The sequence below is a fragment of the Pan paniscus genome, chromosome 16 (assembly GCF_029289425.2).
Source record: "Pan paniscus chromosome 16, NHGRI_mPanPan1-v2.0_pri, whole genome shotgun sequence".
NCBI lineage: Eukaryota > Metazoa > Chordata > Mammalia > Primates > Hominidae > Pan > Pan paniscus.
The window spans coordinates 41,816,098-41,960,276 of record NC_073265.2 but is presented as its reverse complement, the minus strand read 5'-3'; the positions used below and the strand labels follow the sequence as shown (position 1 = coordinate 41,960,276).

The window sequence follows — 144,179 nt, the reverse complement described above, 5'->3', positions numbered from 1 at the left end:
TCCAAAGCTCATTGAAATTCTTCATCAGAATGATTTTTAAACAATTTAGAAAATTATGTTTCTGATTTTTTTAAAGCAGCCCCTGCTAGGAGGCCACTGCAGGCACCTGGGTGGGAGGATTAAGGACCACAGGTAGTGTGGAAAGGAGGGAGAAGGGGTCTGAGGACAAATTTGGCAAGGATTTGGTAATGGCATATAGGAGGAGAAGGAATAAAAAGAAGGCAAAGGCTAGGACTGTAATTACCTAAGTTAGGTTCTTTCAGGTTGCAAGATGCAAAAAAAAAAAAAAAAAAAAAAAAGTCAAACTACTTCTGTAATGGGAGATTAATATAAGAATGTATGGAAACCTAAAGAGGACAAGAAACCATCTCCAGAACTGCACTGCTGGCTTCACAGAAAGTGTCACTCATGAAATTTCAAGATGCCACATAGCTCTGGTCACCCAGTGTCAACCCAGGGCTCACCGCATTCTCCATCAGCAACTGAATTTGTGACTCCATTCCTCACAGCCTGCTTTTGGCTCATGTTTTCCTCCTACCCACAGCTGACTGACTCCCGCTCTCTCCCTGTCTACCTCATGCCCCCTCTTGTTCATGGCTTCTACTGCCTCATGACATCTCTCCAGTGCTTTCTCTGGGTCTCTCTCCAATTCAACACCAGTTCACTCATTCAGCATCTGCTCTATGGCCTCATGTGAAAATTCTCCAAGAGACAGAGTATGACGGGTCCCATTACCACCATGTTGGTCGAAGGGCTTAGGTGAGGCTGGTCACAGGTCACTGCCCAATCTTCAGATGGCTGCCTTTGGAGCAGGTGTCCATGCCTGGCCTGGTGGGTCGTGCCTCCATGGCACAAGTTATGGCAACCTGCATATAGGGAATGGGCTGTGGGCCTGCAAACAATTTCCGGCTCCACATAAGTGAGCTAGATAATGATCAGGACACTTGCACAGTGCCCATTATAGTCTGGATATGTGAAGATGGGGTATTCTAGATATGGCTTGTTATACAACAATGGTCAGTTACATGCATGTATGCATTTCATGTAATACCTGAAGGTTGACTTCAGGTATTGACATAGGAGATAATAACAAAAGAGTTATTATTACTACCACTAGTACTAGACATATGAGATGCTATGTGGTTAAGATCTCAGACTTTGGAATTAGACTCCCTGGGGTCATATCCCCAACACTGTCGCTTACTGGGTGTGTGACCTTGGGAAAATTACTTAACTGATCTGTGCCACAGTTTCCTCATCTATAAAATGATTATCATAAGACCTATCTCATCAGGTTATTATGAGAGTTAAGTCAGTTAGCATATTTAAATCACTTAGTGCCTGGCATAGAATCAGCACTACATGAGTACTTGCTTGTTTTACTTTAAGTCATGAGTTAAACAACTAGATACCAGCCCATGCATTATATCTGCCATTGTGGTCACTCTGATTTATGGTTTGTCACTCAGTGTTATCTCGCACTGTTTTAAAATTCTTTCTTGCTGCTAGTGTTGGCTCTGTAATAAGATTTTATACTTTTATATGGTTTATACTTTAATATGTATAAAATTAGTATTTTCTTACTCAGAATTTTTAAACTACTTCCTTTGTTTTCATCTCACAGCCAATTCTAGGACTTCCCAGTGTGATAAGCCCAAAGATAAGAATTCTGGAAAAGGAAATAATTCTTATCATAATAAATATTCTGTTTACTTCCCTTGCTCTTATATTTGTCTCAGGATGTTTGTTACATTGTCAGAGTTTGATTGATTTCCCTCTGGAAAAGGTCAACTTCTCTGGAACATTTGATGTCATTATTTAGAAAAGAAGTAGGTGTTACATGTTTATTAAAAGTGATCCACAAGAGTGATTCAGAAACTGAGAGGCATACATTGATATTTTTTGCCTCAATAATCTTGCTGGCTTGCCTACATACTTGAGTTTGAACGCTGGTTCCAATTAATCTTTTACACAGTAATCAATAGTTGATAGGGTTTTCTGTAAGTATTGAAACTATAATGTTAATTAATGTATAAGCAAGCCGTCATGATGTCTTCATATTTTGAGACCGCATACCCTAATTGTGGGACATAAAATCTACACAGCAACAAGCCAGTAGATACATCAAGCAGTGGCTCCATCACTCCTGGGACACGCGGTCAGCCCATCCCTGAGCTGAACCCCGGATTGTCCTTACCCTGTTACCTCAATTATCTTCAGTAGCTTTACCCTCAAGGAGTTGGGTTTGGAGCCTGAGCAGAGCTCCACTCCTCTCCTTCAGGGGTCAACCGTGGAGCCAGGGGAGTGATCCATAGACCATCCTTCCTTCCCAAAGCCCCAGGAGAGAGAGGACCATCTCATGCCTCCCCAGTTTCCCTTTCAGATGGCCAAAGGCACCAGCAGGATGGCCAACCTTCCAGCACATTCTCTTTATGAGCGTTATTGTCATGCCGTAGAATCAAGTGTTTTCCCTCTTCCCCACTGAACCAGGTACAGGCTAAAATGCCACGACTGATAAGAGAGAGGGAGGCAGGGAATTTCACATCAGATGGCTCAAAAGGTCAGGGCACATACTTCCAAATTAAAATTAGTATTGTAGGGGCTATGGAGGTGACACTTTAAGATATTTTATTCCTCCGCATCTGTATACCCATGATGAAGTTCTTTTAGATTAGGAATGGTAGCATTGTCGACTACATCAGTAGTACATCGTTGTCTACTGACGATGTACTACTGATGTAGTCGACAATGCTACCATTCCTAATCTAAAAGAACTTCATCGCAGAGAGCTACTCCTCAGTCTACACGTGCCCCATGATCTCCAGATGCCCCATGATCTCCAACACTTGAAATAGGGTCAAATGGAATTATGCTGCCTTGGTGCCTCCCAGCAAACTCAAATATTCATGCTCATACAATGTGCAGGAACATAAACCTGTGACCATCAACATCATCATTAAAGCATTTTAAAAGCCCCCGTTGTGGACTCAATGTAATCCTGAGTGCTAGAGAAATACCAAAAACACAAGAGATTTTTCCTGCCCTGAAGAAAAGTATAAATCTTATTAGAAAGCCAAGACTAGCAATATGAAATAATTTGAAATCAGTGTAAAATAACATTTAATCAGAAACTGTACCTTAAATCAGACCCAAATGGCAGATGCAATGCATCCTGGAGTATATGGCCCTGGAAAAAGTAGAAAAGTATTTACTCTTTATGGACCTGTTTCCTTGCTGATTTTTTCTTTTTTTTTTTTTTTTTAGACAGAGTCTCACTCTGTTGCCCAAGCTAGAATGTAGTGGCATAATCATAGCTTACTGTAATCTTGAACTCCTAGGCTTAAGCAATCCTCCTGCCTCAGCCTCCTAAAGTACTGGGATTACAGGCATGAGTCACTGCGCCCGGCCTCCTTGTTGAATTTTTTATTTTGTTTTTAGGCAGAAATAATATTAATCTCTTACCATCCTTTGCATCATCCTGTGACGCATAAGTGTAATGAAGTATGTGGCAGCACTTTGAAAAATTCTTCGTACCTATTCAAATGTAAGGCATTATCATTACTGCTGTGATCATTGCCATTATGATTATTAATACAATACCTGGAGTTCAGAGAAGGAAAGGATCCTGGTACTCAGGGAAGCCTGCCCAGAAAAGGAAGTACCTGAGTACTTGGGCCAGCTTCAAAGGAGGTACAGAATTCAGAAGGGGCATGAAGAGCCCTGTCTTGGAAGCTGGAGGGGAGAACAGCAGGAGCAGAGGCAAGGAGAGATGTGTGAAAGGTATGAGGTATCAACTGGGTACCAGCTTGGCTGAGCAGAAGGAATGTGTAGGGGAGGAACTGAATGCATATTTGGATGGATCAAAGGACTGGCCAGAGCACATCATCTAGGCGGAGAATGGCATGAGTTCTACGGCCAGAAAGGAAGGGGTTGGCATTTCCTTCGTTCAAGGCTAGGGGTTTGCTTAGAAAAAGGGAAGTCTACTCACCAGTTCAAACATCCAGACTATTGAAACGTCTACTCACCAGTTCAAACGTCCAGACTATTAAAATACTTCTTTCTACTCCTTCTTCCGAGCACTGTCCCATTCTTCCAGGTGAGTGTATTCTTTTACTCAAGCTTTGGTTGTGTCCAGCCCAGAGCTTGGCAGATAGTACCCCATTGTTACTACTAGTTGGATTGAACCATACTACCGGCATTATCTTCCATAAGCACTAGTGCTCCCCAATTCCTTTAAGTGACCAATGACCTCATTCTATGCCAATCAATGCTCATTTCTGTGTCTTCAACCTCCTTGACCTCTGCTGAATCTGTGCCTGGTCCTTACTCATTCTACGTTTCATAGAAGGCTGTATTGTCTCCATGGTGCTGGGAACAACTCTATCTATCTCCGATTCCCAGACAAATAGCTTCAGAATTCTGCCTGAAATGTTAACCAATGAGGTATTTATTCCTGTAGACTCACTGTTCTTTTAAAATACAAATGCATCTGGCAGGGCGCAGTGGCTCACACCTATAACCCCAGCACTTTGGGAGGCCGAGGCGGGCGGATCACGAGGTCAGGAGATCCAGACCATCTTGGCTAACACGGTGAAACCGTGTCTCTTCTAAAAATACAAAAAATTAGCCAGGCAAGGTGGCGGGTGGCTGTAGTCCCAGCTACTTGGGAGGCCGAGGCAGGAGAATGGCATGAACCCAGGCGCAGAGCTTGCAGTGAGCCAAGATTGTGCCATTGCACCCCAGCCTGGGTGACAGAGCAAGACTCCGTCTCAAAAAAAAAAAAAAAAAAAAAAAAACTAAACAAACAAAACAAAACAGAAATGCATCTGAGGTAGCTAAAGAGATCTAAGACTCACAATTCATTGTTAATTATTTCAATTAATTTATTTTTCTTCTACCATCTACCTATGAGCCACACTTGAAGGAATGAAGGAATGCCTGTTTTGACGAGTTTAGGTGGAAGCAAAGGTCATCTTGAAGATAAGGGAGGGTTTTGCTTAAATGAAGAGCAGAATGAGGACACCATTAAAACTCAACCTTGCCCTCAAACACATAGCCAGATACGCCCACTCTTCACCAAGGCTTTTCTCCTCCTGACTGACAGCCTCAGGAGGGAGACACCTTTTATTCTCAAGGACAGTTTCAAATAAAAATAAATATAAATTACTTTCCTTTCTCCACGTATGTCCTGTGCGGTTCTCAGGAGGGAATCCCTGGCTCCTTTCCGGGATTGATTTCAAGATTTCCAGTCGCAAGTGCTCAAACCACATTTTACATCTGCCTCCCCCAGCTCATCCACCAGTGAGCTGCAGGGAATGGATATCAGCCAGAGCTACCCTGACTACAACTTGAGCTCATTTTGAAATCTAACTTCCAGAACCCACCTATTCTGGAATGTTCTGAGAGGATAACACTGAGCCACATGACAGCCGAGGGAATATTTCTCCCTTTCTTCTTGTGTTACATCATTAGGCCCTAAAATAGTGCCTTTTGTCCACACTTTGTCCTCTCAGAGAAGCAAGAAGGCGGCTTCCAGTTCTGCCCTGTAGGGAGTTGGGGGAGTGACCGATACAGTCAGTCAGATGCGAGTAAAGTCAGGCTGCCTGCTCTCTCTCCCTAGCTGAGACCTGCCCGCATGCAGTCCTCTCTAATTTTGTTCCCTTGCATCCAGCAGAGCAGGATGAGGGCTCAGGGCCTACCTTCTGGAGGCTGATGTCCCGCGGCTCTCTTCTCTGTGTTTAACAGGGAATGAGAGCAGAGACTCCCTTCCCAGCATAGGCAGGTCAAGTGTGCTCTGAAGAGAACTCTCTCTATGCATAGGTAGAAATGATGGACCGAACTCGGTTGGTAGTAGCCCCTATCCAGGCCACGGTGCAAGCTGTGTTCCCTGGTCCAGCTTTACCATGAGTAAAGACGCATTTTGATTTCCATTACATTTGTATGCCTATTTTTCAGCTGATTCAGAACCAGAAAAGAGGAAGCATATGATTGCCTGGTGTTCCTAAGATGTCAACAAAGATTGAGGGGAATGACTTAGCAAGGAATTCTACTCCCTTGCTTCTCCATGTCCTCTGAAGAAAGAGGAAGAATCTACTCTGATACGTTTTCTTTCTTTTTTTTTTTTTGAGACGGAGTCTCACTACACTCCCAGGCTGGAGTCCAGTCACACGACCCCAGCTCACTGCAACCTCCGCCTCCTGCCTCAGCCTCCCAAGTACCTGGGATTACAGGCACCCGCCACCACGCCTGTCTAATTTCTGTTTTTAGTAGAGATGGGGTTTCACCATGTTGGCCAGGCTGGTCTTGAACTCCTAACCTCAAGTGATCCACCCGCCTTGGCCTCCCAAAGTCCTGGAATTACAGGCGTGAGCCACTGTGCCTGGCCATACATTTCCTTAGTAGCCATATTGGCCCCACCTCTACCCCTAGTTTTTACCACCCCTGTTTGAGACCTTGGGTTTACCAAATGCATTCTGTGAACTGCAAAGCACATAAAGTTGGAGATGAAGATCTTGTCACCCATGGTTATATCCTGCTTCAGTCCTTTTCAGTGTCTCTTGGACTCTGATTTGGGGTACATTGTGGATACCTGAGACATCTAGAATGCTCTAAGGGCCTTTAACCCAAGATGCACTTAATTCTGTGTAGTTTACCTGGCGTAGTTATCAATATTAAGAGAAAGAGTGAAACATTTTAAAAATCTCTACTAAGGAAAAACCATCTTGGGAATTCTGCAATTTATTATTTATTAATGGAAACTTTCATAAGACTAAATAAATGTCTTTATCTTTCAAGTAAGCATTTAATGGATTACTTTCAAAGAAAGACATGTTTTTATTTCTCATAAGTGAGTTTAGAACAAGAACTCTAGATTTCAATTACATTCTCAGAGTTATCTGGCACAAACTGATGTCTCACAAAAGCAATGAAACAAACAAACAACAAAACCATGTTTTTCTGACTGGATTGTTGGCTAGCTGTCATGGCTATGTTCCAACCACAATAATTATAGTCCATCTACATATTTCTTTCCTATGATCCAGCTGGATTAACCTGTAATAAAAAAGCCATATCTTATACTTTTGAGGGCTCAGGCTTAGTAAAATCTCACCCCGTTATACTCTAAAAGTGGACTTTAAAAATTAGTGATAGACCAGGCACAGTGGCTCACGCCTATAATCCCTGCACTTTGGTAGGCTGAGGCAGGTAGATCGCTTGGGGTCAGGAGTTTGAGACCAGCCTGGCCAACATGGGGAAACCCCAACTCTACTAAAAATACAAAAGTTAGGTGGACATGGTGGTGTGCCCCTGTAATCCCAGCTGCTCAGGAGGCTGAGGCATGAGAATCGCTTAAACCTGGGAGGTGGAGGTTACGGTGAGCTGAGATCATGCCACTGCACTCCAGCCTCGGCCACAGACTGAGACTGTTTCAAAAAATAATATAAAATGAAAAATAAAAATTAGTGAAGAAGCAGTTTCAATAGCCCTATTTTGCAGCTGATTGAATTCTTAGCCATAAAGGCTACAGAATCAAGTTCATTTGTATGGCTTAAGGTGACAACATATTTAAATAGAAATCACACATTTTCCTAAAGTATGTTGCTGTATGATATTGCTGTAAATAAACATTTCCTTCTCTTTTATTTTTATTTATTTATTTTAGAAATGGAGTCTCATTATGTTGCTCAGGCTGGTCTCGAACTCCTGGCCTCAAAATATCCTCTGGCCTCAGCTTCCTAAAAAGCTGGGATTACAGGTGTGAGCCATGACACCTGGCTTGAATAAGCATTTCTAAGCAAAAATGTACTTATATTTCATGCATGAAGAAAATGCTTAAACATATGCACTATTGTGAAAACACATGAATGGGTAACAATTCTGTTTAAAACTATTTGGAAAAGAGTGTGGCTCAGTCAGGGAAATATCGTAATGCTAACAGAAACCTTAGAAGATTTTCCTGTTAGAGGATTTCCCCCAGCCCCACCGACAACCCAGGAGTGAAAGTTTGGTGTCTTCTGTTACCTCCTTCCTTTTTTGTTCTCCCATGGCTTGGTAGTTTCTAAGTACCATGAAGTCCCTATGTGACCTTCCCTATTGCTGACCCCTTTTCCTTCTTTCGTCACAGCCCTGTCACCATTCACTGGGACTTTTGCAAGAGGCCGTCCCCTTCTTTGACCCAGGCAAGAGGAGCCCCTGTCCTGGCCATCCTCTGGCATTGCCTCTCTTGGCAAAGCGAGGATACTGCAGAGCTAAGGGACATGCCACTTCTAGTCTAAGCACCCATTTCTGGACCATGACTGGAACATCATTGTTTGGACTCTGTAATTCCTTGTCCAAACAGTCCTGAGCCTGCTTCCAGAGGCTATGCAGGCTCTTTCCTGGGGTCCAGCCTTCTGGCAATGAATGTTGCAAATCCTTAGGTCTAAAGGGTAGCCTGGGGTGGCTGTCTGAAGGGGATGTGGTTATGCAGTTTGGATGTAGGAGTTCACCTCCCACATACGAGAGAGGCCTTCATGGTGCTACATGGTGTCCAGGGAAGAAGAGGAAGTGGGCTATGGGCACGGTGCCAGGGTCTTGGAGCCAGGGTCAGCTCTCTCTGTGATGCTACATTTTGTGTAGGAGTCTAAGAATTTTTTATTCGAATGCAGAAAGCTGGGCTCTGCATGCACCTGTAGTCCCTGATAGCTGGCAACCACTCCCAATGTATGAAATATAAGAACACTTTTGCTTAGAAATGCTTATTCAGCCCAGGTGCAGTGGCTCACACCTGTAATCTCAGCACTTTGGGAAGCCAAGGTAGGTAGATCACTTGAGGTCAGGAGTTCGAGACCAGCCTGGCCAACATGGTGAAACCCCATCTCTACAATAAAAATAAAAATAAAAATTAGCTAGGTGTGGTGGTGCACGCCTGTAATCCCAGGTACTTGGGAGGCTGAGGCAGGGGAATCACTTTAACCTGGGAGGCCGAGGTTGCAGTGAGCAGAGATCATACCACTATACTCCAGCCTAGGCGACAGAGCAAGTCTCTATCACCAAAAAAAAAAAAAAAAAAAAAAAAAAAAAAAAAAAAAAAAGAATAGAACATATATTTTTTAACACTTGGTAAGCCCTATTTACAACTTTTAAATATGTAGACATAGGGTGTGTGAGCCTCAATATTCTTGCCCTGAGCCCTACATATCATAGTCATCAGCCTGCCTAATAGGTCTCCCAATACCCAGAATTTTTTAAGACAAACATTAGATTTTCCAACTCCTAAGTGCAATGAGAGGGCCTCTGTCATCATATCTTAGGTTTTTTTTGTTTTGTTTTTGGGTTTCGTTTTTTTTTTGTTTTGTTTTGTTTTGTTTTGAGACGGAGTCTCGCTCTGTTGCCCAGGCTGGAGTACAGTGGTGTGATCTCGGCTCACTGCAAGTTCCACCTCCTGGGTTCATGCCATTCTCCTGCCTCAGCCTCCCGAGTAGCTGGGACTACAGGCGCCCACCACCACATTCAGCTAATTTTTCGTTTTTTTTTTTTTTTTTTTTTTTAGTACAGACGGGATTTCACCGTGTTAGCCAGGATGGTCTTGATCTCCTGACCTCGTGATCCACCCACCTTGGCCTCCCAAAGCAATGGGATTACAGGTGTGAGCCACCACACCCAGCCGTATCTTAGGTTTTATCTTTAAAAATCTTTGGAAATGTGCTTTGAGGTTTTGTCCTCAATGATTCATTTTGATAAAACAGGTTAAAAGGAGAGGTAAAAAAAGACAGTGGCTGGTTTAAATGACTAATTACACTGGGGAGTACATCAACATCTCAAGCCAATCAAATTACTAAGGAGCCCAGAGTCACGATTCTATGGGCTGAGAGGGCTGCATATTAGCGGAGAGCAATCAATTGCCTATATTTGCATAATGCTCCACACAAAGTTCCTTCAAAGTGCTTCCAAAAACATTACCTCATTTGACCCTCACAACTATGCCATAAAGCAGTGAGGGTACAATATCACTCTCAGTTTATATATGAGAAAGCAGAGGCTTGGAGGAGGTGAGTGGGTTAGTAAGTTACCTAAAAATACACAGCTAATAAATGGAAAAGTGTCTCAAAAGGCCTGATTCCAAATTCTTGTTCCTAAGGGACACAGGATCCAGACTTATTCTAAGATATACAAATGCACTTCTTAATATTTGGAAAAGCTACCTTAGGAAAGTACATGTGGCTTCCAGTTCTGATCTGGCGTTGACCAGTGCTTCTTGGGGAACTCGTCCAACAGAGATTAAGCCTCAGTTTCCATCTTTAAGAAAAAGGAGTTAAAGTAGATAATCTCTAAGGTTTCCTTCAGCTCTGTGGTTCTTTTACAGTCTATACCCCAGATTGATTTTCACATTTGTGAAAGCAGCCTTGAAACCCAGGCAACACAGTCATGTTATATTAATGAGCTTTTATCAAATGGCCCCAGGTGTCCTCCATCCCAAGTTAATCAAATTAACTGGCACCAGTTTAATCAGAAGTTAAAAATGAATGCTGGGGACAAAATGGTGACCCAATGGTGTTTTGTTGTTGTTTTCATTGCTATTTCCAAACATGTTTTAAGGACAAGACCACAGGGCAGTATTTTCCACAGTATACTAGTTCCAAGAGATATTAATAGGATCTCCTTGAAAAAAGGAGTTTTTTGGTCACTAGGTTAACAATGTCAAACAAGTTTCTTTTGTGGAGATTCTTTAATAATCATATGAATTGATAATTATTAATTTCTGGGAGGAAAATGTCCCATCTCCAGGTACTAGTGCTTCTCAGAACACAGTTTTAGGAAACACCATTATAAAGCATTTTAGCTCCACTGATCGTTGCTAGTATCTCAGAGTTTATCCCAAAAGAAAAGTGTAGCTTGTGAAGATGGCTGTGTGTACTAAATGTGATATAAGATGATGAGGTTATTTGTTCGTCTTCAATAAAAATTCAAGAAGGTACCTGTCTACATGGAAGTTCTTCTTCAAATTCTTCCCTGGAAGATGATATACGTTATACAACGCCCTCTCAAATCAACCATGGTGATTGGTAGAATGATGCAGGTTGTTTGAAAAGTTCTAGAAGTGCTCTTTCAAAAATACATTCTGGACTGAATGTGATCCACAGAAGAAAATGCTCTTATTATTTAATGGTCATACTCCTCAATTTTTAATCAAAACAGCTTCACTCACATTATTCATCAAGCTTAACTCCTAATGACTTTTAGCTATTTTTGAAAGTCAAATCTATTACTGTGGCAAATTGTATTTTCCAAGTGCCTTAAATAATTCCATCCCACATTCTCTTCTTACCATGAGAACTTGAGCCAGATCATAAAAATGCCACACACTTCTGCCTTGCTGTCTTGAAATACTTGCTCTTGGAACCCAGATGTCATGCTATAAGGAAGCCCAAACTAGCCTGTGCATCTCCCACACTGAGACACCATGTGAAGGTGTGCCTAGGCCAGTAGTCCACATAAACTACCAGACATATGAGTGAGGATGTCTCCATCTGATTCTAACCTTCAGCCACTGAGTCACCCCTGCCTTCTTCCCAGTTGAGGACCCAGACATCACAGAGCAGACTCAGGCTGTACCCTCTCTACCCTGTCAGAATTCCTAACCCACAGAACCTTTGAACAGAGTAAAATGATTATTTTATGCCCTTAAGTTTTGGAGTGGTTTGTTAGGCAGCAATAATAACTAAACAACCAGCAGAGGGTAAAATTTGCCCTTTTGGTTGCAGTGAGCTGAGGTCGCACCACTGTACTCCAGCCTAGGTGACAGAGTGAGACCCTGTCTTTAAAAAAAAAAAAATTGCTCCTGTTGAGGAAATTCAAAAGAATGTTCCCCAAAGTTTTATTTTATGAATCTTTAGGATTTGAGAGTGATAATACTAGAATCTTAGACCTCTGTGTATTAAAGTTTTCTGGGTTGGTACCCTAGTTACTAGCATTTTAACATCTGAATTTTTCCAGGAGATACAGGACCTGAATAATACTTTTTTTTTAGCAAAAAATTTCCAGGTATTTCAGAATCCTAAAACTCTCAGGATGTCAAAAACAATGTCTAAAAGCAAGGTCCACAAAATCAAATGCCTTCAGGGGCCAGGCAGGTAATAAAAATGAGTCAAGTAGAGATTTGGGGTCCTGGAGGAAACTGGAGGATTCCAACAAGATTATTGAAGTGAATTCTCCCAGAGGGAAATGACCTGGTCTCAATCCTCCTCTGAAACATTAAAAGAAGCCCCATTGGCCTATTACCTGCCTAGCCTCATGGCAGATCTCTTTTACAAGCTCCAAAAAACTCTGAGAGCCCTAGGACATCCCTAGAATTTGTATTCTTTGAGCGTTGAAAAGAGGATTCAAAGGTTATTCTCCAGTGAAACACAATGGGCCTGATAAATATGCTGGTGCTACAGGGCAGTCTTGATTATACCCCTCTGCAGAAAGTGAGTCTGAGAGCTACGAATGGGGACTTTGCTTCATGGGATCCCATCATGTTTCCAGGAATAAAATCCCTTCATCAATTCATAAGCGTGGCTCAGATTCCTAAGAATTCTAGGCTCTATGATTGGGTGCTCACCCCCTACTAACACTTCTGGTATATGCATTCATTTCAATCTGTGAACAAACATGTGGTTTCTTCTTTGTTTATTTCTTTTAAAACATAATTTCAATTGATTATTAATGTAATGGTCCTCTTCCCTTTAGATGAGAAGCCTCCTTGGGGGAGCTCTTGCTTGTCTTGTTGTATCTCCAGGACTCAGTCAGTGCCTGGCACACACCAAGTATGCAATAACATTTAGTCAGTGAATGAATGGTGTCCATTCATTTAGTCACTACACACACAGGAAACACCTACTATGTTTCAGGTACTGATTCTAGAAGTGTGGATAATGTCATGAGCAATACAGACCCAACTCATGGCACTTACAATCTAGTGGAGAGAGGGTAATGGAGACCAAGTAAATAAAAACACTCAATAATTTCAGGTAGTGTTAATAGCTATGAAGAAAACCAAACTGTGTACTGTGATAGAGGGGAGAGTCAGGGGAAACCTTAGAAAGACTGTGACCCTGTGAGCTGAATGAGAAGGAGCCAGATATTTAAGTAAAGAAGCAGGGAGGGAAGAGAGACAAATGTTCCAGTAGCAGGAATAGCCAGTGCAAAGGCCCTGAGGCAGATCTCATTTGGCTTATTTAAGCTATATGACACATCAGGAAGACAGTGTGCCAGGAGCATAATGAAAGAGGGTCACATGGTAGGGGAGGAAGCTGAGAGGTTGGCAGAGACAGAGCAGGGAGGGCCTTGTAGCCAGGAAAGAGACTGGATTCCAGGAGGTGCACAGCAGCAGACTGTAATAAGAGTCCAAGGAGCTGGTAGGCCCCAGCCTATGTTTCAGGGACCTAAAATCACATAAATACACAAACAACAGGAACAGAAACTTGACTGCTTACAGCTGCCGTCTTCCAGGTGCTAACTCTCACACCCACCCACCGGGCCTTAGAACTTTGGGACACCTGACCTTCCTCTGCCTTCCTTTGGGATCAGCTGCCAGCAATACAGCCCAGCAGGGACTGGTCAGCATCTCACTTGCTCTAGACATTTGTGGTTCTGAGTTCTTGCAGGTCAGAGATCAACTCATCAACACAAATGTCAGGGTATTAGGTTCAACATAATTATAACCATAAAAAAGCATACTGAGAGGAATCAGCCTGCAGTATTGGGAACTAGGCCTTAACAGCAAGATGACTTTGAGTTAGCCAGGCTCCAACAGTCTAAGGCCTGCCTCCTTCAACAAGCCTGGGCTCCCTGATGGGCAAGTCTCTCTAATTAGCTTGCCTCAGGGCTCCTCCCTCCCCCAGACTCCGCCCTCTACCTTGCTCTATTTACAGTAGGCACAGCGAACAGAGTCTACTGCTGCTGCCACTGCATGTAGACTTTCAGATCATCTCCCTCTTCTGTGTCAGGGAATGCTCCTGGCTGGTGCAGACACAACCCAATAGGTATGTGTCCAGAGAAAGGGGGGAGTGGGAAGGGGTGATGGCAGTAAGGAGGTAAGAGATGGGAAGTGATGTGTGGTGAGGAGTGAGGAGGGCGAAGGGGCTAGCAAGTGCAGGGGGTGGGAGAGCGATCTGGAGTATTCAAGGGGCATGAAGTGGAAGCTGCGTGCAGTCTTGGGATCATACAAGTGAAAGGGACTTGTATGCATTTTACGTTAAAAGTTCAGTGTGAAAAATACTCTGCACCTTGTAGTTTTTAAACCAGTAGTGTGGTCCTTTAAGAGAGGTGGTAGAATTAGAGCTTTGGGGTAAAGTTCAGCAGATATGAGAAACATTTATGTAAACTTCTCATTCAGCAGTAACCACTCTACTACATTAAAGCCAATGATTTTGCAATGATAGGTGACAGCAAAAGCCAATGATTTTGCAATGATAGGTGACATGCAGGTTAATAAATATTAGGAAAGAGGCTCTGGGCCAGTTTCCACGACAAATGTAAAACTTCAAAATGATCAATCGTGGGTTTTGGGAGGTGAAAAGGAATGTACCCATCTTCTAATAAAGAGGGGGCAAAACTGACCCACTTGCCTGGATGTGCTTTGTTTGGTCTGCCTAGGTTCATCTTTCTTTTTTGTTTTCTTTCTTTTTTTTGTTTTTTAACACGAAGACTTGCAGACAGGGAGTACTCTCCCATACTCTCCATGGGTCCAGTCCTTACCACCCCTTCATCATTCACCTCTACATCAGCCAGCTTCTCTGAATTGTGTTACCTGACTGGGCTCTGGAGGCATTTGGGTTTGTGATTTCCAGTTAAGTCAGAAACTTCATCCTACCAGTGAGGAAGAGAGATGATTCCCACAGTGTGCTAGTAAAGCAACTAGCAATAAACCTTATTCTACCAGGGAGGAAGGGAGGTAGCCTCCACAATATGTTAGTAAAACAATTAGCTATCTGTAAACAACTGGATAATATTATGAGTGACTTAAGCATTTTGGTAAGAAGCTCTGAGGAGAATTTGTTTTTGACCAACTGGAACAGAAAAAAAAAAAGTACCCAATTTTAAAGGGATGCTGGGTTATTTCTTTTCCCAATGTGGTTTAGCAGAAACTATTTCTTCAGTCCCGACAGTTTTGCAAGGTAGATTTTACAAATGCAGCTATTCTCACTTTTCAGATTGAAAAACAAGGCAATAGAGAGTGCCTTAATTCAGTAATCATACCTTGATTCAAAAACCACCCCCCAAACCTTGAACTCCATTATAAAGTCAGTCTGATAAGCAAATGCATCTTCATAAATCACACAAGCAGGAGAGTTTGTGTCCTACAGTTTAATCACGATGATCCCATCAAGCATTTAGGTGCCCTAGGAATCCTAGGGTTGGGAGTGGGAATCCAGAAGCAGCCTTGACACTGGGGCTAGATCCGAAAGTGCTTTTGGAACCTGAAGGAAAGTCCCTCTCCTCTTCTGCCTCCGTTTTCTGCTGTGAGAGAGGAGAGTGGCTCTGGAAGGACTAAGCTGTCTGGTTGTGGAATCAGTCTCCCAAGATGCTGAAAGTGTGGTTGACCCCAGCCTTGCCCAACCTCCTTCCCTTCATTTTGTTCATTTTTCATTTTGTCCTATTTACTACAGTTCTAATTTAATATTCAGTGCAGTTTTCCCCGGGTAACTTTACTCTCCTTTCCTGAAGTCCCGGAAAACCATCCCCAAGCCTCCTGAGGTTTCAGCCTCTGGTAATAAGGTTTCTATGACAGGAATGGTGTGGATTTGAGACTGGGATTTTCCTGGCTATCCAAAGCAAAATGGCATTCAGGGGCTCACGTAGGAAAGGCAAATGAATTTAACAATACCATTTTGTATCTTTGAGCATTTCTCATTCTTACAAACATACTTTTATTAAACTTTCGCTTTATCATACTCTCTCCCTCTCTCTTCTTCCTTCTCTCCCCTTTTCCACGATTTGACTTTTTTTCTGAATCATTCGGGAGTATGTGGCAAATATCATGTTCCTTCAGTGTATATTTTCTAAGACCAAGGATATTCTTTTATGTAAACACAAAATAGTAAATTTCAGAAATTTAATATTGATCTATTATTTTTATCTAACCTACTGTCTATATTTCAATTTCACTTGTCCGAACAGTAATACTTTTCTCCCACCAACATAGGATTGAATCATGCCTCTTTCACTTCCTTTAATCTGGAATAATTCCTCAGCCTGTCTTTGTCTTTTATGGCAATGACATTTTTGAAGAATGTAGGCCGATCATTTTATGTTCTTGACGGGTTTATCTGCTGTGCATCCCCAGCTGGATTTTTTCATAGGTGATTTTGTGCCCTTCTCAGAATATCATTTCTGGAGACGTGTGATATCTGTCTCTATTGAGTGGTGTTAATTTTAATTATCTATTTGCTGCCTATTTTTTCCACTGTGTATTTACTACTTGTTCCTTTGCAATCAATAAACAATTTGCGGAAAGACAATGAGACCGTGTAAATACCCTGCTCCGCATCAAACATTTCCCCCTAGATTTAGCATCCATTCTTGGTTCAAACCAATGTTTACCATGATGGTTGTAAAATGGTAACTTTCCAATTATATCACCGCTGCCTCTACATTGATCAAATGACATTCTGTTATGAGGAAGTCTTTACCGCCATTTGTTTACAGTTTTATTAATATATTTCACACACCATACAACTCCCCCTTTCAAAATGTGCAACTCAGTGGTTTTTAGTATAGTCAGAGTTGTATAGCCATCACCACAATCAATTTTAGGACATTTCAGCACCCCAGAAAGAAACCCCATACCTGCTAGCAGTCATCCCCCATTTCCCCCAGCCCTAGGGAAACACTAGTTTACTTTCTCTCTCTACAGATTTGCCTATTCTGAATATCTTATATCAGTGGAATCAAACAATGTGTGATCTGGCTTCTTGTACTTGGCATGATGTTTTCGATTTCATCCATTTTGTGGCATGCATCAATACATTGCTCCCTTTTATTGCTAAATTATTCTCTGTATAGACTTATGAATTCCTATTTTTAGTCAGTGAGTTATAATCATGATTGTCCTTATTTATTTTGATGCTCAACTTTCCCGGATTTGGGTCTTTCAAGCTAGTTTTTTTTCCTTTTGACATGTCCCTATCACTTTTTTGGAACATTTTCTTTTTGTTGTTTGTTCTTATAAGACAGCCTGTCTGATGAACATTTTTGTCTCCCTCCTTTCTAGTGAAAACCTTAGTTCCCAACAACATCATTGCATTCATTTGCCCAGTCCTGCAATACATATTAAATAATGTCTGAATTGCTAAAGCCATGCCACTATGGAAAGCTCATCTACTAACCAGAGTAAAAGATTTGTTTGTAGTTCTTTTCTCCATAGACTGAGGCTAGTCAAGATCCTGTGTTCACAAATTGGTTGGATTAGTTCCTTTTCCCCCTTCATTGTGGTTTTATTACTCATTTGAGAGAACATTGCGTTCACTGGTTCATTTGTTTGTATTGTTATAGTTCTCACTCCATCTTGCCTTAGTTTTATTTTTTAATATGTAGAACATTAATATCCTTCCAAAAGTGAAAACTAATAAGGTATGTATACTCACAGAAGTATAATTGCCTGACCTATCTCCCCTAACCCATTCCTTTTGCATGCCTCGAAGGTAACCAATTTCTTTTTTGTTTGTTTGTTTCACAGCAGTTTAATATGTAATACTGAAAAACTGGAAGTGACCCAAATGTACATCAGGGAGTAGATAAATAAATTATGGTATATTAATACAATGGAATACCACACAGAAACAAAAACTTCTACTATACATAACTGATCTTATAAATCATATATAATATAGAGTAAAAAGAATCATATAACAATTATGTTTTACTCAACTTATACAAAATTCAGAAACAGACAAAACTAATCTATAGTGATGGAAATGAGAATAGTGGTTACTTGGGGGTGAGATGGTGGGGCTGGGGGTGTTGGTGCTATTGACATTAAAGATAAGAGAGCCCTGTTCTGGCGCTGGGAATCTATGTATTGATCTGAGTGGTGATTACATGTGTATATACTTAAGAATTCACTGAACTGTATGCTTATTTATCTTTTGCAGTGTACCTGTTATATCTCATTTACAAATTAAATTGATACAATGCTGCAATATGTACTTTCATCCACGAAGTTTTTTTTTCTCTTCTTTCTGGGTAATTTCTTTTTATATTATTATGCTTTAAGTTCTACGGTACATGTGCACAACGTGCAGGTTTGTTACATAGGTATACATGTGACATGTTGGTTTGCTGCACCCATCAACTCGTCATTTACATTAGGTATTTCTCCTAAAGCTATCCCTCCCCCAGCCCCCCACTCCCCAACAGGCCCCGGTGTGTGATGTTCCCCTGCCTGTGTCCATGTGTTCTCATTGTTCAACTCCCACTTATGAGTGAGAACATGCAGTGTTTGGTTTTCTGTCCTCGTGATAGTTTGCTGAGAATGATGGTTTCCAGCTTCATCCATGTCCCTGCAAAAGGACATGAACTCATCCTTTTTTATGGCTGCATAGTATTCCATGGTGTATATGTGCCATATTTTCTTTATCCAGTCTATTATTGATGGACATTTGGGTTGGTTCCAAGTCTTTGCTATTGTGAATAGTGCCGCAATAAACATATGTGTGCATGTGTCTTTAAAGTAGCATGACTTACAATCCTTTGGGTATATACCCAGTAATGGGATTGCTGGGTCAAATGGTATTTCTAGTTCTAGATCCTTGAGGAATTGCCACACTGTCTTCCACAATGGTTGAATTAATTTACACTCCCACCAACAGTGTAAAAGTGTTCCTATTTCTCCACATCCTCTCCAGGGTCTGTTGTTTCCTGACTTTTTAATGATCGCCATTCTAACTGGCGTGAGATGGCATCTCACTGTGGTTTTGATTTGCATTTCTCTGAGGACCAGTGATGATCATTTTTTCATATGTTTGTTGGCTGCATAAATATCTTCTTTTGAGAACTGTCTGTTCATATCTTTTGCCCACTTTTTGATGGGGTTTTTTGTTTTTTTCTTGTAAATTTGTTTAAGTTCTTTGTAGATTCTGGATATTAGCCCTTTGTCAGATGGATAGATTGCCAAAATTTTCTCTCATTCTGTAGGTTGTCTGTTTACTCTGATGATAGTTTCTTTTGCTGTGCAGAAGCTCTTTAGTTTAATTAGATCCCATTTGTCTATTTTGGGTTTTGTTGCCATTGCTTTTGGTGTTTTAGTCGTTAAGCCTTTGCCCATGCATATGTCCTGAATGGTATTGCCCAGGTTTTCTTCTAGGGTTTTTATGGTTTTAGGTCTTACATTTAAGTCTTTAATCCATCTTGAGTTAATTTTTGTATAAGGTGTAAGGAAGTGATCCAGTTTCAGCTTTCTACATATGGCTAGCTAGTTTTCCCAGTGCCATTTATTAAATAAGGAATCCTTTCCCCAATGCTTGTTTTTGTCAGGTTTGTCAAAGATCAGATAGTTGTAGATATGTGGTATTATTTCAGAGGCCTCTGTTCTGTTCCATTGGTCTATATCTCTGTTTTGGTACCAGTACCATGCTGTTTTGGTTAAAGGTAACCAATTTCTGTATTTTCTGATATGTCCTTCCTATTTTTCTTTTTGTGCAAAGTAATTAATCTATGTATGTTTTCTTTCTTCCTTATTTCCTATAAAAAGGTAGTATATACTATAGATATTCTTTTGGTTTTTGCCTTTTTTCTCTTAATAGTATATCCTGGAAGTCACACCAAATTAGTTCAGAGACATTCCCGCCCCCAATTTTTACACAGCGATATAGTACTCTATTGTGTGTATGTGCCACATTTAATTTTTTTCTTTCTTGTTTTAAAAAATTATACTTTAAGTTCTAGGGTACATGTACACAACGTGAAGCTTTGTTACATAGGTATACATGTGCCATGTTGGTTTGCTGCACCCATCAACTCGACATTTACCTTAGGTATTTCTCCTAATGCTATCCCTCCCCTAGCCCCCCACCCCCTAACAGGCCCCGGTGTGTGTACCACATTTTATTAAACTAATCTCCTATACTGCAATGAATAACCTTGTGCATATGTATTTTCAGATGTTTGGAGGTATATCTTTACTAGATTTCTAGGAGTAAAATTGCTGGTTGATGGTTAAGCAACCATCAGGTAGTTTTCTTAGGTATAGCAAATTCCCTTCATATGGGTTGGGTTTCTCCACAGCCTTGCTAACAGAATGCACCATTTTGTTAAACTGATGGGCAAGAAATAGTATCTTAGGGTAATTTAATTTGTAATTTGCTTATTATGAATGAAATTGATCTTTTAAAGACCATTTTTGTGAGCTTTATTGAAGTATAGTTGAAATCCTATAAACTATATAAAATTTAATCAGTATACAATCAGTATAAAACATTTCTATCACCCCTAAAATTTTCCTGTGTCTCTTTCAAATAAATTCCTCCCTCTACCCCTGTGCCCAAGGAAACACTGATTTGCTTTTTGTTGTTTTGGATTAGTTTGCAGTTTCTAAATTTGTATATAAAAATCGAACCATGTGTACTCTTTTATCTGGTTTCTTTCAGCATAGTGATTCTGAGATTCACCCACATTGTTATGTGTATCAGACCCTGTTTGTTTTTATCGCTGAATAGTATTCTATTGTGCGGATATACTACATTTTGTTTATCTGTTTACCTGATAATTGACATTTAGGCTGTTTCTAGTTTGGGACTATTGCAAATAAAGTTACTATGAAAATTTGTGTACAAGTCGTTGTGTGGACATGTGTTTTTGTTTCCCTTGGGTAAGTATCTGACAGAATGGCTTATTATGGGTGAAACTGAGCATTTTAAATGCTCATTCAATGTCATTTTTCTATCTTTTGTGATTATCCAGTCACGTGTTTTGCCCATTTTCCTTTTTTTTTTTTTTTTTTTTTGGAAACACTTTTTTTTTCAACTTTTAGATTCAGGGGATACATGTACAGGTTTGTTACCTGGGTATACCGCATGATACTGAGGTGTGGGGTACAGTTGATCCTGTCATCCAGGTACTGAGCATAGTATCCAAATAGTTACTTTTTCAACTCTTGTCCTCCTCCCTCCCTGCCCCCAGTAGTTCCCAGTTTCTACTGCTGTCATCTCTATGTCCATGAGTACCCAATCTTTGGCTCCCACTTATAAGTGAGAACATGTTGTATTTGGTTTTCTGTTCCTGCATTTATTTACTCAGGATAATGGCCTCCAGCTGCATCCATGTTGCTGCAAAGGACATGATTTTGTTTTCTTTTTATGGCTGTGTGGTATTCCATGGTGTATATGTACCACATTTTCTTTATCCAGTTCACTTGTTGGGCACCTAGGTTAAGTCTGTATCTTTGCTATTGTGAATAGTGCCATGATGAACATGTGAGTGCATGTGTCTTTTTGGTAGGAAGATTTTTCATCTGGATATATACCTGATAAGGGGATTTCTGGGTTGAATGGTAGTTCTAAGTTCTTTGATAAATCTCCAAAGTGCTTTCCACAGTGGCTGAACTAATTTGCATTCCCACCAACAGTGTATAAGGGTTCCTTTTTCTCTGCAGCCTTGCCAGCATCTGTTGTTTTTTTACTTTTTTATAGCCATTCGGACTGGTATGAAATGGTATCCCATACAAAATCTTGTGATTTTGACTTGCATTTCTCTGATTAGTGATGTGGAGCATTTTTTCATGTGTTTGTTATTTGCCCATTTTTCTGTAAGATTTTTTGTCTTCTCTTTTTTAAAATTTATTTTTTTAGTTGAGATGGGGTCTTGCTATGTTGCCCAGACTACTCTTAAACTCTTGGCCTCAAGTGATCCTCCCACCTTGGCCCTGGTCTTCTCTATTTTTAAAGCTCTTTCTGTATTAGGAACATTATATCTTTATCTTAAAATGTTGCAGATATTTTCCCCCAATTTCTCATTTGTATGTTAATTTTACTTAAAGTGTTTCTATGCACAATTTTAGATTCTTATGATGGCAAATGTATTGTTCTTAATAGTATCTGAATTTTGAATCATAGTTAGGAATCCTTATGCCCACATTATGGAGAAATTTGCCTGTTTTCTTCTATTAGTATAATTTTGCTTTTCACATTTAGATTTCTGATCATTTGAAGTTTACTGTGTGTGTTGTGAAGAAAGGATCTAATTTATCCTTTCTAAATGGCTTACCAGTTGTACTGAGATCTCAAAAGATTATTTTTGTCCTAGTGATTGAAGAAATCACCTCTATGATTTACATATATATATACTGGAGACAGGGTCTCATCCTGTTGCCCATGCTGGAGTGCAGTGGCACCATTATGGCTCATTGCAACCTCAAACTCCTGGGCTCAAGTGAGTCTCCAGCCTCAGCTTCCCAAGTAGCTGGGATTACAGGCTCAGGCCACCATGCCTGGTTAATGTTATACTTTGTAGAGACAGGGCTCAAGCTATCCTCCCACCTTGGCCTCCTGAAGTGCTTGGATTACAGGCATGAGCCACCAGGCCTGGCCATATGCCATATTTCTATATGTTCTTTTTCTATTCTATTTCATTTGTTGGTCTACTTCATGTTTTAGTACAACCTTGTTTTAAGTATAGAGGCTTTGTTGTATATTTTAATTATGTGATAGGAATAGTCTCTCTCCCCTTCCCCTCAACTAATCTTCCTTTTCACATTTTCCAGCTATTCTTGTATGTTTGTTTCTCTACATTAACTTTATCAACCTGTCTAGCTCCAGAAAAAACAGCTTGTTAGTATTTTTATTGAGATCATGTTAAATTTATAAGTTAACTTAGGGGGAACTGACATTTCGATGACTAGGTATTCTCACCAAGAACAAGGGGTATCTTTCCATTTGTTAAAGTCTTCTTTTGTTAAATATATGTTGAGGTAAATATATTCAAAAACTGAATCAGGAATTACTTCCACGAGAGAGGTAAAAAACAAGGAGTTTATTTTACTTGCTTTCCAATAAAGGAAAGCAACAACTTAAAAACAATAATGACATACTGCTTAATTATCTTTAATTGTGCTGAGGAATTACAGACATCTTGGTCTGCAGCATTCAAGTTTGCTAGATAGCACTTCCTTAAGTGTTCTCTAGATAAATATGAAGGGTAGTTGCTTCTAGGTATAAAAAGCCTCGTCACAATAAGGCTTTTTTTGAAGTGGTCTTGGATCCTGTTGAGAACCTGAAAGCTATGTTTTGAAGTGGTCTTGGATCCTGTTGAGAACCTGAAAGCTATGGACTCTTTCCCTCAAAATACATAAGCTTACAACATTTTTCACAGGGGAGGAGAGGGGGCAGAGACCCCCCTGAAGCCAATACTTAGATACTAGTTTTGAACTCCTACACTGTGGGTTATATATTACAGTCTTACAAACCTAGAGAGGGGTAGGCAATAAGTGGGTTTAGGAACTTTACACATGGACAATAATACATATTATTCATGCCTCCCTATTTCTTTTGAGGGGTTTATAATCTAAATTTATTGACAAGCAATTTTTAATTTGGTATGTAAAGTCTCACCAAGAAGATCATAGAGTTGTTCCTGTAGAGAAAAGAAATGTAGTAGAAAAGAGAATAAGCATCTACCTTCTTCCTCCACTGATGGTCAATCTTTTCAGTTAATTTCATGTTAACAATCTAGACTTTAGATTTGAAAAATGTATACATTGAAAATAAAGTAGTTGATGGCATACCCATACATATTCTGAGCATTAAGGAAAAACAAGCTGTGTTTTAGGATGCCCCATGTCTAGTGATTAATCTTCAGGTTTGGAAATCTCACTTTAGAGCTGAAAATTCTAAGAAACAAAGGCAAGAAGGCAGAAGACTGAATTGCTGCTGATGCCACTAGTATCCTTCAGATTTCCTCAAACACTAAATCCGAACGCTACAGTAAGGCATGGTGATCCTCTGCAGGTTAACCTGGGCACACTCCCACTTGATATCATATTCTGAGTACTTGCACAGGATGCCCGCTGGGGAGATAAGGCTGGAGGGGGCAATACTGTGGACAGATTATAAAAGGCCCTGTTTACCACCACAGAGTTTAGATTCTCTGAGACAAAAGGAACCACTCAAGTGGAATGGCATGATAAGATCTGTTTTTTTTTAATGAGTTACTCTGTTGGAGAGTGAAACGGGAGGGTGAAGAGGCCTTACTGAGGCAAGAAGACTTACTCTGTACCAGAACAAAAATAAAGGCCTTAAAAATCTCCAAATCCTTTTAATCCTATCTTGTGCACAAGATAGGATTAAAAGGATTTGGAGATTGGACCAGGAGGAGGACACATCAAGGATGACCATATATACTTAACAAGGATGTGGGAATGTTGGAACTTGGAGCCCTTTCTTTCTAGCCAAATATTCTCCCTCAAGGACATTTTTCCATCTCCTGCCTGACTGCAACAGGAGTAAAATGTTCTTCGGTCCCAACTGCCACCACTGTGAAGGCACAGACAAGAAAGCAGAGAGGAAGTAGACAGTAAACAAAACAGGTACTGATGGTTAGGAGGCTAACCTTGTCATGGTGCTAGGTGATTTCTGAGCCATTAGTGGCTTAACCTAGGTTTTTACTTGTCCGAGGCTGGGGCAAGCTGATGCTAGTACTGTGCATTTATGCAGTGCTTTTATTTCCAGTATCTGTACTTCTATTTTCATTCTCCATTTTATTCGTCCAATAATAACTTTCTTTTTTTCACTGAGTCAAGTGGCAGTATGTTCTGGACTATATTAAAACCATTTTCCAAAGTTTTGCCATGGCTCGAGTTTCCAAAATCACCACCACTTCAGCAGATTTGGCCAAGTTTATTTATTTGTTTAGTGAGTAACAACATACAAATACTAAAATGAAGACAGTACAGTAATCTTAAGTGTGTAGCTTGAGTTTTTACTTATGTATACATCTGTATAACCACACTCTAGATAAAATTATACATTTTCTGTACTGCATGCAATTCTCTTGTGTACTTTTCGGTCTGTGCCTTGAAAGGTTAATCACTATTCTGACTTCTACAAACATCTTTTAGTTGTGCTTGTTCTTAAACTTTGTATAAATGAGTCACATACTAGAATTTGTTTGTGTCTGACTTCTTTCAGTCAACATAGTATCTCTATGTGATTTCTCCAACTTGTTGGAGCTGATTATTTATTTTTTAATGTGCAATATTCCATTATGTAAATCTATTACAATTTATTTGAGCATTTGGATTGTTTCATCTTTTGGATATTATGAACAAAGCTGCTATGAATATAATGTACAAATGAGAGAACATAGCACTAATTTCTTTTAAGTATAAAGAATGGAATTGCTGGATCATAAAGCAGATGCAGGTTATCTCTAGTAGAAACTCAGTGGTTTTTCAAAACAATTGTATCATTGTGCATGTTCCCCCAGCCACAAATAAGAATTCTATATCCTTGGAACAGGCGCGGTGGCTCATGCCTGTAATCCCAGCACTTTGGGAGGCCAAGGCGGGCAGATCACGAGGTCAGGAGATCGAGACCATCCTGGCTCACACAGTGAAGCCCCATCTCTACTAAAAATAGAAAAGAAAATTAGCCAGGCGTGGTGGCACGCGCCTGTAGTCCCAGCTACTCAGGAGGCTGAGGCAGGAGAATCACTTGAATCCGGGAGGTGGATGTTGCAGTAAGCCGAGACCTTGCCACTGCACTTCAGCCTGGGTGACACAGCGAGACTCTGTCTCACAAAAAAAAAAAAAAAAAATTCTACATCCCTGAAAATACTTAGGATTGTCAGTCTTTTAAATTGGAGCCTTTCTGGGGTGGTAGTAGTGGTTTCTTGTGATTTTTAATTTGTGTTCCCCTGACGAGTCATATAAAGCCCCCGTGAGCTTTATTTCATAATTTTGACCACTTGGATATCTATCTTTTCAAGTTTCTGTTCAAGTCTTTGCCCAATTTTTTATTGGGCTGGTTGTCTTTTTCTTAATAACTTGTAGAAATCTTTTTTTTTTAATGGTAGTTCCAAATTGTTTGTTAGATATATGTATTGCAAGTATCTTCTAGTCTGGTTTGCAAACATTTATTTATGAGCAAATGTAACATTATGTTCTTAACCTAAAGGTTATAAGAAAACTGGGGAAAAAATTCTAAGGTAAATTTTGTCATATTCTTACGCATTAAAGAAGTGAGTCATGTTTCAGATAAATTATTTTTAAAAGTATTTAGTTCATTTCAACTAGCCATTTATGAAGCATCTGTTCACATCTTCTAAGGATTCCAAGATATGTAAGATAGGTTCTCCCATGAGGTGTTACTGTGGAGAAAGAGAGGCAAGTGGGCAACCAAGACTGCTGTAAGATGTGAAAAGCGGTGTATAACCTGCTACAGGAGCAAGGATGAGGGAGAAACTCATTTGGCCTGAGAAGTCAGTATTGGAAGAAGGGAAGTCTTTGAAGATGGAGCAAGAGTTTCCATGGTTGTGCAGGCTTTGCAGGAAAAGGGAACATAAGAAACAAATGCCCAGAGGAATGAAAGGGCCATAAGCCGAGGAGCAGCAGGGGTCTGTGGTGGTCAGAGCATAGGATGGGAGAAAGAAGGAATGACTTGTAATAAAGCAGAAAAAGTTAGCCAAGTGAAGATGGGAGAACCTTGCTAGCATTGTTAGAACTTCAGATTTTTATCCTGTATGCTAGCCAGACACCTCAGGATTTTCACATTATGGAAGTAATAAGATCAGGTCTGAATAGATTAAATATGATTAGAACATGGGTTTTTAATCTTTTCTGGCCTTGAACCCCTTTGGCTATCTGATAAAGCCCATGAATCCCCCAGAATATAATTTATATTAGGTTAAATATTATATATTTAATCTTTATATAAATTAAAATACATAGGAATTAAAAGGAATCCAATAATGTTGAAATACAAAATAGTTCTTAATTGTGATATTTGCTCCATTATTAGCACATTTAAAAAAATCTAGTGGTAGGTCTAATATAATTTCAAAGTGGTAATGCATTAAATGATACCTTGAGACATGTGTCAACTTTAATTATGCTATGAAAATATCTAATTTCTGTTGGTGACAGTCACTGGTACTGCAGCTTGTTGCTTATGTTTATAAGCATAAAGGAAATGCTAAATTTCAGTTAGATGTAAATGAAAATCAAAGCAAACTTTTCCAGAATTCACTAGGTCACAGACCCAGTGAATTCTATGCATATATCCCAAGCTAGGACCCTCTGTAATGAGAAGGGTACCCCAGCTGATAGGATAGACTGGAAGAAGGGGTACGTGAAAGGCAGGGAGGCCAATTAGGAGGCTGTTTCAATGATCCAGATAAGCCTGAATGGAGGCTGTTGTGGTTGGGTAGAGGGCAGTGGCTGGTATTTGGAAACAGAATCCAGGTGTGTATATTGCAGGGTGTGTAGGGGAATGGGTGGGGAAGTGGGAGAGAGGAATGGCTAGAGGAGTTCACTGAGGTTTCTAGCTTGGGTAAGACAGAGGTGGCAGACCAAGCCACACTAGCTCTTACCTGGGTTGCAGGAATAGCCTACCATTAGTTAGTTTCCATGTGTCTCCCCTTGCCCCACTATCATCTAATTTCAACAGAGCAGTCAGAGCGAACGTTTTAAACATAAATAAGACCGCGTAATGTCTCTGCTCAAAGCCCTGCAATGACCAGTCCTTATGATAGTCCCTAAAACCCCATGTAATCTAGGCCTCCATCCCCTCTCCAACCTCATTTTCTACTGTCTCCCGACCCACATTCATTGAGTTCCAGCTGCAACTGCTCTTCACAAGCATATAAGGGAATGCTCCTGCCTTGAGCCTTTGTGCTGACTGTCCCTTGGCCTGGAACAGTCTTCCTCTAGATAGCCACATGCTAACTCCCTTAACTCCTTCATGTCTTTTCTCAAACCTCTTCAAGTCTTTTCTCCCCTAACCTCCTTCCAATGACGCCTACCCTGACAACCTTATCTGGAAATGCCTCTCCCCAAATCCCACTTACTCTGCTCAATTTTTTCCTGCCTCTTATATCTCATACCCTTTATTCATTTATTGTCCCTGTCAGTCCACATGGCAAATATGAGTCCCTGCACACTCATAGGTGCACGAGGACAAGATTCTTTTTGTTCACTCTTCCAAATGTCGACAGCAGTGACTGGTGCAAAGTAGATGCTCAATAGATATTGTAAGAATGAATAGGGAGGATCTTAATCACAAAGGAAGAAAAGGCGGGAGAGAAGTAGAAGCTCTCAGGGAAGAAAGAGAATGTTGTTGATTTAATATTGATTTGGAAGGATCTGTGAGTCATCCTGTAGATGTAGACAGCTGGGTAGCCTGCAGGGCAGGAAACGATGGTTTATGCTAGAAATGTAGATTTGGAAGCTGATTGGCACAAGGGAGACAGATAAAGCGCGGACTTGTTCAGAGAGTACTTTAGCCTGAGCAATTTGGTGGCAAAACTAATGTTTAAAAAGTAGTCAGGGCCAGGCATGGTGGCTCACATCTGTAATCCCAGCACTTTAGGAGACCAAGGTAGGCAGATTGCTTGAGACCAGGAGTTCAAGACCAGCCCGGCCAATGCTGTGAAACCCCAACTCTACTAAAAACACAAAAATTAGCCAGGCATGGTGATGCACGCCTGTAATCCCAGCTTCTTGGGAGGCCGAGGCATGATAATTGCCTGAACCCAGGAGGTGGAGGTTGCAGTGAGCCGGGATCACACCACTACACTCCAGCCTGGGCAACAGGATAAGACCCTGTCTCAAAAAAACAAAACAAAAAAAACAGAAAAAAAAAAAAAAAGAATAATGGGGGAAAGTATGGTGATTGTCCCTGGAAATCAGTAAGACAAAACATATTTTAAATTTAAATTTTAAAAGGTATAATAGATTTTTTTTAGTACTCTGGCAGCAGTGCTGTTGTAAAACAGTGGGATTCTATGTATATCACAAACATTGTATTTTGGCATTGTGTGTATTTTGTATTTTCTAGCTTATCTGATAATAGGGCGCGAGGTCAAATTTTCATGAGTATTTTTTTTTAATTAAAAAAATAGAGGCGGGGTCTTGCTATATTTGGACTCCTGGGCTCAAGCAATTCTCTCACCTCAGCCTCCCAAAGTGGCGGGATTATAGTCGTGAGCCACCACACCCAGCAAATTTTCAGGAATTCTTGAGTCTCAAAGTAGAAATGGTAATTATTTGCTTTAATTCTGAGCAATCATATATTAAAATATACTCAGCAGGCCGGGTGCAGTGGCTCATGCCTGTAATCCCAGCACTTTGGAGGCCAAGGAAAGCGGATCACCTGAGGTCAGGAGTTCGAGACCAGCCTGTTCAACATGGAGAAACCCTGTCTCTACTAAAACTGCAGAATTAGCCAGATGTGGTAGTGCATGCCTGTAATCCCAGCTACTTGGGAGGCTGAGGCAGGAGAAACATTTGAACCCATGAGGAGGAGGTTGCGGTGAGCTGAGATCGTGCCATTGCACTCCAGTCTGGGCAACAAGAGCAAAACTTCATCTCAAAAAAAAAAAAAAAAAAATATATATATATATATATATATATACACACACACACACACGCACACACACACATACTCAGCTGAGGGATTAAGTGGGTCATATAAAAAGATTCACATGAAAAGTTACAAAATTCTATTTTGTATATTTGGAGGATATGTATAAAAATGCAAAGTAGTCATACCATATGGTGCACTTAACCCATTAATTTAGAGAACTTGAACAAAAGAGAAGAGAGAGTGAGGTATGAGAGAGAACAATTTAAGCAGTGCAGACACGCATATCTGCCATTCCACTCAACTATTGTCTTCTACATAAGTATGAGAGGCAAGGCTAGAAGAGGTTTTTCTATTAAGTTGGTATCAGTTTTTATATGTCTCTCTTAGAGTAAGCATTTCACTGTGCCAAGTGTAATTCTAGTATTCCACATAAACTTTTGGAATTAATTTGTTAAACTCCATTAGAAAATATTTTGGAAATCTTGACTGAGATTGCATTGACTTTATGGATTGAGGAAGGACCGACAATATCTGTCTTCCAATTTATTTAGATCTTCTTTTATGTCATTTTTCACAGGTCTTTAATTTTTTTAATTAGATTTATTTCTAAGTGATAGTATGGTTTTGTTTTTGTGAATGGACCCCTATCCCTTAACATTTTCTACCCAGTGTTGATATACTAGAAGCTATTAATTTTTAAAATGTTGATCATATATCCAACCACAGTACTAAATTCTATTAGTTCTGCTAACTTAACTATATTCTCTGAAATCGTTTTTTTGAGATGGAGTCTCGCTCTCTCACCCAGGCTGGAGTGAAGGAGCGTGATCTTGGCTCACTGCAACCTCTGCCTCCTGGGTTCAACTGGTTCTCCTACCTTAGCCTCCCAAGTAGCTGAGATTACAGGTACGCACCACCATGCCTAGCTAATTTTTGTACTTTTAGTAGAGACAGGGTTTCTCCATGTTGGCCAGGCTGGTCTCAAACTCCTGACCTCAAGTGATCCACCTGCCTTGGCCTCCCAAAATGCTGAGATTACAGGCATGAGCCACCGCACCTGGCCCGAAATAGTTTTGTTTCAATCTTTCCGTTTGTATGTCTCTTTTCCTGTTTTAGCATTATTGACTAAAACTTAAAGTGGCAAAAGATGTTCTTGACTTTCAAGGAATGCTTGCTTTGAAGCTTTCACTGTTAGGTGTGATGCTTACTATAAGGTTTGGTAAATGCTCTATAAGAGAGTTTTGTGCCAGGCGTGGTGGCTCATGTTTGTAATCCCAAGGTTTTGGGAGGCCAAGGCATAAGGATCACTTCAGGCCAGGAGTTTGAGGCCAGCCTGGTCAACAGAGTAAGACTCCATCTCAAAAAAATAAGGCCCTGTGCTATAGCTGACGCCTGTAGTCCCACCTACTCAGGAGGCAGAGACAGGAGGATTGCTTGAGTCCAGGGGTTCCAGACTGCAGTGAGCCTGATTAAGCCACTGCACTCCAGCCTAGTCAACAGAGTGAGACCCCATCTCTAAGAAGAAAAAGAGGTAGTTTTCAGGCTGGGTGCAGTGGCTCATGCCTGTAATCCCAGCACTTTGGGAGGCCAAAGCAGGCCGATGGCTTGAGCTCAGGAGTTTGAGATCAGCCTGGGCAATATGGTGAAACCCTGTCTCTACAAAAAATACAATTAGCTGGGTGTGGTTGTGCATACCTAAAATCTCAGTTACTCAGGAGGCTGAGGTGTGAGGGTTGCCTGAGCCTGAGAAGCAGAGGTTGCAGTAAGCAGGGATCACGCCACTGCACTCCAGCCTGGGTGATGGAGCAAAACCCTGTGTCAAAAGTTTTCCTCTTTTCTTAGCTCTCAAATACATTTTAATAGGAATGAATATTGAATTTTGTCAAGTGTAGATTTTGGCATAAAACAATCATTTGCTTTCTATTTTCTTTATTCAGATAGTATGGCAATTTGTGTTAATACATTTTATAATGTTGAAGCAGTCCTATATTCCTAGGATAAAGTCTTGGTCATGATGTAATATTCCTTTAACACACTTCTGGATTCTGTGCTAATATTTGGAATTTTTGTTTCTCTGTTTATAGCTGAGATTTATTTCTTATGTTTTTGGGGAGATGGAGGACTACTTTTCATTTTGGTTTATTAGGATTATGTTGATCTAAAATGAAATGGGAAACTTTGTATCCTTTTCCTTTGCTCTGGTCAGCTTATTTAAGAAAAAAAAAAGGCATGATCTGTTCTTTGATGGTTTAGTAGAACTTTCTCAAACTCTTCTGGGCCTGGTATCTCTTTTTGGAGTGGATCTTTGACTCGCTTTTCAATTTCTTTTTATTTTTCTTATTTATTTATTTATTTATTTTTGACACAGGTCTTGCTCTGTCTCCCAGGCTGGAATACAGTGGTGTGATTAAGTCTCACTGCAGCCTTGACCCCCCGGGCTCAAGTGATCCTCCCACCTCAGCCTCCTGAGTAGCTGGGACTACAGGTATGCACCACCATGCCTGGCTAATTTTTTAACTTTTTGTAGAGACGGAGTCTCACTATGTTGTCCAGGCTGGTCTTGAAACCCTGGGCTCAAGCTACTCTCCCACCTCAGCCTCCCAAATCTTTTCAGTTTCTTAGATGATGATCGATCTATTTGGGTTCTCTACCTATTCTTGGTTCTGTTTAATAGTTTATCGTTTCCTTAAGGCCATCTATTCATTCTAGTTTTCAAATTTGAATGTATAAAATTACATATAAACCTGATAATTAAAAGTTACCTGCTGTAGCCACAGTTATATTATCTTTCTAATTTCTAATGTTGTTTGTGTTCCCAGAGAGTTGCAGATATTTAAACTGCAGCCTATTTAGTTGAAGACAAGAAGAGAATTTCCACAGCAGTACTATAGCAACCAATGAGACTAAGTCTTGTAAAGCAATTAGAAGTTCAGGTGTTTAGGGATTTGAGTATCTTGGAAAGAAAGCCTGTAAAAGTTTGAATGATAAAATATATGAGCATTTTTAGTCTCTTAATGCTCCACTAAAATAATAACTAAAGAGTCCTAGATGGATAAGCAGAGATTGACTAGGAAAAAAAAAAATCCCTAGAAACTCTGAAGCACTTAACAGGGTTCCCTCAACTCTCCACTCCCCCTGGGCCATCTTATCTCTACTGGGAAAGACATTCATTCTTAATTTTAGTTGGCCTAAGAAATATAACATTAAAATCCTTTGCCTGACTATTGAGTTACCAGCAGGATCATCACAGAATGCATCAATGTCAATTCCTTGACATTTCAATTTCACCAAGCATCAGATTCTATCTTCTCCATTTTTCTTCATCTAGTTTAATGAATCACCTGTATCTTTATTTTCAGTCTGTTATCTTGAGCAATCCATGCCATTAATTTTCCGTTTATCTTTTACTCAGGATGAGGAAAAATGGCCAGCCTTTTTATTTCCAGGATTCACTTCATTTACAGGTGGCACATTACCACTGTTGCAAAATGCTAGCATATAAATGTCATCATTTTATTCTCTTCTTCTGTTGGATTCTGCAAGTGTCATCTTGTTACAGTACTATACTTCTGGCTCTACTTAGGGGCCATGTTCTACTTAACAGTTTATGGTTTTGTTAACCTTCTTTCTGTTGTTCACTTTGTTTCAGATGTACTAAATTTTAGAAAGCTCTGAACTAAGCTGTACTTTGATATAAATATCCTTAGATTAAAATGTTAACACATGGGTTTTAATGTTACATCCTTATTCATGTAATATATTCGGAAACCATGAATATTTAAAACGAAAGCAAACAAATGTAGATCACATGCTTCTGACATATATTCAGGTTTCTCCGTATGTATTAAGACCCAAGGAGTCTAAATACTCCAGGCTAGACCATAGCACAATCTAGGCAGGAGTCATGTCAATCTTGTTCACTACTAAATTCCTAATGCTAGTACATGTCTGGCACATAGTAGGTTATCAGTACATATTATTGATTGAATAAGTAACTGACATATGTATAGGGAATCGAATTCAATAACACATTAACTTCTTCACTCATGATTTGAAAGTGATGTAAAATTGTATTAGATATTTTCAAGTTTCAAATATCAGAGATGTTCAGGTTGCCTTTGTTACAAATTTGTTTATTGGAAAGATTCATTCATGGAGCCTTAAAAAGAACACAAAAAAATCTTAACAGGTATACAGTCAAGTTTCACAGAAAAATGGACCATCATCGCCATCATTTAGGACTGGCAGTACCTCCAGCAGCCTAACTATAGCTTTTGGCTTAGGAGCACTTGGTATTCTTTCAGAACTGTCTGTTGTTCCTTTCTCCATTGCCCGTTGTTAGGGAGGCTTCTGTGTCTGCTCCAGCTGCTACTAACTCTGCATGTCTGATGCACATCACTACCCTCCCATCAGCACCATCACAAAGAATATGATTGGCCAATCACTAAACATTAGAATGTACTTCTGTTGGGCTCAATTCTCTAGCACTGAGCAACTTTGTAGGCCGCTTGCCAGCCTATAGAGGGTTGCCTTCAGGTCAGGTATTGATTGCTGGTTCAGCCACTTGTGACCAGGGGAGTTAGGGTCACATGGCCAAAAGGGAGCCACAAATGAGGCAGGTACACTGAGGCACCTTTCATGGCCTAGTGCTACCTTACTATTAAAAGCAATAACCAGGGACTGTCTTGTGTCGATAGCTAATCATCCAAATAGCTATACTGATTTTATTTCATATTCATGTTTCCATGTCTTCATAACATCTTTGCTATGTGGATTTCATTGGCTAGACAAGACATCAATACCCAGTCATGTTTCCAAGAATCATGGTACATCCTGATGAAGAGACAGAAATGAGCCATAATTTACTGAGAGGAAAATGTCATGTATATAGCACACTGCAAAGAAATTCAATACATGTATATTTATGAATAAGAGCTAGGAACATTTTTTAGTTTTTCATATGTGACTGCCTATAAATCAAACATTTCTGAAGTATATTACTCTCAGAAAAACAGTTTCTGCAAAATCTCTGCATGTTGGATTTTGCTGGCACACACCGAGATCATGGATAATGTTTTTTGGGGGGAATATAGTACAAACGATGTTGAATTCCAAAAATATGTGCCTGGGATAAAGCTACTAACTATTCTCAGAATTATACCATACTGACCTGGTATGAAGTAAGGATTTGATTCAAAGCAATGGCACTGTGAATTTCCCAACTGTGGGTTATTTTCTGAATACACAGTGAGTTCAGTTGGGCCCAGGCTACCTTCCTCCATCTGTAAAAAGAGTTTCAAAATTATTCCTTCTCTTTTGGGTGACAAGATTGCCAGATCAAAAAGATATTTCTCAGTCCTTGTCTTATTCGACTTTTCCACAACAGCCAACATAGCTAAACACCCTTTCCTTCCTGATAGCCCATGACACCAATATCTTCATCTACTCCCATGGAGCAGCCACCATTTACAGGCTGATGGCTTCTGAGTACTATACCTTCAGATAAAACCTCATCCTGAAGTCCCAGAGCAGAATCTTTTTCTGTCTTCAGAATGTCTGTCTAGATGCTATGGTTTTTCAAATATAATACGTCTGAAACTAAGTACTTTTTCTCCTTTTCTCCCCCACCCCCATCCCTCAGTGGCCAATCTGATCTTTCTCTCGTATTTCCTATCTTAAAGTACACGGTGACCTGCCAACTATTCTGAGGAGGATGGATGATTGACCTCTTTCCCTACAGCCAGTCACCACCAGAGTTGTATCACTTCTACCTCCTAAAACTCTCTCCAGTCCATCTTCTCTGCTCCATCCTGATGCCATTGCTTTAGTTCACATTTGCATGATCTTGAGGTTGGATCATTGGAATAGCTTCTTTGCTACCACGTCCCCCACCATTCTCTTCCCATCTCTATCTTCTGTTGTTGAAGCAATCTTTCTGAAACAATCTATTTATTATAACCTTTTGTCATTTTCTGTCATCTACAAGAAATTCCAAATTCACTACTATAGCTACTTTGGTTTGCCATTGCTAGAACAATGATGCATAACAAACCATTCCAGAAATTAGCAGCTTTAAACAATAACTTAATCTTATGAATCTACGGGTCAGCTGTGATGGTTCTGCTAATCAAAATTGGGTTGATGTGTGAATCAGCTCCAGTCCCTTCCACATGTCTCTCATTCTCCTGGGAACAGCAGGTTAGCCTAGGCATCTGCTTTCCATGGTAATGGCAGAGAAAACAACAGAGGAAATAGGCAAGATTTCTTAAGATTTAGCTCAGAGCTAGCATACTGTCCCTTCAGCCTCATTCTCTTCATTAGGGCAATTCATGTAGCAAAACAAAAAGCTGGGACATATACACTGACCTATTAATGGGAGGGACTGCAGTTACCTGCCAAAGGCATGGATGTGGGGAGGAATAAAGACTGGGGCTAATGGCAAAAAAAACCAAAAAAACAAAAAAACAAAAAAAACACCTCTCTCTAATGCTGTACCTATTGCTTATGTTTAACCTCCTTGACAAAATGGCATCTTGATATGTTCTAACATGCCTCAGTGACATGCTGTTTCATCTGTGAAGAATAGCTTCCACCATCCTACCCCACTTTGCCTGTCTAACCTCACTCTTTATTCTCTAAAATATAGCTAATATGTTCTTTTCTTTCCTTAGCAGCCCCCTCTCCTAGAGAGAATTAACTTTTCCTTCTTTGTGCCACGTGTTTTCCTTATGCACGAATATTTTTGCTGTTATCAAACCAAATTGCAATTTATTTATTTATTTATTTATTTTTTTTTTGAGACGGAGTCTCGCTCTGTCGCCCAGGCTGGAGTGCAGTGGCTGGATCTCGGTTCGCTGCATGCTCCGCCTCCCGGGCTCACGCCATTTTCCTGCCTCAGCCTCCGGAGTAGGTGGGACTACACGCGCCCGCCAGCACGACCGGAGAATTTTTTGTATTTTTAGTGGAGATGGGGTTTCACCATGTTAGCCAGGATGGTCTCGATCTCCTGACCTCGTGATCCACCCACCTCAGCCTCCCAAAGTGCTGGGATTACAGGCGTGAGCCACCGCGCCTGGCCGCAATTATTTATTAACACGACTGTCTCCCTTCTAGATTGATAGAGCTTTTTGGGGTAAACATTTGCTTTTCTAGTCTCTGTATCTCTAGGGCCCAGCAAAGTATTTGGCATACAAAGTTCAATGAATGCAGAATTGAATTAAACTTATATTATACAGAAATGACATTTTAGAAATAAAGACCAATTATTTTGAGTTGCAGGTAAAGAATTTGCCTGTGCAAGTTGAAATAAGAAGGCTAATGTTCTCTTTTCTCTGAAGCATGGCAGCATGAAATTATTCAGAGCCAGGCACAGTAGAGCATGCCTTTAACCATGGCTACTAGGGAGGCTGAGGTAGGAGGACCGCTTGAGCTCCCAGGAGTTAGAGACCAGTCTGGGAAACATTGCAAGACCCCATCTGAAAATGCAAAAGGAAAACTGAGATATATACAGTCAGCAAATAAAGGAATAGCTCCTAGAATTCTCTATGCCTAATTGAGCTGTGGGGTTCTGATAGAAGCAGCAGAAACTGGATTTATCAAAAAGGTACTACAAGTTGTTTTATCATGCTCTATCTACTACATGTGAAGAATTTAGTCTCAATTATGAGTTTTCCCATTTGTGAAAAGGGGTTAGGGAATTTCTGTAGTTTTTATGCATTCTTACAAACCTTTTTCTTTCTTAAATTGAGACAGTAACCTTAGAAAAGATTTCTCTTACAAATCTTTTTGAAGGGTAGAACTCTGTTCAAAAATGCTTTTCTGAAATACCCGATCAGTTTATATTGCACATTTTGAAATGGAGATCACTGCTGCTGTTTATATCTAATTTTCAAGTCCAATGTATGAAATCTTTTTAACCATGAAAAGTATTATTGTGGAATTCTCATTAGGATGCAAGGAACTGATATATTCTGATGAAAAGATGTAAAGGATCAGTAACTTTATTTATAATAAACAGTATCTCTACCAGCTCATGAAGAGTGAAGCTGCTTAGAGTGAAGTCTACCCATCACTGCTTCTAAAAATAGCTCACACTGTTTGGGTAGGTAGTTCTGTGTGTTACCCTCTAATAAGTATGAAGAGAAAATTAATTTCTATGAAAATTCTACTGAACCTAAAGTGGGTGCTGTGGCTCACTTGTGTAATCCCAGGGGGAGGCTGAGGTGGGAAGATCACTTGAGTGAGTCCAGGAGTTTGAGACCAGCCTGGACAACATAGCAAGAACTCCTCTGCCCTACCCTGGCAAATAAGTTAAAAAATTAGCAGGGCATGGTGGTGATGGTGATGGGCGGCTGTAGGCCTACCTACTCCAGAGGCTGAGGCAGAAGGATAATTTGCCCACAGGAGTCCAAGGTTACAATGAGCTAAGATACTCCACTGCACTCCAGCCTGGGTGACAGAGTGAGACCCTGTCTCTAAAAAACAAATGCCTGTAATCCCAGCACTTTGCGAGGCCGAGGCCAGGCAGATCACTTGAGCCCAGCAGTTCAAGACCAGCCTGGGCAACATGGCAAAACTCCTTCTCAACAAAATACATAAAAATTAGCTGGGTGTGGTGGCATGTACTTTCAGTCCCAGCTACTCAGGAGGCTGAAGCAGGAGGATCATTTAAGCCTGGAAGGCAGAGGTTGCAGCAAGCCAAGATCACATCACTGCACTCCAGCCTAGGCAACAGAGCAAGACCCTGTTTTAGAAAAACAAAACAAAACAAAAAAACAAAAAAAACTCTACTGAATCTAGCCTGTTTTCAGAAGGGTTGTTCACCATTGTTCCTACTATATCTAGGCTGTGCCCTTACCATTTTGTGATGCATTCAAGTCTCATTAGGGTGCACTGAACCCTTGATAAGATGAGGACAATTAAATGCCACATGACACATTTTAAAACAAAAAAAGAAAAGATTAGGGCAAGCAGCAAGTTTCCTAAGCACAGAATTTGCACCGCTAAAAGGCATCACTTGGTTGAGGAACATGACTGATTTTCAAATGTCTTCTGAAGTGCTGGGTAAGCCACTGAATCCTACAGCAAATAGAAATATTATGTAAGCTACATATATAACTTTAAATTTTCTATTAGCCACATTTTGAAAAATTAAAAATAAACCCAGCATATCTAAAGTACTACCATTTCAACATGTGATCAATATTTTTAAAGTATCAATAGAGATATTGTACATTTTTTCCCACTGTCTTTGAAATCTGCTGTATATTTTATACTTACATTTCAATTTGTAGGTTCAATTCTCATTAGAAATACCTGACGTGGAGCTAGGCATGGTGGCTCATGCCTGTAATCCCAACACTTTGGGGGGCCAAGGCAGGAGGGTTGCTTGAGTTAGGATCACACCACTGTACTCCAGCCTGAGAAACAGAGCAAGACTCTGTCTCTTTAAAGAACTTTAAAAATTTGAAAAAAAAAAAAAAAAGAAAGAAAGAAAACCTGATCTGTATTTAGATTTCCTAAAATCGGCAGTTAAAAAATTAGATTCACTTCTTGGCCTTTTGGCTAAGATCAAGTGTAAAAAAAATTAGATTCATATACTCAGTTGTTCCAAACATACTTAGTTTTAAAAATGAGTTCAATTATCAAAAATTTATTTGTTTGTTTGTTTTTAGTAACAGGATCTTGCAGTGTTGCCTAGGTTGGAGTACAGTGGCACAATCATAGCTCACTGCATTCTTAAACTCCTGGGCTCAAGTGATCCTCCTGCTTCAGCCTCCTAAGTAACTAGGACTACAGGTTCATGCCATCGTGCCTGGCTAACTTTTTAACTTTTTTATAGAGACAGTGGTCTCCCTATGTTGCCCGGGATGGTCTCGAATTCCTGACCTCAAGCAAGCCTCCCACCTGGGCCTCCTAAAGTGCCAGAATTACAGCCATGAGCTACCATGCCCAGCTGAAAATTTATATTTAAATTGATTAAAATTAACAATTCAGTTTCTCAGTTTCACTAGTCACATTTCAAGCACTCAATAACCACAGATGACTATAGCTACTGTATTGGCCAGAGCAGTTCTAGAGAATAGTGACAGCCTTGGATCTTCAATAATCACTTGAATCTTTGTGCCTAGGATAGTGCTATTCAATAAGGAAAGACAAAAGAATTGGAAGTCATTCCATCTGCTCTTAAAAGATAAAAGGAATATGTGGTTTTAAGATCATAAATATGTGTTCAGAAAAAAGACAGAGATGGTGTGTATGAGTGTATGGGTTCTAAAAGACATTTTGAGGTGAAACTTTGGGCCTTCAAAGTCCAGAAGGGTTTCCATAGTAGTTGGGGAGGGATCTCATGTAGGGCAGAAGCCCAGTGTCAGGAAGGTACAGGGTTTGGGTGGAAAATGAAACTAAGAGACCAGTAACAGATAGTGGGTAAGAACGTATGCTCTCAAGTCATGCTCACTAGGTGTGAATCCTGACTCTGCTACTGCCTAACTGCTTAAACTTGGGAAAATTATTTAACTTCCCCTTTTCTGTTTATTTGGTAGGGATAATACTATTTTATAGGGATGTTGTATTAAATGGACTAATAAATATATAAATCATTCAGAATAGTGCTTATGACTTAAGTGCTGAAGAAATTTCAGCTGCTATTATCTGAGCATGACCATTTGCTCTTTGGGGTGTGCATATAACAAACCAACCAGAGCTATTTGATTTAGAACTTATATCTTAAAGCACTAAGCCTAAGTGTATATCAATCAATTTAAATTCTAAATGCAGAACCACTTCTCAACATTTCTGAGCCATAGTTTCCCCACTTGAAAATTTTGAAATTATTTAACTTATTTCAGAATATTGTAGTGGAAATTAAATGAGTCCATTCAGGAAGCGGCTGCCTTCTACTTATTAAATATAGCTTTGGGAAAGTTACTTGTTTCTCTGAGCCTCAATTTCCTAATCTGAGAAATAGTTATCACCCTCTTTGGATCAAATATATAATATATGTAAAATGCTGAGCACAGTTACTGTCACAAAAAACGGCCATTATTATTCTTTAAAAAGACATTAAGTCTTGGTGGGTTGGAGACCTCCAGCAGCTCAGCAAAATTGTCAGGTTAATTAAAGGTTTATCCACCTTGAAGTTTAGAGGCCCTTGTATTTCTAAGCCCTAAGACACTTACGCAGGCTGGGACCAGAAAGAATACGTTTTTACTTCCTTATACCTGTGGTTTTAGAGGGTAGACAAACAGGAACCTCAAAAAAGAATAAACCAGACAACCAACTTATGTGAAGGTAGAAGGTTGTTTACAGAAGCCAATGCCTTAGCAATGACTCCATGATCTTTCTCTGTTAGAAATTAACTGTACTGAATTTAAGTGGATAATCAGAAACAATTTAGATATGGAAAAGATAGCTTGCATTTCATCTTGTTTCAACAAGTACTAAAAGTACATTTTTCTTTTTAACTTTGCAAGAACAGATTTATTTATACATTTTAATTCTACTCATCTTTATTTCTACAATATTTCATGGCAAATAAGATGTACTGATTACCATCTTTAAAATAATGTATCTTCATTTGACTCTCAACCACTTATTCATGATTATCCTCTAGCTATGGGTCATAGAGTTGTTCTTTTAAGATACTAGAGATATCTTAACATTTTTCACTCATTTACTGTTAACTTTTACAGAATTAAAGATCTTCATGTTTGAGTAACCATTCAGAACCTCCATTCTCTTTCTTAGTCACATGGCCATCTTCCCTGTGTGTCTTCTACCTTCAAACCTCTCCTTCTTATCAGGACACTAGTCACTGGATTTGGAATCTACCCTAATAATCCACCTCATCTTAACTTCATTACTGTACATATCTAAGTTCACATTCACAGATGGGGGATGGGAGTAGGACTGCAAGACAATTTTTTTTTTTTTGAGGGGAGAACACATTTCAACCCACAATGGGTTCCTACTATTATGAGACAACATATAATATATACATTGCCCCAAAAGTATAATGAAAATGTGTCATTTACAAATGAAATTTGTGCTACCCACCAATTTCTCAACTCTAGCTTTATCCCACTAGGGAGAAAATGCCAGCCAGTATTAGACATGCAGACTACAGGCATGCACAAGAAAAGCATATTAGAGAATACATAGGTTAATATTTATTGAGCTCCTACTTTATATCCAGTTCTTTACTAAGTGCTGGGGATACAAGAAAGAAGAAGGTACCAATCCCTGCTCTGGTGGAGCTCATCCTGGTAGCCTGGACTGGTTCCATGACTTTGGTCATAGTAACAGCCTTGTATTCATAAAGTGAGCAAACCAGTTATCCTCATCACCTTAATAAGTAAAAGAACTTAGAGACAGTCATTACAGATTGATCATACACTACCCATTTCAACAAAATCTGTAAAAGTTGAGGGTATGAAGATGAGTTGCTGAAGATGAGTTAACTTTTTTTTGAAGTTAATTACTCATATATGGCTTTGAAACCCTAGGGGAAAGCAAAATGGAAAGCAAATCAGATGAAAAGAGGGTAAGGTTCCTGCCAGCTATCTTGATTCCCTTGCTTACCCTTACCCTTCACCAACTAGGAACTAGAAACATTTGTTCTGTTTATGTGCTCTGAGGTGTGAACAGAGCACCTTAGAGTGAATTGCCATTTCAAGTCATTATTTCCAAACACTCTGAACATGTGTTACATAATCATAGGATAAAAGAAAGCGATAACTATTGTCAGAGTCTAAACACCTCACTTTTATAGGTGAAACAAAGGTGTTAGAATGTGACTTGATTAGGGCCATGTAACTGTAATAGTACTATAAGCTCCTTGAAAGTAGTGACCCTATCTGGTTTTGGTGACCTTTACATTCTCAGAGACTTGTATGAGCCTAGCAGGTAGTATTCAGTAAATGCGTATTATGGAATGAAACAATTTGAATAATGAGTCAGAAATACACCTTTTAAATACTTTTTCTGCTGCCATAATGATTTCAAATTTTTGAACAGGTTTAAGATTCTAAATTTAAAAAAACTTCAGGTTAGTCTAACAAATGTTGACATCATCATTTACCCATGTGCTGTTAAAAATTATTTAAAAGAGAATAGTTTGTGCTACACACTAATAGTCTTGGCTTCTGCTCTCAACATTTCCTGGTCTTTTTACCTCTTTTGCATTAGATAGAGGAAGAAAGAAGCTAAACCAGATTTTGCTGCCTGTTCACCCAGTAAGCCTTTTACAATAGCTGTTATTTGGTCCCAGCTGTTGTGCTAAATTTAGGTTTTTGGCTTATCTGTAACTGTTCTGTCTCCCATTACCAAGGTTAATTGCAAAGTGATTGTAGAACAAGTAAAACTTCAGTTCATTTTTTAAAAACTACATAATACAGTATTCAATAATATCAAAGTCAAATCCACTGGGATTTAACATTTGTAGCATTTTATAGATTAAAGAACTGTTCCTATTTGTCAGTTTCATCTTCATGATGCCAGAACATTTCAGAGAAAATGAAATGTTACCCTCCTGAATGTTCTCTCTGCTCTGATTAGATACAATCGTGGAGTTAAGGTTAACAATTTCAGTTGTACATGTTATTTTACTGTACATATCTAAGCACTAGAAAATGTTACTTTTTAAATATTTCATGCCTTTTTCATAAGAACTTTATCTGAGGCCAACAAAATGGAACTGCCAATCTTGCAGTTTATAAAACTCTTCTGATGTGAAAATAATAGACTCATTGTAAAAAAAATTTTAAAACAGAAGGGCACAAATAAAAAAAATCCCCTTAGACTTGTCCTAATACTTTCCTGTGATCCTTTTATGCAAAATTATATCTAAAAAAAACTTTTTCTAATGAAACCAAAGAGCCTTGCAAATTTTTACTTGTCTCCATTTGGGCTCATGCCCCATATGTACTTCTTCTATAGACTGAGTAGCTAATAGCTGCAGCTTGTTAGGATTGGGTTTTTTTTTTAAGTACAGCAGATTCCTGTCATCTGTTTGTGTTTAAATGACGACAACATCACAACATGAAATGCCATCATGTCACATTGCTATAGCACAACAACAAAATTACAGCTCCCCAACAATAACATGCTGTCAAAGTGTCCTCCTGCCCATGAGTCAGTGTTTTAGAAGTTATGAAGATTATTTTTAGCACAGCGAGTGTCTTGGAAGCTTGGGTTCTGAATCCTACTAAAATCCTTAGTGATTTGGGAAAATCTAGGGTGGTGGTGGGCTTCCTGTTCTTAAATTCTCCCACTCCCTGACCCGCATAGCTGCCCACCCCCCTGTCCCGGTCACATTAAACCCGGGTTCCATTATGCGCTGCAATCCACTTGGGGCTCGATCACAACTCTGCGCCAGCATCCCGTGTGGAGGAGGAGGAGGAGGAGGAGGAGGAGGAGGAGGAGGAGACTATAATTATCCTCCACGTCTGGGGCAGGCCCTTCGATGACATCTCCCCAGTTACCCTGCGCTCTAATAGCGCAGCTCCGATTCCTGGTCTCAGAATCCAGGCGCGCCTCTGCCGGCTGGGAGCGCAACCGAAGTGCCTGGGACCTCTCGGGCTTCCGGGACTCTGCTGGTGTCTCCCAGCCGCCATCTCCAGCGCCCTCGCACCCGCGGGGCACCTGCACCGAAAACCCGGCCCCAAACTAGCGCCCCGGGGCGAGCGGCGGCATTGCCATAGTAACCGGGCGCCAGGGCCGCGGAGGCCGCCGGGGAGGAAGTGACGACCGGGGTGGGTTGGCTGTTGTTGGGACACGTGACCTAGGCAGTGTTTTGACAGGGCAAACAGCAGAGAAAGAACTGGCCGAGCGAGGGGGACGGGGAGCCGGGGCGCCAGAGCTAGAGACAGCGGGCGGGCAAGGAGCTGGCAGAGGCACTGGGCAAGAGGGCCGGCCGGGGCTACGGGCGGGGAAAGCCCGGGGGTCGCGGGGCTCGGGTGCCAGTCAGGCAGGGCGGAGGGGCTGAGCGCAGGGAGCGGAGCGAGGCGGTGGCTAAGGCGCGGGTGGATGGCCACAGGGGCGCCGGGGAGCCGCTTCGGGCTGGTCGTCTCGGGTCCCCACGGTCACCTGAGGCAGCCCCGGGGGCCGCTGCCCTCCATACTCCGCTCCCGCTGGCTCTGCGCCTCTCGGAGCCTGGGGTCTGAGGTGGGAGTGTGATGTGAGCTGCTGGGCGAGCGGTGGAGAGAAGTGCCAAGAGGAGGCGGGATTGGGACTGGAGAGGAGAGCGAGTTAGTCAGCAGAGGTCGGCCGAGGGAGCGGAGGAGCCGGCCAGCTCCATAGCGCCATGAAAACAACTCTCCAGCGGGGAGAGGGGCAGACGCGGCGCTCGGTGCGGCGGGGCTGAAGGAAATCCGGGGCCGCGGCGGGACGGAAGGGGTTGTGCAGAGCAGGGGGCGAGCACCGGCTGTAAACACCTCCCCCGGAGCCGGCCGCAGAGGACTGGTTGGGAGTTGGTAGGGTCGCCCCGGGACAGCCCGGAAGAGTTCGTTTGGGGCTGGGGGCTGGGCGGGAGGAGGTGACTCGGGTTTCTGTGTAAACTTGGCCGCGGTTGCCGCAGGAAGGCTAGCCAGAGGGTAATTACACAGGTGAGGCCCGGCGGGGCGGGCGGAGGGCTCGGGAGGCGCAGGGGACTGGAAGAGTTGGCTGCGCCCAGGCACCAGGTGGAAGAATTTCCATACCAGCCCTGCGGAGGTGCCTCTGTTCCCAGAGGCGTTTTTGTACGAAGGGGTTAGTTTGTGTTGCTCAAATCTTTTTCTTCTTCTTGCCTGTACCTCCAGGTTATAAATAGATCCTGTTTTGGTTCAGAGACTGTGTCAGAAGGACACATTGGCCTGGAGAGCACAGAGGCAGGGAAGGGGGTGCTTGATCCGGAGGAGATGGGGGAGGCGGTGCAGAGAGTTTTGCTTTTTTCAGACCAGCCGAGGGTGCTGTCACCGCAGTTGGTGCCAGGAAGAGGCCTAACTTAACAGTAGTTTACTTGCAAGGTCCGGGTATTAGAATAGGGCCAGATTAATTTTATTTTTGTCTCTTTCAGCATTTTGAAAGCGAAGCAGAAGCCGTAGAATCAGCGGCGAGCCTGTTGAAAGAACCCACAGGTGCATTTCACAGCACTCTGGGCGAAAATTGGATGTGAAAATGAAGCCAGACCGAGGTAAATGATTTGTTTAAGTAGGGCTTGTTCCCCCACCCCCTTCTTTTCTATGCCTCAATTTAGAAGTGTTAACCTAATTCTGCAGTAGGATCAACTATTTCTGTATCATATGTGATTATCTGTTTTTGTGACAGATTCCAGCTGGTGAGGTAGAGAAAGGCATATGGAAGAGAAGGTTAAACGTTTTTACAAAAGTGCTTCTGAAGCACTAGCTTCAAGAGAGATTCTAGTGTATCTCAAAATGAAAGTAAAGAATGGTATTTGTATCTGTTGCCACAATACAGGTATCATTTTAGAGTTGTACTTGCTCGTTTTTAGGTAGTCAATCTAACTTCAACTTTCAAGAAGTTCATAAGCTTTTTAAACTTGAATGTGAACTTGATAAAATGAAGAGAAAACTTAAGCTTGAGTTGACAACTGTTATTTTATTACTACTTTGATTAGTTGATTTTTGTGCTTTAAGCAAACTCCAAAAGTTTGCAGAGTACTCCAGTATTCAATATACCAGCATATGGACAGTTTGGGCCACTGAAATCCCTGGTGATAAGTAAATGTCACTTCTTTTCTAAACCTGTATTTTCAGGATTTATAAGAATAATATATACACTGCTTTTCAAGGACTTCAAGGTAATTCTTTATCAGTCTTCTGATTAATGGCAAGAACCAATTTTAGAAGATGTTAATATAGTAGTGGTTAGTAGTGAGAGCTTTTCAGTCAGATATGAGTTTGATTCCAAGGAACATTGTGAAGTGGGGATTATTTTATTTGGTAGGGGGCTGGACTAGATGACAGATTTCCTTCCAAATCCAAGTCTTTAGGATTGGAAATGTTAATTTATCCTACAAATTAGATGCTTATTTTAAAATTTATATATATTAAACTGGTTGTTTTTCCATATATTTTTTCAAAGTGATTAGACAGATTTTCTGGGTAAAATAGGTCTATTGAAATGCACCAGAAGGAATTGGAGAAAACCATACTTAATTTAGTGATTTAAATTAGTTTTAGTTGTTGGCTATTACATACAATCAGGCAGCAGCTATGTATGTATCAAGTATTAGTAAGTGTATTGCTCCTGAGCAGGTTCCTTGTGTAGAATGCCAAGTTTAGATTTTTAGATTACATCAATCACTTTGGAAAAATGGCACCAAGGTTAGTAATTGATTCTCAGAATAAACAAGCAAATAAAATCAAAGTCACTATTTATTTTGAATTGTTGTGAAAAGTTGTTTTACAGTCATAAGCAGTTTTAAAAATAGTATTTGCAGCCAAAACTAGTGTTAAACACAATAAAATGTTTAGTTACGTACTGATATAGATTTTTAGGGGAAACAAATTTATTCATCAAGATTTCCAAAGAAGTTTTCACCTTAAAAATTGTAGCTTTCTTTAGCATTCTCAGGTAAAGATGATGGGATTGTGAGTTTAGTATTGTGATTATATTCCATAATAATAACATAAACCTTTAGACCCATGGCTTTTTTTTTCTTTTACTAAAACCAGTGTAAGTAATCTTTTACTTAGCAAACTAGTACAGAAATATTGAAATAAGCTTTTCACAAACGTACTTACCCTTACTGTGCGCAATGTAGTGTTGTATTTTCTATTCTATTTCACGTTTTGAAAAATTGCTGTCACCACCCATTGAATTGATTTCTTCACCAATTAATGGGTCATGATGACCTGCAATTTGAAAGGCAGAGTTATGGACAACTCTTAACGAGAAAACAGTTACACTTCTTTTTTTTTTTTTTTAACTACATTGGTGTCCAAAGAACTATCCTATATAAATGAATTTTCTGGATAATTGAAACTTTTTAAACGTCAAAATATTTTTAGTTGTAATCATGATAATGTGGAGACATTTAAAAAATGTTCACGCTTCTGGTTTGAGATTTTTTTTGTCTCTAGTTTAAACCATCTCAGCCTATCTTTTTTTATTCTGATTTTTATGTTCCCTGGCTGTCAACAGTTTTTGTTGTTGATAGATTTATCCTTGTCACCTTTTAATTTTCCTGCTTTTAGTCTCTGAGCTACATAATTAGATTAACCGTACTTAACACTAAGTTTTCTCTTTTTTTTTTTTTTTTTTGAGACGGAGTCTCGCTCTGTCGCCCAGGCTGGAGTGCAGTGGCGCAATCTCCGCTCACTGCAAGCTCCGCCTCCGGGGTTCACGCCATTCTCCTGCCTCAGCCTTCGGTAGCTGGGATTACAGGCGCCCGCCTCCACGCCCGGCTAATTTTTTGTATTTTTAGTAGAGACAGGGTTTCACCGTGTTAGCCAGGATAGTCTCGATCTCCTGAGCTCGTGATCCGCCCGCCTAGGCCTCCCAGTGTGCTGGGATTACAGGCGTGAGCCACCGCGCCCGGCCTAACACTAAGTTTTCTATAAGATGAACATAAATAGGAGAACTTCTCAGATGCTCATTCAGAGTGTGAGTAAAGTGTGGATTTTAATGTAGAGACTCAGATTATAGTTTTGTGAAAGACAGCTGTGCTTCAAAGAGTTAAAGTTTCTAAATAAATACAATAGCCTCTTATCGTACATGATTGGGTGTGGTAGTTGGTTGGCTAACTGTAAAAGTTTAAGGTGGGGGTCAGGAAAAATGCCTTAATTCTTTTTCTATTGGCTGTTTTTATGGAAGGTATGGGGAGCATTGGTCAATTCTGCTCCCTACAACCTCCATAAAAACAAACTGATAGCCAATAGAAAAAAATTATCTGAAGGTCAGGAGTTTCTACTGTACTTTCAAATAAGATGTTATGGTATAGCATGATAGATTTCACAATAGTCGACAGTATTTTACTGTACGTCAAGGTAAAAAAAATTAATTTTAAGCAATAATATAACATTACTTGGGTAACACTGCCAAAGATGAGTCTTAGATGTTGTCATTAGCAGACCTGTGTTTTTATACTTGTTCCATTACTTGCTTGCTCTCTAATCTTCATCACATAATCTCTCAGAGTCTCAGTTTCCTTATCTGTAAAATGGGAATAATTCCAGCTTCTCACAGTTGGAATGAAATATGACCGTGCTTGGCACATAGCAGATATTAAATAAATAATATCATTTACTATGTTAAATAAACATTACAAATGCTTATATATTGGTTATATAAGCTTATATATAAGCATTACAAATGCTTATATATTGGTCAATTACAAGATATACTCAACAAAGATAAATAATCAAATGTTTAATAACCTAATGCTATTTTGTTCTGTTTTGCATTGATACTGTTCAACCTGCTAAGGCTCGAGCAGATTAATAATTTTTTAATATATAGTTATCTGAGAAAATATAAAAGCTACAGAAGGATACTTGCAGTATATGTATAATGTATTTATATTGTCATTTGCTATTACAATTATGGCTTCTATATGTAGAGGATGACATGGGTGGACTAAGCTTTCTGGAATAATTAGATTTTTAAGTGATGTTAACAGCTGACTAGAGCTGGGCAGCTGGAAAATTTAATGTTATTCCACCTTTGACTCAAGGATGTACAAGTTTGGACCTGGTTCTAGACCTGTGTGTATATTGAATACCTGGTGTTTCAAGAGAAGTCTAAGGTGTGGTCCACGGCCTGTTGCGGTGGCTCATGCCTGTGATCCCAGCACTTTGCGAGGCCGAGGAGGGTTGATTGCTTAGAGCTTAGAAGTTCGAGACCACCCTGGGCAACATAACAAGACCCTGTCTCTATTTAAAAATAAATAAAATGTGGTCTTAGTGTAGAGGTAATTAAAAACATATTAGGTTATGTTCTAAATGTATTTCTAATTTTGTATTTTTAATATCTGAGCTTAATCAAAACTGCTATGAAAGATTAAGACCTATAAAATAAATCATCAATAAATTAGTAATTTAAATCTACTGTTTTAATTCATATTTAAAAACATTGTAGGCTATTGATCTTTAAGTTAAAACTAGTAGTGCAAAGTCTGTTCCACAAACAAAACACCACACTATTTTGTGGTTTTTGTTTTTGAGGTTAAAATAGAGAAGTGCTTAGTTTTTTCCTCCATTTGGCTATATTACAAATTTAGACATTAGCCTTAGAATTTCAGTGGCTTATGAACTTAACTATAGCATAATGCAACCCTGTTAACCTCAAACAATTCACTCCTGGGCAGGTGAAATAGGAAAGAAGTGTTAAGGACTAGAAAAATGTAGCAAAGCAATTAGGTGCATTGCTTGCTAAGAATAGTTCATTGTTAGTTGATGTAAATCAAACAAAAGAAATGGCAGATGTTGGAGAAGAAATACTGACTAGATTAAATAAAGCGGCCTTTTGCTAAATTCCCAGGTAGAGGTGGTCATGACAGTATGAGTAGCAACAGCTAATACTTGTTCATACTATGTGCCAGGCACTGTCTTAAGTACTTCACATATATAACTCATTTAATCCTCACAGATACTCAAGGAAATAGATGCTATTGTCATCTCTGTTTTATGGATAAACGAAACTGAGTCATAGAGAAGTTTGGTAACTTACCCAAGGTTACACAGCTAATAAAAGGGCAAGCTCAAATGTGAAGTGAACTTGAGCATATGCTCTTAAGCTCCCTGACTGGTAGCAGTAAGTAATGTTAAAATACCATAAGATTTTGGGACCAAAGTGGTTTAAAAATACTTGAGGAAAACTCCAAACAGGTATTTGGTAAGTATTGTGATCTTGGAAAGCTGCTTGTCCTCTCTGCCTCAGCTTTATCTTTACAATAGGGAAAGTAATAGTACCTCAGCTCATGGTTATTTTGAGGATTAAATAAATTAATGTATGTATTATGCTTAAAACAGTGGCTGGCACTTAGCATTCAAATGTAAACTGCTATTATTTTTGGACATTTTCTAAAGAAGAAACCAGTCAGTTAGTGAAAGCTGAGGAAGACAAAAGGGGGCTAATTCAGCTGCACGTTTTGTATATTCAGTGTGATCACAAGTTAAAAGCTGGCTACTGTTGTTCTTTCATCCATTTATGTTGATGAGTCTTGGCATCAGTAGCTGTCAAATAATCAATGGCTTGATACAACTTCTGAGATTCAGATACTAAAGGGGTTGACGTAGAGATACCCCATCTATGTTTTTGCCTGTCATCCAGTAAGAAGGAAATGATTCAGTGGACTAAACCCTGTCATTTCTTGGAAGAATGAGAAAAAAAAGATAATTGGAAGGCAGAACTGAAAGGCAAATGTGTATATAAGGAGAGTGACTTAAAAATTGATTTTCTCTTCAAGAACTGAAGAAACCCATGGGGTCTGAGCCTTCTGCATTGTGAACAAATATAGAAAAAAATTAGTTGTTAAAGAATATTTATATTCTTTTGCCTTTCTCGCCTTTGGATCTAATTATGAAAATGTTTTCACCCTTTTTGAGGCTGGGGATTTTAAAAACTGGAAATATTAAACTCAGACTAACAGTACTGGTTTTTTTTTTGGATAATGAAAAGGCAAAATTGTAGTACTTGGAAACAGTACTTCTTAGTAGGTAAACCAAAGTCAATTTGTTAATAGTTAATTCTATCTTTGCTCAAATAGGTGAAAAATCAGAAGAGTTCCTCATGTTAGACTTTTTCTTTTTCTTTTTCATGGGATGGGGTCTTACTGTGTCACTCAGACTGGAGTACAGTGGTGCAATCATAATTCACTGTAGCCTCCAACTCCTGGGATCAAGAGATCATCCTGCTTAAGCCTCCAGAGTAGCTGGGACTACAGGTGCACGCCACTATGCCTGGCTAATGGTCTTTTTTTTTTTTTTTTTGAGAAATGGGGTCTCACTATGTTGCCCAGACTGTTCTCATTCTCCTGGGCTCAAGCAGTCCTCCTGGCTCGGCCTCTCAAAGTGCTGGGATTACAGGTGTCAGGAATTGCACCTGGCCCAGACTCTTATTAAAGTAAAACAGGATGGAATAGGTAAAAAATGCCAGCAGATAATCAAAATATTAGACTAAGAGCCCATGTGTAATACCACAATTCCTAGCAATAATTTGAGTTGAGCTTTCTCATATTTTCCTTTCCACGTAAAAGATACTCATCTCTTCCCCTTGTTTACCATATCCAGCCCCACTAGCTGCCTTTTAGGTTTTTGATTACCACTTAGGATCTGGTATGCGAAATTCCTTCTGCCTAAAAAGCCTTTCTCCCCAGTCATCACATTGGTGTCTCCTTGTTGTTCTTTTGTTATAGAACTTAACCGTCATTTTTTCAGAGAGGTTTTCTCTCACTACCCTATCCAAAGTGCTCAGTGAATGTTAATTGCTGTCATTTATTAAATGAGATGTCCCTTGTTATTCTGTGTCTGAGCAGCCTGTATTTCCTTCATAGCATTGACCACATTTTGTAATTTCTTTTGTTTATTGTCTGTCTCTACAGCTAGATTTTAAGTTTTGTGAGTCCGGAAACCTTGTCTCTTATTCACACCTGTATTCCCATCATTTAGTAGGCAGTCTTGTACATGGTAGGTGCATAGGTGTTTAATACATATTTGTTAAATGAAAGAATGACTTGTATGTCTCAGTATTTGTGGAGCAGATAGGAATAGGAGCAGCTGGGTAGCAATATTTGATTGTTTTACTGATACCAGCTGAAATTCTGCCAATTTAGGGATTGGTTTGAATTAATGACTGTTAGGCTGTTATCACAATTTTATACTTAATTTTTTGAAAATACAGTTAAGGATACTATCCATAACTTAAATAAAGGTTATATTTCTTAATTAATCATATCTTATTGAATTAAAACACTATAAAATATCTTAAAAGTAGGCAAAAGCCATTTAGTGACAATGGTTTCCAGTTTATATACGTCTGACTAACAAATGATTCATACACAGACATTTGCTAGAAGCTCTCTGATGTCCACCCACTGTGCTGAATTTGCTCCTATTGCTGTTCCTGAGAGAGAGGGAGAATGTCTGTATGTTCAAATTGGTAAACCTCAGGTTTATGAATATAAGAAAGTACAAGTCGGATAGACTAATGGAAAAAAACTCAAAGGATTTAGAGTTTAGATTGGGGACCCATTCTGGGATTAAGTCCCAAACCTGTTTACTTATCTGTAAGATGTAGCTGGCTAAGGGTGTTGCTTCTGAGCTTCAACTAAGATAATGTGTCAAAGAACATAGTAAGCCATGAGATGCTATATAAATGTGGACTAATTTACTCTGTGGGCAGGATTATTTGTATAGATGTGCAAAGGGCCAGGTCTTCCCAAATACAGCCAGCTGCATCTTATTTGGTGCTATTCACACAGTATGAGGATTTTATTACTTTTAGTTTCCTCTTGCTATCCTGACAGAAATTATACCAACTAGAGATTCACTTGGATTAATAAATGTATACTTAGTTATACATTTTTCGAGGACTGTTGAAATGATGGTCATATTTTAGTTTAAATGGTTTCCTTTTAGCAGCGTACTATAATGCAAGAAAAGTTAAGACACTAAACTTTTAGGATCAAATTTGGATTGAAATTCTAACTTCGGAACTTACCAGCCAAATTACCTTGAAAAAATTACATAGCCTTTCTGAACAACGGTTTTGTTTTTTGCTCTAATACCGTCAACCTTAAGGCTTGTGGGAAAGGTAAACTGAGAACATATGGTTTGGCACTTAACATATGCCTAGCACTGGGTAGGGATTGCTAAATGGTTTCCTCTGCTAACAAGAATACACAGCTTGGAACAGCTGCACTGAGGAAATGAGTGTTTCAGAACTCCGTTTTGAAAACTGGTTGGAACAAGCATGAAAGATCAATGGACACTTATTATGTCACTGTCAACCTTGTCTTCTGAAATATACAATAACATAGAAAAAAATCAAAACCAGCATTGAACTACCCAATCTTTAATGCAAATGCAATGGGGAGGGAAAGTAGGCAATTTGGAACACAGCCCACTATTTCTGGGTGATAGTAGACCCTAATGAACAGTTTAGAGCAGCATCAGGGCAGAGAGTGAGGCAGAGGTGGGAACTAGAAAGAGGCTGATGGAAAATAGAGTGGTGAGATGTTGCCCAAAACTGCTTTTTTTCTTTGTTTCAGAGTATTACCTAGGATTGATTCAGTGCTTGGAGCATGGCCCTTCTGCTTCCATGACCCAGAATTTAGATTTGTTCCACGATGCTGCAAGATGGCCATTATAGGTTAAGAAACCTTTGGTAGACTCTTCTGGGAATCTAATCATAACTCATATTGCTTGTCAGTAATATTTAAGCCTAAATAATGGTCAAACTTAAACATATCCCCTTTGGGAACATGGCCAGTCTGTATTTGGGAATAAACAATATTTAAAGTTTTCATATTTTGGTTTCCCACTTAACCAAATGTATATTCCTGAATGGAATTAATTTAGCGTCAGTATCTGAAATTAGGCTATTTGTAAAACTTTATCCTAACATCTAGAAAGTGCATTTACATTTTTCATCAAATTAGCAATTTTCTTTTGTGAAGAGAGATCATGGTTTGTGAGAGAGATCATTGGCCATTTCTACTTAAATTTATAACAGTAAGAGAATGTATAATTTTAGCCCTTGATATTGGCAAACTTCGTTTTGTTTGTTTTGGTCTTAAAATAACTTTAAAGGTCTATATCATATTTGGTGTGTTTGACAGAAGGATGCTGATATACAAAAAATTATTCATTTTATGAAAGAACTAACCATAGGATTTCTCTAAGTTACCCTACTTTGCTTGCTCTACAATTATTATAATTAAAAATTTCAGGCCAGGCGCAGTGGCTCACGCCTGTAATCCCAGCACTTTGGAAGGCTGAGGTGGGCGAATCACAAGATCAGGAGATTGAGACCATCCTGGCTAACAATGGTGAAACCCCATCTCTACTAAAAAAATACAAAAAAATTAGCTGGGTGTGGTGGCAGGCGCCTGTAATCCCAGCTACTCTAGGACTGAGGCAGGACAGTGAGGCAGGAGAATGGCGTGAACCCGGGAGGCGGAGCTTGCAGTGAGCCGAGATTGCACCACTGCACTCAAGCCTGGGTGACAGACTGAGTCTCCGTCTCAAAAAAAAAAAAAAATTTTCAAACCCACAGAAAAGTTGAAATACTACAATTAACATCCATTTACCTTTTCATAGATTAATTGTGACCATTTTACAACTTTTGTTTTATCTCCATATAAGTAGGTGGGATGGGTGGGTGGGCTAGATAGACATGGAGTTTTGTTGTCTGTTTTTTTCTATTTTTAATGCAAAGCCTTTTTGTTTATTTCAAACTGGTACTTTTTTCAGTTGAAACATTGCAATTGTATATATTTATGAAGTCCAGTATGATGTTCCAATACATATATATGTTGTGTAATAATTAAATCAGGGTATTTAGCATATCTTTCACCTCATGCACTTATCATTTCCTTGTGGGTGGGAACATTCAAAAGCCTCTTCTAGCTATTTTATAATATATAATACTTTAGGGTTATCCTTAGTCATCCTACTATGCAGTAGAACACCAGAATTTATTCCTCCTATCTAACTGTAATTTTGTATCTGTTGATCAACCTCTTCCTATTCTCTCCTTCCCCTTACCCAGTTTCTGGAAACCACTGTTCTACTCGCTACGTCTATGATAACAGCTTTTTTTTAAGATTCCACATAAGTGAGATCATGCAGTATGTGTCTTTCTGTGTCTGGCTGATTTTACTGAACACGATGTCCTCCAGGTTCATTTATGTTGTTGCAAATGACAGTATTTTATTCCTTTTGTGGCTCTATAGTATTCCATTATGTGTGTGCGCACGTGTGTGTACCACATTTTCTGTATGGACACAGATTGATTCCATATCTTGGCTATTGTGAATAATACTGCAATAAATATGGGAGTACAGATATCTCTTCAACATGCTGATTTCATTTCCTTTGGATATATATGCCCAGTAGCGGAACTGCTGGATGATATGGTAGTTCTGTCTCTGATATTTTGAGGAATGTCTATACTGTTTTCCGTAATGGCTGTAATAACTTACAGTCTCAACCATGTGTAACTGTTCCCTTTTCTCCACATCCTTGCCAACACTTGTTTTCTTTTGTCTTTCTTTTGTCTCCAGCCATTCTAACCGGAGTAAGGTTTTATCTCATTGTGGTTTTGATTTGCATTTCTCTGGTTATTAGTAATGTTGAACATGTTTTCATATACCTGTTGGCCACTTGTGTAAGTTGCAGATGTCTTGACACTTCAGCCCCAGATACAACATGTATCCAGCAGTATGCTACAGCTGGCAGGTACTGGCTTGCAAAAGCCGATTGTGTATATTTCATTTCAACTCTTCACCTAGTTGGTTACTTGAAATCAGCCATGGTAATGGTATTTATACCATGGAAATTGGCAGTGCTACAAACCAAGGCCTTTTTTCCTCTCTGAGCCAGCCGTTAAACATTTACGGCCATACCACTGCATGTGTCTTCTAAAAATAAAAGTATTCTTCTGTATACCTGCAATACAGTTACTACATTCAATCTAATACTTACATAGTACTAATATCTAATATACAGTTTATACTCATATTTTCCTAGTTGTTCCAATAACATCTTTAGTCACATTGCCTTTTAAAGTTGTACATTGCTTCCTTTTACAGAAATGGAGTTAGACCCTGATGTTAGACAACATTTACAAAAGTTTTGGAGTATGCCATAAGAATATGATAAAAAATTAGATCATGTAAGTAGAACAGCTAATTAATATTTTAGTAGATTTTTCCTCTAGCTTTTAAGTATTTAGACAAAATGGATTAAAGAGAAAAGTGAATATTGTTGAAATCCCAGATTTTATTCCATTGATAACACATTAAACAATTATATTTTTAAACCTAAAGTCTCAGGCTGACTGACCTCATTTCCTGGTGATTTCCAAGGTTCCCTGCAGTCTAGCCATATTAGTCCTGTTATTCTTCAGTCACTACAAGCACATTTGACACTTTGGGGCCTTTATATTTGATATCTTCACTCAGAATATAAGTCTCCTGGCTCTTTTTTTTTTTTTAACTTGGCTTTCTGCCATCAAAGAAGCCTTCTCGGACCATCCTTCAAAGAGTACAGCTAATTTATTCCCCCTTTACTCTGCGTTACTCTCTTCATAGTCCTTACATTGTTTAATCTGGTATTCTGTGTTTATTTCTTTTCCCCTCTCCGCAACAGGAATATAAGCTTCATGAGGGCAGGGAAGGGATTTAGTGGCACTTGTTCACTGCTGCATTTCCCCATACACAGACAGGTACCTGGCATTTAGTGGCTCTTCAATAAATGTTTAGTGTTGAATGAACACTTGGCATGCATTTTAATATCTTTGTGGTGTAGCATAAAACTTATTACTTGACAACGTTATGCATTCTCTTTTCTGAGATTTGTTAGTTTAGTAACCCTAAGATCTAAGTCTCCAGTGTCAAGTTTTTTGCTTCTAAATGGAAATGTTTATGCCCACTTCACAAGGTTATTGGGGGATCAAATGAGATGTTATACATGAACTCCCTGTATACAAGATAGAGTGCTATGTAAATATAAGTAGTTGTTCATTCTCTAAGCATTTATGTTTACTTATCGGGTATTGTGCGAGGTTCTGGAAACATACAGATGAATAAGTCAGCAGGGTACTGTGTGTGAGTCTGGGGGGCAACTAGAAAAATTCTTGACTCCTTTGGAAATGTCTCTTGCTAATGTAGTGTTTGTAGTTTGAGGAATCATGGCCTCAGATATATTGGTTCCCTAAACTAAGACATTAACATCCTTCAAAGTCTTATGAAATAGTAGGGAATTTTTCTTCTATCCTCTTAAAAATTACACTAGTAATATGAGTCTGTCAAAGAAGTACAAAATTTAGATAAGCTAAAAGAAAAGGAGAAAATACCCAATAGTAATGCTCCTATTCTGTGATTAGACAGTTCATGTTTTGGGTGTCGGGGGCGGGTGTGTGTTTTTCCTTCTAGTCTGTAAATGTACATACATATTAATAGTATATTTTTTAATTAAACCATATATTCTGTTTAGGAAACTTTTTTTACCTAATGTAATTTGTATATTTTCATGTCATTAAATATTCTTCCCTTATGGTATATTTAATGGTCGTATAGCTAACTTTTGCATGCCTGTGTCATTTGGCCAATTTATACTTCTTATGTTTTAATTTTTAACTGTGGTAAAATGTGGATAACATAAAATTTATCTTCCTAACCATTTTCATGTGTACAAGCTTTTTGTTGGATACTTAAGCTTCAAGTTTTGGCTAGTATAAACAGCACTGTAATGAACATTCCTTTAACTTAAATCCTGGTGTATTTCCTTATCTTTTCCAGACGAAGTTCTAAAAGTAGAATTACTTGATCAAAGTATATACAAACATTTTTTGATTATTGTAAAAATCACATTTTTTGATTATGGTAAAAAAAAAGTGCCAATTTTTGGTCACCAATAGTATATGAGAAGAAAAATTGTATTTCCCCTACCTGACACTCTTGTTAGCTTTAATGTATGAGCAAAACTCACACAAATGATTCCAAATTTGATTTCGCATTCTTATAGATATTCTTGAAAGAAAATGACTAATTACTATCTGATTTGTACCTTGTTTTCCTTCACGTACAAATAGTAGACATCTTTTCATTCTCCAACATTATATGCCCAAGCTAAGTTCTAACTAAAATCTTCAGTCTCCCCTCACCCCCGTTAATTTCAACTTTTATTTTAGATTCAGGGGGTACACATGCAGATTCATTACATCAGTGTATTTTGTGATGCTTGGGTTTTGGGATACAGATGATCCCATCACCCAGGTGGTGAGCATAGTACCCATAGGTATTTTTTCAGTCTGTACCTGCCTCCCTCCATTCCCCTCGTAGTCCCCAGTGTCTATTGTTCCCACTTTTATGTCCATGTATACTCAGTGTTTACTCCCATTTACAAGTGAGAACGTGCAATATTTGGTTTTCTGTACAATAGTTTTTTTCTTTTGGACAATTTCTAGCTGGTATTCCTTCCCCTGCACCCCCCCCCCCCCGCCCCGCAAACACCCAGAGATAGGGTTTCCTCTGTTGCCCAAGCTGGAGTGCAGTGGCATGATCATAGGTCACTACACCCTTGAACTCCTGGGCTCAAGTAATCCCTCCACCTCAGCCTCCCAAGCAACTAAAACTATAGGCGCACACCACCCTGCCCAGGTAACTTTTAAATTTTTTGTAGAGACTGGTCTTGCTATGTTGCCGAGGTCTGGAACTCCTGTCCTTGAGCAGTCCTCCTGCCTCAGCTTCCCCAAGTGCTGAGATTACAGGCGTAAGCCACCATGCGCACACTCTAGATGGTATTCTTGATTTGACTTTCAGGAATTGTTGTGTGGCAGTTAGGGCAGTGGAAAGAACATGAGTTTGGAGCTGGACAACTCATTGTTCAGACATCAACATTATTACTAGCTGGGTGAGTTTAGTAAAGTTAAACTCTCTATGTCTTAATTGCCCGGAAATCTGTAAGAATGGGAATAGCAATTCTTTTCTCAAGGTTTCTGCGAGGATTGAAAGAAATAGTACATGTTAGCATCCAGCTCAATGCCTGGGCACAAAGTGGGCACCAGCTTTCTATGAAAACAAGTTGTCACGCTGAGGATACAGGGCCAGTATTCCCTAAATCTACTTTTTCCAACTAGGATTCTAGAACTGTAACTATAATAAAGTTTACTAACAGTAGTACTTAGATCTAGAAAATCTATGGGGTATAATGTCTAAAGTCTTTAGTGCTGTGTAAAGAGCAAATGAGAATTTGATGTCATGACAGTTGTGCTCAACTGCAGATGCTGTCAGTCCATGGTTTCCTACTTTAGTAAGGACTGAGCACAAGGCAGAGTGGCCTTCTGTGAAGTTAAACTCTGGCATTGATTTCCTTTGTTGATTCAACAGTGTTTCAGCTTACTCTAATTTTGGATAAAAAGAAACTTATGCCTGCTCTGGATGGATAGAATTCAAATTTGCTCTGCAATGAATTTGAATTTTTGTGGCATTCATTTTATGTAGATACGTATATCTATTTCAACTATAATATTTCCCAACTTTTTTGATACCTCACTAAGGAAAGTTTTGATTACCGAGGTGGGAAGATTGCTTGAGCCCAGGAGTTCAAGACGAGCCTGGGTGACATAGGGAGACCCCATCTCTACAAAAAAACTTAAAAAAAAAATTAGCTGGGCTTGTTGAGGCATGCCTATAGTCCCAGCTCTTGGGATGCTGAGATGGGAGGATCACTTGAGCTGAGGATTTAAGGCTGTAGTGAGCTATGATAAAGCCATTGCACTCTAGCCTGGGGAACAGAGTGTAACCTTGTCTCAAAAAAACAGTTTTGATTAAATAGTTAAAGTAATGTAATATGTGTCATCTTAACAATATGTACAACTCTTAGTTTATCTTGCAACAATTAGGTAATCTGAAAAAAGTGATGGTTTTGTGCACATGATCATTGGGCTAAATTTTTTTCTTTTCATTCAGTAGTATTTATTGATGAGCTATTCTGTGGTATGACCTCTGAGATATGTATTGTATTCTCTGCCCTATAGAAAATATAATCCAAGAAAGAAGGTAAGTATAATGCAGGACATTTGAGAACTGAATGAATGGTAAAAGTAATGTTTACTATCAAAGGTCATAGGGAATGATTAATTCCACTGGAGAAGTTAATTTAGGGCTGGGACTGTCTTAGCAGAGACAGCAGCTGAGTTGATCCTTCAAAAACTGTTATGATTTGGATAGATGAAAATTTAGAGATTGGGTCAGGGAAGGGAATGGAAGGAAGGACATTCTGATCAGAGGGAATGAGTTAAGGTGTGAAGATAGGATTCCGTTGTTTAACGGACGGCAGATAGGCTAATGTGAATGGGAAGGGTTGCTTTGGAATAGGGAGAGATTAGAGTTTTAAATGTTAAGCTATAAGGAGTTTGAGCCTCATTCATTTGCTAGTATCAGACAGTCTTAAAATCAGTTTTTAGCTCTCAAAATTACATTATCGCCCGCTGTTATAAAAATTACCTAACATGCATCTACCGTTAGCTAATTCTTTTTCTTCCCCATTTATTTTTCCCTTTGCCACCATTCTTTGTTTATAATATATGAAGGATTTGTGTTTTATTTTACAAAAATTCTTGGGAATATTAACATGGTACACAATACTAATAATTCTATGTCTTTTTTTTTTTTTTTTTTGAGACGGAGTCTTGCTCTGTCGCTCAGGCTGGAGTGCAGTGGCTCGATCTCAGCTCACTGCAAGCTCCGCCTCCCAGGTTCACGCCATTCTCCTGCCTCAGCCTCCCAAGCAGCTGGGACTACAGGCACCCGCCACCGTGCCCTGCTAATTTTTTGTATTTTTAGTAGAGACGGGGTTTCACCGTGTTAGCCAGGATGGTCTCGATCCCTGACCTTGTGATCCGCCCTCCTCGGCCTCCCAAAGTGCTGGGATTACAGGCTTGAGCCACCAAGCCTGGCCCTATGTCTGTTGTTTTATAATACTCTTTTTGTCAGAGTAGTAAGCTGCACTATTTATTTTGAAATAGCTGTGTGTTAAAACAAATGGAAGAAAAATACAGAGTAAAACTGGAGATTCCATTTTTCATTCCAGATAATTGCTGGCAGAAGTTTGAATTCTATGGGATTAGAGGCTTTCATACCCTTCAGTTTCATGTAAGGTCTGAGAATGCTGGGAGTCCCCATGATACTAATAAGCTTTCCTAGCTGTGTTAAGAGTAGAGATGTATCTTCTTCTCTCTCCAACCAGATAAACACTTTTACACTAAAGCTTTAAAAAAAAAATGGTGGTCATAAGAGTGAGGTTTGTTCAGTATATTGTGGTAGAGCACTAAGAAGCAATCTCAGTTTCCTAGTCTTGGTTTGCCACTATCTGTGTGAATAATCACCAACCTCTTTGACTACCAGTTGCCTCATCTGATAAGAGATTAGATTCGATAATTTTGGAGGTTCCTTCTAGGTCTAAGATTTGATCATTCATTATTCTTTTGTGTGTGTGTGTTTTTTTTTTTTTTTTTTTGGCCTGGCTTGTAAGATTTCTGCTGGCATAACTCCTTTCGTAAATATTGTTTATCTGAGCATGTGTGTCCTCCTTAAGTTGGCATACTAACTATTCAGAAATTGAGGTAAAGAACATACCTATGCCTTTGAGTAATTATTGTGTTGATTGAATGCTGGTTCTGCAGGCAGACTTCTGTGGTCCAGGAGGTTGTAGTCTAACCCTGGCCTGTACCTTTTGTTGTAGCTTATGGTGCAGAATTGAGGTATTTACCAGGGTACTCTAAGTTGCTAACAACAGCAAAACAACAACATTCAGGTTACATAGTGGTACATATTAAATCCACTTTAAAAAGCTGAGGATGTGAAAATAATTTTGTTATTCTGAAATTACAAAATCACTCTGTTCCTAGAAACCACAGTTGGAAAGATCTTTAGAGTGTGTGAGTTTCTTTCATTTTTACAGTTGAGAAAACGTAAGACCCAGAGAAAAGCAACCTGTTCAACTAAAAAAGTAAAACTCAAATTCCCTGCTAGTTGCTGGAATATTTTCTGTATTTTGTATTACTTCATGCCTCTAGCAGAGCACAATTGCCTCTAGGTTCTGGCACCAGAAATGAAATAATGATCATCTGGCTTTTATCAGGAAACTGGAAAGAAACAGTCTAGGTGATTATATTTTGACATTGTTCTCAAAGTAATACATACATACTCTTAGAAGTAAGTCGAATGGTAATAAGTAGACTCAAAGTAAATAAGACATTTCATCCTTGAAACTAGGAAGCTGAGAAAGAGATGGATATAAACAAATAAGAAATTAGAGATAATTGTCAAATTAAAAAATCAGGAAATGGTATAAACTAATTATTTAGAAATATAGAGGACAATATTTTTTCTTTAGTTTCAATGTGTAAAAAATGAGGCTAGTGATAATACCTACTTAAAGGGCTACTGTAATGAGGAAATGAGATAATCCATATAAGGTGCTTAGAAAATAGTATTTAGGCCAGGCACGGTGGCTAACGCCTGTAATCCCAGCACTTTGGGAGGCCGAGGCAGGTGGATCACCTGAGGTCGGGAGTTTGAGACCAGCCTTACCAACAAGAAGAAACCCCGTCTCTACTAAAAATATAAAAAAATTAGCCGGGATTGGTGGCCCATGCTTGTAATCCCAGCTACTCAGGAGGCTGAGGCAGGAGAATTGCTTGAACCCGGGAGGCGGATGTTGCAGTGAGCCGACATCAAGCCATTGCACTCCAGCCTAGGCAACAAAAGCGAAACTCTGTCTCAAAAAAGAAAAGAAAATAGTATTTGATTCTGAATAAATACTCAATAAATTTGCATATTGTTATTGTTAATAAATTAGCATTTCTTCAATGCGTAAGATAAACACATTCCAAGTGCGCTGAAGGAAATATACAAAGGCTAAGAGAGTGACTAAGTGAGAGCAAGGAGAAGTCCTCTTTGGTTAGGTAAGGCCCCTGAGAAAATGAGCAGAGGATGAGAAGGCACCAGCTGTGTAAGGGGGAAGAACATCCCAGGCCAAAGGTATATGTGCAAAGGTCCTGAATTTAGAAAGAGTCTGGCATGCTTTAGGAACTGAAAGAAGGCCAGGTACTATATGATAGTTTGTGCTTCCCTCATTTCTTCATTTTATACTGTCTCCTTCACTAGAATAATTGTTCTTCAAGGGTGGTGATGACATCTGACTTCTTCCCAGCTGTTTTCCTCACACCTGTCACAGGTTGGCACAGAATTAGTATTTATCAGATGCTTGATAAAAAATTAAGCGCCTGTTGCTTGCTTAACAACTACTATATAAGTTCTAAGATATCATAATTTTATATTTGGGCTTATATCAGTGAGTTTCATGAAATATAAAATTCACGCTTAAAAAATTTAACATATTTAACCGTTTTATGTCTCTAACTGTACCATTAAGTTCAAACTACTTTGGTGGGCTGGGTTAAATGCTACATAGGATGATCCTGGTTTATGCCTGTTGTCCCTGTGTCCAATCCTATTTCATAATGGTCTCCTTTCACTCTAAGTGTGTTACCACTGTTTGGATCATGAATTTTACTTTTTTATGTTTTTAATGTTTATTTTTTTCTTTTTAGAGACAGGTCTTGCTATGTTGGCCAGGATGGTCTTGAACTCCTGGCCTCAAGCAAACCTCCCACCTCAGTGGGCAATGAATTTTATGATAACCCTAATAGTCATTTTACTGTTCTGCTAGTGCACTCAAGTCTTGTCTTTCATTAACTGGTATTTCATTCTGTACTTAGATAGCTTAAATATAGATTAAAATAACTCATTTGCCCCAGCTGTGTTTTGTAGGATATTGCATCTAATATTTTGTAATTTACATGGGTCCTTGTATGAAATCAAGGGATTGACAACATGGGATGCTTGTTTTGATTTAGTACAAAACACTTGGATTTTGTTTTAGAAATGCTCTATTTCTAAAATGTTTCTACCAAACACCCATATTTTGACAAAATGTTCTTTTTCAAAGTGATAGGAATTCCTATGAATATTTCCTTCTGCAATAAACAGTTGTGATTATATAGTCATATTGGTTAAATATGACAACATTTTAGAATTTAACTGTTAGAAATAGTAAAACCTTAGACATCTGGACCATTCTCCATCTCTTGTTCACTGAAACAAGTATTCACCAAGCACTTTCAATGTGCCTGGCACATATGTGCTAGAAGTACTGTGATGAGCAAGAACTAACATGGCCTCTGCCCTCAGAAACTTGTGGTTTGAAAAAAACAAGAAACAAAAAACAAAGTCCTTTCTTCCTGGGGCAACAGGTGAATCAGAAGCTGAGGTTACCCTATGATGTTTTAGAAGAGCTGGGGGTTGGGGGTAGGGGAGCTGGCCGAGAGGAATAAGAGAGTATCAGATGGCCCGTACAAACTTACAGAAATTGTACACTCTACTATCCCTTTCTTTTTTTGTTTTTTGAGACAGGTTCTTGCTCTGTTGCCCAGGCTGGAGTACAGTGGCTTAATCGTGGCTCACTGCAACCTCCAGTTCCTAGGCTCAAGCAATCCTTCTGCCTCAGTCCCTGAGAAGCTGGTACTACAGGTGTGCATCACCATGCCCAGCGGATTTTTAACTTTTTTTTTTTTTTTTTTTTTTTTGTAGAAACGAGGTCTCACTCTGTTGCCCAGCCTGGTCTTAAACTCCTATCCTCAAGCAATCTTCCTGTATCAGCCTCCTAAAGTCTGGAATTACAAGCATGAGCCACCATGCCTGGCCTCCACTATCCCTTTCAGTTTGTGGTGGTCTCCTATATTTTGAGTTTGAATGGGAGGGGAGCATGCATGTTTGATGGTTTGTTTTGTTTTTGTAAATGAAGAATGAAGATTTATTCCCATTAAGTGCAAGCTTCAATTGAGGCACTCAGTTTATGAGGTCTTACTGATGTTTCCTCTCTTAGGTGCTGCAGTTAAAATCTTGCTGGTCTAAAATGGTAAAAACTATTGAGGTATTCAAATGATAAGTACTTTATAAACTGAAATTGCATTGAAAACGGAGAGCTCTGACAGAAAGGTTGACTCTAGCATTTATATAAGGAAAATGACAACTATTATCTCCCTCTACACAGAAAACTATATTCAGTAGTTATAGGATTTGTACATTGTGAATCCTTAGGGGTCTCTAAACATCTGTGTCTTTAGAAGTAGTGTCACCTCTAGTAAAAGAGGGCCAGTAGAATTGAGTGGTGGCAGCCTGTGATGTATGTGAATTTTGGCTGTAAGTCTCTAGTGACTATTTTCTCCATCTCTATTTAGTAAAATTCTGCCTAATTTCAGCTATTGTGCTTCCAAAGTCCATGTTTTTTGAATATGATATGGTAAAAACCAATATCTATTTGGAGACAGTGGAGGGGATGGTAGTAATTGGGAGAGTGTCAGATGGAGCAGTGACTTTAAAATTTTTTTGACTGCAATCCACAATTAGACATTTCACATTGCTCCCCCATGACAACATCCCTATCGACCCCTGCCCAAAAACAAGTTATTTACCAATCTTGCTATAAGCAATGATGACTGATTTTTTCTTTTTTCTACTTTATTTGAAAAGAAAATTATAGTCTCAACTCTTTATATTAATTTTACAGCACATTAATTCTACGGATTGTTTTAGCACTTAGAACTAAAAGTGTTCAAGATTTGATTTTGTTACCTTCTCTGTGTAAGCTTAAGTTGCTGACTTTTCTGAGTTTCCATTTTATTGATTAAAACTGGGATAGTAATAGTATTTTACACCATTTTATAACTTTATTAGAATGACATAACCTGAGTGAAGTGGTTGTGCCAGGCACTTACTAAACACACAGTCAATGAGTATGTTCTCTCCGAAGTTTGTTAGCTTAGGGAATTGGGAGGATGCCACTGATAATAATGGTGACTCTTATTCAGAGGAAAACTAATTCAGTTTTAGACATGCTAGAGTTTGAGGTAGCCAAAAGAGTTTAGTCATATCACTTGGAAGCAAACCAATGTAAAATAGTTTCAAATAAGCAAATTTTAAAAAATGTTAAATGCAAAGCAAACAGTATTAAAGCCTTGGGGACTTAATGATTGAGTCTCCTTACACCTATACAAGATTGGCTAAATACACATACAACTGTGTCACTCTACCAGATTTCTGTTAACATTCTCCAGAATTTAAACTGCAGAATCAGTCATTTGTATGACTGTTTGTCTCAATTAGCAGAGATAATGACATGTATCAGTGATAGGTAATTGTGGAAAAAAAACAGCACTTGGAATTAAACCTAGAGTGGGTGATTCTTACAGGGTAACCCACCGGCTACCTTAATTTCTATGGTTCAGTTTCTTCATCTACAAAATATTATTTCACAAAGTTGCAATTGTCAAAGGGACAAGTAAATATGGGATCTATTATCTTCATGGAAAAAGTTTTCATAAAATGTTATTTTATTATAATAAAAAATGTGTGATTGGTTTTCAATTTCAGATTGAATCAAACATAGCATTCTTTGTAATAGCAGGAGATTAACAACATCCCAGAATATATCTTTAAAAGAAGTATGGATAAAGAAAAACCCATATGCACCTCTGCACACATTTTATGTAATAGTGGTGATACTAATTTACAAAGACAAAGTATATAGGATATTAAAAGTGAATTCTTAATACCTGATCTTGATTCTTATTAAATCTGACTTATGTGTATACAAGATATTATTAGATGAAGTGTTTGTCCAGTAGCTTAGCTTATAAATAACCCCCGTTCTAGCTCATTTTAAACAATGTAGTATGAATGATGCCAAAAAACAGGCTAGAACATTTTCTTCTTTCCAAGATCTTAGATTTGGTAAACAAGCTACTGCTCCTGGAACTAATCTAGGTCATCATAACCCAAAATCTTTTGAAATATGAGAGTCCAAATTAAGTCTCTTAGGTACTTTTTAGCATTTTAATTTTAAGAATGTGTTTAACTCTTAAAACAGTATATTTGGGTTGCTGTTGGGCCATTTGGTTTATTTGTACCTTGTTATAATGAATGCAAGTCAGTGGGTAATCATTGCAGCAAATATGATTGCTAGGAATCTCATGTAAGTGGAAGTCAATATAATGTATGGCTTAATTTATCCCTGAACTGACCTAACATCACATTTTGTTTTTTAATAAAAACTGGTTTAATGATATGATAAATTTCTTTATTTTCCACAGCTGTTAATAATGTTATATTTTTAACTATTGCTTAGTCTTCATTACAAATTATTCAGCTGGTAAATGTGTTGTTCGATGTGACATTATTTAAAAACTTTAAAAAAATCAGCGTCACAGAAATCTTTCTTTGATCAAGAGTTGTCTCATTCCCATTGTTATTAACACAGTATACAACTAATGTATGCTAATGTATTGCTGTTATTTGTGTGTGTGTGTGTGTGTATGTATGCAGACATATGGTCACATCATGTAGACCTGATGTCTGCAAAGGGAAAGAGGAAACTTCAAATTAAGAGCCGAGTACTGACCTAGGTGGTTTGTAGCACTTAGAGAAATGATTATTCCCACTTTTCAAATAAAGAAATAGATTCTGACAGGTTAAATAATTTGATAACACATCCTATAAGTGGAAAGAGCTTGAATTTGTGGCTTTCCTCCATTATGTCTTGCTGCTTTAAGGGGTCTTTCCAATCATGAGGTTGGATTTTGTACAAACGTGTTTACACTACCACATCTGAACATTATCCCCTATCCCTCAAAGACTATTAGGAATAGAAATATCCTATATGTGTAGCACATTGCTACTTTGAAAATAATTTTATCCTGTCCTATTTTATCCTTACAACATACCAACATTGCAGACAAAGAATGAGGAATTTCAAAGAAGTGCTTAAGATCAAAAAGCTGATCAGAGGTAGGATTTGGGCCAGAACCCACATCGATGGTCCCTAGTTCAGTGTCCTTTTCGACCTCCTTTCACTTTCTCTGGATTAGGTGATCTGTGATCATGAAGTAGTGAAGTTTTACAGATTGAACCTTTTATCGTTGTCTTTGTGATCACACTACAGCTACAAAACAGCTGTTTGCAGTCAAATCCTATTTTTCCATGTTACAAGCAGTGTATTAATGGTAATTTTGAGGTATAATGAGGCTGTCGTTGTGGTTATTGAATGACTAATACATGGGAAATGCTTACATGAGATTTCTGTATTTAAACTTTATTTTTGTGTAATGCCATATTTGCCGTAAGGCAAATGCTTACATGAGATTTCTGTATTTAAACTTTATTTTTGTGTAATGCCATATTTGCCTTACGGCAAATAGTAAGTAACATATGTAAGAAATTGTTAGGGAAAGGATACTAGTGGTTAAGAGCACACATATTAGATTTAGGAAGACATTAAGTTTGAATCCTGGCTTTACCCACTTGGTTCTAGTTACTTGGGCAAGTAACAAGCCAGTTTTAATCTGTGGGGATAACAACTACCTGAGGATCAGAGAAGAGTACGTAAAGAGATTAGCATCATGCCTGGCCCATGGGCCAGTAGGTAGTGGCTATTTAATATATATATGATACATATATTTAGTAATTATTTAATATGCGTATATGTGTAGTAGCCATTTAAACATTACCTCTGAAGGGTTCTTTTTTTCTATCTGCAATAATTTTTTTGTTTAGAAAGTCTCAAAGATAGCATGTTATCTCTTAAAGTGTCTTACTATCGGTAGATCTCAATTATTTCTGCTAACAGAAAACATAGATGATCTGAAATAGTTATTTGAAATTTTCCCATTTTATATTTGGAAAACATTGTTTTGTTTTTAAAACTTTTGTAAAAGATCTACTATCCTATTTGTTTCCCTACAGGAGCATGGTATGTTTCCTGAACTGTCCATTTAGAGAACATACTTAACGACCATGCTAGGTGGGTTCCGGAGGAGCAGGGGAAGGAGGTTTGTTATGGTTGGGGATTGAGAACTGAGAATCTGGGACTAACACTTGTGTAGAATTTCATGTTATTCAGATTCTTAGTTTGTAGTCTTGAGATTTACAAAGTAGATAATGTGCCATCATTTTATAGCATACTCATTATTTAGTTTTGTGTACCAAGATGAGCAAACTGGGGAAAAGCAAACTTTTTTCAAAAATGTATGAAGTGCTGTTCTGAAATTTATTGGAAAACTAGCAGCATAGAGGGGAGCATTTCCCTAAATAAAATTCTGTCTCAGTTGGATTTAAGTTTTTAAGGTGGCACATCTATTTGGAGTGTCTTTTATCATTTATAATTACATGTTGTGACTAAATACATTTAATGTTTTTTCTGTAAATTCTCTTTTTATATGACATCAATAGATTTATATTATAGATATATGATATCACTACCCTTTAATTTTAAAGTTTAAGGATTATAACTGAAAGGAACTATTCCAAAACAACCCTGGGATTATGTATTATAGGAGATAGGAAAAGGTTAATTTTGAAATATAAATTTATTAATCCAAAAAATTTTTAAATTTGATTTCCTTTAACTTCCAGTTGTGACTTGTAAATTTTAGATCTAACTTCCTTATTTAAACAATGAAGATGGTCAAATAAGATGTTCTACTTGCACTAGTCACCTCCCATGATTGTGAAATCAAATCAAATATTGTATAAAATATAAATGGGGCATGGTGCTAGGTAAACAATTAAGTAGACATAGTACCTACCTTTTAAGCACTTACAGTGTGTTGGAGGAGACTGTCATTAAACCAGTCATTTTGTAAACAGTCTTTCTACATTCTGTGCAGTAAGTGTTAAGGAAAAAGTACAGTGGGCCTGTGACTAGTCTTGGATTAGGAAGTTGTACAGATGAGGAAACTGAAGCTCATAATGGTATAATAATCTTATATGTGGTCTCACTGTTAGTAAATGGCAGATTCATGTTTTGAACACAGGTTGGCCTACCTCCAAATTCCTTACTGTCTCTACCGTGCCATTCTTTCTCTGAGTCACCTACCTCAGGCTTATTGTGTTTCCAAACACGTCTTGTTATTTCTCAGGGGGCTTAGCAGCTCTCCCTCTGGCTAAATGTGGAGCCGGTGATCAGATTCTTTAATGAGATTTCTTTAAAGCAATAAGCCTCTTCCGGGTTGTATTTCTTCTGTACTATAGAACTCCAGGAATCCTAGAAGCTTCTTCAGGGGTAGAAATCTTGTGGATTCTGGGTCTGATATGAAATTGCATGCTATTTGTGGCTTCTCACTTACAAATAGCCTCATAGTGCTCATGGGGCACTTTAGTAACTCCAACACTTCCATCAGACTCCACTCCCTAACCCCAAGACACTCAAGATAAACAAAGATCTGAGTAATAAACGGCATGCTTCTGCTGCGGCCTCAGCCTACTCCCCCAAACCTTTCCTGTATGGAAATCCTAGAGCCACCACTGATAATGCATTTTATAGGAAGAATGCAAATAAAGAGTTCCATTGCTTTAAACGTTTGAAAACCACCATCCTAGTTGATGTGACGTTCAGGAGAAATATTTCTAAAATGAGAAATTTTTATAATTCATCACATCTGTTCATCCCCTACTACCTTCATTGATTCTCCCAAACAACTTTGTAAGCTGGGGAGGGATTTTTGCTGTTAAAGTTTGTGGAGACAGTATGAACTGGTAAACTGAAGCCCAGTACTTGAAACCTGAAAAAAAGTCTATACTTTTATATCTCTGGGTAATTTTATGATAACAAAAAGTAAATGAATTTAAGCTAAACCTCATTGTTCTATGTATCCAGAGACATTTTGCCACAAATACCTAGTTAAATCTTGTATTGTCAGAGATTACTAAGTAACTGATAATTTTTCCTTTCTGAATCTTTTTCTAGTCAGTCTGGTAACCTGTTTCTTTAGCCCTCTTAAAAGGTACTGCATGCATTTGAGGAGAGACCATTTCAGGACCTATCCCATTTTAAATATGTAACAGGTTGTGCTTTTCTAGGAATTTGTGAAGTTTGTTGTAAAATACTTTATATAAAGTTCCAGGTATATGAAGGTTGACAATGCTTTATTCTGATTGTTGTAAATTTTTGTATTTATACATTTTCAGAGGGTTTCACTTGGTAGAACCTGATTTAATTTAGATGTGAAGTAACTGATTCCTTCCACAACCCTTCTTTGTCTTCAGTTTATGTGCATCACTAACTGAAATAAATTTTTGTCTTACGAATTTCTCTGTTTTAAAAGCAACTAAAGAAACACATTTCAGGGGCAAACGCTAGAATACTTTGCCATTATCAGTCTACTGTTCTTTCCTTTCAAGTTGCCTAAACACAGCTGAGTTTGTAAGACGAGCAAAGAAAACATGACAGTGCTGCCAAGTAGACAGGAAGCTGTAGTGGACCTAGCGAGCAGGGGAGGTTGAGCACACCCTCTGTCCAATCAGCTGTGAGTGCTGTTGCTATGTGCGCTCTTACTCTGCTGCCTTTGTGAAAAACCTTACACGGAGGGAAGCGGGATCAGCACCCAACGCTGAACATTTGTTTTAACCGCTGCAGACATCTGGATCCCTCAGTTACTGATAGTATAGCTATTGATAGCCAGAAGGCAACTTCTTTTATACAAGGATTCCAGTATGGTTTTCAGTGGAAACAAAGGGCTTCACAGAGAAGGTGTGTAGTGAAGTGTTTTTTAACGGCTTTATTTTTAAGCTTCCAATTTTCTGTAGCTGTTTACCAGTTGGCTGTGGTGCTTGCTTTGCATGGATTTTTAATAAATAGGTCTAGGAAAATTATCTCACTTTGAAAACCATTGAACTTAGAGAATTTTCTTTAGCTTCATATAGCCTGTTTTCTTCGAACAGCAGTACTGAAAAGATTATTAAAATGCTGAACTGAACAATGAGTAGGAAGAAAAGAAACCAAATACAATGTGCTCACTTCAATGGGGAAAAATGTGATAGAAATGAGAATACAGAGAAGAGAATGTGCATTAGCCAGAAGCATTAACTGTATGTGGGGGCAGGAGGTATTTTTTTAAATTAAAGCTGTTAAGACAAATGTATTTTAAATAAGCTGCATATTTTTAATTGAATTCATGTTTCTGAATTTGACAAAGATTGTCAGAATTTAACTAAGTGAGATTTTTGACATAGTTTAAGGAATTGGTGTGCCAAAATCTTTTTATAAAGCATTTCTGAAAATCCTACCTCAAATTGTGCAATCTCTTAATTATTTAATTCATTGACTAGTTCTGTGCAGTTCAGATAAAGCGTCATAATTCAACCGCAAAGTCAGTGTAGTCTTCTATTAAACATCCACTATAGAAAACTGAAGGATAAAGGATTTTGAAGACAACATACAAGGTTAAACTAGTATTTTAAAATTGAAGTAGGCCTCCTAAATGTAATAATTGCATATCTGACTTAGTTAATACTTCAAATATAGTCAAATCTTATTAAACTATACTAATATATGTGATAATTAAACAGAGTATAGGTTACCATTTGTTTATATAGGATCTGGAAAAATTGGTCTGTTCAACAGATTATAGGAAAGTTTTAAAGTGTTTTAATAAACAAAAGGTCTTTTTGTATCTTTCTCAAATACTGTGAAATTAAAGTTTACATTTGTGATTTAGCTAATGATTCTTTTAATTAAAGCAGAACAGACTAATTAGCATATTGCCCATTTTACAAACGATCCGTATTGAGCTAATAACCAGCTTTTCCTTTGCTTTTTCGTTTTACGTGGCTAAGTGGCCTTTAGTTCACTCAGTGATGTATGTCTGATGAGTAAAGTTAGTATAAGCTCAGAGTTAATATTAGGGCATTGTTATATATATATAGTTTGGAATAGGATGGGTTTTGTTGTTCTTTTCAAAAAATACCTGTCATTAGAAAGTCTTAACAGTGTTAGCATTTCTGGTAAGGAGAGATATTTCTTTTCTCTAAAGAGAACTCAAAGTATTATCCCATGCTTTTGTGCCCTTTGCTGATCTTTGTAACAGTACTATGTATATAATATTTGTATTTAAAAGATTTCTAATAATTGGTGAAAATTTACAAAATAGTCCTTAAAGATTAAAAAAATGTTTTACATAGATCTACATGTGGCTGAAGTTTAAAAGACTGGCATTTCTTAGATTTTCAAGTTTGTAAGGTGCAGCCAAAAACTTGAATTTGATAGAAGTTATAAAAATTATAGCAAAATAAAGTTATATTATTTGGACTTGGTGGCCTCCGCAGTATAAAGCACTCACTTCAAGAAAAGCAGCTGTGTGTAGAAGGGGTAGGGGTATGAGAGGGAGTTTGGAGTGAGAGGCAGACACAGGCAGAGAGGACTCAAGTTTGTTAAATATGACTAACCACATGAAAGTCAATCTAGCAATTTTCATTTTTTAGCTGTAACTCTTATGAATTACTAATTTTATTTTCTAATTATAGAACCATAAAAAACAAAGTTTTGTTTAAATTGATTTGCTACCCATTTTATGTTGGTTTATTTCATAAAAATTAATAGAGCCTCCAAGAGAAAGGCTATTTCTCATTCATATGCTGCAAAAGATGGGGGAACGTGAAATTGTAAGAAAGTTGAGTGTACTGCTGTGTCACACAGAGGCTTTGCCATTGTGTTCAGGAGGAATATTATTGGCAGAATTCCAGACATTATTGCTGGGCTTAGCACCTAAAAATGTTTTATATACTGGAGCATCTGAAAGTTCCTATTCAGTAGCAGAACTTCAGGGTAATTGAGGTTTATAATCTGGTCAGTTGTAATAACATTGCTAGCATATTTCAATTTTTTGGATTTGTCTATTATTTGACAATATAATTTTTATTGTCTTTGTCTATGTCAGATCTTTAAATTGGCTATTGTTTTGTGCTTATGGAAAAATACTTTAATTCTCAAAAACTGATTTCTTTTTTGTTTTTGCCTCTTTATAAGGAATAGCAAATAGAAGTGCTAGTATTTACTAGATGCAGTGATTGCTACAGTTGGTTTTAAGTAAAACAGATTGTTTTTGATTATTTTGAAATCAGGCAATAATATATAATGCTGTTTACAGTTCTTTAAAAAATATGTAACTTAAAAACTCAGACTGGGAAGGGTTAACAATCTGAGTTTTTCTTTAAGTGTTCTGTGAAAATCTTTTTTTAAATCGTTCCTACTTCAGGTATTATCACAAATGTTTGATTTCTATATGTATGCCTTAAGTGATATATGACACATGTTTTCCTTGACTCTTCCTTGCAGAAATTTCATTACTTGTTCATAGTTTGAATCCAAGAAATATTTGCTTTTCATAGTCAGCAGGGCCAAAAATTTGGTCTTGACAACTTTTTGTCAGGCATTTTCACATATCGACAGTGTTTTTGCATAAAACTGTATTGCTTTTGCAAGTATATAGTAAATTTTTTTTTAATCTTCAGATGTTATAGTATCAAAAAATCAAAGACCTAAGTTTTAAAAATATAATTGTTTGCAGTATTACTTGAATCTATTATATAATCCTTTGTGATGAGGCTCAGTTATAAAAGTGACAGCATGAGGACTATTGAGAAACTGGAAATATCTTTCTGTTCTTTTTTTCACTGGATTCCTCAGTTTTACTCACTGAAAGACTTCTGGACATCATAGGACTTGAAGAGAAGGTTTATAATAAGCCCAGGGACAGTAAAATTATAAATTTGAGGAAGTAGTCAAGATAGAGTATAAAAAGTAATCAGCCCCTAAGGCTCATACATGGTTGGGCCTCAGATTTTGCTATAAGCTTCCTGTCATCTGTCATATGAGAGGGATGCTGTGTGAATCAGTTATGTATATTCCTGTTCTTTAACATTGCTAAATTTTTACCATTAAAATTTATGTTGGTTTCTGTTTTCTTAATATTTTGAAGGTGTTTTGTTTTTTGAGGTTCAAATTTTGGGTGGTGGGTACAAACATACAGTTAGAAGAAATCGTTCTGTCATTCAATAATATGATAGGAAACTATAGTTAATAATTATTGTATATTTCAAAATACCTAGAAGAGAAGAATTGTAATGTTCCCAGCACAAAGGAAATATAAATGTTTGAGGTGATGGATATTCCAGTTACCCTGATTTGATCATTACACATCATATACATGTGTTAAAATATCACATGTACCCCCAAAAATACATACAACTGTGGTATATCAATAAATAAAAAGGAAAAACAATTTTGGGTGGATTGCCTGTATAATTTATTATTTAGCTGTGTGTGTAATATTGGGCATAGTTTCACCTTCTGGGCCTTAGTATCCCCCTCGGTATCATGAGATTTTAGGATGATTGTGGGATTTAAATGAAAGAATGTGCGAAAGTACTTAGATTCATTACTACTTATTAATTAGTTATTATAATAAAATGTGAGATTGTATTATAACTTTCCTATTCTTTAAAGTTATTCTACATTAAAAACGTGAATATGTTGAGTTTTCTCAGTATTTTGAGAATTTTAAGCATAGTTTTTTAGACCTTTCCCTAAGATACACTTCTAGGTTTCTCAGTTTCCTAAGGTACTTCATTAACTGGAAAGCCATGGAGATATGGGGATTGGGGCAGAAAAAGAAGACAGGGTTCATGGGTAAGTGCATGGCTAAATATCTGAAGAAAGATAATAGTCAATAGTGGTAAGGAAAGAATGAGTAAAATGAGAAGAGACATAGAAGGCAAAAGAAACATTTGTTCTGTTTGTAGTATTTTGATAACATATTCATACAGTTTGATTCTTGTAGTGTTATTTTGTTTCTGTTGTGTGTGTATGTACACTCGTGTGTGCTGACACCCCCAGATTTCCCCCACCCCTCTGACCCCTGCAAATGCTAAGCTGATTGACTAGACTTGCTAAATCCCTTGGTGATTTATTTACTGGGAAGTAACTTTATTCTGACTTTTCTTTTGAATTCCTCAGCTAGAACTGAGCTAAAGGTGACATTGTAATTGCCTTCCATATTAATGACAAGGGACAAGCCAGCTGCCTGGAAGGCAGAAATTAAATATCATCACAGATACGAGTGTAATTGTCTTGAAATATTAAATTTTAAGACTAAAAATCTAATGGTTTTGTGAAAACTCAAACTTCAAAGCCAAAATGCTCTTTTGTCATTTTCATAAGTACACAAAACTTCAGCTTCTTTCAGCTGACCACAGTATTTTCATCGCTTTGAGCTGACATATGTTATTTTGGGAGAGAGGTTTAATCTGGTTTCCATTCTATTTTTCATATTTTGATCAAGGGTAAAATTTTTGTGATTTTTTTTTTTTTACATAAACTAATTTAGCCCTCCAATTTGCTGGAAGGTGCAGGTTAGCTTAATGAAAGAGAACACACAAATGTAAAACAAAACAAAAGTATTTTCCAAGTATACTCCATTTTATCACTGTCATTGAGTCCAGTAATATTAACCAATTAGCTTCTGCGTTGGGCCCAGAGACTACTTACAGTTGACAAAAGGGGAGGAGAACCCTTTTAAAAATAGGTATCCTAATTTTAACTGACTACATTGCATTGGTGTATATGTTTTTGGGTAATGCATACTTACCTTAAATTGCTTCTCTCAAAAATATCCATGTAGAAAAAGAATGATTGCTGTACGTCAGCATCTTCTACTGACCCTTTTGAGAATGTGCTGAATACTGTCAACCCCCTTGCAAGGGGGAAAAACACATCTATATTTATGTACACATAATTTTGTGGAAAATACCAAAGAGGATCATAAATTACCTTAGGTTAAGAACTTTTTTTTAACATAATTTGTTTATAGTCAGAGTATGAAAGCATTAATATTTAAAAATTGAGGCTTAAAACAGATTGGATGCAACTTTCAGAACATGTATGCAAGCAAAGTGTCACATGGTATTTTTTCCCCACTTCAAGGGATATGGTAAAATGTTCCCATATGTGCTCCATACATTAGTACCCTTGTAGATGGGTTTGCCCTGGACAGTACCCAGTATCCCTTTGTGGACTCCTACGTTCTAGATGGGCTTCAAATAGAAAACCTAGCACAAAAGGACCAGCCTGGAATGCGGTGTTCAGGTCTTCAGAACCTACAGGCCACATCTCTAAGTTGTAGACTGAGATTAGAGAAGACCTAATGACACCTCCTTTGGCCTTAGACTGCCACCCGGAATCTCTTCCAGAAATCATTCTGCACGAGAAATGACAGGTCCACTGCTATGAATGTCACCCAGTTCTATCTTTGTTCAAGAGAATCAAGCAGAACTGATCTGTGTGTGCCCAAGTTTCTCACCTCTTAATTAAAAAGTCCTGTCTTCCGTCCACTTTTTATTTCTCCAGGAGTTTTAGATTTCACACATACACGCATTCTGTGGGAAATAGGATGTTGAGAGTACTAGAAGTAGGGGTCATTCATATGGTTGGGAGAAGGAGGTTGAAAGGACAGAATGTATTTTGGGAGACCAGCCTATGTTGTAACCATTTTCCCATGAGGTAAAAATGTAAGACTAAACTAGGTTAAGTTTAAGGATAATTTTGGAAAGTCATGTGCCATTTATGTAGGATTAATGAAGCTGGGGGGAAAAAACAGCACTGGGATAGTGGATTGTTGCCTTTTTAACAGAATATTCTTATGAGAGTATAGGTAAATCTAGAATTTGGTTTTGAGAGGCAGGAGTTTGTTTCCTTTTGTTACAATGTTTTCTCAGATCTTTGTCTCAGAGTTCTTTCTGTATGAGGTGTGGAGTGATAACACCATATAATCAGGAATATTCCCACAAAGGATAGTGAAAAGGACAATATTTTCTACTTGAGAGTCTTCAGGCCCTGAGACTATGATGAATTGTGTCTGATGGTTTACACAGAGCGCAGAGAAATGAAATTGAATAGGATTAGTGCAGGTAAGACAGAAATGAATTGAGGAAACCAGTAAGTTTTCTCGATAACGCTGACTAGTTCTAAGTCATACATTTTAAATATCATACCCACTGGGAGCTTTCTCTGATGTCCAAGATTGAGTTCCCTCCTAAATATTCCCATAGCACCTTGATCTACTCCTATTCTATTTATCTTTTTAAAAATTATTTATTTATTTATTTATCTGAGATGGAAGTCTTGCTTTGTCTCCCAGGCTGGAGCGCAGTGGCATAGCGTGATCTTGGCTCACTTCAGCCTCCGCCTCCCAGGTTCAAGCAATCCTACCGCCTCAGCCTCCCAAGTAGCTGGGATTACAAGCATATGACTCCATGCCCAGCTAATTTTTGTATTTTTGGTAGCGATGGGGTTTCACCATGTTCGCCAGACTGGCCTCGAACTCCTGACATCAAGCGATGTGCCCGCCTCGGCCTCCCAGAGTGCTGGGATTACAGGCATGAGCCACTGCGCCTGACCTCCTTTATCACATTACCATGAATTAGGCTTATCTGTGTTCTCTCCATACGACTGCCCCCTACTAGAAGTTAGCAACAGTAGCTTATTCTCCCATTGCCTCTGGAGAAGAGCTGAATCTCAGACAGTTTTTAACACATAAATATCAAATACTTCTTTTTTCTACTCTTCTAGCCTTTCAAATTACTTAGAATTTAGTTTTCTTTGTATAGCTTGAGTTGCCCTCAGCTGCTCACATAAGCATTCAATAGGTTGCTGTGATCAATCTATAATCCTTCAAATGACTGTTGAGGCCTAGAAATTCTAGTAATCAATACAGAAATTAGAACTCAAAGTGTTCTCTCCTTTTATTTTTTATTTTTGACAATTTTTGCCCTTGATGTAGAGATTTAGTGATTGCCTAATCATTTTAAACAAATGTTTCCTTATCTCATTGAAGAGAATTACATTGATAAGATAGAAAAACAATTGGCAATTAAACTATGAAATCCAAGAGAAGAATAAAGTAATAGTTATCTGGGAAGGGTAACAATTAGCTTTCATCACTTTAACCAGAAATAAGCTGAAACTAAGAAAACAAAATATGGTGACACATTAAACATCCATTTGAGTGCCTACCTGTTCATGTCAAGCACTGTGCTAAGCAATAGTAGTTGGTCTTAATTCTCATAAAGCTCAAATAATGACTTAATTTTATTTGTGCTAAATTCTAAGAAGGAAAAGTATAAGATGTCATAGGCTCTTCTAACAATGATAAAAAGCCATGAAAGAGGGTAATAGGATCAGATGAGATGGATGTAATGAAGAATTATGTATGTAAGCTGAAACAGAGATCATCTGATTGTTTCTTACCCTAATTTTTTAATCTGAAGAATCTGATGAAGAGGTAAAGTTAAATTTTTCCTCCATAAGAATAGAAATTAAGTTAGAAAATGTAGGCCAGGCACAGTGACTCATGACTGAAATCCCAGCACTTTGGGAGGCCGAGGTTGGAGGATTGCTTGAGGCCAGGAGTTCAAAACCAGCCTGGCAACATAGAAAGACCATCTCTCCAAAAATTAAAAAAAAAAAAAAAAAAAGCCTTTCACAAAAGCAACAAACATCTAATTTTTGAATAAACTTAACAGATATATTCAGGAACTTTATAAAGATTTTAAAACTCTACCAAATAATATTTTTAAAGACTTTCATATATGGTGAGATTTAAACCTTTAAAATACAGGGTTTTTTTGTTTTTTTTGTTTGTTTGTTTGTTTTGAGACTGAATCTCCCTCTGTCGCCCAGGCTGGAGTGCAGTGGCGTGATCTCGGCTCACTGCAACCTCCGCCTCCCGGGTTCAAGTGATTCTCCCGCCTCAGCCTCCTGAGAAGCTGGAATTACAGGCACACACCACCACACCCAGCTAATTTTTGTATTTTCAGTAGAGACGGGGTTTCACCATGTTGGTCAAGCTGGTCTCAAATTCCTGACCTTGTGATCCGCCTGCCTCGGCCTCTCAAAGTGTTGGGATTACAGGCGTGAGCCACTGCGCCCGGCTAAAATACAGTTTTTAAAAAGTTAGTTCCAAAAAAAAAAAAAAAGAGTTCAAGGCCAGGTACTGTGGCTCACACCTGTAAGTCCAGCACCTTGTGAGGCAGGAGGATCACTTGAGCCCAGGAGTTCAAGACCAGTCTGGGCAACATAGTGAGATGCTGTCTCTACAAAAAAAAAAAAAAAAAAAAAAGAAGCCAGGTGTGGTGGTGCATGCCTGTGGTCCCAGCTACTCGGGAGGCTGAGGCAGGAGGATCCCTTGAGTACAGGAGTTGAGGGCTGCAGTGAGGTATGATTGTGCCACTGTACTCCAGCCTGGGCTACAGAGCAAGATGCTGGGTCAATTTTTTTAAAAAGTTCAAGTGTTTTTTGAGTCACTAGCTATAATTTTTGGGAACCACCGTTAAATCTGAAGATTGGAAAAGCAGAAAGCATGTTAAGAGAATTGGAATATTCTCCTAATGCATGAAGTATGAATCACTTTCTGACCACAACATTTTTTCATGGTACGTCTTTATAAGGCCTGCTATGAGGGGAGTTCTGGAAACAGGAGGAATTCTAGTGATTTAGTGGAATACAGAGGGTGGGGCATCTTGTGGTGGCCCTGGGAGAGAATGAGTTTGGCAGGTGTGATGGGAGCATAAAAGGGAGTGATGGAAGGTGAGGTTAAAAAACGTAGATAGGGACCGTGTGTGGAGGCTCACACCAGTAATCCCAGCAGTTTGGGAGGCCAAGGTGGGAAGATGGTTTGAGCCCAGTAGTTTGTGGTTATGGTGAGCTATGATCAAACTAAACTGTAGCCTGGGTGACAGAGTGAGACTTTGTCTCAAAAAAATAAATAGGATCTTTTTTTCACCCATCTCTCATTACTCCCCTTTATGCATCCAGTGTTCTGGCCTGTCTGGGAATGGTGAGGAGTCAGATATGGGAGATTGCTGAAATAGCAGTCAGACTTTAACATTGATGGCTTACTGGAAATAAGTGAGAGAGAGGAGGCGTAAGTGATTCTAAGATTTCAAGTCACAAAAAGCAAAACAGCTACAGTTGGAACAAGTTTTGTACTCTGGCCAACACCCTCATGATTATTTTTAGTTTGTGGCAGGCTAGATGTAAGAGTCTGTGCTTGTGGCCAAACTGATACTAACAATAAATGGGATTGTAGTATTTTGTAATTTCAAAATTTGGCTTAAGTAGAATTAGATAATTGGAGTTGGAAGGGGCCATCTAGTTTCACATACCTTCATTTTACATGTGAGTTTGCTGAGGCTCACAGAGTTTGACTTTTCCCAAGGTCTCAGGGCTAGTTTATTACAAAGATGAAATTAGAATCCAGGTCTTCTGGCTTCTAGTGCAGCAATTTTCATACTTTTTGCAAGTTGCTTAGCATTATTTTCATTTGATTTTTGTTTTATTGAGAGATCTGTGAATTTCAGGATATATTACAACTATAAATGCTGATCTTTAAGATCTGCTATTTAGCTATCAAAATCTAGGGGAAAGATCCAACTTAAATACAGAATTTAAACAGATTGGCAAATTTATCTTCTAAAGAGAGGATTTCAGAATAACACAAAATAAATAATTGCTTGATCATAATAGCTGTACTTAGTTGACTACAGTTCTCATTGTGTGAGAATCAGCTGAACTAAAACCAGTTTAGTTTAGAATATTTAGAAATATTCTATACTTGGCTGCCTGAAGTTAATGATAATGACCACAGAGTCATCCAATAAAACATTAATTAAAATGTTACTTTAGCATTAAATCCCACTACTTGATTGTTATCTTTATCAAAGGATACTGCCTTTGGCAGAGTTACTATTTCAAAGAGGAAACAGAGCAATGTGAAACTACTTTGTGGGGAAAAAAATCAGAAAATGTGTTGTTTCTGTTCTTACCAACCTTATAGCAAGGTGATATATTTACAACTGCCATTTACAATTATAATTTTCCATCTCAAATAATTGATCTTCCTGTATTTGCACAGAAAGTAATGAATGAATCCACTCATACGGTTACAAGGGTGGCATTGCCTGCCTCCTTCAACTGGCTGAATGACTGAAGGAACTGGTGGATATTCTTTCTTGATGTGATTACATCATCTCATTTTCTTTTTGGCAAGCTATCATTCTCATACACTTCTGGTCCATCACCCCCTTTTTTAGAATTGACAGTTTTCTGCTTTCATGGAACATGGTCTACCCTCCCCATCATTGCTCCTTCAGATGATAAGCTTCTCTTGGGCTGATCAAGATGGGAGCAGTGGAAAGGAAGAGAAAGACCCCATAGCACTGTAGGGGGGCTCTTGGTTACTATTCACACAGAGAGTGAAGTCAACTTTCAGCTCAGTGCCTTTCGGCAGCCTTTCTCATAAAATATCCAGTGTTAATTCATCCCATTTTTTACAATACAGGTTTACTTTAACCAGTGTTTATTAAACATACATTTTGATGGAAGTATTTTTACTTTGATTAATGTACAAACCGTTTGACTAGAAATATGTAAGCGTAAGTTAACGAATGCAGTTCTTATAAACACCTGTACCTATAGCTGTTTTATTTTTTCTTCAAATAAGAGGCTTGTGATAAATGGTTTCATTCTCCAAGACTGCATGTCTTTTCAAAAGACGCTTAAAAGAACTGCAGTAAACATGGGAGTACAGGTATCTCTTTGACATACTGATTTCATTTCCTTTGAATATATATTCAATAATGGGATGCTGGATCATATGGTAGTCCTTTTTTTAATTTTTTGATGAACCTTCATAGTGTTTTCCATAATGGCTATACTATTTGATCATTATATAATGTATAAATACGTTGAAACATCACACTGTTACCCCGTAAGTATGTATAATTATGTCAGTTATAAATAAAAATTTAAAAGAAGCTGAAAATCATTCAAATAGTTTGCTCACTTTGTTTTCAGATCTAGTAGTATATATTGCATTTAAATCAATCTGATAAAACTGATAATTTTAGGATAATCATATTTAGTTTATTTTAAAATGTATGTAGTCTACATTTTAAATCTCTGATATAAGATTGCTGCCTTTTTTTTTTTTTTTTTTTTGAGACTTGAGTCTTGCTCTGTTGTGTTGCTCAGGCTGGAGTTCAGTGGCAGGATCTCGACTCACTGCAACCTCTGCCTCCCAAGTTCAACCAATTGTCATGCTTCAGCCTCCCAAGTAGCTGGGGTTACATTACAGGTGCCCACCACCACACCCAGCTAATTTTTGTATTTTTAGTAGAGTCGGGTTTTCACCATGTTGGCCAGGCTGTTCTTGAACTCCTAACCTCAGCCTACCAAAGTGCTGGGATTACAGGTGTGAGCCACCTCACCTGGCCCACACTATAGTTTAATTGGAAGCTTTTTTGTTAGTAAAAGATAAAAGAGTAGTATGTCTTAAAATTGACACTTTAGATTTGATTAGTTAACAATAGTAATTGTACATGAATGACTATTACATATACAATGGGCCTATTCTTGGAAGTACAGTGTGATGGTTAATATGTGGGCTTTGGGCAAGTATCTTAACTTTTACTGTATTCTTAGTATTTTATGAAGATTAAATAAGAAAAAATATTCATCGGCCAGGCGCGGTGGCTCACACCTGTAATCCTAGCACTTTGGGAAGCTGAGGCCGGTGGATCACGAGATCAGGAGTTCAAGACCAGCCTGGCCAACATGGTGAAACCCCGTCTCTACTAAAAATAACCAAAAAAAAAAAAAAAAAAAAAAAAAAAAATTAGCTGGGTATGGTGGCGGGTGCCTGTAATCCTAACTACTTGGGAGGCTGAGGCAGAAGAACCACTTGAACCCAGAAGTTGGAGGTTGCAGTGAGCTGATATCGTGCCATTGCACTCCAGCCTGGGCCACAAGACCAAGACTTTGTCTAAAAAAAAAAAATATTCATCACAGAATCTGGCATATAGTAAGAGCCTAAGAAGTATTAGCCATTATTATAACATTATAACAGTGTTAAAACTGCATGATTGATCCACAAGCACAAACCAGAAAGCAGTTACCAGCAGTCTTCAATGTAAATGAAATAATTCAACTGTTTTTTCAGCTATTTTCTATAGATAAGACCTTTTATAAACAGAAACCTGACTGGCACTAAATTGCTATTTCCCAGACTGTTGTATTTATAGAATGCTAAAAGCCGTCATTATACAATATATTTTACTACTTATTAGATACTCTTATTCTGGCATATCTCTAAAATATAGAAACCTGATATAAATATTCAGTAGTCTAGTCCAGGGGAATTTTGTTCAAGAAACTCAGCACCAGAGGTTATATGAGAAACAAGGTTATTGTCAGTAGACTTTGAGAATGTCAGTTACTATGAGAACTGTGCTTCCCTTAACCACTTAACAGTTTTTTTTTTTGCTTGTAATACAAGTTCAGGAACAGATGATATTATAGAATTAGCACTTATCCCTTCTAGTAACTAATCTAGTCTGATTTTCAGGCCCGAAGACTTGTAAGTATATTCATACTTAACAGATAGTAAAATACTTAATATAAAAGGTAAACTTTTAATTTAAGCCTATTCGGGTGGACTTTTTTTTTTTTTTTTTTTGCTCTTGGGGCAGTAAAGACTCATCTGAGCTTTGATACTTTCTTTTTTTTGCTTGAAGTCAATTTCAAGTCACTTTCTCCAGTAATTTTTTTTCTTCATAATCAGTGCTTCCCAAGGGAGCCTTCTTAAATATGATTTTAGAATAAGTGAATAGATTATTTTCATTTTTTATTTTTTTAAAACTGCACAAAATAAGTATATGTTTTTCTGGCCTTTGTAGGAAGTAATTTTTTAAAATTAGTAATAAGGTTTGTTTTTAGAGCAGTTTTATGTTCTCAGCAAAACCTTGCAGAACTTTCCCATATATCCGCTGTTTCCACATGCACACAACCTTCCTGTTAGTGATACCACCCACCCCAGTGGTACTTTTTTTTTTTTTTTTTTTTAAGGCAGAGTCTCACTATGTCGCCCAGGCTGGAGTGCAGTGGTGCGATCTTGGCTCACTGCAACCTCCGCCTCCCGGGTTCAAGTGATTCTCCTTCCTCTGCCTCCCAAGTAGCTGGGATTACAGGTGCTCACCACCATGCCTCATGCCCAGCTAATTTTTGTATTTTTAGTAGAGACGGGGTTTCACTCTGTTGGCCAGGCTGGTCTCAAATTCTTGACCTCAGGTATCTGCCCGCCTCAGCCTCCCAAAGTGCTGGGAGCCACTGTGCCCGGCCCACAGTGGTACTCTTTTTTAACACCATCACCCATAGTCCGTAGTTTACGTTAGGGTTCACTCTTGGTGAATAGGATATGTATTTTTTCTGGCATGTTAAAGAAGGTAAGCATTTTTAAATATATAGATGTTTCTTAAATAAGAAATAATTTGAAAAGTGGCATATTCTTCAGCAATTCTTGTCTACAAGTTTGTTGCTTTAAAATTTCTTCAGCACTCGATTCATTCTAAATTAAGTAAAAAATAATATTTCCTTGAGAGATTTCTTTCACATGCTATTCATCAAACCAAGATAACATTATAAACCTTCTCAACCTGTTAAAGAACATCTATGAAAATCTACACCTAATATACTTAGTGGTGAAATATTGAATATTTTCTTACTGAGATCAGAAAGAAGACACTCAAGCTGCTTTTATACCACATTGTATAGCTAGGCATTACAATAAGGCAAGAAAAAGAAGTAGAAACATAAAGACTGGAAAGAAGTAACATTATATTACAGTGATATGATTGTTTATTTAGAAAATCCTAATATTCAGGTATTCAGGATATAGGAGTGGATGGGAGAGCTTCCATCTTATAGGAAGTCACTGGTTATTAGCTTTAATAGCAATACTATAATAATAAATGTCTGCCTGAGAGAGTAAGGGAGGCTTCACCTCTGTTTCTACTAAGTGACTTTTAAACTGCTTTAAAAAGTGTAAGAGTTTGGGCTCTTATTAGTATATAGTGGGGTCCATTATGGAGATTTAATCCAATATAATCATATTTACGTTTTTTAGAATTCTAACAAGAGAGGTAAAGATGGATGGGAACGGTAAGAGATGAGATGTAGAGAGACCAGTGAAAGAGGTGATGGCCTTAGTAGTGTTGGCAGTGAGGACTAAACTTGGTTAGAGCTATTAGGAGGTACAATTTATAAGACTCAATTACTACGTTTTTGGCTTGGGTGATTGAGCATGGATAATGGTAAATAGGAAACTTAAGAGGATGAGCAAATTTGGGGTTGGGAGAGCAGGGGTAGGAGTACGAAATGATGTTGGACTTCATGAATGCTACATGTATGTATCATTTTTCTTTTCCTTTTATTCCTCATTCTTTTGTCTTAATTTTCTCCCTTTTTCTCCTGCCCCCCAACTTGACTTCACCGTGCCATAGAACAGAAGATTTCTTTTTTCTCTTTTGGGGTAAGACTGATAATTCAGTCTTTGATATATTTCACTTCTAATCATCATAACAATTAAAGCCCATAGGACTTTGATGTTTAACAGCAAACAAAAATGATAAATACATGTAGCATTCACAAAGTCCTACATTTCCTACTCCTACCCCTGCTCTCCCAATCCCAAATTTATTCTTCCTCTTAAGTTTCCCTTAGTAAGGTGGTTGGATAGTTACTGTAATTGCTAGGAATTCAAGGTACCATTTCTCCAACTGAGTGCCAACCAGAAGTACATATACACAATAATTGGTAGTGGAATACAGTACCACACTATTAATCTGAGCATGCATCCCCAAATTCCCCAAGTGTAAAACTTCTGGAAACCCCAGTTTATTCCTGTTACTCCCTCTTTATTAACTGAGAACACCTAGCTCTACATGCAGGCCCCACCATGCCTGCAGGAATCTAGAGCTTAAGGGCAAGACCACTTCCCCTGAGTTTGAGGAAAGAATAGGAAAGATGGACTCAAATTCCTGGTTTTTATTTAGCCTTGAATATTAATCAGCTCAGGCTGCCATAACAAAATACGATAGACTGGGTGACTTAAACCATAGAAATTTATTTTATCATAGTTCTGGAGTTTGGGAAGCCCAAGATCAAGATGCCAGCTGATTTTATTTCTAGTGAGGCACTCTTCCTGGCTTGCTTGCATGGTCTTTATGTGAGCCTTCATCTTTTAAGAGAATATAAAGAATATAACATTTCTTTATATTCTCAGTTGTACGGGATTAGGACCCTGTTGGTATAACCCCATTTGATCTTAATTACCTCCTAAAAGCCCTGTCTCCAACTACAGTCCCCTTTGAGGGTTAGGACTTCAACATATGAGTTTTGGAAGGGACACAATTAAGCCCATAGCACTTGGTAACCTCATTTCAGAGTAAAGGGTGGTGCAATGACTATTAAAATCACCAGTCATTTAGTTTCCAAATATTTTGAGGTTTTCCAGATATCTCTTACTGATTTCTAATTTAATTCCATTGTAGTTGGAAAACATACTTTATGATTTAAATCCTTATTTTTATTTTATTATTTATTTATTTTTATTACTTATTATTTTTAATATATAATATTTATTAAATTTTATTATTTTAATTTAATATTTAATATTATTTTAATTTAATATTTTAATTTATTAATAAATTTATTAAACTATATTATTAATAAAATATATATTTATTATTTATATATTTATTTTATTATTTGACAGAGTGAGATAGATTCTCACTCTGTCACCCAGGCTGGGGTGCAGTGGTGCGATCTTGGCTCAATGCAACCTCCCCTGCCCCCGGGGTTCAAGCAATTCTCCTGCCTCAGCCTCCCAAGTAGCTGGGATTACAGGCACCTGCCACTGCACACAGCTAATTTTTGTATTTTTAGTAGAGATGGGGTTTCACCGTGTTGGCCAGGCTGATCTTGAACTCCTGACCTCGTGATCCACCCACCTTGGCCTGCCAAAGTGCTGGGATTACAGGCATGAGCCACTGTGCCTGGCCGATTTTGATTTATTTTTTTTGAGATAGGATCTCACTGTGTTGCCCAGGCTGAAGTGCAGAGGCACAATCCTAGCTCACTGCAGCCTCAAACTCTCAGGCTCAAGCTATCCTCCCACCTCAGCCTCCCAAGTAGCTGGGACTGCAGGCTCACATCACTGAGCCTGGCTAATTTTCTGTGTGTGTGTGTGTAGACAGGGATCTTATTTTGTTGTCCAGGTTGTTCTTGAACTCCTGAGCTCAAGTGGTCCTCCCACTTCAGCCTCCCAAAGTGCTGGCATTACAGGTGTGAGCCACTGCACCTCGTGTAAATTCTTTTGAATTTATTGAGACTTGTTTCATGGCTCAGAATATGATCTATCATGGTAAATGTTTTGTGTGCATCTGGTAAGGATCTACATTCTGCTTTTGATGGTGGAGTGTTTTATAAACGTCAAGTCAAGTTTTCTATATTTTTAGTGATCCTTTGTTAATTGTTCTATTGATTATTATTGAAAAAGGGTATGTTGAAACCTCCAAATAAAATTGTGGGTGTTTCTATTTCTCCTTAAAGTTCTGTTGATCTTTGCTTCGTACATTTTGAAGCTATGTTGTTAGGTGCATAAATGTTTAGGGCTGTTATACACTCTTGGTGATTGGCTTTTTTATCATTATGAAGGAGACCTCATCACTAGCAATATCACTTTTTTCTGAAATCTATTTAATGTGGTATTAGTATAACCATTCCAGCTTTCTTTTGATTAGTGTTAGCATGGTATATCTTTTTTTAACCTTTAACTTTTAACCTATTATTTCTTTATATTCAAAATTGACATCTGGCCAGGCACCATGGCTCGCACCTGTAATCCCAGCACTTTGGGAGGCCAAGATGAGCGGATCACCTGATGTCAGGAGTTCGAGAGCAGCCTAACCAACATGGTGAAACCCCGTCTCTACCAAAAATACAAAAATTAGCTGGGCATGGTGGCATGTGCCTGTAATCCCAGGTACTCGGGAGGCTGAGGCAGGAGAATTGCTTGAACCCATAAGGCAGAAGTTGCAGTGAGCCGAGAGCGCGCCACTGCACTCCAGCCTGGGCGACAGAGCAAGACTCTGTCTCAAAAAAGAAAAAAGAAAAGAAAAATGGACATCTTGTAAGTCATATATAGTTGTGTCTTGCTTTAAAAAAAAAAAAATCTAATCTCACAACGTCTGCCTTTTAATAAGATGCTTATACCATTCACATTTAAGGTTATTGTTGATATAGATGGGCTTAAATCCGCTATCTTACAATTTTATTTGTCCCATCTTTCTTGGTGCCTTTTTCACTCTTTTTCTTTTTTCCTCACTTTGTCGCCCAGGCTGGAGTGCAGTGGTGCAATTTTGGCAAGCGAGTCTTCTGTCTCAGCCTCCCAAGTAGCTAGGATTACAGGCTTATGCCACCATGCCTGACTAATTTTTGTATTTTTAGTAGAGACCATTTCAACATGTTGGCCAGGCTGGTCTCGAACTCCTGACCTCAGGTGATCCGCCCAGCCTGGCCTCCCAAAGTGCTGGGATTACAGGCATGAGCCACCATGCCTGGCCCCTTTTTCACGCCTTTTCTGACCTCTTTGGATTTTTTTTTAATTCTATTTTATCTCATTTGTTAACTTCTTAGTTATACCTCTTGGGTTTTGTTTTGTTTTTTACTACTAGTTACTTTAGGGTGCACATTATTTTTAACTTGTTACAGGCTACCTCCAAGCAATATTATGCCACTTTGTGTATAGTATAAGAACCTTCCATTTCACCTTCTTTGGGCCTTTATGCTATTGTTATGCATTTTATATCCAGACTGTTATAAATCCCACAATGCATTGTGATTATTTTTCCTTTAATTATATTTAAAAGTGATTTTAAAACTGAGAAAAAATTATATTTACCTGTATGATTTTGTGATTTCCAGTGTTTTTGTATAGATGTAGATTCTCAGATGTTATTTTCCTTCTGTCAGAAGAACTTCCTTTAACATTTTTGGTAGGGCAGGTCTGCTAATAGTGATTTTTTTTCAGTGTTTTGATGTCTAAAAAAGCATTCTGCTTTGGTTTTTTAAATCTAATTGATGGGATTTTTTTTTCATTCACTGCTCTCCATTTCTCTGGAGCTTGCTTTCTGTGTGCTACTGTCTCCTCTTCGATGCTTTAACTGTTTAGAACCTCCCCTTCTCTTTCTTTTGCCACTAATTTAGGGAGACTGCTGGCCTCTGTGTGGCTTTCCCAGTGCTTCAGCCTGGAAACTTGCTCCAGACAGTAAGGTGGGGCAGTTGTTGGGCTCACCTGTTTATTTCCCCATTTGGGATAACAGTCCTGTCCTGTCTGCTGGCCAGTGTCTGAAAACAGTTCTTTCATATACTTTGAGTGGTTTAAAGTATAAGAATAAATTAGATCTGTTACTCTGTCCTGGCTGAAAATAGCCCAGTGATTTTCAAAGTCAATTAGCCACCCCACCAGCCTTGTGGAAAAATTCATAAAAGGAGTGAATATAGAAATCAGGTTTTCCCTCCAGCCTATCACCTAGTAGGAAGATAAGGCTTATGGTAAAGTCCTGTCCTCTCTATGTATACAGGCCCAACCTGAGTAAAGAGAAAAGGTTCCCTTCTCCCCTAATACATATCATTGCCATTTCATAAATGAAGAAATGAAGTAACATGCCTGTACTTGCTCTGATTGGACTTACTAGATCTGACTCCCTTCTTTGTAAAATTGAATTCTACAGTGAATGTTTTACTTACTGCAGTTACAAAACAGTTATTAAAGGACAATTTTATTTTCAAATCTTTGCATGAGTTTTAGTTATCACTTTTCCTTGGCCATCAGTTATGTTATATATAATCCCATTTCATTTCTTAAGGGGGGAAGATTTTATGCTTCATGGCATTCCTTGAATAAAATACATTATGAATGAAATACTTCATGAAATCAATAATTTCGTAATTTATATTCTGGTCCTTTGTATAAAATCTTTGCTAAGAATGTCTTCTGACTGTATGGAGAAGTATGTTTATAGTCAGTTTTAAAATAAATACTTGTCAACTACACTGGGCTCGCTATTTAAAGGTCAAATATTAACCGAAAACTAATTAATAATTCCTATCATAGCAAAGTGTGCCAAAAATCAAAGGGCAGAGTCCTTTTTCCTCATACATTTCTCAGGGGTAAGAATTATTATTTCACCTTTCCCAGAGTTACTCAGTGTTTGGATTTATGCCTATTTGATCAAAAAGCCTATTCTTTTCTCCTAATTATGCTACACTGTTTCACCATCACAGTTCCATAGAAAAGTATCAGATTTCAGTATTTCAGGTTTAAAATTAGTTATAATTTTGGAATCTTATTTAACCCTTAATAAAATTAACTTTTATGGTATTATTTATTTAAACCAACAGAAGAAATTATTATAAGCAACGTGGTTCTCAAGCAATAGATCATCTCTTACTAGAGAAATAAGGATTAAGAGAACTACTTGCTTAAGTCGTAGTCAATATTTTATGTTCACTAAATTGAGGCACTGTAACTTTTGAACAGTATCATGAACTAAAATTTCCACTAAAAGTGGAAATTAGTCTTTTCCACTTTAAGATGTTTTTAGTTAATGGGTATACAGCTACCTTCCTATAATGAAGGAAAACTTATTTAAGAAATACTGTCTGGTCAGGTGCAATGTAATCCCAGCACTGTCAGCCTACACCTGTAATCCCAGCACTTTGGGAGGCTGAAGCTGGAGGATCGCTTGAGGCCAGGAGTTTGAGACCAACCTGGGTAACATAGCAAGGCTCCTGTCTCTACAGAAAAGTTTAAAAAAATAGCTGGGCATGATGGCGCATTCCTGTAGTCCTAGCTACTTGGGAGCCTGAGGTAGAAGGATCGCTTGAGTCCAGGAGTTTGAGGTTACAATGGGACTGCCTATTCAATTTCAAAACACATTTTGAACCATGCAATTTCTTGGGTTAGCACTGTGTTTTAGAACACTTTAGTTATTTGTCCAGCCAACAAGGAAATCTAACTTTTCGTCAGTAGCTTTCAGTTTGGGTGTTAAATTCGAGATATGTTGCTTGCTTTAAAACTTGTTTCTTAAATTAAAAAATGTAAAATGCATTCTAGAAATTATATATATATGGCAAACTAATTTGCCGTAACACATAGGCGTAGGTGTTTGTCTTATTACTTGGATTTATCAGCTCTGTATCCTTTGGAAAGTTGAACAATATTGTAAGTTGAATATTGTCTTTTTTCCCTTTATACCATAATTCTTCACCTTAATATTTTCATCAACTCATAAAATATTAAAGTTGGAAGACTTTTTTTAAGAAGTGGTGTACTTTGATAGTTAAAGTAACCTAGAACAAAAGAGGTTAATATGGGAGAATGTGGACCTCATGAAATCCAGCACGGTGCTTATTTTTCACTAACTAGTAACACCTTACAAACAGTGAGACCTAGGCAAGAGTGAGATGTGCAGAATTCCCAGACTTCAGTATTCCACATACATGCTGAAATTTTAAAAACAGGTTTATTTTGTCGTACATGAGACAATGTGAATTTTTTAAAATTATGAAGCATATCATAGCTATAAAGAGCATATACATTAAAGATGGTTTAGAGAACAGCAAAATGACCTCCCATGCAGTTGCTACTCAGCTTGAGAAGCAGAACCTTGTGTGCTGACTCCTGTGTTCCTCTCCTCAGTTACATCCCCAAAATATCCACTGTTCTGAATTCTGTGTTGTCTCTTTTAAAATATTTTATCACATATATAACCATAAACTATGTTGTTTAGCTTGTTTTTTAAACTTTTATGCAAATAGAATCATCCTATAGTGTTCTACAACCTGTGCGTAGCTGTAGGTTATTATTCTTGTACTTATGTTCACTCTTGTATCCCATTATATGAGTGTATCACAGCATTCATTCTATGGACGATAAACACTTGTTTTTTCCAAAATTTTGTTGTTATAGACAGTGCTTCTTTGAACATTCTTATATTAGTCTCCTAGCATACATGTACAAGATTTTCTCTAGGTTATTTACCTAGGAGAGTAATTGAGTTGTAGAGTATGTACTTCTTAACTAGGTAATGCCAGATTATTTTTGAAAGTGTTTGCACCAGCGTATACCTTTACTAGCAGTGTATGACCACTTCTGTTGCTCTATACCTTTAGCAATATTTAGTCAATTTTCCCGCAAAATCCTTTGAATGTGAAATCATATGTAATTGTAGTTTTAATTTGTATTTTGCAATGATTAAGGAGTTCTACATCTTATATTCATTAACCTTTCAGGATTCTTAGGTGAAATATTCTAGATATTCGTCTTTTGTCAGCATTTGCATTGCAAATATTTTCCTTGTTTTTGGCATGTCTTCTCACAGTCTCTGTGGTGCCTTTGGTGTAGCACTTCATCTTCCTTAGTCCATAGGAACCTTCGTAATGCCTGTGGTTTAATAAAGACAAGTAACTATGAACTTTCAACAACCAACTTGGGAAACAAAGTTGTAGAACATTAGTTTTTAGAAATTTGGGGCTACTTTTAAGCTATATTTATAGGAGTGCTAGTAGAACATGTGTGAGGAATACAGGGAGGCCTACTTTGGGATGTTTGAAAGATGGGAGTCTGGGAAAAGAGCTTGTTCGGAACACACAGGAAACAAAAGTACAGTAATGACTTTCCTTAGGTACCCCACCACCACCAACGTCCTGCCCTAACCTGTTGAACTTCCTCTAGCTCTAATTTTACTCTATTGTATACAAATATTTTTTGTTTGTCGTCTTATTTTCCTGCTGTATATTGTTTCTACTTCATTTGTTTTGTTTCTCCCTGCTGCTTCCCCAATTCTGTCTTCATTTTGATTTCAATTCTTAGTTACTTATCCTTCCAGTCTTTTCTTTTTTTTTTATTTTTTTATTTTTTTTTAGATGGAGTCTTGCTCTGTTGCCCAGGCTGGAGTGCAGTGGCACAATCTCAGCTCACTGCAACCTCTGCCTCCCAGGTTCAAGCGATTCTGCTGCCTCAGCCTCTCGGGTAGCAGAGATTACAGGCGCCCGCCACCAGGCCCAGGTAATTTTTGTAGTTTTAGTAGAGACAGGATTTCACCATGTTGGCCAGGCTAGTCTCGAACTCCTGAGCTCATGATCCGCCCTCCTCGGCCTGCCAAAGTGCTGGGATTACAGGCATGAGCCACGATGCCTGGCTTTTTTTTTTTTTTTTAACTACCCTTACCTCCACTGAGGATTTTTAGGGCACGAAAGGATTCTGTATGATACTCTCATGGTGGATACATGTCATTAACATTTTTCCAAATCCAGAAAATGAATGACATCCTGAGTGAACCCTAACATAAACTATGGACTTTGAGTGATTATGATGTGTCAGTGTAGGTTCATCAAGTGTAACAAATATACCACTCTTTTGAGGTTGTTCATAATGGAGGAGGCCACACAGGTGTTGGGGAGGGGGTACAATCTCTACTTGCCACTCAGTTTTGCTGTAAACTTAAAACTGCTCTTAAAACGTCTTTATATGACCTCTAACGTGATATTGAATTTTTTAAAAAAACCTTTAGTTAAAAGCAATCCAAAAAAACCCTTAACTCCACAAAAAATGACTATGTTTGGATTGTTAAGCAGCCAGGAAGGGAATATGGACACTTATAGATTGAAGGCTTTCTATAATTAAGAATTTGAATTGGCGAGGGCAAGATGTTTGTTATGACAGCTAATTTTAGTCTTCTGGGAAGAGAATGGCCCTTCAGGATTGTATAAAGGAGAAGATTTACCTTCCTTAGCTTCAGATTTTTGTGGTCTAGAAAATATATTTGTTAACAATTGAGTGAAAAATTAAGTAGTTGCATAAAATAGATTGAAATTTCTTTAATGAAGTCATCAATTGTACTATTATTAAAATAGAGTTTTTGTTTTGTGTTATACTTTCATGGCACTTCAGTTAAAATTATTTTAATGGAAGATACATAAAAACTAATCACATGACATATTCATTTCTTTGTCATGTAAGCTTTTAATCTATTCATAATATCATTTGAGGAGTTTAAATAACATTAAAAATATGCCTTTTTAAAAGTTTTGCTGTATCTAGGATAGTGTTTTTAAAAAACTATATCACATTGTAGTTTTTACATTACTGTAGTAAATAGTTATGGTAACAAATTCAGATTGACAGGTAATTACTGTTTTACATTTTGCAGTATTTACAAAAGTGAGAAAGGTATTAGTACCCATTTTATTACTTAACTGTAATTGACTTAGAGAACGTCACAGAAAATCAGTGTGGCCTGAGTTCTGAGTACACAGCCCTGGCATAGCTCATATCAGAGGAGCATCTTCTGTGTTTCCAGAATTCTCTTAGGTTCTTTTTAAGTCTTTTATCTAGAAATACTTGGATTTTAACATTACTTAGATTTGTTGTTCCAAGAAGCTCAAAGAGCTTTATAAAATACTATTAGTCTTAAAATATCTAAAATCATTGAGTGAATATTTTATATTGATTCTGTTCATAATCATCTTAAGAGTGTGTGTGGGCCTGATAGAATGTCTGCAGACATGAAGAACAGCATTAGATATATCTAAGAGACATTTTAGAGCACTGGAGAGAATTAAATTCCAAATTCCCACATGTCTCATCAGTCACTAAGCCTGCCTTTCTTTCCTTCATTTCCATTGGTGATTCTAGTTGTCCTAATCAATTCACAATCGAGAATTAGCGATTAGAGAATTACCCAAAGCTTTTCCTTTGGCTTCTGTGAGATTTAGTGTGATGAAATCTGCCTCTCAAAATTACATTAGGTTGAGAGGCACCTACTTTTAGCATTTTGTTGAAGACACAATCAGATGGCAGAATTGGCTATTAAGTGGCATTATAAATTCTCTTGAGATACTGGTGGCTGAGGCCCAGGAACATACATGAATGTAATCATTTCAGTCCTGTGTGTGTTAACAACTCTTAATTAAAATCAGTGTGAATAAGTTAAATTGTTTTTAAAAATCATAGTAAAATAAAAGCAAAAGCAAAAAAAAAAATGGATAAGCATTGCCTGATGTTCTGACCACCTTCAGTCTGACATTTTTTCTCCCTTAATGTAGGGGTAATAATCTGAGTTTGCCTGTCTTATAATATATGAATTCTTCAGTTGGTCATACTTCAACATAGATCAAAGTTGATCTACAAGTGCTAGTGCCTTTCAATAAGCTAAATCACTACACTTTTATGCCTGCTTTCATTTTGCTTATATGTTTATTGAGTACTTCCTATGTGTCAAGCAGTGTCCTAGGCACTGGTAATAAAATGATGAATATTTAGACCTGGCCCCTGTACTCATAGAGTTTATAGTCGAGTTAGAGGCAAACAGGCCATTATAATAAGGTATTAATTGAAATTTAAGTGAAATCAACGATTAGAAGTTGGCAGATTTTCAGTTTCTTCATTGAAAAATGTGCAGTTTGTGACAGGGTACTCTTAAATTGTCTACCCTTCTCCTTCCCTTCCCTCTTAGGTATTTTCTAACTCATTCACAGCCCTTCTTTTGCAACTTTGAAAGTATCAGGTTTAGAATTTGGGTGGCTCTGGCAGAGAGGAGTCTATCAAATATGGCTGACATTGAGGAAACACAACTAATGTTATGTCTCAATGACAAAAATAGGGGTCAGAGGGGTTGCATGGGCAGAGAAACAAAGAGCATTCATTCCGGCAGGAAAGCAGAAAAGTGAACTGGAAAACCTAGTTAGAATTTATAGGAAAACTGGGATTGGGAATTAGATACCAACATGTTTTACAGTAAGGACATGAATCAAACCTCAAGAGGCTGAATAACTGTTACAGAATAGGCAACAAGAATGACCTTGACAGTAAACTGACAAATATCTAAGGCTTCATGTTCTCTCTGAACTCTGTCCATAATTCTTCCCTGAGCCACAATTGGAATTGAACTAATAACAGGGGTAGAGTTTGGCACACTGGATGAGATTTGGAAATAAATCCCCAAATTTCTGACATTTTCCCTACACAAGAGACGTAGGTTTAAGGCCCCCCTTTACCATTATGTTGCTGTGTATGCCTGAGCAAGTCACTTTACCTCTCTGAAGTCCAATTCCTCACCTGTAAATTAATGAAAATATATCCTGAATTCTACAAAAAAAACAACTCTTGGCCATTCTCTCGCTCTCTTTTTTTTTTTTTTTTTTCCCAGCTTTCCCTATCTTTTCTCCCACAGAAGCTGCTTATTTCTCTTTGATGATAAAGGGATCAAGTTTAGTTTTAATTAACTTTAGGTGTTTTTTAATGCACAAAGGATAACATTGAAACACTTTATTTATAACCAGATGTAATTGTACAGTTTTGCCATGCCTTGTAAGGATAATGTTTCCAAGTTGGATATCCTCTTGTTGTTTCTGGAACCACATGATCTAGACTTTTCCCATGGTACTTAAATTGAGAGCATTAAAAAGGAGAGACATACGGAACAAAAGGAGTAACTGTCCGAATTCATGTAATACCAATGGGTTTCAAGATGATCCTCCACTTACTGATAAAGTGTGTGGCCTTGGGCAAATGATTTTACAAATTTAGGATTCTGTGGGGAAAGAGAATCCTAATGGGGAAAGATGTATATCATAGCATTTAGTTTTATTTTAAATTTAACACTTATATGGCATACACTATGAGCCATGCAGCATTCTAAAAGTTACATAGATAATAACTCAATCCCTGTAACTGCCCTCTGAAAGTTGATACTATTATCCCCATTTAATTAGGTGAAATACTGAGGAAAGAGATGTTGTATTAACTTGTACAAATCCAAACAACTAGCAAGTAGCAGAGCTGGTTGACAGACTTCAGAGTTGAGCCCTTTACTACTGCTCTATGCTGCTTCATGAGGACTAACTTGATAAAACAATTCACAACTCAGGTCGATGGGGATCATCTTTGTTTAGTTGAATGTTTGGGTTTTACATGACAATGAATTTAATAGCCAATTTTCAAAGAGCTAGATTACTATAAAAACATGTAACTTGTTTTTTTAGATGGCACCTTATGATATTACAGTGTTTTAGTCATAATTTTGAACTTTGGTGTTTATTGTGTAGATGCAGAGCAGAGATACTTGGTTGAATTTAAACAAACCACACTCAAGTTCAGAAAATTGCTTTTAAAAGTCAGTCTGTGATAAATTTTTTACTTATAGTTGATAAGTTGATCACTTGTCTTTTTTCATAATAGAGTGTTGAGGAATAAAATAGTTTTAAGTTTTGTTGTGGATTAACAAGACCAAGAATAAAGAGTATTTTGATATTAGAAAATACTGTTCTGTAGATGAGAATATTCATGTATAACTAATAATAAAATAATAGTGTACACATAAAATTGCTCTTTCAGTTATAGCCGTGGTCACTGTTTTTCACACTTGTCACTAATGTCAACTTTGCCTCTTATTCTCTGCTTGAAGACTTTTCATGGTATATAAAATGACTTGTACTAGGTATTGAGAAACTTGAATTCTAGTTTGCTATTGCCTGGTTTCTAGTATATTATTTAAGCAAGGAAGTTGATGTCTTTGTACCTTATTTTCCTCATCTGGAAGTAAAGTAGGTTAGGTTAGGATGATTTCTAAGATTCTTTACAATTCTTACTTAAAACAGGTACACATGGCCAGGCACAGTGGCTCATACCTGTAATCCCAGCACTTTGGGAGGCCAAGATGGGTGGATCACTTGAAGTTAGGAGTTTGAGACCAGCCTGACCAACATGGTAAAACCCCATCTCTACTAAAAATACAAAAAATTAGCTGGGCGTGGTGGCAAGTGCCTGTAATCCCAGCTATTCTGGAGGCTGAGGCAGGAAAATCACTTGAACCCAGGAGGCAGAGGTTTCAGTGAGCCGGGATCGCACCACCGCACTCCAGCCTGGGTGACAGAACAAGACTCCGTCTCAAAAAAAAAAAAAAAAAAAAGCAGGTACACATATTCCTTTGAGACTGGAACACATAAATGAGAAGCCAAAAACATTTCAGTGATTGTGGAATTTAACCCATTAGTAGATATACATCCATAGCATGTTAAGAATATTCTAAAGAAATGAATAGGTTAATATAACTATAGAGTTGTCAAATCGTGCTGAATTTTTCCTGAGGTGGTTCATTTGCATTGATCTGTCCTTTCTTTTTTCATGGTCACATTTGTGATTAATGCCCTAAGTTTTGGAGAAGTTTGGCTGAAGTTAACAGTACAGTCTGTCCATGGAACAGAGTGAAATTTACCCATGAGGAGGTGAAATTCATGACCTTTGATTGGTACACCAACACCCTACAGTAACCATTTATAGCCTAGATGGCTTCTGTAAATTCTGGGGAAGAGAACAAAGTAAGTCAAAGATCAGTGTGGAAAGGAGTTAGGAATGGGCTTTCTCATGGAAAAGATTGGCAGTCCAGAAAGCTTTGGGTTGGTGGAAAGGAGAGGAGGAAGTCATGCTTGATAGGTTAAAAACAAAAACAAAAACGTTTAAGCTCGAGAGGATTGTAATGGAATGGCTTTTTGGAAAGATTAATCTGTATTAGGATTCAAGATGGATAAGGAGATGCCTAGAGTCCTAGACAATAGCTAGGAAACTTGTAGTAATTCAGGTATAAAATAATAAGAACCTAACTAGGTAACTGTTTTGGGGATAAAAAGCAAGAGTTTAATTCCAAGGAAAATTTAAAACAAATTAAAATTTAGTAATCTCAGGATTATACAGGAGAATCTCCTACCACTTGTGCCATAGACTTAGAAGAGAAGCAGTTAAAACTTCTTTTAGTCTCCTTTTGAGATTTGGAAATAATTCTCTGTGAGTGATGATATTGCATATTTAATACTTTTCTAGAAAGGGCTGTTGTATTACATGAATGCCCATTGTGTTAAGACAAGACTAAGTAAGTAGACTTTTGCATTTATCGTTTATACTCTTCAGAATAATTGACAGTATATGTCACATTTGTCTTATCTTCCATCATCACCATCTACTGAGCTCACTATTTTCAAGGTCACCAATGACTTCCTTATTGTCAAATTCAATGGTCACTTCTTTGTTTATATTTTATTAAACCTTACCAGTGTTTGAGACCATTGATCATGCACTCCTGGAAACTTTCTATTCTCTCGAGGCTTCCATTATACCAGCCTGTAATCCAGCTCCTTTTGCTGTTCGTCGTCTTCTCTAATTGTTGGAGTCCCCCAGGGCTCTGTCATGAGTTCCCTGCTCTCCTCTATCTACATATTCCTCTAGGTAACTCTTGATTCTAAATACTATCCAAATGCATGCGATCCCCAAAACTATACCTACAACCCCGGACAACTATAATAACCTCCTAATTAGTATAGCTACTTTCATTCTTTCCCCCATTCTTTTATCCACATAGCAGCCAGGGTGATCATTTTTAAATGTACATTTTAAAATGTAAATGCATTTCTCTAGTTAAAACCCTCTAATGGCTCCCCATTCCATTTAGAATAAAATCTAAACTTTCTGCCCTATTTTCGAAATCCTATATAATCTGGTCCCTGACCACCTTTCTAAACCTTTTTTTTTTTTTTTTGACACGGAATCTCACTCTGTTGCCCAGGTGGGAGTACAGTCGTGCAATCATAGTTCACTGCAACCTTGAACTCCTGGGCTCAAGCAGTCCTGCTGCCTCAGCCTCCCAAGTAGCTGTAACCACAGGCACATGTTACACACCTGGCTTTATTTATTTATTTATTTATTTATTTATAATAGGGACAGTGTCTCACTGTGTTGCCCAGGCTGGTCTCGAACTCCTGGGCTTAAGCAATCCACCCATCTTGGTTTCCCAAAGTGTTGGGATTATGGGTGTGAGCCACCATGCCTGGCAAAACGTCCATCTCTTGCTGCTTTCCCTCTCTCCCCACTGTAATTTCAGCCTCATTCACCTTCTAGTTCCTGGGGTTTGACCCATTCGTTCCCACCTTTGACACTGCTCAGAATGCTCTTTCCCCTAATTTTTGAATGGCTAGCTCCTTGTCATTCAGATCTCAGCTGAAATGTTACGTGCTTCAAAAAGCCCTCCTTAACCACCTGATATAAAGCATTGCCATAATCATTCTCATATCACATCATCCTTTTTATAATTATGGCATAGTACTTAGCATCTGATAGTTCATTAATTTGTTTTTGTTTTTCTGTGCCATCACAACAATATAAGCTCCAAGCCCCAGTGTCTGCGAAAGTGCCTGGAACCTGGTAGTTGTATGGTATTTGTTAAATAAATGAAGTCTACATAGTGGTTATGTTAACTGAGAGTCCCATTCTTTGAGCATAACCTCTTGCACTAATTCTTAATATCCATTCTCAGATGCCTCAACTCATTTCCATGTGTTTCTCATATGGAATCTCACTGAGATTCCAGTTCTTACCTAATTTTTTAAACATTTGTTTTTAAAAAGAAAAAGTGTTTCAGATACTAAGTTCCAATTTCTCAATACCAGAACCAGTATACTGTTACCTGTGTGTGTCTTCACAAATGCCAGTATAAAGTAACCAAACCATGACCTTCTTTAAGAAATAGTAGGCCAGGCGCAGTGGCTCATGCCTGTAATCCAGCACTTTGGGAGGCCGAGGTTGGTAAATCACTTGAGGTCAGGAGTTCGAGACCACCCTGGCCAATATAGTGAAACCCCATCTCTACTAAAAATACAAAAATTAGCTGGACATGGTGGAGCACACCTGTGATCCCTACTCAGGACGCTGTAGCAAGAGAATTGCTTGAACCCTGTAGGCAGAGGTTGCAGTGAGTCGAGATCATGTCATTGCACTGCAGCCTGGGCGATAGAACAAGACTGTGTCTCAAAAAAAAAAAAGAAAGAAAGAAAGAAAAGAAATAGTAAGTGTGTTAGTGTATTCTCATGCTGCTAGTAAAGACATACCCAAGACTGGGTAATTTATAAAGAAAAAGAGGTTTGATGGACTCACAGTTCCACATGGCTAGAGAGGCCTCACAATCATGGCAGAAGGTGAAAGGCACATCTTAAGTGGCAGCAGGCAAGAGAGAGTGTATGCAGGGGAACTCCGCTTTATAAAACCATCAGATCTCATGAGACTTAATGAGACTTACTCACTCTCACAAGAACAGAATGGAAAAACCCACCCCCATGATTCAATTACCTCCCACTGGGACCCTCCCATGACACGTGGGGATTATTACAATTCAAGGTGGGATTTGGGTGGGGACACAGCCAAACCATATCAGTCGGGGTTACAAAAAGTAATAACTGATTAATTAAAAATATATGGCAGTGGGACTGCTTTTATTACATATTATTTTTCAGTTAATAGGAGTTACTTATCTAATGCTAGTCAGAGAATAGTGATTTATTTATAATTTAGTATATGGGATTACGTGTTTGCTTTATGGGACTGATAATATTTTGTTGTATGTATGTCTGTGCTTGTATATGCTTGTGATTCCACAGATACATAATCATAACATTGTTATTAAACATTAGGGTTTTACTTATATTGTAGATATGTTTCCTTGTCAAAAGTAGGTATGTCATTATTTTAGATCTAACTGGACAACAGTATATTTAACCAGTCTCATATTGTTGAATATTTAGGTTGATGCCAATTTTTTTAAGTTGGTATAAATGTTTTCATAAACATCCTTGAACATTTGGCCAGGTGTACTTGTTCTGTTATTTCCTGGGGATAAATTCATAGAAGGAGAATTTTTATTCACAATACTCGATTGTGCATCATGAAGTAAAAAGGACACTTTTTATTTTTATTTTATTTTTTTGAGACAAAGTCTCACTCTGTTGCCCAGGTTGGAGTGCAGTGGCACAATCCCACCTCACCGCAGCCTCAACCTCCAGGCTCAAGTGATCCTCCTTCCTCTGCCTTCCGAGTAGCTGGGACTGCAGGCACATGCCACCACACCAGCTAATTTTTGTAGAGATGGGGTTTTGCCATGTTGCCCAGGCTGGTTTTGAATTCCAGAGCTCAAGCAATCAGCCTGCCTCAGCCTCCCAATGTGCTGGGATTACAGGCATAAGCCACTGCACCTGGCTGGACATTATTTTTAGATAAACTTTCTTAGTAGCAATTCCCCAAGTTGTTCCCATGCCTCTTCCATGTTAATCCATGGCATAAGAGGCCTAGACTCCTTCTCCTTCTCTGGCAGGCTTTAGAAATAAACAGCATATATAACAGCCTAGCAGTGGGAAAGACACTCTTCTTTCACTCCCATTGAAGTAGATTTGAGCCATCCTGCTCTGTTTGTTTTTTTCCTAAATCAAGAAATGTGTGTGTATGATGAGTAGTGCTTCAGCTGGGCTCCTGGTTAGAGTCTCTCAAGGAATTAGTGGTTCTGGTCTCTCTCCTGTGGTTTTTCTGGAGAACAAAGAATAAATTCTCAGAGTTGGAAAAAACCTGAGAACAAGCCTAACTGAACCACTCGCTTACATAAATCTCTTCAGCCACACCCTGGCAAGTGTTTATCAAACTTTGCTTGAACACCTCTAGCCATGAAGAATTTACTTCTTAGTCTATTTCATCTACGGATCACCCCAGTTGTTCAAAGTTTTCCCAATGGCTAAGTTGTTCACTTTTCTCGATGGACAGAACAGGTGGGGAATTTTAAGAAGCTGCTACACTCCAGAACCAGAAGAGCATGCAAAAGCAGTCAGTCTGATCATAGCTCCCAGACAACCTGGTGCAAGCACAATCCTCATTGAGGTCTTAGGTAGAGGGACCCCCAGAACTGTGTTTTCATTGGTTAATCACTGGTGTCCAGTGATCTGTCCTTCATAGCCTGTGAAAATTTATAACATCCTTTCTGTTCTCTTCAATGTTATATTTTATGTCAAATAATTTATTTTTCTTTTCTTTTCTTTTTTTTTTTTAAGACAGTCTCTCTCTGTTGCCCAGGCTGGAGTGCAGTGGTGCAATCTCAGTTCACTGCAACCTCCACCTCCTGGGTTCAAGTGATCTCCCATCTCAGCCTCCCAAGTAGCTGGGATTACAAGCATGCACCACCATGCCTGGCTAATTTTTATATTTTTAGTAGAGACAGGGTTTCACCATGTTGGTCAGGCTGGTCCCGAACCCCTGACCTCAAGTGATCCACCTACAGGAGTGAGCTACAGGAGTGAGCCACCACACCTGGCCAAATAATTTATTTATTCTAACATGTAACTGGTAAGAAGGCCTAGCAGTTCATATTTGTCTAGATTTGAAACATTTTTTGTGTTTTTTTTTGTAAAAGTAGACTTTTTCAGATGCTCTAAAATCAAACTTTATTTCTAGTGTGAGCTACGTCCTCAAAATATCAAGTTAGATCTATTGAATTCTCTTTAGCCTGACATATTTCCCAAAAATTAGTCATATTCTTCAGTAAACTTTGCTGTTGTGTTTAGAGGTTGACATTATAAAAATTTTAATGATGTAACTTTTCTTTAAAAAAATTTTTTACTGCCAATTTTCAAGTACAATCTATAACAATGTAACTGTTCTGAGGACTACTATGATTTAGTATTCTCGTTTATTAAAATTAGACATTCTTGACAAATTTCTAAAAGTTGTCATCACATATCACTTGTACTTAGGTAATATTTTATGTGTTTCAAAATACCATTGTATAATCCATAGTATTCCTTTCAATACTTATGTAATAGTTACATTGGTAATTAACAGATAACTAGTATCATCTCTAATCTTTTGTTTCAAATTTTTCATTTAAACATTTAACGCACTGACTAAGTTCAGTAAGTCATCTGAGGGATTGCAAACTCCAGTCATGGTTTTGAAGTTTGTTTAGTTTACCTCCCACAGAGACAATGACCAAAGCAGCCAAATTTTAGTCCAATGTTACATTATTTAAAAGTGGCTTGGGGCAGTGGCTCACACCTGTAATCCCAGCACTCTGGGAGGCCAAGGTGGGAGAATTGCTTGAGGCCAGGAGTTTGAGGTTAAAGTGAGCTATGATCACGCCACTGCACTCCAACCTGGGCAACAAAGCAAGACTCTGTCTCTAAAGAAGAAGAAGAAGAAAATACTTTTTTTAACAGTTCAGTTTTCATCACTTTAAACTTGATAATTCCTACTGCAAGAGTTAGCCACTCCCTGCTAGGAGCTTTGGAGATGTATTACAGTTTTGCAGGCATAAGGATAACAAGTCATAGAGTCCTGGTAATATCTCTTTCTTTCACTCTCTCATTGCACTTTCCCCACCCTCTTCCCCACTTTGTATGTCCTTTCCTAATCTAACCTGTTAGTTTTGCATAATTTTGTCAGCTGCAGAAATGATCAGGTGCTCTTTAGGATATGTACAGTGGTAGTGTTTAAAAAGTAGTTTTAAGAGACATCCTTGTTAAGAGTGAAGAAAAATTGGGCCAGGCGCAGTGGCACACACCTGTAATCCCAGCACTTTGGGAGGCCAAGGCAGGTGGACCACGAAGTAAGAAGATCGAGACCATGCTGGCTAACACGGTGAAACCCCGTCTCTACTAAAAATACAAAAAAATTAGCCAGACGTGGTGGTAGGTGCCTGTAGCCCCAGCTACTCGGGAGGCTGAGGCAGGAGAATGGCATGAACCTGGGAGGCAGAGCTTGCAGTGAACTGAGATTGTGTCACTGCGCTCCAGCCTGGGCGACAGAGTGAGACTCCATCTCAAAAAAAAAAAGAAAAATTGATGAGGGGAATGATGAGTTTTTAGCCAGGCTTTGGTACACGGTATTTGGGGAGATCATATACATTAATGCTCTGGTTAGAGGCCTGCAGATGGGTCATGGTTGATTCCAAGGTGATAATGCAGAGGTAGTCAGTCAATTATGTGTTACAATTATGTGGATTTGGATTTAAAAGAATTATGGGCTCTCTTACAAGTTAATTTTACATCTTTTATTATTATATATAAATTGTTAATAAATTATTATAAATAATTTATTTGTATATAATAAATAATAAATAAATATTTAAATAAAATTTATTCAAAAGTAGAGACTATATAATGTGAAAAATAAGAGTAAAAGCTACATTGTATGAAGCTAAGTTTGTTTTAAAAGTTATATACATGCTTAAAATAAGGCTATAAAATTAACAATAGATATCTCTGAAAAATGAGTTATTTTTGTCTTACTCTCTGAATTTTATAAATTTCTCAGTAAATGTGTTACTTTTTAATTTCAAAATCATTATTTAAATTTTGAAATAGTCACATTTTTGGAAAGTTTTATTTTCCCCGATGTTTTAGTGTGCTCAGGCTGCCATAAAATACCATAGATTTGGGTGGCTTAAACAATGGAAATTTATTTTCTCACAGTTCCGTAGGCTGGAAGTCCAAGATCAAGGTGCCAGCATGTTCAGGTCCTGGTGAGAGCTCTCTTCCTGGCTCGCAGACAGCTGCCTTCTCCCTGTGTGCTCATGTGGCCTTTCCTTGAAGAGAAAAAAAGCAAGAAGGAGACACATGTGGCCTGGGGGAGGTGGGGGAAAGCAGGGAGAGAGGAGGTCACTTTCTCTTCTTTTAAAGCTACATGCGTTACCACCCTTATGACCTCATTTAACTATAATTACCTCCTAAAAGCCTTATTTCCAAATAGAGTCACAGTGCCAGTTAAGGCTTCAACATATGAATTTCAATTCAGCTATCACTCAATAATTCCCATTTATAGACTAGCAATTTTTTTTATTTTTGATGATTGTCTTCTCTAATTTCATAACAATATACTTTAGTTACTAGTCAAGGTGCTTTTGATTACAAATAATTCACTCAACAAGCTTAAAGGAATTGATTGCTAGGGATACAGAGTTCTGTCTCAGTAGGTTTATGAGGGACTGGAACATTGTCAGGAATCAGGCAACTACTTTTTCTGGCTTTCTGTGTCTACAAAGTCTCTTGTTTCTCTCATTCACTATATAGCTTATTTCATTCTCTTCTTTCCTGTTCCATGGCCATGGCAGTCTATGGTCATTGCATAGCTCCTGGGTGTACATTGCCTCATTTTAAGTCATAGCAGACGGGGACAACCAATATCTCTGAATCCTAACTCCAGTGTCCTGGGAAATTGACTGACCCAGGATGGGTCAGGTGCCCACTTTGAATCAATTGGCTTTGTTGGGGTTGGGGAACAGGGTCACACTTTTATATATACATATAAATAAAGACAGGGTCTCCCTATATTGCCCAGGCTGGTCTCAAACTCCTGGGCTCAATGGATTCTCTTGCCTCAGCCTCCCAAAATGCTAGGATTACAGGCATGAACCACCACTTCCAACCAGGGGTCACGCAACTTAAAGAAGGCTGCCGGTGTTCACTCTTGGCAATGGCCACTGTTAAAATCTTGCTCTATGTGATCTTCCTAAAGTTCTTTCAGACAACTGGGTAGATGTTACTTTCATTTAACAGAAGAAAACGTTCAGTGACTTGTCTCAAGCAACACGTCACTACCGTAGAACCCTTCCTCACCACTGTCTTCACCACATACCCCTTAGAACCTTTCGTCACCACTGTCTTCCACCACATACCCCTACTCAACTACTGGCCACCTGTCTGTGCTCTTATAACATAGACTGCTAACGTCTATACGAGTGGTTATCACAGTACGTTATAATATGTATTTGGTTGTTGTGTCTGCTACTCTGAGAACATTTAAAGTGTATGATCCATGTATTTTTTAACCTGGGGATGTATGATAAACTGGATGAATTGACTGGGAATAGTACTAGAGTCCAGGTTCTGGAGCTAAACTGTCCAGCTTCAAAATTCAACTTTGCAACTTCCTAGCTGGGTGATCTTGGGCAAATTACTTAACCTCTCCATGCTTCATTTATCTGAAAAATAGAAGTAATAGTCCTCACCTTCTAGAGCTGTTCTGAGGATTAAATCAGTTGACGTGTAGAAGGTACTTAGAACTGACAGTGATAAGTTACCAAATGTCGGCTGTCATTTTATATGTTCCAAATGGTCACTTTAGAGAAACTTTTCTGAATGGTCTTAAAATACCAGTTTAATAAAGTTTACTCCCAAGGCTTCTTCCTTTCCTGATAAGCCTTCCTGAAGCTGGAAAAGAGCATTCTTCATCATACCCTTCAAAGCTATTCATAATCTGGCTCCAGTCCTTCTTTTTGCATACTTTTCTCTACATGAGATCTCTGCTCAAATTGCACCTTCTCTCTTCCCATTCCATGCTGCATGGTTCTGTTTGTTTTTAAAATTCTTTGAATTGTAAAGGTTTCAAAACTAGGAACTATGTGCATATGACTCTGTGTCCTATTACCTGAGGTATAATAGGCACTTGAAATATTTGTGGCTTGATTGGCAGAGATAAGAGCAACTTTTTGTACAACAAATTGTACAACAAATTGAATAGTTTGTGCACTTTTGTGTATGAATGTTCAACTTGTATAGCAAGTTAACAGTTTTTAAAATTAACTGTTAAAAAACTAAGAGCACTCATGAGAAATATTTAAATTACCATAACTACATGAAAAAAATCTACAGATTAGATTGTTTGAAACTGTAATAACCAGAATACCACACTCCACATATTGCAAATCAGGCTTTGTGCCGCTGCTGGATAATAGCATTTCTTCCTTAGAAGTTGTTATTACTATATAGTAAAAGCACAGAGGACCCCATGACTATGAATTTTCATGTCACAGAATTAGTGCTATGAGACTAAGGAACTAGTAAAGGCAGGGGGAGAGAAAGAGAAACATGCAGTTGGATCTGTATCTTTTTCTAATATGTAAATAATAGCAATAGAACATCTTAGCTAAATATATGACATAAGACATTTTAACCTTTTAGCTATTAGTGATGATTTGTTTGCAAAAACTATTGTACTTAACATCCAAAAATATTAATTTTTTTTTTTAAGACAAAGTCTTGCTCTGTTCCCCAGGCTAGAGTGCAATGGGGTGATCTTGGCTCACCGCAACCTCCACCTCCCGTGTTCAAGAGATTCTCCTGCCTCAGCCTCCCGAGTAGCTGAGATTACAGGCATGCGCCACTGCACCCAGCTGATTTTTTGTATTTTTGGTAGAGACTGGGTTTCACCATGTTGGTAAGGCTGGTCTCAAATTCCCGACCTCAGGTGATCTGCCCACCTCGGCCTCCCGAAGTGCTGGGATTACAGGCATGAGCCACCACGCCTGGCCCAAAAATATAATTATTATAGGCTATAAAGTTAACAATAGATATCTCTGAATAATGAGTTGTTTTTGTCTTACTCTCTGAATTTTATAAATTTCTCAGAAAATGTGTCACTTTTTAATTAGAAAAGTAAGCTACCACCCCTGACCCAAAAATATAATTATTATAGGCCAGGTTCAGTGGCTCATGCCTGTAATCCCAGCACTTTGGGAGGCCGAGATGGGCGGATCACCGGAGGTCGGGAGTTCGAGACTAGCCTGACCAACATGGCGAAACCCCTTCTCTGCTAAAAATACAAAAATTAGCCATGCGTGGTGGCACATGCCTGTAATCCCAGCTACTTGGGAGGCTGAGGCAGGAGAATCTCTTGAACCCAGGAGGCGGAAGTTGCGGTGAGCCGAGATTGCGCCGTTGCACTCCAGCCTGGACAAAAAGAATGAAACTGTCTCAAAAATAATAGTAATTATTATTATTAATTATATTACAATTATAATTAATATACCAGTTCAACTAGAATTTGGAATTATCCATCATCTCCTCACTTCTGTAGTTTGTGAATCAAAAGTTTAGTATATTTTGATTCTCATTTTTATTATTTTCACTCTATGTTAAATGAATAATGTGTAATGTGACATTAGTTATTTTAGGCAGACCAGATGAGTGCTTATTAAGAGTGCATTAAATTGAGGACCCTTTGCCCCTTTTTTATATCAGATACTCTGGATGAATATTTTGAATACGATGCAGAGGAGTTCTTGGTCTCTTTGGCCTTGCTGATAACAGAAGGACGAACACCTGAATATTCTGTAAAAGGTCGAACAGAAAGCTTTCATTGCCCTCCAGCACAGTCTTGTTACCCAGTAACTACCAAACATGAATGTAGTGACAAGCTGGCCCAGGTGAGAATCTTGTGTTGAATGCTTTGTATCTTTTATATAAACTAGTTTATGTTCATCATCACCTTTATTTTATTACAGTTATAATTATCATATTTCAATGTAAAATTGATCATAATCATAAAGGGAAAAAATCCAAATCCTGGACCATAGCTAATAACCTTGGCTCTCAAATAAGGCTCTTGAAGGCATTGCAGGTAGCTCTGCTGATCAGTGGGGAGGTGGGCACCCAATTTCATACCTGCTGTCTCATAAGCTAGATTTAAGACTATCTCTGCTGTTGGATTTTACTTTATTTATTTATTTATTTGAGACGGAGTCTCGCTCTGTTGCCCAGGCTGGAGTGCAGTGGCGTGATCTTGGCTCACTGCAACCTCCACCTCCCGGGTTCAAGCAATTCTTCTGTCTGAGCCTCCTGAGTAGCTAGGACTACAGGTGCATGCCACCACACCAGGCTAATTTTTGTATTTTTAGTAGAAGCGGTGTTTCGTCATATTGGCCAGACTGGTCTTGAACTCCTGACCTCATGATCCGCCCTCCTCAGCCTCCCAAAGTGCTGGGATTACAGGCATGAGCCAGGATGCCCCGTCTGCTTTATTTTTAGAATCTCAGCCCTGGCTCATCCACTTTGTGTTGTTATTCATTTGGTAAATTGATGTTGTTATGATTATTTTCCCCGCATTAACCAATTTCCCTTTTGTATTCCTTTTTTTTTTTTAAATGGGAAGATATTTTTTGTTAATGTTTTTGTGTAACATTGTTCAAAATATTTTGGTGTAGTAGCATATAATTTGCTTTAAGAATTTTTCTCCCACTTATTAGTTTCTCAAATGTAATCCAAAATTTTAAACTCTAAAAATCGTGTCTATTTTGAGGCTGAGCGCAGTGGTTCACGCCTGTAATCCCAGCATTTTGGGAGGCTGAGGAGGGCACATCACAAGGTCAGGAGTTCAAGACCAGCCTGGCCAACACAGTGAAACCTCATCTCTACTAAAAATACAAAACTTCGCTGGGTGTGGTGGTGGGTGCCTGTAATCTCAGCTACTCGGAAGGCTGAGGCAGGAGATTCGCTTGAACCCAGGAGGCAGAGGTTGCAGTGAGCCAAGATGGTGCCATTACACTCCAGCCTGGGAGACAAGAGTGAGACTCCATCTCAAAAAAAAAAAAAAAAAAATCTTGTTTATGTTGAGTGTTTAATGAAAATGAGTTTTTAATATTTTGGTGTTCGGATTTAAGAAGTAATCTTTCCTGTGAAATGATGAAATTAATAAAGTAGGCAAGGCTGGGCCAACTCAGAGGCCTGTCAGACACTGGATGTAGCAGTTCTTTTTCCACAAGGTAGAGCAAAGATACACTCCTCAAGAAAATTTGCATTATAAATGTTCAATACAGCAGGGGCACTGTGGCTCATTCCTGTAATCCCAGCACTTTGTGAGGCCAAGGTGGGCAGATCACCTGAGGTTAGGAGTTTGAGATCAGCCTGGCCAACATGGAGAAGCCCTGTCTCTACTAAAAGTATAAAAATTAGTCTGGCGTGCTGGCGGGCACCTGTAATCCCAGCTACTTGAGAGGCTGAGGCAGGAGAATCGCTTGAACCTAGGAGGCAGAGGTTGCAGTGAGCCGAGATCGCACCACTGCACTCCAGCCTGGGCGACAGAGCAAGTCTCAGTCGCAAAAAAAATAAAATAAATGTTCATTACTAATCCTTGCACTCTAGAGCTCACTAGCATAGATCCGTTATTAAATGAGGAAACCTAGATAGCCAATTCTGAGCAAAGCTCTGCAATAGCTGACTCATTTCTCACACAGATGTCTACTTTACAATTATAATTTTCTATTTTAAACACAAAATTAGGTGGGTTTTTGAGACGTTTTGCTTATATTCATTTTCTCTTAAGTGCCGCCAAGCCAGACGAACTAGGTCTGAGGTCACATTGTTGTGGAAGAATAACCTTCCAATCATGGTGGAAATGATGCTACTACCAGACTGCTGCTACAGCGATGATGGGCCCACCACAGAGGGAATTGATCTAAATGATCCTGCAATTAAGCAAGATGCATTATTATTAGAAAGATGGATCTTGGAGCCAGTTCCTCGACAGTAAGTTGTTGAACGTAGTTCAAAGTTGTTCTTGGTAAATCAAGGTTTCCATTACTTCCTATAAATTATTTTAATGTATCATGTCTTTGAATTCCTCTGTGTAATAAAATTGAGATAGTATTTACATTTGGCACTAAATATGAGTAAATATAGTACTTGCATTTAGTAATTGTGACTTCAAGTGACAGCGTAAGTGTATTCCTATGCTCTTCAAAGCACAAATCCTGAGTGATAAGTTTATGGATCTCAGCTTCTGCCATTCTAAAATTCAGTCATTTTGTACTTGCCTACATTTAAATTATGCTTTGTTACTTCCTTAGAAATGGTGACCGATTTATTGAAGAGAAGACGCTTCTGTTGGCTGTCCGCTCATTTGTGTTTTTTTCTCAGTTAAGTGCATGGCTGAGTGTTTCTCATGGTGCTATTCCACGAAATATTCTCTACAGGTATGTCTAGGGCCAAAAAAAAAGGACAGTGCGTATTCAGCCACCTTGGTTAGCAACCGAATGGCATTTTACCTTTTAAATAGATTATTTCCTGCAATTCTAAATGTAAGTGGATAAAATTTACTGTGGTTTTTCAAAACAAGTTAGAGAGATTTAGATTGACTCAATATAAATTTTGTTTGTTGTATTAAATTTGGTATGAATAATATCAAGAGAACTTTTAAGCTTACTTTAGAGAACCAATGGACTTAATGCTGCTATTATAAAGTAGAAAAGTTTTCTGAGCTGCTGAATTTTTATGTTTGACTTAATTTTTGGCATCTTGGATAATGTAAACATATAGGCTGCTAAACAGCTAACTGGCTTTTTAGGCAGATGGCCATGAGATAGGGTGTCTCTTAATCACCTTGCACAATAGAATTAGCTGAATCCATTTATGTGCTAGCAATTACAAAGTCCTTTTTTCTGTTTTAACAAATATTTTTAAGTTATAATATTCTTGAGCTTTAATGCTTAAGTGATCTGGTGTTCTTAAAAAGATCATCTCTTCCAAGCATAAGCTATTATATCACTTACATTGGTTTTATCAGAATTATATGCATGGTAAAGTGGCTAAAAGTAAACCTCAGTGGTAATTAACGCAAACAAAAATAAGTGTATGACTGCTTTACATTTAAAATAATATACAATAATAAGGATCTAACCTTTATAATCCAATAATACAGTATTTTTCTGTGTGATTCTAGAATCAGTGCTGCTGATGTAGACCTACAGTGGAATTTTTCACAGACTCCAATTGAGCATGTGTTTCCTGTTCCCAATGTTTCTCACAATGTTGCCTTGAAAGTCAGTGTTCAGTCCTTGCCCAGACAATCTAATTATCCAGTTTTGACGTGCAGTATTCACACTAATATTGGCCTTTATGAGAAAAGAATTCAACAGCATAAACTTAAAACTCATCAGCACCATAACGCAAATGAAGCAGAACAATGTGGTACAAACAGTTCACAGCGTCTGTGTAGCAAACAAACCTGGACCATGGCACCTGAAAGTGTGTTACATGCAAAAAGTGGCCCAAGTCCAGAATATACTGCAGCTGTCAAAAATGTCAAACTATATCCAGGCACTGGCAGTAAATCTGACCATGGGACATCTCAAGCCAATATTCTAGGCTTTAGTGGTATAGGCGATATAAAATCACATGAAACATCAGTGAGAACTTTAAAATCATTTTCAACGGTTGATTCCAGTATCTCTAACCGCCAGAGTTTCTGGCAGTCAGCTGGTGAGACTAACCCTTTAATAGGCTCTTTAATTCAGGAGCGGCAAGAAATCATTGCAAGAATTGCCCAACATTTGATTCATTGTGATCCAAGCACTTCACATGTTTCTGGACGTCCGTTTAATACTCAAGAGTCTAGTTCACTCCATTCAAAACTTTTCCGGGTTTCACAAGAAAATGAAAACGTGGGAAAAGGTAAAGAAACTTTCTCCATGACTTTTGGTAGTCCAGAGTTTAGTTCCCCAGAAGACACCAATGAGGGGAAAATTCGACTAAAACCAGAAACTCCTCGAAGTGAAACTTGTATTTCTAATGACTTTTATTCTCATATGCCTGTTGGAGAGACTAATCCTTTGATAGGCTCTTTACTCCAGGAGCGGCAAGATGTTATTGCAAGGATTGCTCAACACTTGGAGCACATTGATCCAACAGCATCACATATCCCCCGGCAGTCATTCAACATGCATGACTCCAGTTCGGTTGCATCTAAAGTGTTTAGGAGTTCATATGAAGACAAAAATTTGTTGAAGAAAAATAAGGATGAGTCGTCAGTTTCCATTTCTCACACAAAATGTTCCTTGTTAGGAGACATCAGTGATGGGAAAAACTTAATACCTAATAAATATTTTACTTCTTTTAAAAATAATAGTAAAGAAAAGTGTTCTTTGAAACATCAAACAAGAAATCAGTGTCAGAACAATCCTAGTGAAATCATCCAAAGTACATATCAGGAGACACAGAACAAAAGTTCTAGTTTATCGACTTCCTCAATTTTGTCTCAGCACAAAGAAAATAACTTAGATTTGACAAGCAGATTCAAGGAGCAAGAAATGAGCAATGGAATTGATAAACAGTATTCAAATTGCACCACTATTGACAAACAGATTTGTACAAATAAGTATAAGGAAAAAATAATAAATGAGAACTATAATCCAAAATTCTTTGGCAATCTTCAGTCTGATGATTCCAAAAAAAATGACTCAAAAATAAAAGTTACTGTGTTGGAAATGTCTGAATATTTGAACAAATATGAAAGCATGTCCTCAAATAAAGACTCAAAAAGGCCTAAGACATGTGAGCAAAATACTCAACTTAATAGCATAGAGAATTATCTCAATAAAGATAATGAAGGTTTCAAATGTAAAAAGTCAGACCAATTAAAAAATGAACAAGATAAGCAAGAAGATCCAACTAATGAAAAATCCCAAAACTGTTCTCAGAGAAGAAGTATAAAAGACTGTTTGTCTACATGTGAGCAACCAAAAAATACAGAGGTATTGGTAAGTAACATCTAATATGTCAAATGTAAGTCTCAAATATTTGTTATGGTTTAAATTTTGTTCACAGGAGATCTAGTTATAAAGGCCCAAGGTTCCATTATCTACAGGACACACAGTCTGATAGAATAATAAACCTACAGAACTAGTATTAACATCCTTGCAAATAACCCACTCTCCTAAGAACAAATGCTAAGTAAATGGAGGAAATAAAGATCATGCTGTTTAAAAAATAGGAAGTGGTACCTTTTTAAAAAACTGTTAATAGGACAGTAATTGTTTTCATGACATGTTAGGTCTATTATTTAGTTCTTTTAGCTCTGTTCTCCCCCTGCTCCCCCATCTTAAAGGCCTCTTTTTCTTCTAGTCAGAAGCACCCAGGCCAGGCACAATGGCTCACAGCCTATAATTCCAACACTTTGGGAGGCCAAGGCAGAAGGATCACTTGAGCTCAGGAGTTGGAGACTAGCCTGGGCAACATAGTGAGACCCTGTCTCTACAAAAATAAATAAATAAATAAAAATTGGCCAGGCATGGTGGTACATGCCTGTAGGCCTAACTATTTGGGAGGCTGAGGTGGGGGAATCACTTGAGCCCAGGAGTTGAAGGTTGCAGTGAACTATGATTGTGCCACTGCATTCCAGCGTGGGCAACAGAGTGAGACCCTGTTTCAAAAAAACAGAAACAGAAAAAAACCAACCAACCAAAACAGAAGCACTCAGCTTTTTAATATTTGATTTGTAATTTCAAGAGAATGAATACTATATAATATTTATAAAATACTACTTGGATTTTGTATATTGCTTGTATATAACGTTCAGTTATATTACATATTAGGTTTCTGCAAAAGTAGTTGAAGTTTTTGCCATTGAAAGTAATGGCAAACCTCAATTACTTTTGCACCAACCTAATAGGGTACTTGGTTCTTTTTGATAACTTCACCATATGGGACAGGTAGGACAGTTATGAGGAAACTGGGACTCAAAGAGAATGACATACCAGTAGCTGTACAAAGTCCTTAGTGATTCAACTGGCACCCCCACCCCAGTCTCTTGACTCCTAATCCAGGCTCCTTTCTACTACCTCACAATAATCTAGGACAAATTTGTGGACTGTACACGTCCTTGGTTCATTCCTCTTGTTTAGAAAAAGAATTAATTCCTCCTGTTGCCCTTTTTTGTTTATTTCAGTACTTATAAACAATTCTTAGAGCAAAAACAGTCAGAAATCAAATTTGTATTAGCTTAATGTATTATTTGTTAGCAGGTCAGACCCAATATTAGCGTTGTGCCCATTGTGCTATGCCGTTGGTCAGTTAATGACTTTCAAAGTGTCTATAGGGAAACCACCAAGTTACTGGTCAAAACACCTGAGTTCTAGTCCTGGCTTCATAGTTTAGGCCTTAAGTGACCGTAAATAAGTCGTATTACTTATAAAAACCTGTTTCCTCAATTTTACAAGACTCATGATTAATCTCTTTTGCCTATCTTAGAGTGGTGATAATCAAACAATTTATAAATATTTTGTAGACCTTAATGTACTATATACATAAAAGATATTTTAAGTTATTTTCATTTCATTTGATTTCCTACCAAACCACCTTTTAATTTCTAAAAATCATTAGGCTTCACTTTCCTTTACTTTTCCAAGCAGTATCTCAATTATATGGAAATTTTCTTCTTAAGTACCTTGATCCAAGTCTAAATGACCTAAGTTTGTCTTCTTTATCACTCAAATTAGCTTTTCTGGACAGAGTTTTAAAATTTTGCCATGTTTCCAGTTTATATTTTTCTTCAGAAGATCTCGCTCTAATATGGGGTGTAATCAAATGGTAGTTTCCAATTTTCTAAAAGTATAATTGTCACAAAAACCTACACTGGCCTTAAGAATGTTCGGTTCTTATGATCTTTTCTGTTATCTAATAGGGAGGCTTGAATCTGGCCATGATATTTTTCAAGCCCACTAAGGTTCATTTTTTTCATGTACCTGTTTTAAATGTAATAAACAATTTACTGTGTGCCCCTTCTGAATATTTTACACATGTTGGCTTACTTAATCCCTCTCACTTTGATATGAAGGTAGGTGCTTTTACTAACTCCAGTTGACAAATGAGGACCTTGAGCTAGGGAAACTATATAACTTGCCAGGGTCACAAAGCTAATAAATGGTAGAGCCAAGACCCAGAATAGTCTTTTATAATTTTTATTCATGTAATTTTTATGAATTTCTGATCTTTGGGTATAAACTTCTCCAATCCTTAAGAATTAGCCTGTTTCTTGTATCACGTCAAAAACATAGTGCTGTGACTGCATTATATATAATTTTTAATTTACAGTGTTTCTTATATTTCTGTATCATGTTCCACCAAATTATATCATCTGAAAATGGTTCTTAATATTGACATAGTTTTATATTTTACAATATTGTATGAATTTTTCCTGTGAGTACAGTAGTCGCCCCTTATCCACGGTTTCCTTTCCATGGTTTCAGTTACTCATGGTCAACCAGGTCACAAAATAGGTGAGTACAGTACAATAAGATACTTTGAAAGAGAGAAAGACTACATTCACATAACTTTTATTATGGCATATTATTATAATTGTATTTTATTATTATCATTAATCTCTTATTGTACCTAATTTATAAATTAAACTTTAGGATAGGTATGTATAGGAAAAAATATATATATTGTTTTGTACTACACGTGATTTCAGGCATCCACTGGGGTTCATGGAATATATCCCCTGAGAATAAGAGGGGACTACCATAGTAGTTTTTTCACAAATTGAAATAATCAGGTATTAGTTTGCTAGATGATAAGTTCTGAACAAATATGACCATATAAAGCATTTACATTTGGACATGTTTTCTTTAGAACTTAATTTATTCAGCATACTACAGTAACCATTTTAGACATTGTTTTCCAATTGGTATATATATATAGTGTGTAAACATAAGATGTAGATACACAGTTTGAGCATCCCAAATTTGAAATGTTCGAAAATCCCAAACTTTTTGATTGCTGACAAGGTGCTCAAAGGAAATTTTCATCGGAATGTTTCAGATTTGGGATTTTTGCATTTGGGGTGATTAACCAGTAAAGTATATATGATGCAAATACTCCAAAATCAGAAAAAAAAATCCAAACTTCTAAACACTTCTAGTCCCCAAGTATTTTGGATAAGGGATATCCCACCTGTATATCACCAACTTCACCAGCAATACCTCAGAATGTATTAGGAATGAGTTTAAAAACAAAAACACTGTCCAAGTTCTTTAAATGGTATTTAAATATTACAATTAACATCTAATTATTTTCCTAACAGAGGACTACACTGAAACATTCAAATGTGTGGCGAAAACATAATTTTCATTCCTTGGATGGAACTTCAACCAGAGCCTTTCATCCTCAAACTGGATTGCCTCTTCTTTCAAGCCCTGTAAGCATTTTTTTTCTTATCTCATGCTTAGAACTTACATACATCTGAAAGGTTTACAAATAATTTCATTCAAATTTTAATTGAAAAAAATTTAAATGTCTTTAAATTTCCAGTTAGGAAACATTTTATTTTTTGATAACACATTTTACAGCTATGTGATAATACAGGAAAAGACAAAAATGTGAATAAAAATGAAATTTATTAGTTATAAAATTTATCTGAAATTCTTTTGCCTCAAATTGTAACTGTTACTAGATGTGAAAAAAACAAAAACCATCAAGTGGATTTGTATCTTACTGATACCACTAACTGGGTCATCTGCAAGTTAAAACTGTTGCTGTTTTTGATTTGGAATCCCTTCACTTAATCATCTTGAGACATATAAATCTCTCCACTCCTCAATTACTAATAGATTTAGAGATCTGAGTGCAGTGGTTAAAAGCATCACTTTGGAGTCACACTGAATTCCCCCTAGTTATGCAACACAATCTCTTGGAGTCTCAGTTTCCTCATATGTAAATCAGGATGATAATGTCTACCTTAGTGTTGTGAGGATGGTTAGTATCATCCCTCTTGCATGTAAGCAGTCAGTAGTTAGTTGGTATGGCTACCATTTCAGTTAAACTTGAGGTAAGCAGTAAATTGTATAGCAGAACTAAAAATCCGTGTAATTTGCCACAAACGTATTTTTAGTTGTATGTGTTTTTTAGTAACTAAAAGAATACAGTATCTCACGTATGTTCAAAAAATAATTATTGAACAATAGATGTAGAATTTAAATGTATAACTTGGAGCTCAGTCTTCTATTTTAGAAAAGTTGAAGTCCAAACAACTTTAAAAAATTCCAAATGGATTTTGTTGTTTTTTGTATTTTTAGTAGAGACAGGGTTTCACCGTGTTAGCCAGGATGTTCTCGATCTCTTGACCTCGTGATCCGCCCGCCTCTGCCTCCCAAAGTGCTGGGATTACAGGCGTGGGCCACGGCGCCCGGCCATGTTTTTTCAAATTCTTATGGGTACATAATAGTTGTATATATTTACAGGGTACGTGTGATGTTTTGATGCAGGCATACAATGTGTAATAATCAAATCGGAGTAAATGGATTATCTATCACTTCAAGGCTTTATCATTTCTTTGTGTTAGGAACCTTCCTATTTCACTCTTATTTTTAAATATACGATAAATTATTGTTAACTTTAGTCACCCTGTTTTGCTACCAAATACTAGATCTTATTCATTGTGTCCAACAGTGTTTTTGAACCCATTAACCATTCCCACTTTATCCCTCCCTCCTCACAACTCTTCCAAGCCTCTGGCAACCATCCTTATACCCTTTATCTTCATTAGTTCAAATGTGTTTGTTAAGCTCCCCCATATGAGTGAGAACATGGAATATTTGTCTTTCTTGCCTGGCCTATTTCACTTAGCATAATGTCCTTCAGTTTCATTCATATTGTTGCAAATGACAGGATTTCATTCCTCTTATGGCTGAATAATGTTCCATTGTGTATATACTACATTTTCTTTATTCATTCGTCTATTGATGGACACTTAGGTTGCTTCCATATCTTGGTTGTTGCAAATGGTGCTGCACTAAACATTGGAGTGCAGCTATCTCTTTAATATACTAATTTCCCTTTTTTTTCCTTAAGATATATGCCCAGCAGTGGGATTGCTGGGTCATATGGTAGTTCTATTTTTAGTTTTTTGAGGAACTTCCATAGTCTTCTCCACAGTAGCTGTACTAATTTACATTCCCACTAACAGTGTATGAGGGTTTCCCTTTTGTTCCATCGTTGCCAGCATCCGTTATAGCCTGTCTTTTGGATAGAAGTCATTGTAACTGGAGTGAGACAACATCTCATTATGGTTTTAATTTGCATTTCTCTGATTAGTGGTGTTGAGCATTTTTTCATATATCTGTTGGCCATTTGCATATTGTCTTTTGAGAAACGTCTGTTCAGATTTTTTTTGTCCATTTTAAAATAAAAACTCCAAATGTTTGACCTACCTAAGAGGTGATTTAAAATGCCCAAGTGATCAGGGAAGAAATTTTCAGCGTCTTGCTGGTGTAAAAAGCACCACAGACTTCTGGTCAATATGGTAGACTAAGTCAATACAGGAAGACATTTGCCCCTTCCCCCACACAGAGATTCTGGAAGAAGTATAACTTCCAAATGCATAATGTTATGTAAGAGCAAGAAAGAAAAATTCCCAAGGTGTAACCTGGGGCAAATTTTGGTCCGCTAGGATATTTGAACCTAAAATAGCGCTAGGGTTCAGTTCCCCTGCTGAGAACAGGAATCAAGGCTGCAAGTCTGTAACAATCTTATCTGAGACCAGATTCTTCATAAAGCCAGGCACAGGGAAGACTGGCCTTCTATAAATGAGAGAGGGGGAAAATGTATCCATCTATTTACTCGGGTGGAGTAGTACATGGGAGAAAAAGCAGCACCTGAAAGAAATTGTACCTAAATCTAAGCCACACATGGTAGGGGTTCTGAATTTATACTACCTATGAGATTCAGAGATGTCTGGCTAAGAAATAGCCATAAAAACTAAATTGGAACCCATGAAATCCATCTAGTATTAGTAGGGGAAACATGAAACTATCCCACATCTATAACCCAGGGCAGTGAGGATTTATTTTTATAGCAAATACCTCTTACTGAAGATGACCTTAGAGGAAAAAAAAATTACAAAGCACCTTAAAAGAATCAGCAGGAGCAAGAAATGGGAGGATGCACATATAGGAACTCTGTTATCAGAGCAATTTGAGAGTTAAAAGTAACTGTTTAAAGTATTCTGGGAGATAGATGAAGGCAAAGATAGGGAATTCAGATGAAAGAACGTGGATTTGAACTAAATAGAAATTCTAGGTATGAAAAATGCATGAAGTGTATACACACACATGCATACACATACAGATGAATTAAACAGCAAACTAGGATCGGTTCAATAGAGATTTTGTGAGTGAGTAGACAAATATTTAGGAAGCACCTAGAATGAAGCACAAAAGGGAAGAGAAATAGTAAAATACGAAAAAGCCATAAAGAGAATGAGATGTTCAATGTAAGTCTGGTAGAAGTTTAAAAAGAAGGACTAAATAGAATAAGAAAATGCAATATTAGAAATGAAGGCAGAGAACTTTCCAGAATTGAAGACATGAGGGTTTAGATTGAAAATTTCACAATAAGTTCTTACTACAGTAAATAACATGGTACACTTGTACAAGTCTCCAAAATGTCGAGGTGGTTTAAATTTTCAGTGTCATCTGTTTCTTCAGTCACTAATTAGACCAGAGAGTCAAGTACACATATTTAATATTCTAGAAACAAAACTGTCTAACTTGTATATGATTTTACCTTTAATTAACATTTAGGTCTTTGATTTTAGGATATTTTGAGCCAGGTGGTGTTTTGCTTTAAATGTAATCTGGTATACAGTGATGGTTGAAAACCTAGGAGCATAGTACTTTTCAAATCTATTCTCTGTAAAGCATTAGGATTCCTGGAAATGTTGCAGTAGGTGGAATGGGCAAAGGGTGGGCAGTGCTGGTGGGGCCTCAGGCTCCTATCTCTATTCGGTTTTCTTTTTTTTTTTTTTTTTTTTTCCTTTTTAAGTTGGAAGTGTTTCCCACCTCCCAAAAAAATAGAGAAGTATACAAAAAAGCAAAATGTTCCTTATATTATATATTGGAATTCCATGCAGGGTTTGGTTTTGGAAAAAAATGTTTCTGCTTCTTAAAAAATCAAAACCTAGTAAAAGTGCTTTTATTTGTCATCTGTTTTTTCAACACTAATAAAATAACATAAGAACAATGTGTAATGAACAGCATGATTTTAAATAAGCTATTATAGGAGAAGTTGTAATATTTCAAAGATATGCTTAAATTTCATTTAAAAAGTGTTTTATCAATTCAAGAAAAAAATTAACAGTTTTTTTTTAAATATCACAAATGATCGTTTTGACCTTAGGTTCCTCAAAGAAAAACACAATCAGGTTGCTTTGATCTGGATTCTTCATTACTACATCTGAAAAGCTTCTCATCTAGAAGGTATTTATCTCAAAATTCATTTGTGTGTTTCAAACAGAATTTCACAAAATTCTGGTCTTTAACAATAAATAATGTTGATTCTAAACATCAGAATTGTAACAGGAATCTTATTTAGAGTATGATACCATGTACACACGCAGTTATTAAGGATGAGTGTGGAAGAAATTAAGGCAATGAGTAGCAACTATATAGTGGTCATCATAATAAACTCTTACATTGGTTTTAAGTGGTTTTATATATTTCTAGTTATTAACCTCTACTACCTTTTACTCTTTGACGGAAAAAAAAAACAACCTTGGCCATTTTTTTCTGTGTTGGCAAATAATACTCTGATTATAATCTTTAGTCACACACTTTTGCCCTTGTATTCTCATTCTTAACTGAAAATAAGATTGATATAGAAGTCTGCATTATTATTTATTTCCAGTAGATGCCACTATGTGATATGTTCTAAATTCCACCTCGAAACCTTTTAGGATGTGTGTATGTGTGTTTATAAAATATAAAATATAAAGAAAGATAAAATCTGAGAATTTAAAACTTGAAATTTTATATTTTAAAATTTGATAACATTAATTTATTATGGTAGTTTGAGTAGAGTTCAGATTTTCTTAATTTTGTACAAAAGTAAATAATATTGTGCCTTGGCTTGGTGACTCACACCTGTAGTCTCCAGCACTTTGGGAGGCTGAGGCAGGAGGATTGCCTGAAGCCAGGAGTTTGAGCTGTATGAGCTATGATGGTGCCACTGTACTCCAGCCTGGGTGACAGAGTGAGACCCTGTCTCAAGATTAAAAAAAGTATTGTGGCTAATGTGTTCTTTTGCTGATTTGTTTTTCTAATAGTCCTCGACCATGTTTAAACATTGAAGATGATCCAGATATTCATGAAAAACCATTTTTGAGTTCTAGTGCTCCACCTATAACAAGTCTTAGTCTCCTAGGAAATTTTGAGGTAATGTGCTTTGAAACTGTTCTTTAAATGAAAATTTTATACCCTAGGTTCTAGGGTGTCATTTTATGTCTTTAACTTTGGTTGTGAAAAGGAAAGAAATAATTGTCTTTTTTCAAGCCTTGAAATTACCTTTTTATTTTATTTTCACAAGAAGGGAAATCAGAATTGTTGGCAGTGACGTCTTAGAATTGGATAGATGGTAGTGGAGAAGAGAAGACCTGATGAAATCAGGTTGGATTGAGGAATCTGTTACTTAAGCCGGGAGCATAGATTTGACCACATCTTCTTACTTGGTAAAATTGGGTCTAGGACCCAGAGAAAATAGTGGTGGGCTAATAGCAGCCCCCTCATAATCAGGGAAGTTGATTTGCAAAACCAAAAGGTTCTCTGTACTTTATTTGCAACTTTTTTGTAAATCTGCAGCTATTCTAAAGTTAACAAGGTTATTTTTTTAAAATTCAAATAAAGATTTCTGATATGTTTACTCACAATATTTCTACTTGGGGTCAAGTAGAAATCATGGGTTTCAATTGTCTGTAATTAGAAATCAGCTTAACCTTAAACACGAACTTGTAATTGACATTTTTAAAGTGATTTTAACTGGTGAGTTTTTTAGGAGAAAATAATTTAAATTTTATATTTTTAAGATAAATAGTTTTACAGGAGTTGTGTTTTGATATATTAACCATTTGCTTTATAACTATTTTAATAGTGAAGCTATCTTTCAAAGTCTTAGTGGAAATGAAAAGATATTTCATGGTAAGTCTTTTCCATGTCACTTCCAAGGTATCAGTTCAGAGATGTCAAGCTCTCTATTCCTCTTTGTCATCAAATTAAAATTGCATAGGCCATTGTTAGGGTCGGGTGGCTCAGCAACCTTTGTACTACAAGAAATTATTTTTCTTGCTCCTTTTGAGACATGTACTACAAAAAATGTATAAGTGAAAAAGAGAGCAGTCTGATATGTGAAAACTTTGGAAAAGGGAATGTATTAGACTGTTTTTGCATTGCTATAAAGAAAGGCCAGAGGCTGGATAATTTATAAAGAAAAGAGGTTTAATTGGCTCACAGTTCTGCAGGCTTTACATGAAGCATGGTGCTGGCATCTGCTTCTGATGAGGCCTCAGGGAGCTTTTACTTATAGTGGTAGGCATAGTGGGAGCAGGCACATCATATGGTGACAGCAGGAACAAGAGAGCAAGGAGGGAGGTGCCATGTGCTTTTAAACAACCAGATCTCGTAAGAACCTACTGTTGCAAGGACAGAACCAAGCTATTTGTGAAAGATCCACCTCCATGACCGAAATACCTCCTACCAGGCCCCACCTTCAACTTTGGGGATTACATTTCAACATGAGATTTGAAGGGGACAATATGCAAACCATGTCAGGGAAGATAGTTAAAGATCAGTACACAGTTTTTTTCAGACGATTCTATTTGTGCAGATATACATACATTTTCCAAGTGACTTAAGAAATAGAGATGTTCTGAGACTATCCAACCCATAGGTCTTATTTATAATGAATTTGATGTTTTCTTCAGTAAATTACAGAAGATATTTCCTCTGCTTAGTGAATTTGACATTCTGTGCAATAAAAGATGGGGTTAGACTTGAGTCACTAAAATGACACATTAGACTTGTTTAATGAAAACAGGGCAAAGTCTTATCCCTGTAATGTTGTTGGGGGAAATCATGATCCTTAGACATTATTTGTGGGGCATTAGGTGGAGTCTGGAAACACGTGGACACAGAATAACACCCAAATAGTCTAATAGCTAATAGTCACCTTTTCTTGCCACCATTTAGAGCAAGCTTGTCCAGCCTGCGGCCCAGGACAGCTTTGAATGCAGCCCAACACAAATTCGTAAACTTTCTTAAAATGTTGTTAGATTTTTTTTGTGATTTTTTTAAGCTCATCAGCTATTGTTAATGAGTGTGTATATGTAAGTATCTATATATATCTACATATATATTTTTGTTTGTTTGTTTGTTTGTTTGTTTTGAGACAGAGTCTCACTCTGTTCCCCAGGTCTGAGTGCAATGGCGCAACCTTGGCTCACTGCAACCTCCGCCTCCTGGGTTCAAGCAGTTCTCCTGCCTCAGCCTCCCAAGTAACTGGGATTACAGGAGCGCGCCACCATGCCCAGCTAATTTTTGTATTTTCAGTAGAGACGAGTTTCACCATGCTGGTCAGGCTGGTCTCAAACTCTTGAACTCAGTTGATCCACCTGCCTCGGCCTCCCAAAGTGCTGGGATTACAGGCATAAGACACCACGCCTAGCCAATATTAGTATATTTTACATGTGGCCCAAGACAATTCTTCTTCCGGTGTGGCCCAGGGAAGCCAAAAGATTGGACACCCCTGATTTAGAGTTTTCTACTGCAAAACCTTGTCATCATCCATTCAATTCATCTGTCCTGTGATTTTCTTCATTCAGTTCAGTCCAGCATAATACAACCATTGGAAATGAGTTATTTTTCCTATATGAGGGAATCTTAGTGCTTTCTGTCACTATAAAATAGCTTGTATATTCTATAATTTTATATAAATGTAGTCACACAGTATTTACTCTTAGGGGGTGGCTTGGGGATTTATTTAACTGAGTGTCATTGTTTTTAAGATAATCCATGTTGTCCTGCATATCAAGAGTTCATTCGTTTTTATTACTGTTGTATGGATAGACCACAGTTTGTTTATTCATTCACCTGATTTTAGACATTTGGGTTGTCACCACTTCGGGGTTATTAAAAATAAAGCTGCTATAAACATTTGTGTATGAATTTTTATGTGGACATAAATTTTCATTTCACTTGGGTAACTACAGTAGAATAGAATAGAATAGAATAGAGAATAGAATAGAATAGAACAGAACAGAACAGAACAGAACAGAACAGAATAGTTTAACTGTTAAGAAACTGCCAAGCTATTTTCCAAACTGATTATACCATTTTAATTTGCATCAGCGTCGTATGAGAGTTCTAGTTCTTCCACATCCTTGCCATTGTTTGCAATGATCAGTCATTTTCATCTTAATTATTGTGGTTTTAATTTGTATTTCCCTGATGACTATTGATGTTGATCCTCTTTTCCTGCACCTACTTGCCAAATAAGCATATATGTTTTCCAAATATTTTTTCCAAGTCTGAAGTTTGGCTGTACATTTTTGTGATAGTGTCTTTACAAGAGTAAAAGATTTTAAGTTTTTTGATGTCGAATTTTCTTTATGAATCTTACTTTTGATGTTGAATCTAAAAAAACATTGCCTAGCCCAAGGCTTCTTTACACTAGTACTGTTGATATTTGAGTTAGATAATTCTTCTGAAGGGCTGTTTGTGCATTGTGGGATGTTTAGCAGAATCTCTGGCCTCTACCCACTTGATTCCAATAGTACCCCCCTGCCTAGTTCTAGCAACCAAAAATGTCTTCATATATTACCATATATCCCCTGGGTGAGAACCACTGGCCCAACCCAAGGTCACAAAGCTTTTTTTCTGTTTTCTTCTGAAAGTTTGTATTAGCTCATACGTTTAGATCTGTGATCTATTTTGAGTTAATTTTTACATGATAGGAGGTGTGTGATCAAGGTTCCCTTTTACGCATATGGATGTTCAATTTTCTAGTCTTGAAATCAGGTAATGTGAGTCCTAACTTTATTGTTCTTTCTCAGCATTGCTTAAACTATTCTAGCTCCTTTATTTTTTCATATAAATTTTAGAATCATCTTGTCTATTTCCACAAAATAGCCTGCTGAGATTTTCTTTGGCCTACATTAATACAGGTCGATTGGAGGAAAATTGACATCTTAAAAATATAAAGTCTTTCAATCCCTGAAATTCATTTATTTATATATTCTTTTATTTGTTTCATCAGTGTTTTATAGTTTTTAGCATGCATATCTTGGACATCTTTTTTATTTTTAATAGGGGTAGGGACTTTTCTCTGTCACCCAGGCTGGAGTGTAGCTGCGTGATCATACCTCATTGCAGCCTCGATCTCCTGGGTTGAAGCATTCACCCCACCTCAGCCTCCCAAGTAGCTAGGACTCTACGCTTGTACCACCACACCCAGCTAATTTTTAAAAAAATTTTTGTAGAAATAGGGCCCTGCTGTGTTTGCACAGGCTTTTCGTAAACTCCTGGCCTCAAGCAGTCTACTCACCTCAGTCTCCCAAACTGCTGGGATTACAAGTGTGAGCCACCACGCCTAGCCCAGATTTTTGATATCTTTTTGTAGATGTATACCTAAGTATTTCATGTTTTCTGGGATATTGTAACTTAAAAATTAATTGTCAATTGTTCATTGCTAGTATTTTTAAATGAATGTATGTGTGTGTGTGTTATCAACAAAAAATCGCCAGTGATCTTGCTCAACTCACTCACTAATTTCAGTAGATTTTAAAAAATAATCCTTGGGATTTTTCTACATAGACAGTCTTGTCATCTATAAATAGGGATAGTTTTGGCTTTTTATTTTCATGCCTTTTTTTTTTCTTGTCATACTGCACTGAGTGGGGCCTAGCATATATGCTTGTATATTAAATTTACAAAAATCTAAAATATCTCAGATAAAGTCAGCAACTAATATTGGTCATTTGCCTTAATCCATAAACATTTTTGTATGTACCTCTCCTATGAAATTTTTTTGCATCTTCAGAATAGACTTCTTATTTGGGAAACATTTGTTGAGTACTTACTATGTGCTAGGAATACAAAGTTTAAATGATAAAGTTCCTGCCTTAGAGACGTTTATTGTCTGCTGGAGAAGGTGGGCATATAATTTACCCAGGTGAGTAAATAATTTATAAACTCAAGTAATTAGCATTGTAATAGAAGTTGCCTAGTATTTGTGTATCTACTATCTCTGCTAAAAGGATTGAGGAAAGCTTTACTGAGGAGCTGTCATTTGAGCTTGGTCACAAAAGATGAGAAGGAATTTGCCAGGTAAATTTGTTCAGGAATCAGAGATTCTAGACAAAGGGAACTGCATGTGCAAACGTAAAAGAGCATGGCAATGTTGGAAAGGATCAACTGGAGCTAGAGCATGGGACTCTGTATATGTTGGGAGAGATGAAATGAGAGGCATGGTGGAGCTTAAGTGCTGTGCTATGAATGTTGACCTCATCCTATAGACAGCAGGAAACAAAGTTTTTAAGTGGTAGGTGATACTATAAGGCTTTTTTCAAAAAAAGAAAAAGAACTCTGGCAGTAGTACAGAGGATACACTAGAGATGGAAAGACTAGTTAGAAGATGTAGCATTTATTCAGAGGAGAGGTTATGAGGATCACCTAGGTCACTAGGATAGTGGTGGTAGTGGGGATGGAAATGAGGCCCTGAGACTGAGAGGTAAAATCAACAGGATATGGATTGGATTGATTAGAGGGCAAAAAGGAGATATAGAAGGTTGATTGTGACCCAGGTCTTTTGGCTTTATCTTTTGGATCAGGAGATTAGAATTGCTGATATGTCACTGTTTCACATTTAGACTACACAAACTTTTAGAATCATGAGGCTTTGTCGCATTTCTTTTCAAAGAATTAATCAAAGGAATGCTACTCACATTTCATGATGTATGCATATATGTGTTGATATATTTATATAAAATAAAGCTTGTGAAAAGTTTTAAATGTTTCTCATAAGTGGGAAAATAACCACTAAATTTTAAAAGTAGTTATCTCAGTGAGTGACCTTGGGGGAGGGATGGATAAGGAGCTTCTGTACTATTTCTGTACTTTTAAACTTTTTATAAATGCACATTTTTATGTTTTAAACTAAAACGTGTCACATACTACAGTATTTATAAGAGAAGCAATTATTTCTTGGTTAGAATTATAAGTGCTTGACTTCATCTTTTGATGGAACTTCCATATATAACCTGTTAGGTTTTCAGGTGTTTCTCTGTGTCTAGCACCATGAATGGGCACTGTGAGGGATAAATACCTGCTCTGATAGAGCATATTTTTAAATTTACAGATATAAAAACAACATAGTAAACAATTAGGCCTAACTAATGCTGAAGTTGCAGGAGAGTTCAGTGTGAGTTGGAATAGTGAGAGAAGACCAAACTGTTGTAGGATGGTAGAAGACTGATGGGAGATGCAGTTGACTTTAAGTCAGATGAAAAGCAGAAATAAGGACATGGCAATGGTAACAACCACTGTTCTAGTGCTAGAAAGCATAGTAATATATTTCTTTTAATCACTTCTCTGCCTTTAGGCTAAGTGTATATTTCTTTAAATAGAAAAAAAATGAATGTGTTAGCTTTTTTAATTGAGTTTTTAAAATTATTTTGTCTTCCAGGAATCTGTCTTGAACTATCGTTTCGATCCTCTCGGCATTGTTGATGGTTTTACTGCCGAGGTAGGGGCAAGTGGTGCTTTCTGCCCCACACATTTGACTCTTCCAGTTGAAGTGTCATTCTACAGTGTTTCAGATGACAATGCTCCCTCTCCTTATATGGCAAGTATTTTTTATATTGTATGTTTTCCTGCCAAATCAACCAACTTAATGACAAATTTAAGTGCTTTAATGCAGTACTTGAAAATATAAATCATTTCCTAACAGCTGAATACAAACTAATATGCCAAAATATTACCTCACAACTTCTTTCTAAGCTAGTTCAAACAACAGATAACCTCTTTTGCATTTAAGGATGGTACTAAAAATGTACTTATTTCTCTTTGTCTTGAAAAAATGATAAAAATTGATTAGTGACACTGTAATTCCATCTTGCTGAGTTCACACACATTCTCAAATGCTTAGTGTGCACTGTGTCCTCTAGTCCTACAAGGCTTTGGTGACATAAGGCTTCTGTATGGCCCTTTTACTCCCTTTTCGGTTTGGTTTGTCTTTGGGTCTATTTTTTTCTAATCCTAGGGTTCTTTTTTTTTTTGACAGCATCTCACTCTTGCCTAGGCTGGAATGCAGTGGTGCAGTCATAGCCCACTGCAGCCTCAAACTTCTGGCCTCAAACCATCCTCTTGCCTTGGAGCTCCTAAATAGCTGGGTCTATAGATATGCGCCACCATGCCTAGCTAATTTTTATGTTTTGTAGAGGCAGGGCCTTCCTATATTGCCCAGGCTGGTCTTGAACTCCTGGCCTCAAGCAGACCTCCCACTTTGGCCTTCCAAGTGTTGGGATTACAGGCATGAGCCACCACAACTGGCCTAATCCTAGAGTTCTTTAGAATACTAGCTACTTCAGACTCACGCTGTCTTAATGGAGAGTGAAATAACTAAGAGGAGTTACAGCAAGCTTGTCCGGCCTACAGCCCACATGCAACCCAGGAAGGCTTTGAATGTAACCCAACACAAATTTGTAAACATTCTTAAAACATTATGAGATTTTTTTGTGTGATTTTTGTTTTTTAGCTCATCAGCTATTGTTAGTGTTAGTATATTTTATGTGTGGCCCAAGACAATTCTTCTTCTACCAGTGTGGCCCAGGGAAGCCAAAAGATTGGACACCTCTGAGTTATAGTGTTGAGCCTTAAGATCAATCTTATGATTTCACCTTTCCAATTTTTTTATTCCAATGGCTTGTGGATAATATAAGCATTCATTTGCAAAAACAATACTGAGTACTAGTATATGATTAGTATCAGCCCTCTTCCAAAAGACAAAGAGAGATAAGTAGCTAGCCATGCAGGTCTGTAAAAAGTTGACAGTGATGGTATCAAATATGGAGTCAAATCTGGGTTTTCATTTTAGGTGTTACTTTTGAGAAATGCAGATTACTGTAGGCATTGAACATTATAGCCTAGTCTTGCTGCTTGAATTTCCTAACTTACTATCTGGCCCAACTGCTTCCTCTCCTAACACCCCTCTCCACAACCTTCTAGGTCTTCAAGGACATTAGTAACAATGACTTTTGTTATTAATAAAAGCTGTAAAAAGGGACATCTATACAATTGAGAAACAACAGAGAGGAAAGGAAGCTACTTTTAGGAACCTATATGTGGCCTACTCATTACTGGCCCAGTTTCTTCAAGGAAAGCTTACTCCATTCTAAGGGTGAAGATTTTAGTCAAGAGCTTGATTAGTGTTTGACACTTTGATAGAAAAAGCAGAGTGGTGACTGCTTATTTATTCAAAGTTTTCTTTTCCCAACAACATTCACATCTGTGGGTCATAAGCATGAAGATGCCCAGCATAGGTTATTATCGAAAGAAGAGGCCCCCTTCACAAACCTGCCCAGTTATTACATATGCTACCTGTTCATTTACCATAGAAAGATGTACCCACTTTTCCAGAATTATTTTGAAAAAATAACTGCTAATTTTGGACACTTAATAAAATGGAAAGTACCACTGAGATAAGTTTAATACCAGAATAAATGCATATCATACTCGAATGCTTACAATATGAAAATATAGCAACAGCCTGTTTTGCCTTACCAGGACATCAAGAATCTCATCAGCTTCACACCTTTTACTGGCATATAGTAATAGAGGATGGAAAGATGATGTCTCAAATACTGTGATCTGGCCAGGCACAGTGGCTCATGTCTGAATCCCAGCACTTTGGGAGGCTGGGGCGGACAGATCACCTGAAGCTGGCAGATCGCCTGAGGCCAAGAGTTCAAGACCAGCCTAGCCAACATGATGAAACCCTGTCTCTACTAATAATACAAAAAATTAGCCGAGCATGGTGGCACACGCCTGTAATCCCAGCTACTCAAGAGGCTAAGGCAGGAGAATCGCTTGAACCCGGGAGGCAGAGGTTGCAGTGAGCCGAGATTGCGTCATTGCACTGCAGCCTGGGCGACAAGAGCAAAACTCCATCTCAAAATAAATAAAATAAAATACTGTGATCTATCATTAGTGAACAGAGTCCCTGTTGGCCATTAGGATGGCTTGGAAACAAGATAAAAGAGTAAACTGGCTGAAAATCAGCTCAAATAAATATCTTTGATGGAAATTAATGAGCAAGAGGTAACTTGAACTATGCTTTTAAAAAGCAAGACAGCATTAATCTTTCACCTTAGTTGGTATCTCAAAAATGAAGGATTGGGAGATAAAAGATTTTGTCACTCCAGAAAGTACTAGAGATGTACACGCAGATGATTGCAGATTGTTGAATAGGTATTGGCAAGGGTATAAATCGGGTTACTGAATTTAATCTATCCTTTTGAGAAACTCTGACTTTCTTTTCTCTGATAACATTCTTCAATCAACGATCCCATTTATATTTTTCCTATGAAAAAATTAGAACATTTTCAAAAAATAGTCTGTATTTTTCTATTAAAAGTTTACTTACCAGGAATGCATTCTTTTTGCAAGTGACCCAGTTCCAGTCTTTCCTGCTATGAATTAATTTTGTTCCTCAGGGAATATTCTCATTATTTTTGTAGTTGAATCTGTTTTCAAAGAATGTGATTATGTTTTGGTAAGACTGTACATATCACAGACCAGCAGAGCGAAGACATAAAACACTTGTTACTCTTATAATAACCTTGTTACTCTAATAATAATTTTGGGACCTCTTATCACAGATTATACAAATGACTCACAAGGGTAAAATTTTAGCACAGAAAATCCTATCTTTGTGGTATAGAGGTGGTATAGGACTTCTCATTTAAATAATTCCCTTAAAGATTAACTCAAAGCCATATAATATTATTCTCCGGTTGGGAGTCAGTGGTAAAAATGTTCTCCAAGTGTTATATGACAACACTTAGCTGTTTAGAAACGGTTGCAGTGTGAAACCAGGCAGAAATATCTAAGGCAGGTGTGCCAGTGGCAAATTTCTAATAAGACTTTCATTATAATATTAGGGCCACGTATGATTTCCTTTCTTTGTAATTAACCAGATCAAGATAAAGTTCTTTCAGTTTTCCACTTATTTGTGCATATTCCCTATTCCATAATAATCTGAGCAATTTTTGTATAAGATTTTGACCATATTTATTTTAACCCTACTATTCCATTTTAAAATCCCAGAAGAAGGGCTGGGCATGGTGGCTCACACCTGTAATCCCAGCACTTTGGGAGGCTGGGGCAGGCGGATAACTTGAGGTCAGGAGTTCAAGACCAGCCTGGCCAACATGGTAAAACCCCGTCTCTACTAAAAGCACAAAAATTAGCTGGGCGTGATGGTGGGTGCCTATAATCCCAGCTACTCGGGAGGCTGAGGCACGAGAATGGCTTGAACCCAGGAGGCAGAGGTTGCACTGAGCCAAGATCGTGCCACTGCACTCCAGTCTGGATGACAGAACAAGGCTCCATCTCAAAAAAAAGAAAAAAAAAAATGCCAGAAGAAAATGTGTTTTTCTCTTTTGTGTTAAATATGGTAACTTTTTCTAGGTATAAATATTAATATGCTGATCAATTAAAATGATGAAATTATTACAATAATGATGAATATTAATAAAATTCCAAATAATTTCCCAGTCCCTTTCTAAAATTCCTAACTTGCCAATGCTACTAGTCTTAACATTGCTTACAAATTGTTTTAAATTGTTGCCTTCAACTTTATGGTTTTTTTCAAAAAGCTGTTTTTTTTAAATAAATTGATTCAGTTACTGTATTCTAAAAACTATTGGAATTGAATGTATTAAAGGAAACAAGTATAAACTTGGTAGTAGTTGCCTTACCAGTTTTACTGTATGTATTTGGTGGGGAGGCAGATGGCTGGCAAGGAAGAACGGTAATATATTACGTGTAGTTATGTGATTTTAAAGATAGCTATTATTTAGGTATATTTTACTTTTTCTTTCTGAAACTAGGAAGAAAACATGTATAATATACCATATCTTTTTCATGTAGAGTAAATAGCCACACTCTGCTCATTTAAAAAAAGTGGTATACAGAGTACCTCATTAGGCACGTAGGGCAGATTGTAAGAGATAAATTGTTAAAGTTTCATTGCTGTTTTGGTTAGGGTTGCAGTTTGTTGATGTGCTTTTTTCATGCTTTAAATAACCACATGACAAATCTGATTTGTCAAGAACCACGTATGGGTTAACCTTAATGTGTTAATTTAATAATCTGATGTCAAGTGTTGTTCACTTGGAGTAAATTCATATGTCAGAATGTGGCTTTCCCTTTTACCTTTATCCACTCCTTTTTACTTCCTAACCCTGGTCCAACTTCCGAACCCAACAGAGAGACGTCACCTGATAGAACAGTGCTGTTTTATATTTGCTTTTACATAAGTTTGGCATGTACAATGTATAATAATGAAATCATGAAATGTAGAACATACAGTTCTCCTTAACTACTTGAAAGAAAAGTATTAGCCCAGTTAACGTAAATGCATCAGCATTCATTTTTTAAAGCTCTTTAAGTATCACAGCCTGGGCACGATGGCTCACGCCTGTCATCCCAGCACTTTGGGTGGCAGAGGCGGGTGGATCACCTGAGGTCAGGAGTTCGAGACCAGCCTGGACAACATGGTAGAACCACCGCCCCTGCCCCCAACCATCTCTACTAAAAATACAAAAATTAGCTGGGCGTGGTGGTGAGTGCCTGTAGTCCCAGCTACTTGGGAGGCTGAGACAGAAGAATCGCTTGAACCCGGGAGGCAAGGGTTGCAGTGAGCCAAGATTGCGCCACTGCACTCCAGCCCTGGTGACAGAGTGAGAAAGCATCTCAAAATAATAATAATAATAATAATAATAATAATAATAATAATAATAATTAAGTATCACAATTACCACTGATAGTCATTTGGTTATCCTGGTTATTGATCATCCTGGTTATTGAGAAACTTTTACACATTCAATTTGAACTTACCTTGTTTTAACATACACTTTTTCCCCATTGATTGCATTTTTGCAGTAAGGAGAACATCCTGAGAAAAACTACTTCATATAGTAGAGCAGGGCCCCCAAACCTTAATGTAAATTGATATAATCTGGAGAATCTTGTTAAAATGTATATTTGACTTTGTAAGGTCTGGGAAGAGGCCAGACATTTCACATTCCTAACGAGTTCACAAGTGATGCTGATGATGCTCATCTGAGGATCATTCTTTGAGTACCAAACTAACTGGAGGACTCCTGATATCCTCTTTTAGACTTCTCTAGTGACATGACCCTAATTTAGCTTTAACCTTGACTCAAATCAGCTCTCAATCCATTGTGTTCTGATTTAGAATCAATTTGGATTCTTAGATTCCTTAATAAGTAAATGACCAAACAAAAGCAAAATACCTTAATAATATCCAGATTAAGACACAACATGATATAAAGTTGTTTCTGAAGAAATATTTAATTTTAGGAAAGTGAGATTTTATAGCTTTACTATAGAACATTCCACAGCCTGAAAGTTACTGATTTAACTTTCATTTTTCACTTTTTGTCTTAAACATCTCTTATCCCATAAAGTAGTACCAGGCAGGAACTACAGACTTCCAAATTGCTTTTCTATTTTTTTTTCTGTCTTTATTCAGAAATCCAGATATGTAACTTAACTCGCAGACTGAAGAACTGACTTTATTTTTGGCCAAGGCTTACTTTCCTACACTTGTGACTTTTTACATGCCCGAAGACCAATAAATTACTTGCTTCTTCATTTCCCCTCTCCCTCAAGATACATGGGAAGGGTCCTATTACCTTCCTTTATTTCCTTTTTAGTTAGGAACTTCTTTCTTTTATTCCTATATCTTAATAGTAATTTTGAGTGCTGTGGCCATTGATGTTATATATTCTTTATAGCGACATCACCAGGAAGAACAGTAAAGTGTTTCCTTAGGGGTAGAAACATAGAATGTATCTCTATTAATTCAATATGAATGTTTTTCCATAGAAATAGAATTCTGAAATTTTAATAAATTACATGAGTTATTCTTATTTTAGTCTTTTATGTACATATGCATCAGTTTGTACTCAATTTGTCTTCTTTTATTTCAAGGGTGTGATTACTTTAGAGTCCCTTGGTAAAAGGGGTTATCGAGTACCTCCTTCAGGAACAATACAAGTGGTATGTGTTTTATAGCCTACAATTGCAATAATCATTCTCTCACATACATATAGAACTTAGCCCTTTCTCCTGCTACTGCTGCTGCAACAACTTTGGTAAGTAACAGTGGGGCTGCAGCTTTGTTTGGAGTTTCCCTGCTCTGCCCCAGGAATGACCATTTGGGGACCTCCATAAAAGGAAAGCATTAATAAGCTAATCAAGGTGAATACTTAAGAAAAATAGCATATGACAGTTTGCATAACTTCAATAGGACTCTTCAATACATATTTAGAACCTAATATTACTGGTGCCTTCTTTTTAATAAACCAAATTGAGACGAACCTGTTTAAAAGGAGACCCCAAATATTAGAATTGCTTTCACAGGAAAACTTGGGAAACAAAATTATTTTATTTCTAATAATTTCTAAAATTGATTTAATGAGATGACCACACAAAGCAGAAATATAGTCTGACAGATGTCAGGGCAGAGAAGGCATCATTCCTTTTGGTCTAGGCATTGATCTCTTTTGGCTCAGGAGAGTCCTGCTGTCTCAGAACAGTCCTTCATCATCCCTGGTCTAGGGTTCTCAGAAGAATAATCTGATATTAAGGCCAGCTTGAAATTGAGTTAACTCTAGATCTGACCCAGCGTAATCCTGCAAGCCCTCAAATCTATTACAGAGTTTGCAGACTGAAAGAGAGTCTAGCTAAGGCTTGCTCCTCATACCCAGGATTTGATCTAATCCAACAAGACTTTGTATGACCTTTGACCTCAGTGTGTTCAGTACTTTGTCAGATCACTTTTACTCATCATCATTGTTCCAATACTGCAAGGAATCTGTATATTTGTTTATTTCATATCACACAGGAATGAAACAGAAGTATGTAACGTGTACGTGTGTGTGTATATATATATACACACATATATAGTAATACATATTTATATAAGTTTGAGGAGGAATTACCACAAGAATACCACAAGTAAACTGATTTCTTGAAGTAAAGGAGTGACAGTGTTCTCTTGCCTTTGGCTATGCAGCTCATGAGAAAGTGTGGGTCAGTGGAAAGCTAGCTGTCAGTTGTGATAATAATGAATCATAAACTCGGAGGTAACACATTCACCTCTTGTTTGGAGACTGCCAGCTTTAGTGGTTAATTATATGTCTTCTATTCTGTATACAGTTTAACTGTGTATAAACATGATTTGAACTCCTGGCTTATGAGGTGTGGTTGTTGAATGTATTAGCCTTAATCTTAAGACTCACTAGATTTCAAAAACTGGATTATGATATTGATATATTTCTCATTTTGATTCAGTGAGTGATGTCCAGTGCCACGGATGAGCTTCTGAAAGCCTGGGTACCAAGTTACCTATTGATGTGTTGGTAATTTGGTTAAAGTCAGATCAGCAGCTTGGGGTTTTGTTTCAAAACGAGTACTTTAAAAATAATATTCCTTCAATTATTCATAACCAAGCAACAATTGAATTTAATTCAGTCTTTACCAGGATACATATTTTGGTCTATAATAATATTGAGAATTTTTTAAGGCCTAGTGTTGCTACAAATTTTGAAATGATTCCATGTATGAGTAAATGAAGTATTAGCCTACTTTAGATCTAATTAATTAATAATAGTGAGCTTTGTTTTCTAAACTTGGGGAAATGTTCAGATAGGAAAAAGTCTCTTCTTTGAGCACCTATTTTAAATTTTATAATAATCATATGTACCTAAGACATCAAACATGCTAATTTTACAGAGCTTGTATTTTTATTTGAAATATTCTGTTTGCTATTAAAATGTGAGAAAAATTAAAACCCAATTTTGAGAAGTTTGAACTTGATACTCTTTAGCAAAGCTATTATGTTTGAAATAATTGAACTGGAATATTTTAACCCAATAAGGATGTATTTTGCTTAAGCTACTGGAACTATTCCTTAAAGTTGCTCCTCTGAACAAGGAGTAAAATTTATATATATGAAATTTGTGACTAAAGATTTTGATTTGTTATTGGACCTTATATTATTGTAAAACAAAAAATTGAACCTTTTAAAAAATAATATTATTTCTTAAACTTTTGAAATTGTGTTAATTTTAGTCCTTGAAACTGAATTATATTCAGTGGTATTACCTTGTTGTTTAAAATCTTGTTTGATTATTGGCACAATCATTCTGAATCACATCAACAAATCACTATTTTTAAAGAATAATTTCTATATTGTTTCTTCAGACCTTATTTAATCCTAATAAGACTGTGGTGAAGATGTTTGTTGTGATATATGATTTACGAGATATGCCAGCCAATCATCAGACATTCCTACGACAAAGAACTTTTTCTGTACCTGTTAAACAAGAAGTGAAGAGAAGTGTTAATAAAGAGAACATCCGACACACAGAAGAACGGTTATTACGCTACCTCATACATCTGAGGTAATGCTTCAAATTAATATGAAAATGTTACTTTAGAACAACTCTAAAATTTTTAGTTTTGTTTTTAAAACTGTGACTCTAACTAGACCAGTGTCCCTTGGGACTTTGCTTAGCTTGGGAACTCTTGATGATGTGCCAAGATGCCGAAAGTACATGGCATACCTTCCTGTGGTGGTTATTACTTGTTGAGTTAGGGAAGTTTTCATTTATAGCTGTTTAATATAAAATATTTTATGCCAAAACACATGCATCTGGGGCAGTGAAACACATTTTCTAAACGAATACTATTTAAAAATGTAATACGAGGGCCGGGCGCAGTGGCTCACACCTTGTAATTCCAGCACTTTGGGAGGCCAAGGTGGGCGGATCACCTTCAGGAGTTTGAGACCAACCTGGCCAACATAGTGAAACCCTGTCTCTACTAAAAATACAAAAATTACCTGGGCATGGTGGTGGGAGCCTGTAATCCCAGCTACTCAAGCTGAGGCAGGAGAATTGCTTGAACCCGGGAGGTGGAGGTTGCAGTGAGCTGAGATCACACCATTGGACTCCAGCCTGGGTGACAAGAATGAGACTCCATCTCAAAAAAAAAAAAAAAAAGTAATATGAGCCATATAAATCATTTTATATTTTTCTTTTTTTTTTTTTTTTTTTTTTTCTTGAGACGGAGTCTCACTCTGTTCATCAGGAGGAGTCACCTTTCATCTCGGGTCCAGGCAGAAGACGTCTTCAATCTGTTATTGCTGATGGGGACCACCTGCTATCTTTCTTTATATATGCCTTGCAGTGGTGTTCTGGAGTGAATAAGCAGTGAGCTGTACACTCAAGTCCCATACATGAAAGTCCGTTAATTATTCTCCCCAAAGCTCTATTTAATTAGTTCTTTCATCTCAGTCTTCTGCCTGTTGTTCTGTATGCAAAAGACGTGTTCAGCCAGCACAATGTATTTAAACCAAATCTGACACTACCTGATGTAAGCCACATGGGAAATGTTACACAGATTGTGGGAATGAAAAATCTATGAAAAACAGACTTGGAAAAGTTTTTTTAAAAGACATGGTATAGCCGGGCACAGTGGCTCACACCTATAATCCCAGCACTCTGGGAGGCCGAGGTGGGTGGATCACCTGAGGTCAGGAGCTCAAGACCAGCCTGGCCAACATGGTGAAACCCCATCTCTACTAAAAATACAAAAATTAGCCAGGCGTGGTGGTGGACACCTGTAATCCCAGCTCCTCGGGAAGCTGAGGCAGGAGAATCACTTGAACCTGGGAGCTGAGATCGTACCACTGCACTCCAGCCTGGGCAAAGGAGCAAGACTCTCACATGAATGAATGAATGAATGAATGACATGGTATGAAATAGCAGACTATAAGAATACCTACGAAACTAGAAAAAGATTCAACCCTCTCTGGTTAAACTTGCATTTGACAGCATTCCTCTTGAAGTTTAACAACCATAGCTATTTGTAACCAAAACCAATACTGGCCAGAGTAAAAATCAGCCACCTTAGCTTTTATAATCTCCACATAATGACAGGATACTTTAAAGAAACCTTTTTTGGGAAAACTGTACACTTCCCAAAGAATGTTCTCCTTCAGTTTGGGAAGGTGAAAAACTTCAGAAAGGAGGGAAGAGTGAGCCAGTCAGAGCCAGTCTGTTTTAACATACAGAGCTGTAACCACCACATCTTTCAGCTAGTTCAGGAGTAAAATCCACAAACCCAGAGAGTATTTATGCTATGCCAAGGGAAAAACAAAGAGAAAGCACTACAGGGTATGTTTGTCTGTTTGGTAGGTAAGTTAATGTGAGTGAAGATTCCAAATCCCTGCACTGTATTACAGATATTAGCAGTGGATAGAAACAGTTTCATATACAGTTTTGATAGCCATTTTCATTTTACTGCTAACTTTTCTCTTGACTTTTGATGGTGGCTGGGTTTTACTTAGCCTAGCCACTGCTGATTATAGCAGTTTTTTATCATCTACCCCAAATCATGGGAGGCTAAGCTGTGTGAAATGGGTCAGTCTATGGAGCTAGAAGATGCCAGGGCTACAGAGCCCAAATGTAATGTTATTGAGTAATGTGAGTGAACTGCCACGTGAACCTGCAGATGAGGAAAGGTGCGTGTACTGTGGAGTCAGGGAGGAAAAGTAAGATTCTATTTGACACTCAGATTTACAGGAAGAAGCATCTCAGGCACTGAGGGAAGGAAAGGAGTAAGAGGTATTTAGGGAATGGTAAGAGAGCAGCATTTAAATAAAAGCATATGCTTTGGTCTTTAGAAAGATCTTAAATATCATGTTAAAGAGTTAGTGTTGACCTAATATTGTAGCAAGATTAGTTCTTCCTACTTTCAAATTTTACTTATTCTAGTTTCTTTTAAAGACTCGTTCTCTGAAATGTCTTATATTTTGTTTATTTGTTTAGGTTCCAGAGTTCTAAATCTGGAAAGATCTACCTCCATAGAGACGTACGGCTCCTGTTCTCTAGAAAGTCAATGGAGGTTGATAGCGGTGCTGCATATGAACTCAAATCTTACACTGAATCACCAACAAACCCTCAGTTTTCACCAAGATGTTGATAAGGAGTGATGATTTAAAGTATTTACTCAGTACCCAAGTTTGCAAGTAAAAATTAGCATAGAATGGAGTGTACCAAATTAACAATCAGGAGAGTGGATCCTCTCCTGTTATCCTGGACCAGCTTTTATGAAAGGATTCCTGAAATGAAATCCATATATTCCATGTAGACTGGAAAAACTCATGTCCTAATCCTTTTTGTACTGTTGAAACCACTTCATTGGACATGTTGCAATAGCAAAACCCCCAGTTAGATTAGTGTTTACACATTTTCTCAGTTATTTAATATTTAATGTTTTCCTTAATACTCAAGTGATGTTTGTCTCTAGTGTTCTAATGTAGCACAAATCCTATGTAAAATCATACTATGTATTTTTGACATTAATGTTGAAATCTGAAATATATGCACAAGTCTTTAATTTTGTGTAATGTGTTAAGTGCTGTTCATTTAAGTTATTGGAAATGAGAATAAAATGTTGAGCTTCTTTAAAAGTAACACACTATGCAAGCATGTGTACTTTTTATATCTCTCATGTTTAGTTTTTATAACACCATATCCAGGTTGCTATCTCACATAGTAGTCCTTTAACATATTGTATTAGCAGTGCAATGTGGACTAAGCTGCTTCACTTTCCCTTTGCAAGTTCAGATCATCATGCCCATTCATAGCCAGGATTCCTTATCCCCAAAACAGTTCTATTTTTCCTTAATCACTACTATAGATTCTTTACATTAAATTACTGTCGTATGCTAGATAATTTTCTCAAATTGTTAAAAGAATATGTACTTTGGAAACAAATTAGTATTTATATTGTAAATATATTCAAAAAAAACTAAGAAACGTGTACTTGGCTTTTATTTGTAGATGAGACATTTATGTGATTGAGTGAATTAGCCATTAGACATTTTCATTCTAGCTCTACAGCTGCAAAGAGGGAGGGGGAAGATGTCTTGAGTCTTGTTCCCAATTTATCACTAAGTGCATCAGAAGTCTGTCTTCCAACACCCTTGGAAAGAACAGGGTGGTTTTTAGATGTTTGTGCTCAGACAGCGGGCAACAGCAGATTAAATAACAAGGCAAAAATACTAGGAATGCTGGTAGAAATCTATGACCGCAGATTAAAAAAAAAGACCACTCAAGTAGGCCAGACCCAGGAGACCTGGGAATCTAGAACCTGGTAAGCAGTCTGGAATTGGGAAAGGAGAAAGTCTACTTTTGGACCCAGGCATTAGACCGCTTAAGAGAATCTATCAGTCCAGGTGATGAGTGTGTGGCTGCAGGCCAGCAGGCTGTGGAATGGCAAGCAGATACCTTTTATATATTTCTTTTAAAATATCAGTTAAAGAAAAAAAGGCTATTTATATTCCATAAAACTAAAAAAAAAAAATTTCAGTGGTGCAAATTTATGAAGATTGTTTTCAATCTTTAGACTGTGTGGAAAACAGATGGGACAAGGACCCAAAGGTTTGGATTGTAGTCCCAGCTCTAATGGTATCTGATGGAACTGACTCTAGGAATCCCCTAATGTTTCCAGGTCTGTGTGATAGAGAAAATGTGGTGAGAGTATATGATTAATGTGCCTTCTCTTCTTAAATTCTGTTATCTAATCCTTGAAATAAGCATTTCGATACATAAATCTAGATATGCATTTGGCAAAAGTCAATATTGATAATTTTATATAAAACTTGAAAAACATCAAAAACATTTTTAAATTTTTTTTGACCTCTCCAGTAAAGTTTACCCAAAAAATAGTCACATACTTCTGTGCAGGTGTCTTTTTGCATGGATACCACACCGGAATTCTTTCTAGTACACAGTCTTCCAACCTTTCTGAGCACTTTTTAGAAACTTTGAAGTTGAATGGAACACCTGGGTGCATCCTGTGCTTTCTTCCTGGAAAGTTTGTGCAGAGCAAGCACGTGCTGACCTTTTGCTCCTCTACTTCTTAGGGCCTTTTTCACTTATGTTTTTCCTCTGTGAGGTATAATTACCCAGCGTCTGTCTGTTCTCACTTGCCCTGGCATTGTCTCTATCACGCTGGTTCTTTCTCTACCCTTGTGTAATTATAGGCCAAGGCATTACCACATCTCTATTATCTGTATTCAAAGATTATGTCACTGGATTATATAACAGTTGAGTGTTGGCATGCACAGAAAGATACCAGCAGACAACCAACATGGTTACCTGTGATAGATACGAGAGATCTTACTGCAGGCCCACCTGGCAGTGTTGCAGATCAGTAAAATGAGTCGTAACTGATAACTCCCTTTAAAAAGGAACTACGGTTGGGAGGCCGAGGCGGGCGGATCACAAGGTCAGGAGATCGAGACCATCCTGGCTAACATAGTGAAACCCTGTCTCTACTAAAAAAAAATACAAAAAATTAGCCGGGCCCGGTGGCGGGCGCCTGTAGTCCCACCTGCTCAGGAGGCTAAGGCAGGAGAATGGCGTGAACCCTGGAGGCGGAGCTTGCAGTGAGCCGAAAATGCGCCATTGCACTCCAGCTTGGGTGACAGAGCGAGACTCCGTCTCAAAAAAAAAAAAAAAAAAGGAACTATGGGATCACAAATAACCTTTGGAGATTTTCTTTGATGA

At 37.8% G+C, this 144,179-nt stretch overlaps 1 protein-coding gene across 10 annotated transcripts; it reads left to right on the top strand.

The window, feature by feature from the left end:
- Positions 1 to 41,418: 41,418 nt before the first annotated feature.
- On the top strand, positions 41,419 to 142,079 carry ATOSA (atos homolog A). Of its 10 annotated transcripts, XM_063596650.1 has the most exons (14): positions 45,592 to 45,708; positions 63,376 to 63,445; positions 64,861 to 69,127; positions 109,934 to 110,118; positions 112,014 to 112,216; positions 112,537 to 112,662; positions 113,409 to 115,224; positions 118,548 to 118,661; positions 122,639 to 122,718; positions 123,564 to 123,672; positions 129,971 to 130,129; positions 136,525 to 136,593; positions 138,802 to 139,001; positions 141,432 to 142,079. In XM_063596650.1, the coding sequence occupies exons 3-14, from the start codon at positions 69,121 to 69,123 to the stop codon at positions 141,583 to 141,585; spliced, it is 3,222 nt and encodes a 1,073-aa protein (XP_063452720.1). In that variant the 5' UTR covers positions 45,592 to 45,708; positions 63,376 to 63,445; positions 64,861 to 69,120; the 3' UTR covers positions 141,586 to 142,079. The 10 variants fall into 10 exon arrangements, with proteins under 10 accessions (XP_034794670.1, XP_034794669.1, XP_034794668.1 ...); XM_034938779.4 differs by lacking the exons at positions 63,376 to 63,445; positions 64,861 to 69,127 and adding an exon at positions 41,419 to 44,290; XM_034938778.4 differs by lacking the exons at positions 63,376 to 63,445; positions 64,861 to 69,127 and adding an exon at positions 44,535 to 44,886.
- The last annotated feature ends 2,100 nt before the right edge of the window (positions 142,080 to 144,179 follow it).

Bases quoted from the DNA above. Each gene is read 5' to 3' on its own strand.
- ATOSA (XM_003827849.6), top strand. From the start codon at position 71,818: ATGGTTTTCAGTGGAAACAAAGGGCTTCACAGAGAAG. The intron at 71,855-109,933 runs GTGTGTAGTGAA...TTTTTATATCAG, and splicing joins CAAAGGGCTTCACAGAGAAG to ATACTCTGGATGAATATTTT. The intron at 122,719-123,563 runs GTATTTATCTCA...TTTTTCTAATAG, and splicing joins AAAAGCTTCTCATCTAGAAG to TCCTCGACCATGTTTAAACA.